The sequence below is a fragment of the Heterodontus francisci genome, chromosome 1, assembly GCF_036365525.1.
Source record: "Heterodontus francisci isolate sHetFra1 chromosome 1, sHetFra1.hap1, whole genome shotgun sequence".
NCBI classification, from domain to species: Eukaryota; Metazoa; Chordata; class Chondrichthyes; order Heterodontiformes; family Heterodontidae; genus Heterodontus; species Heterodontus francisci.
Genome location: NC_090371.1, coordinates 269975981 through 270120159, shown reverse-complemented (window position 1 = coordinate 270120159; position 144179 = coordinate 269975981). Strand labels below are relative to the sequence as shown.

Here is a 144179-nt window from a genome sequence, read left to right as displayed (position 1 = left end):
AGTAGTTTACTAAGGGTAGAAAGTCATCTGGTCCGGATGTCTTGCATCCCAGGTTGCTAAAGGAAGTGGAGGTGGAGATAACGGAACGGCTTGCCACAATCTTCCAATTTTCCGTGGATACAGGGGAGATGCCAGAGGATTGGAAAGTGGCAAATGTGACACCCTTATTCAAGAAAGGGTATAAGGACATTCCTAGCAACTACAGGCCAATTAGTCTAACATCAGTCGTGGGTAAGCTTTTGGAGACAATAATCAGGGAGAAAATCAACAGGCACTTGGAGAGGTTTGAATTAATTAAGGATAGCCAGCATGGATTTGTAAAAGGCAGATCATGCTTGACTTATCTAATTGAATTTTTTGATGAAGTGTCAGAGAAGGTTGATGAAGGGAATGTGGTGGATGTTGTCTATTTGGATTTTAAGAAAATGTTTGATAAAGTACCACATAAAAGGCTGGTTAACAAAATTGAGGCTCATGGAATAGAAGGGTCAATGTCAGCTTAGATAGAAAAATTGGCTTAAGGAATGAAAACAGCGAGTTGTGGTAAATGGTTATTTTTCAGACTGGAGGATGGTAGACAGTGGTATTCCCCAGTGCTAGGACCACTGCTTGTTTTGCTATATATAAATGACTTGGATTTCGGAATACAGAGTAGAATTTCAAAATTTGCCGATGATACCGAACTTGGAGGAGTGGTTGATACAAATCGCCTGCAGCAGGACATAAATAGGCTGGCAGAATGGACAGACAAGTGGCAGATGAAATTTAATACAGACATGTGTGAGGTGATGCATTTTGGCAGAAGAGATAGAGTGAGACAATATGGACTTAATGGCACAGTTCTAAAGTGTGTGCAAACGGTATGCAGGCTGTAAGCTGAGTGTGGAGATTCGAGTTTGGTGAGTGGTGAGTTCAGTGAAGTGGGGAAGAGGTGCTCCATTTTCTCCTTTTTTTCATACTTTTTTAACCCTTCATTATTTGGTTCTTGCTTCGGTGCAGTGGAAGGAGCTGTTTGGTGAGTACTTGGTAAGCTGTGACATCACAGGCAAGCAGGTAGGTGATTGGTTTGGGAAGAAGTTACCTGTTTGGTGAGTATTTGGTAAGCTATTCTACTTATAATAATTAAAGTTAAGGTATGGCAGGGCAGCTCTGCCAAGTGGAATGTACATCCTGTGGTATGTGGGAAGTCATGGATGCACCAAGTGTCCTGGACAAACACATCTGCAGGAAGTGTCACTGGCTGCAGAAGCTTGAGCTCCGGGTTTCGGAATTCGAACGGTGGCTGGAGTCACCGTTGTGCATCCACGAGGTGGAGGACTACGTGGATAGCATGTTTAGGGAGGTGGTCACACCGCAGGTTAGAAGTATGCAGGCAGATAGGGAATGGGTGACCGTCAGGCAGTCTAAGAGAACCAGGCAGGTACTGCAGGAGTCCCCTGATATGGTTTTCCATTTTGGATACTGGTGAGGGTGATGGTTCCTCAGAGGTGTGCAGTCAGAGCCAAGTTTGTGGCACCACAGGTGGCTACACTGCACAGGAGGGGAGGAAGAGCAGTAGTGATAGGGAATTTGTTAGTTAGGGGAACAGACAGGCGTTTCTGCGGCAATGAATGTGACTCCAGGATGATGTGTTGCCTTCCTGGTGCCAGGTTCAAGGATGTCACAGGGCGGCTGCTGGACATCCTTCTGGGGGAGGCTGAACAGCCAGAGGTCATGGTCCACATCGGTACCAATGACATAGGTAAGAAGGGGGATGAGGTCCTGAAAGCAGATTTTAGGGAGCTAGGAAGGAGTTTAAAAAGCAGGACCTCAAAAGCTTTAATCTCAGGATTACTCCCAGTCCCACATGCAAGTGAGCAAAGGAATAGCAGAATTATGCAATGAACACATGGCTGGAGAACTGGTGTATCAGGGAGGGCATCAGATTTCTGAGATATTGGGACCAGTTCTGGGGCAGGTGGGACTTGTACAGGATGGACAGGTTGCATTTTAGCAGGACTGGGACAATATCCTCACAGGGAGATTTGCAAGTGCTGTTGGAGAGGGTTTAAACTAAATTGTCAGGTGGATGGGAACCTGAGAGGGAGATCAGATTGGAAAGAAGCAAAACTGGTAACTTGTCTGGGGTGTGGGAACCAGGAGCAAGTATTAGAGAAGAATACCAAGATGCACAGAATACTGGGGGAGATAGATAGCACAAGAGTAGGGAATAGTACGTTATTAGAACTAAGGAACACAAAAGGTGTGGTTACATTGCTCAGTGTTGTCTATAGGCCACCAGCTAGTGGGAAGGATGTAGAGGAACAAATTTGCAAGGAAATTACAGAAAGGTGCAAAAATTATAGGGTAATTATAATGGGGGACTTTAATTATACAAACATAGACTGGATACATTACTAGTATCCATATTAGTATATGGTACTATAGTAGTGTAAAAGGGGCAAGAGTTCCTAGAGTTGTTCAGGAAAATTTTCTACAACAGTATATTGCTAGTCCAACAAGAAAGGAGGCAGTGTTAGACCTGGTTCTTGGGAATGAGGTGGGCCAAGTGGATCAAGTATCAGTAGGAGAGCATTTAGGGGATAGTGATCATTGTATCATAAGATTTAGGCTGACTATGGAAAAGGACAAAGAGCAATCCAGGGTAAGAATAATTAATTGGGGGAAGGCCAATTTCAACGGGGTAAGAATGGAGCTGGGGGGAATAAATTGGAGTCAAACGCTGGCAGGAAAACTGGTAGATGAACAATGGGCTACCTTCAAAGAAGAGGTAGTTCGGGCACAGAAAAGGTATGTTCCCTTGATGGGTAAAAGTAAGGCAAACAAATCCAAAGTTTCCTGGATGACAAAAGAGGTAGAAATTAAGATAAAGAAGAAAAAGTTTGCTTATGATAGATGCCAGGTATAAAATACTATTGAGAACCAGGCTGTATATAGAAGGTCCAGAGGGGAAGTGAAAAAGCAAACAAGAGAAGCAAAGAGAGAACATGAAAAGAGACCGGCAGCTAGCATTAAAGGAAATTCCAAAGTTTTCTAGAAGCATATAGATAGTAAAAGGGTGGTAAAAGGAGTGGGGCCGATTAGGGACCAGAAAGGGGATTTACACATGGAGGCAGAGGGCATAGCTGAGGTATTAAATGAATACTTTGCATCTGTCTTTACCAAGGAAGAAGATGCAACCCAGGCAATGTTGAAAAAGGAGGTAAGTCAGAACTAAAGGGGTTTAAAATTGATAAAGAAGTATTAGATTGGCTGTTTGTACTTAAAGTGGATAAAACACCTGGGCCAGATGAGATGCATCCAAGGATACTGAGGAAAGTGAGGGTGTAAATCGTAGAGGCACTGGCCATAATTTTTCAGTCTTCCTTAGACTTCGGGGTGGTGCCAGAGGACTGGAGAATTGTAAACATTACACTCTTGTTCAAAAACGGGTATAAAGATAAGCCCAGCAACTACAGGCCAGTCAGTTTAACTTCGGTGGTGGGAAAACATCTAGAAAAAATAATTAGGGACAAAATCAATAGTCACATGGACAAATGTGAGTTAAGTAAGGAAAGCCAGCATGGATTTCTTAAGGGAAAAATCATGTGTTTAACTAACTTGCTGGAGTTTTTTGAGGAGTTAACAGAGAGGGTTGATGAGGGCAATGCTGTTGATGTGATGTACTTGGACTTTCAAAAGACGTTTGATACAGTGCCACACAACAGACTTGTGAGCAAACATGTAGCTCATGGAATAAAAGAGACAGTAGCAACATGGATACAAAATTGGCTGAGTGACACGAAACAAAGAGTAGTGGTTAATGGATGTTTATTGGGCTGGAGGAAGGTTTGTTGTGGAGTTCCCCAGGGATCAGTGTTGAGAAACTTTCTTATCCTGATAAATATTAATGACCTAGACCTTGGTGTATAGGGCACAATTTCAAAGTTTGTAGATGATATGAAACTTGGAAGCATTGTGAACTGTGAGGAAGATTGTGTAGAACCTCAAAAGGACATGGACAAGTTGGTGGAATGGGCAGACAGGTGGCAGATGAAGTTCAATGCAGAGAAATTTGAAGTGATTTATTTTGGTAGGAAGAACATGGAGAGACAATATAGAATAAAGGGTACAATTCTAAAGGGGGTGCAGGAGCAGAGGGACCTGGGTGTATATGTACATAAGTCATTGAAGGTGGCAGGACAGGTTGAGAAAGCAGTTAATAAAACATACAGTATCCTGGGCTTTATTAATAGGGGCATGGAGTACAAGAGCAAGGAAGTTACATTGAGCTTCTATAAGACACTAGTTCAGCCTCAGCTGGAGTATTGTGTCCAATTTTGGGCGCTGCACTTGAGGAAAGACGTAAGGGTATTGGAGGGAGTACAGAAAAGATTCACAAAAATGGTTCCATCGATGAGGAATTTCAGTTATGAAGATAGATTGGAGAAGTTAGGACTGTTTTCCTTGGAGAAGGCTGAGAGGTAATTTGATAGAGGTATTCAAAATCATGAAGGATTTGGACAGAGTAGGCAGAGAGAAACTGTTCCCAGTCGTGAAAGGATCGAGAACAAGACGGCACAGATTTGAAGTATTTGGTAAGAGAAGCAAAAGTGCCATGAGGAAAATCTTTTTCACGCAGTGAGTGGTTAAGGTGTGGAATGCACTGCCTAGAATGTAGTGGAGGCAGGTTCAATTGAAGTATTCAAAAGGGAATTAGACAGTTATATGAAAAGGAAGAATGTGCAGGGTTATGGGGAGAAGGCAGGGAAATGGAACTGAGGGAGTTGCTCTTTCAGAGAGCTGGTGCAAACACGATGGGCCAAATGGCCTCCTTCTGTACTGTAACGATTCTGTGATTCTGTGTGTTCAGGAACAGAGGGATCTGAGGGGTGCATGTGCATTGTTCTCTGAAGGTGACAGAACATATTGAGAGAATGGTTAGCAAAGTATATGGGATCTTGGGTTTCATAAATAGAGACTTTGAGTACCAAAGCAGGGAAGTTATGCTGAACCATTATAAAGCTCTGGTTAGGCCCTAACTAGAGTAATGCATCCAGTTCTGGTCACCACACTTCAAGAAGAATGTGAGGGTCCTTGAGAGAATGCAGAGGAGATTTACCAGAATGGTTTCAGGGATGAGGGATTTTAGCTACAAGGTTAGGTTGGAAAAGCTGGAGTTGTTCCCACTGGAGCAAAGGAGATTGAGCAGAAATTTGATAGAGGTGCACAAGATTATGACAGGCTTAGATAAGTTAGACAAGGAAAAACCATTCCAATTAACTTATGGTACAAGGACTAAGGGACATAGATTAAAGGTTTTGAGCAAGAGATACAGGGGGAATGTGAGGAAGAACTTTTTTACGCAGCGAGTGGTCATGACCTGGAACTCACTGCCCACGAGGGTGGTGGAAGCAGAGACAAGCAATGATTTAAAAAGGAAATTGGATGGGCACTTAAAGGAAATAAGTTTGTTGGGCTACAGGGGTCCAGCGGGAATGTGGGATTGCTCTACGGAGAGCCAAATGGACTCGATTGGCCGAATGGTCCTTGTGCATGAATCGCAGAAGGTTGGTCTGCAGGTACAGCAAGTAATTAGGAAGGCAAATGGAATTTTGTCCTTCATTGCTAAAGGGATTGAGTTTAAAAGCAGAGAGGTTATGTTGCAGCTGTATAAGGTACTGGTGAGGCCGCACCTGGAGTACTGTGTGCAGGTTTGGTCTCCTTACTTGAGAAAGGATATACTGGCACTGGAGAGGGTGCAGAGGAGGTTCACTAGGTTGATTCCGGAGTTGAGGGGGTTGGCTTATGAGGAGAGACTGAGTAGATTGGGATTATATTCATTGGAGTTCAGAAGAATGAGGGGGGATCTTATAGAAACATATAAAATCATGAAGGGAATAGATAAGATACAAGTAGAGAGGATGTTTCCACTGGCAGGTGAAGCTAGGACAAGAGGGCATAGCCACAAGATTAGAGGGAGCAGATTTAGGACTGAATTAAGAAGGAACTTCTTCACCCAGAGGGTTGTTAATCTATGGAATTCCTTGCCCAGTGAAGTAGTTGACGCTTCTTCAGTAAACGTTTTTAAAGCTAAGGTAGATATCTTTTTGAACAATAAAGGAATTAAGGGATACGGTGGGAGTGCGGGTAAGTGGATCTGAGTCCACGAAAAGATCAGCCATGATCTTATTGAATGGCGGAGCAGGCTCGAGGGGCCGGACGGCCTACTCCTGCTCCTAGTTCTTATGATCTTATGATCTTATTATCTGTGTTATAAATAACTCTATGCCTCAATGATTAGGTAGGGTAGTTTAGTAATTTGGGGGGGCGGTGGTGGGATAGTTTACTGACTTGGGGAGGCTAGCTTACTGATTTAGCTGGGGAAGTAACAACAATTTACTCCAAGTGCATATGTATGACACAATACCCATCTGCCATTGTTGCAACAGTTCTGTCCAGCCTTTTCTGTTTGGAAACAGCTCAGTTTGAGGTTCGCTTCAGGTTGATCAACCTAAAATAAACCCCAAAGACAGGTTAATGTTCAACTCTGGTTCTTCGACAGAACTTGGTTTTAAGCTTTTGTTTTAATGACATTGATTTATCCTCTTTAGACAGACCTATAAATAAAAATTGTTGATTGAAAATAGTTAAATAGTTAAATCAGCAAACTTTAAATCTCAAGTAATCTACATCTGCTTTTGGCTGTCACTGGGTCTTGAACAGGGACCAGTGGGACAGACAATCAATTTTGTTTTGTAAATATAGAATGCAGTGCTGGTTGGGATTATTTGTGAGTATGTGTTGTAAGAGGTTTCAGTTCACAAAATTAACACAATATATGGCAAAAGAACCAGGGGTGAGATAAGGAAAAATTGTGCTTCGCATTGAGTTATTATGATCTGGCATGTACTGCCTGGAAGAATGGCAGAAGGAGATTCAATAACATTCAAAAGGTAATTGGATAAATATTGGTTCATTATAAGAGAGGCAAAGGAAGTGTAGTAAATTTACAGTCGTTCTGTCAATATCTGAGAAGGAAAAAGATGGGTTAACGTTTCAGGGATAGACCCTTCATCAGAACCATACAGTTGCTGTACAACTGCTCACCTAATTTAACGTAAGAATGTAAGAAAAAGCCAGTCATCCCATTGAAGCTCACATGTCTCGTACCCAAACTCTTCATCCTTGATGATCCTGAACATCCCTAATGTTTCTGCCTCCAATATCACACCCCTGCAGATTATTCTAGAAATTGAGGCTAATGGTACAGAAGTTGTACTTCCCACATCATTCGCCTGACTCTTGCCTAGCATTGGAAAGGGAATCTTGGGACTTGGGAATGGGAGTGGGAAAGAAGACAGCAACAACATCCTGAAATGGGGAGCAGAAAGTGGAAGCAGAAACAAGATGGGAAGAGTAGGAAGATGGAATGGAGGTAAGGAAGGGAGACTGGAGAAGAGAACAGACCCTGGGAAAAGAGAGGTAGGGAAAAAAACAATCAAAAGCATAATGTAATAGCATTAATAAATCGGAATATATTGTGTAGTAAACCCTATACTTTCTTATACATTGTGTATTTAATAGAAGTGTAAAATATTAACAATCTCTCGTTTATGGAAAGAAAGAATTCAAAGATTAGAATTGCATCTAATTAGTTTTAACGTAAAGACAGATTTACATTTCCATTGTAACAACAACTTGCATTTATATAGTGCCACCTTAACTTGTAAAATGCTCCAAGGCACTTCACAGAGTGTTATCAGAATTTTTTTTTGCACAATCCACATAAAGAGATATTAGGACAAGTGACTAAAAGTTTCTTCAAAGAGATTCAGTGAGGGAATTCTAGCACTTTGGGCCTAGTCAACGGAAGCCATGGCTGCCAATGGTGAGGTGAAGGAAATCAGGGTGCACAAGAGGCCAGAATTAGAGGAATACAGAATTCTTGGAGGGTTGGAGGGCTGCAGGTAGATATGGAGGAGTGATGTCATACAAGGATTTGAACACAATGATGGGAATTTTAAATTTAAGATGTTGCTGGACCGAGATCCAATGTAGGAAAGCAAGCATAGGGGTTTTGTAAATGCATTTCTACCAGAATCATTAGTTTTATACTTATGGTTTCTGTCATGGTCCTGTAGTTTTTTTCGGGAATATGCAGTTTGCCTTTAAGACTTGCAAAGGATCAGTATTGCTTTAAGAACTAGCAAGCCTCAGGAGTACTAGGAAGGTGCATCTTCGTTGCCTTAGAAACAGCCATTTGGAGACTGCGAGTCAAAGGGTACATTCTCGTTACCATAGATATAGCCATTGGGAGTGAGTCTCATGAGATACATTTGTTACAATTCAGTTTTGAACTGGCTTTTAGTTGAAGACAGTTTGTTCTAACAGAACACACAGGGACATGCAGACACACCTGGTGTTGGCACCTGAAGAAAGAGCTCCCAACCATTTAAACTGAAGGAATAGAATTTTTAGTCTGTTTAATTATTATCTCTCAAAATTAAAACAGAAGCCAAGCCAAAACAGAGATCTTTGGTAATTTAAATTGAAGAAAGGGAAGTTAGACTGTGACAATCTTTTATCCCTCAAAAACTCTAAAGTCAGCTTGATTCCATTGAAAGAGTTTGCAAGTCGTTAATTGTTGAAATTCGCAGGAGAAGGAAAGCAACATTCCGTGAGGACTTCAAGCAACATTCCGTGAGGGCTTCAAGTAACATTGGACTGTAAATTTGCAAGGACTCTAACTTTCCTATTTTAAATGTTGTTTCTATCTTCATAGTGTTTAAGAATTTAGTTCGTCTAATTAAATAGTTAATTTGTTGATCTAAAGACACCTGGTTTGGTTAGCCTCATTCGGGGGTTAATAGATTGTACAATTCGGTTAGGTCTTTTTTTAATTTGGAAAGTTTTAAATGATATGTTAGCTGATCTGTGGAGCAACGGGATTGAATTAACAGTGCGTTGGTCCCACCACAATCAGAATCGTGTATTTTGATTGGGGGCTTTGACTGGAGCGGTCAGTCGTAACAGTTTCACAGAACCACAGTGATCCAATAGTTGTAAATCACGTAGTCAATGAAACTATCTTTTTTCAGTAATCCATAGGGTCCTGGTGCACCTATTACACATAGGTGTATCTAGATATTTTTCTGGGTAGGTGCTGTGTGAGAATTGGTGTTTTTGTCGGCATTTCTTCAATGGAAAACACAGAAGAGCATGTTGAAACACTATGGAGGTAACTGATTTCATTATCATTCTTCCAAGATCACTTTTCCCAGATTTTTCTTTCCTCACTTCCTTTATTGGAAGATAGCTGATAATTTGTTAGATGATCTGGTATCAAGGGGAACTGGACACATGAGCTGAAATTTATAATAAGCGTTAACAAACGAAACTGGACCCAGGTAAAGCGATGAATTGGTTGGTTGTCTCCATCTAGTGGCCATTGCTGGCAAATTCTATTCATGTTCAAAATCTGAAAATCAGCATTGCCAAAGACCAACTGTAGAACAAGTGCACTTCTGGAAAAAAGAGTTTCTTGTGTAATTATTTCATACAAGAAATTGGATTGAAGTGCTAATTGGGTAATAATAGAATCCTATTCCCTATCAAATATAATTATCTACAGTGTCCCTTAAATGCATTTTTGTTGGAGAAACTGAATTAACACACAGTTAAAATAACTAGAGTACTGAAATATCCTGGAATAATAATTGTAGTTATTGATGCATTTAATTTAGTTAGTGATTGCCAATTTTCCCCACATAATTCATAAACATAGGCAAACAAATATTGTTGATGTATTGCCTTCACTGTGATTTAAAGCACCTTCATATCAGAGCAGCTCAGTGAAAGGCATGAATGAGTCTCAGAGGTTAGTGAGCAATTTGTTTAGGAGCTGATTTGCAACCACATTTACTCTGCATATGACAAAATAGCAAAAAGTACAGCAGAAGTAATTTGATTTCTCTGTGCAACCTTCCAAGCTTTTTTTTAGAGAGAATTTCATCATCAGAAACACTTTTAGAAATCTAACAGTTAAGACTTTAACACTGTTTGCATTTTTTTGCTACTGTTGACTTTTTTTTTGAGTATTGTTTATTTTGTGAATGTTCATGTTGTCACCAGGGAAACAGATTTGAAGGAGTTGTTGAGTCTGACTGTGAGGGAAGTCTATTGACACCAGTAGGCTCTAATGGGTTAGCAAGGTTCCTCAGTGAATAACTGAGACATAAAGACAAGGAGAGCCAATCAATCCTCAGAGTATGCGCTGAACTAGTTGACTAGGACCATGACTGAGATACTCAAATTAGCATTTGCCCATTAGGCATGCTACAGCCTGCCGGACTAAACATTGAGTTCAATAATTTCAGAGCATGACGGGCCCCCCTTTTTATTTTTAGTTTTTTTTCTCTTTGCTTATTTTATTGGAGTTTGTTTCATCATTCATTTTTTTCCCCCATGCATATCCATTGTTTTTTTTCATATTTGTGCTTTGAGCCAGAGCTGTTCATTTTTCTGTCAATTAACACCCTCTCTGCACTAATGCTTTGTCTTCCGGCACACCATTAACATACTGTTTGCCTTTGCTCCGTGACCTTCTGGTCAGTTATTCTCTGTGACCCTCTGTCCTATCAACACCTTGCCTTTTGTTATTGCTTGCCCTACCCCCACTTTATTTGCTTAAAACCTATTACATTTCTAACATTTGTCAGTTCTGATGAAGGGTCACTGACCTGAAACGTTTGCTTCTCTCCCCACAGATGCTGCCAGACCTTTTGAGTATTTCCAGCATTTCTTGTTTTTAACTCAAATTAGCAGGTTTCCCACTCCTGATTAATCTCCAGCCATTCCTGCTGGAAGTGCAGTGGACAGCCGGTGAATACTAAGACTAAGATTGCCTGTGGTGCCCTGTTATCAAATCTACTGACATTCATTGTTATCCTCACTTAATAAAATGACCATTTGGGTAAGGTATCAGAGGGAAACTAGCAACCGTATCCTAGGAGGAGTCAATATCTCCAGGGAAGGAGGTGAGGAAAATTGGCAATTGCTAACTAAATTAAATCTATCAATAGCTACAGCCATTAATCCAGGATATTTCAATGCTCCAGTTATTTTAACTGTGCATGTTAATTTCATTTCTCCAAGGCAGGTGTCTGGATTTTGTCATTAGTAGAAGCGTATGTGAGGAACGTTGCAGATATTTCTATTTATTGTTACGGAACAGGATTATGTTCCTGCCCAGATACCACTTCAATCCAAGTTCTAAGTGTAATTTGGGCTCAGTTGTAGCATTCTGCCCTGTGAGTGACACCAGTGCAGTGCTGAGGGAATGTTCCACTGTTGGGAGGTACAATCTTCTGGATGAGATGTTAAACCGAGGCACAGTTTTCCCTCTTAGGTGGATGTACATGATCACATGGCACTATTCAAAGAACAGGGGACCTCACCCATCCCAACATTTATCCCTCAACCAACATCACTAAAAGAGATTATCTGGTCATTTATCACATTGCTGTTTGTGGGTAAGAGTTCCAGACTTCCACTACCCTTTGTATAAATTAGTGCATCCTCACATCATCCTTGAATGTCCTCGCTCCACCTATTGATCATCTTCACTGTGAAGAAACACTTCCTAATATCAGTTTGAAAATGCCTCTAACCCTGGGCTCAATAATACAAGGTCACCTCATTTAACTATTCGTCTGGTGCTCCTGCTTCATTGGTGATGCCCCACTGGGAGCGCCAGTGGTGACAACATTAGGATTTTGGGTGTCAGCGGCCAGTGGAGAGCTGCTAGATGGCAGTACAGCAGCAATGGTCTTTCAAAGTGGGAGGTGGTCGTGATGATGGAGGGGAAGGTCTGTCCAGCAAAATTTACTTTTAATTCAAGGCTAAAAATGCAGATTTTGCTGATGCTTTCACAAATTGCTCAAACACAACTGGCTGCCAGGAAAGCTGCATCTTAGCTAGAAAATACTCAATTCATTTGTCTGTAAACTCCGGCAGTGTTTGAATTTTGATGATGCATTCCCCATTCTTGAACCCACATTCCATTCCTTTTAGTTCTAATTGCTTGACTCTAGTAACTCAAGTCATCTAGTAATTTAATGCTTTATCATTAAGAACCCAAGTTTGTGTGTTATTTATGTTGTTTGATTTAAATTATTGGATAATTCAATTTTGTTTAGCACAATAATGCCTCTAAATTATCAGGATTAGAATGTATATACAGTACAAACAGATAGAATCATAGATTCATTACAGCAGAGAAGAAAGCCATTTGGCCCATCATGGCTGTGCTGGCTCTCTAAAGGAGGTCATTAAACTGTATTCATAGTAAGGTCACGGGGGTGGGGGGGGGGGGGGGGGGGAGGTGGGTGGGAGGCAGAAACCGCGAGAAGCATTTTCTATTACAGTGTGGTTTTATTCACTGTTGATGTAACTTGATAATAAAGAGAGATGCAAAGATCTGAGCAGCCCGTGTAACTAGCGTTGGTTCCATTTACTCTTCCTTTTCTTCACCGTGTGTGATGATGTAGCAGAGAGATTTATAATCCAGGTTGCCCGCTGCATCAATCGGAGAAGACTGAAACATCTGATCAGCCTACAGTGTATGGGGAAAAAAAGGAAAAAGGAAGGGAAAATGTTATATACAGCAATACACATTGAAAGTATAACTTGCAGTGTTTCGCCTGTACCTATAATATTAATTTATACTAATGTAAGATATAGATACAAAACCTGGACTGTTATAGACAATCTGGTCAAGTACATCTAAGGGAAGTGATAGATTTTTATGTAGACTGATTACAATAGTACTATTTAGTGTGCATGTACTATATACATACAAAGTGCAAAGTATTTAGGGTTTTCTTTATCGACACCACAGATGCTAATTTAATTACCATTACTGTTTTTGCATAATTTATGAAAAGAATAATGCATCACATTTTAATTACTGCAGTTTTTTAAACTTGGAAATTCATTTTAAAAGAAAGCTCAAAGTATAGAATTTATTCTGTTTTTGGGGTTGGAATGTGGAGAGGCTCGCTTGCACACATGTCACATTACACTTGAGCAGATACAGTGCTGTTCCTGGTTCAAAGTACACAAGCAACTCTGCATGTGTCAAAGAAAGGTGAAAAATTAAGTCTTTATTCAAACCTCCTCAGCAGTGAATTTGTCAGCTTGTGTCGTGAGCATACGTCTTAATCTGCAGATGGAAAAAAAGACAAATGGAACATCAGAAGATGTACAACAAGGACACTACAAAAACTGCAAGATAAGCTCCAGCAAAACACCAAGAATTACTAGAAGCACATACTCGTCTTTGCTGATATGTCCTTTGGCATCGGGATCAAACATTTTAAATGCGTTTAGCATCACCTCTTCTGGATCAGAACCTGTGTTTAAAAAAAGATAAATCACAGTTCGGCCAAAGTTAGGGAGCAGAAAATGGAAATGGAGGAGTAGTAGGGACATACCGTGTAACTTTTCTCCAAATAGATTTAAAAACATGGTGAAGTTAATTGGACCAGTGGCTTCACGCAACATGGATTCTAATTCATCATCTTTTACATTGAGTTTGCCTGAAAATAAAAAAAGAAAAATCATGGATAAGTTGAGACTTTCTAAAGTTAAAATTCCCACCATCCAAATTCTCCCATTGTGGCATCCAATTGTTTTTGAACAACCTTAATATTGGATTTATCAGTGACTTTCTTTTATTTATGGCCTCTAATATTCTTTGAGTAAATAATTTATCTCCGCGTATCTACTTTATATCACACTTTACTCATTTCTATTTCTACCTCTGGGTTTAGTTCCCTAGTTATTCTGCGGCAACTTCATCTGTATCATTGAACCATTTGTATATACTTCCCTCGTAGCTGTCTTATGGCTAGACTCTAAAGCTCTATACTATCCAATCTTATTGTTATTGCAATTCACACTTGGAATCAGTCTTGTTACATCTTATACATGTTTCATTGTGTGGTGACCAAATTGAACACAATATTCTGTGGTCTGACCAGTAATTACATTGTAAATCCTTGGCATGATTTATGTAGTTTTGTATTCTGGTAATATATTCTGGCATAGAACAAAGAACAAAGAACAGTACAGCACAGGAACAGGCCATTCGGCCCTCCAAGCCTGTGCCGATCTTGATGCCTGTCTAAACTAAAACCTTCTGCACTTCCGGGGCCCATATCCCTCTATTCCCATCCTATTCATGTATTTGTCAAGATGCCTCTTAAGCGTCATTATCGTACCTGCTCCCACCACCTTCCCCGGCAACAAGTTCCAGGCACTCACCACCCTCTGTGTAAAGAACTTGCCGCACACATCCCCTCTAAACTTTGCCGCTCGCACCTTAAACCTATGTCCCCTAGTAACTGACTCTTCCACCCTGAGAAAAAGCTTCTGTCTATCCACTCTGTCCATGCCGCTCATAACTTTGTAAACCCTATTATGTTGCCCCTCCACCTCCGTCGTTCCAGTGAAAACAATCCGAGTTTATCCAACCTCTCCTCATAGCTAATGCCCTCCAGACCAGGCAACATCCTAGTAAACCTCTTCTGTACCCTCTCCAAAGCCTCCATGTCTTTCTGGTAGTGTGGCGACCAGAAATGCACGCAATATTCTAAGTGTGGCCTTACTAAAGTTCTGTACAGCTGCAGCATGACTTGCCAATTTTTATACTCTATGCCCCAACCAATGAAGGCAAGCATGCCGTATGCCTTCTTGACTACCTTATCCACCTGCGTTGCCACTTTCAGTGACCTGTGGACCTGTACGCCCGGATCTCTCTGCCTATCAATACTCCTAATGGTTCTGCCATTTACTGTATACCTCCCACCTGCTTTAGACCTTCCAAAATGCATTACCTCACATTTGTCCGGATTAAACTCCATCTGCCATTTCTCCACCCAAGTCTCCAACCGATCTATATCCTGCTGTATCCTCTGACAATCCTCACCATTATCCGCAACTCCACCAACCTTTGTGTCGTCCACAAACTTACTAATCAGACCAGCTACATTTTCCTCCAAATCATTTATATATACTACAAACAGCAAAGGTCCCAGCACTGATCCCTGCGGAACACCACTAGTCACATCCCTCCATTCAGAAAAGCTCCCTTCCACTGCTACCCTCTGTCTTCTATGACCAGGCCAGTTCTGTATCCATCTTGCCAGCTCACCTCTGATCCCATGTGACTTCACCTTTTGTACCAGTCTGCCATGAGGGACCTTGTCAAAGGCTTTACTGAAGTACATATAGACAACATCCACTGCCCTTCCTTCATCAATCATCTTCGACACAACCTCCCCTTCTCAAAACCATGCTGCCTCTCGCTAATAAGTTGGTTTGTTTCCAAATGGGAGTAAATCCTGTCCCGAAGAATCCTCTCTAATAATTTCCCTACCACTGACGTAAGGCTCACCGGCCTATAATTTCCTGGATTATCCTTGCTACCCTTCTTAAACAAAGGAACAACATTGGCTATTCGCCAGTCCTCTGGGACCTCACCTGTAGCCAATGAGGATACAAAGATTTCTGTCAAGGCCCCAGCAATTACTTCCCTTGCCTCCCTCAGTATTCTAGGGTAGATCCCATCAGGCCCTGGGGACTTATCTACCTTAATGCTTTGCAAGACACCCAACACCTCCTCCTTTTTGATAACAACATGACCGAGACTATCTACACTCCCTTCCCTAGGCTCATCATCCACCAAGTCCTTCTCTTTGGTGAATACTGATGCAAAGTACTCATTTAGTACCTCACCCATTTCCTCTGGCTCCACGCATAGATTCCCTCCTCTGTCCTTGAGTGGGCCAACCCTTTCCCTGGTTACCCTCTTGCTCTTTATATACATATAAAAAGCCTTGGGATTTTCCTTAATCCTGTTTGCCAATGACTTTTCATGACCCCTTTTAGCCCTCCTGACTCTTTGCTTAAGTTCTTTCCTACTGTCTTTATATTCCTCAAGGGATTCATCTGTTCCTAACCTTCCAGCCCTTACGAATGCTTCCTTTTTCTTTTTGACTAGGCTCACAATATCCCGCTTTATCCAAGCTTCCCAAAACTTTCCAAACTTATCCTTCTTCCTCACAGGAACATGCTGGTCCTGGATTCTAATCAACTGATGTTTGAAAGACTCCCACATGTCAGATGTTGATTTACCCTCAAACAGCTGCCCCCAATCTAAATTCTTCAGTTTCTGCCTAGTATTGTTATAATTAGCCTTCCCCCAATTTAGCACCTTCACCCGAAGACAAATCTTATCCACAAATACCTTAAAACTTATGGAATTATGGTCACTGTTCCCGAAATGCTCCCCTACTGAAACTTCGACCACCTGGCCAGGCTCATTCCCCAACACCAGGTCCAGTACGGCCCCATCCCTAGTTGGACTATCTACGTATTGTTTCAAGAAGCCCTCCTGGATGCTCCTTACAAATTCTGCCCCATCCAAGCCCCTAGCACTAAGTGAGTCCCAGTCAATATCGGGGAAGTTAAAATCACCCACAACTACAACCCTGTTACCTTTACATCTTTCCATGCTGTAGATTTTTGTTGGCAAGGATGGTAACTGCATTTCAAAAACATAGATTGTGAAGAACATTGAAATGCCTTGAGGATGTGTTAAGTTGCTATATAAATGCAAGATCCTTCTTTCTCCGATAGTTGAAATATTCAATTAGAAACCGATCTAGGGTGGCTAGTTAATTAAAAATGAAAACTTTACCAAGAAGGTTAACACAAAATAAGACGATGGCCACCCGTGGGAGGAGAACCACTGGAAGATATTGCAACAAGCTGGGCTCTGATGCCAGCTGATCAATTTATTTATTGGTATCTTTGAGGGTTGAACTGAGACATCGAAATATGTACAGAATACTCATGTTACAGTGAACGGTACAGGCATTGCATAGCCAGGTACTTCGGTATCCAACATCACTTGTCACAACAATGCACGTTCAGGGTTAACAAACTCAACTTTGATCGGATTTGTAAGAAGCATTTACCCAAGGATGCGTAAGTGTCTTTGAGATCCTCTTTATCGATGAAGCCATCTCTGTTCTGATCGATCAAAGTGAAAGCCTGAAAGGGAGGGGGGAAACGAATCACAGTTGTTCAGGTTAACAAGACAATCCGCCAAGTTTAAAAGCGGCCACCCTGAATTTCCCTCGGATCAAACCCCATGTTTCCGAGTCATTGCTCGCAAACCTTTCCTTTCGGTGGTGGAGGACCACGTTCATAATTTAACCCGATATAATATGAATTAATTTACATCAATTAACATTTATGTATGTCCCCGACATGTTTTGGCGTAATAAACTCGTTACATTTATAATAACGAATGTCCGGTAATTAGCACGGAATATTCAGTGGGGGTCAGCTCAACACGGTGAAAGGATGAAGTGGGGATTTTACTGACACTTTTAGAGATGTATTACGTTTAGATTCCTGTTTAGCGATTCCAATAATATCACTATCGCTGTCCCTATTTTTTGAAACTTCTGTGGTAAGTGAGATTGAACGTATTTTAATAAAAGGCAGCGTTTTAAAAGGTCTAACTCTCTTTTGCTGTTCCCTTCCAGTCCATTTCTTTTCACTTCCTTTTTCTATGATTTAACAGTTTCAATCATCATCACTCCTCTCCGTCCCTCTCTGAAATTTCTTTCTCTGGCTGTTTTCACTCTTCCCCTATTTCTAATGATTTATCTCTCTTTGAAATGTTTAAGTTACTTGGGACTCAAGTTAGTTGCTTACTTCCTTGAATTCCTGGATCTGAGTTTGTTCAAAGCTGGAAAAGACATTAGACGAAGCCCTCTGCGCTCGTTTGGCGCCGCCTTCCTTCTTTTTGGTTTTCCTGCTCGACTGGAGGGTAAATGAAATGAGAAAGAGAGAGAAACATCACAAGAGTCAGAATGACTTCCAGCACTCCAAAGAGAAAAAGGCTCGGGGTCGTGCAGCACACACACACACTCACCATGCTTGCCCGTGATCCCTGCAGCTGCTGGGTGTCCTGGGCTGTGGTTTATATAGTGGGATGTGCTGGTGGCTGAGACGGCAGCTGGAGCCCAACCGAGCCCCCCGAGGCAGGAGGCAAGCGGTATCAACTACTCCATACATGGAAACATTCAGCCCGAGCAGTAAATGGGTCCCTGGTGACTGGCCGATTAAAGCATCAGCACCTGATGCAGAACATTTCTGATCTTTCACACAGGCATTTTAAAGCTTAATACCACAATATTTAAGAGATGAGACGGCTAAGAAACCCAATTGGAAGAGGCTGCAATTCCGAAATGTTCTTCAGCCCCATTTCACACTTTAAACTTAGTTTTATCTTAAATGTTCTAACCAATCCTATTAAACAGCATAAGGAAAAATGCGGCGCGGGTTTTGCAGTATAAAACTAGAACAAAAGATTTGGAAGCTGACTGGAAATTAAGCACGTTTAAGCTCCTGATCTTTTCACTTTATCAAACCCAAACACAGGCTAAAAATCAACAGAAAAATGTACTTAACATTAAAAAGGTGTACAAACAATATTCAGTAAAAACAAGACATTTACATTGGTTACAATTGTTACTATTCACCCTAAAATATCAACACGAACAATTTGCATTTATATAACCCTATTAGCTTAGACATCATGTCCTAAAGTGCTTCACGGAGGCATAATCATACATAAATAGATATCCAGACAATGGAAACATTTGGAGGGGTGGCTAAAAGCTTGATCAAACATGGGGGTTTAAGGGTCTTAAAGATGGAGAGATTGAGGGAGGGAATTCCAGAATGGGGCAGTGGTGGGGTAAAGGGAGAGGAGGATGAGTAGAAAGGCCAGACTGGAAAAAATAGAGTTATTGGGGTGGGGTGGGTATGTTATAAGGTTGAAGGAGGTTACAGAGTTTGGGAGGGATGGGATCATGAAGTGATTTAAATTCAAGGATGAGAATTTTAAATTTTAGGCAATGGGGGGACAAAGAGATCAGTCAGGAAATAAGTGGTTGATGAGTAGGAGCTAGTGTAGAGGGCGGAAGAAAGTCATCTCTGCAGGTGCTTTGGCTACAATCAGATAGGTAAGAGTGGAATCAAGCAAGAGCTGGAGAATGGAGGAATGACGTTGGAAGAGCTTGGTGGAGGTGTCTGTCTCTAAGGCTACAGAGAGGTTGAGCAGGACAAGGAAGGAATAGTGCACCATGATCACAGTCACAGAGGATGTCAATAGGACCTTTTCAGAGTTGGAAACCTGATTGGAGAGATTCAAACATGTAGTTTCAGGAAAAACAAACATGGATTTTGGAGGTGACAATACATCCACGAATGTTCCAGTGGAAAGGGAGTTTGGAGATGAGGTGTAGCTTGCAAGCACAGAAAGGCCAAGAGTAGGATTTTTGAGGAAAGGTTGAAGACTCCAGTTTTAAAGGAACCATTTGTAATGTCTGCTAGCATGAGGGGCTGGAAAAACAAAGATGCTTCTCCTGAGCTACTTTTCAATATAACAATGGTCATTCACTTTTCACTTGGCAAAGTTCTACCAAGGAACCATATTTAATGCAGTCTTTCTGTTGGCCTCAGACAGGCTGACTAGTAATCTGAGCACAACTCACCAAATATAAGCCCACAATCAAAAGCTTATGGCCACAGAAGGACTGCAAATCCTGTCACAAATCCAACCCATTTCTTTAGCCTAGATGTAGCAGTCTATCAAAGCTACTACTCCTGGATGTCAATCACTGAGGATATTTGGAATAGACCCATGTCAAATACACTGAATGATCTGTCAAATACATCACCATCCAGGTATAATGTGAGCTATCAAATCCAAACACATCAATGATTTTGACAGCTATTCATTCCTGCCTTACCCTGATCTGTCAATATTACCAAACATAACAACAAGGGTGTCACAGTGGTTAGCACTGCAGCCTCACAGCTCCAGCGACCCAGGTTCAATTCTGGGTACTGCCTGTGCGGAGTTTTCAAGTTCTCCCTGTGACCGCGTGGGTTTTCGCCGGGTGCTCCAGTTCCCACAGCCAAAGACTTGCAGGTTGATAGGTAAATTGGCCATTATAAATTGCCTCTAGTATAGGTAGGTGTTAGGGGAATTGAGGGAAGGTGGGGATATGGTAGGAATATGGGATTACTGTAGGATTAGTATAAATGGGTGGTTGATGGTCGGCACAGACTCGGTGGGCCAAAGGGCCTGTTTCAGTGCTGTATCTCTCTATGATTAAGAATAGTATTTATATACAGCCTTTAAAACGGTAAAATGTCCCAAGTTGCTTTATGGGAGTGTTATCTGACAATATTTGACACTGACCACACAGGAAATATTAGATAGGTAACCAAAAGCTTGGTCAAAGAGGTAGGTTTTAAGGAATGTCTTAAAAGAGGAGAGAAAGGTAAAGAGACAGAAAGGATTAGGTGTAATCTTCAGAACTTAGGGTTTATACACAGCAATGGTAGGGTGAAGTAAGTGGGGGATGTGCAAGAGGCCAGAATTGGAGGAAGGTTCTCAATGGATTATAGGGTTGGAGGAGGTTATAGATATAGGAAGGGGCAAGGCCATGGAGGGATTTGAATATAAGGATGGGAATTTTAAATTTGAGGCATTGCTGGACTGGGAACCAATGTAGATTAATGAGCAGAAGAGTGATGGGAGAATGGAACTTGGTGCAAGTTAGGATATGGGAAAAGAATCTTGGATGAAGAATGTAAATGCTTTCCAGCTTAGAAAATCCCCTCACAAAATCTAATTATAATCCTGTCACCAACAACAAGAAATCCAAGAAATAATCTAACAAAGATAAAAATGCCTTTTTTGTCACAGTGAGGAGTTTCACAGTCTGAGCTGCTGAAGGGCTAAGTTACAACAGGTAGCTCTGTATTGTCTTAATTTTTAACACAATGAAGATGTAGGGAGGAAGAGAAGCATAAAGGACTTTGTAACTGGAGCACAGTAGGAAGAGAGGGTAGTTTACTTCATAACTAATACTTTCATCTTTGAAATATAAAAACCATCAGTCCCACCACAAAGAGCACTCACAAGCAGAGGCAGCAATTTCAGAATGAAATGTCTCATCATTTTAGATAAAGTAGTTGGGCTGAAAATTACTCAAAACAAAATCTTATTGAAATTCAGTTCTGAAAATTTCCCACTAAAATTCTACTGAATCATACCAGCCAGTAATAAAAAATAAATAAATGGTTCTACTGTATTTACAGATCCTGGACACCTTTTAATCAGTTGAGGTCTTTAAATTGATCTGTCCTCTAATTAGGAAATTCTAAAGGCCTGTGTTAGAAACATTATGAGGCTAGAAACTATAGTCGGAGGTATATTAAGGTGCAAAGTTTAATATGTTCATTTGACATACCTCTGTTATTTTAATGTCTCCGAGTTGAAAAGTAACATTGGACTCATTCTGCCATCAATGACTGTCAAATATAACCATGGCAACACCCTCACTTCATCTATTCATTAAGTTTTCTGCACCATCAACAGTAACAATGCAAACTAAAAACCTCCACAGAGTTACTCCAAAAAGTTATACAAATAGCATGTAAATCAAATAGATCAAACCTTCTCAGCAAAACCAAACTTCAAAAACTAGAATGTGTGTGTGGACATACATGCATGTTCCAATACCAAAACTTCCAACATAACCAAACATCTACTAATAATGTATCAAACACTGCAATAGCAAAAAGCCCTAAGCATTCTGCTGGACTGCAGCATATAATCTTGCTGTGCACAATGTTCGAAGTATAAATGAAATTATGTCAGAGTTGTTCCCACAGTTAGAAAGATTTACATCAGGGCCAGGACCAAAACATAGTGATAACACGCACTGTACTTCCCCATGGTGTGATGCGGCCAACATCTTCCATGCAGCCAACATCCCCAGCTTATACACACTACTGAGTCAGCGGCGCTTGAGATGGCTTGGCCATGTGAGCCGCATGGAAGATGGCAGGATCCCCAAGGACACATTGTACAGCGAGCTCGCCACTGGTATCAGACCCACCGGCCGTCCATGTCTCCGCTTTAAAGACGTCTGCAAACACGACATGAAGTCCTGTGACATTGATCACAAGTCGTGGGAGTCAGTTGCCAGCGCTCGCCAGAGCTGGCGGGCAGCCATAAAGGCGGGGCTAAAGTGTGGCGAGTCGAAGAGACTTAGCAGTTGGCAGGAAAAAAGACAAAGGCGCAAGGGGAGAGCCAACTGTGTAACAGCCCCGACAAACAAATTTTTCTGCAGCACCTGTGGAAGAGTCTGTCACTCTAGAATTGGCCTTTATAGCCACTCCAGGCGCTGCTCCACAAACCAATGACCACCTCCAGGCACTTACCCATTGTCTCTCGAGACAAGGAGGCCAAAGAAGAAGACTTCCCCATGGTGTGATGCGGCCATTGGTTACCGTGATTTTTCAGCGATTGAGTTTCCAGTTTCAAACATCAAGAAGAGGTAGGTGATGAGGATGCCAATTCAAGGAAAATTATCCTCAAACTGCTTTTATGCACTTCCTTTGTTTGATTCAAATGTACCATTGGCAGCAGCCTGGGGTTTTGGCCTATCCACCCATTTGGCCACCAGTGATAGCTGATACAGCAAGATCCTAGAAGGAAAAGACATTGGATGAGTTGGATATATAAATTACCGTTAGTAAATGAGATTTTCTCAGTCAACTTCAATTTAGCAGTGTCAGCATATACATATTGGCTTCCTTTTGTGCTATAAATGGTCACAACATTGGTGTTTTCTAATTGTAAAATATACCACCATTTTATAAAGATGTGAAAATCTAAAGATTATGCAGTAGTGCATAAAATATTCTCAAAATCTTCTACTTTCCAAATACTTCTGACTTTGTTCTGATTTTCTGTTAATGAGATTTCCGGTTTCAATTTCGCAAACTAAGTTTAACAATCTTTCATTGTCATTAGTGTTAACTGAGTGCTGAATTTTATGAGGCCTCCAGCGTCAGGGGTTTTGGCAGTGGGGCCCAGAATATTCTCTGGGAAAGGCCCGCCACGACCCCAGATGTCGAGAAGGCCCTGCTGCATTTTACCGGCGGCGATGAGGCCTCGGTATGACACCCCGCCCCGCCACCGAGCAGCGGGGCCTTCATTTTAATATTATAATTATGTTAAAATCATTCAAATTAACCTATCCTGTCCCGGCAGCCATCCCACGCGATAATACGGCTGCTGGCCGCAACTCCCGCGCCTTCGGAACTCCATTTGGAGTTTGGAGGCGTGACACTGGTGGGGAAAGGGGAGGACTGAAGTCTTCAGGTCAGGAGGGGTGTGGAAGCATAGAAACTGCTCTGATTGGCTATGGGGATGGTGGGAAGAGGTCGAGGGTCAAACGTTCTGAAGGTTGGGGATTAAAATTTGTCATGTAAAAAATTGGTTTTCCCGGGGTAAAAGTTAATGTTATTTATTGGGGGGTGGGAGAGGAGGTGCAAAGTTTAAATACAATTTTATTTCTAATATTAGTGCAGTGGGATCTTTAAACACTTAAATTTACATGAAGGGCTTGAAGCGCTTTAAAAATGGTTGGCGCCTGCACAGTGGCGCCGGATGCCGTTGCCTGACACGGAGCGGTGGCCCCCTCTATGTCATCGGGGGTGGCCGCTCCATCCCTTCCATTTAGATGAGCCCCTGTGTGAAATATCACAGGGGCTCAGTGACGGTGCATCCACGCCTGAAGTTCGCCGAGAGCGTATCACCGCGATTTGCTGCGCGCTCATAAATTTCAGCCTACATTGGTTTTTGTATTTGGCCTTACAGCTGCAGTCAGAGCTACAGCCTGATCTGTCATACCCTCGACCAGGGCCCTTCTCTCTGCAATGGCTTTGTGTACCCCAACAAGTCCCATGGGTTTACCCCGCAACTTCCAGCATTCTGCACAAAGGTGTCCCATCTTGTGACAATAGTAACACTTAGGCTTGTGGACCTCACTTCCACCCTCAGCTTCTTCCGTTCTGGCCTGAGGAGGAGATCCCGGTGCATTCCCAGCTGTCCCTTCTTGTCCCCGGCTACTTTCCTTTCACCCTCCCACCTTCTATCCTTCGTGGGTTTGTGGGAGTGACGGACAAAGGGTTTGGGCTTATAGACAAGCTCGTAATCATCAGCAATTTTCGCTGCCTGTCTGGCCGTTGAAAACTTCTGGTTCTCTAGATGAGCTCTTACTAATGGAGGGAGTGAATTTTTAAATTATTCCAGGAGAAGTAGTTCCCTAAGGTTCTCATACGTGGCCTCTACCTTTAGTACCTGCATCCAACAATCAAAATTAATTTGCTTTACCCTCTCAAATTCTGTATACGTTTGCCCAGACTGTTTCCAGAGGTTCTGAAATTTCTACTGGCAAGCTTCAAGGACCAACTTATATGCAGTGAGAATAGCCTTTTTTGCCATCTCATAATCTGTAGAAGCGTCCTCAGAAAGCATGACATAAACTTCATGAGCTCTGCCCAACAACCTGCTTTGCATAAGCAGTGTCCAGCTTTCCTTCGGCCATTTCATCTGTCTGGCTATCTTTTCAAAAGAAATGAAAAATTCCTCTACATCCCTTTTCTCAAACTTAGGGAGGGCTTGAACACATTTAAACAGCTTTCCACTGGGTGCTGGGCTGGAGCCAAATCTTTCCTCATCAGGATTTTCATTGGAACCAAGGCCACTTTTGGCTTAGCTCCAGATTTTTAACTTCGAATTCCCTTCCTTCTCTTTCTCTTTGAAATGCTCTCTTTTTCTCTTTCCTCTTTTTCAAATTCAAGCTTCTTCATTGTCAATTCTCTTTCAAGATCGAGTTTTATTCCATTCTATTGATTTTCCTATTGAAGCTTAAGATTTCCATTTCCTGTTCCTGCTCAAGCTGCTTCATCTGTAACTGAATTTTAGCTAATTCAAGTGCACTACCCTCTGGTTTGCCTTCTTCTTCTTCCAATTTCTAATGGTGTGCTATTACTTCAATTACGTCTGCTTTCTTAGCTCCTGGTTTTAACTCTAACACCAACAGTTCTGCCAAATCCTTCAGTTTAACCTTGGTTAAGTTTCTCAAATCACTCAGGGATACATACTCCTTGCCCAGAAAGATCGCAGCAACTGATAAAGACATTCCAATAGAGTAAACTTTAAGCTACTGCACAAGAAATCCATTTTTTTTCTTACTCTTCTTCTTTTCAATTATTATTACCCCATTTACAATTGTATGTTGTCGGCTTTGGGTTATCCCACAAACAGCCCCAATTATATGTTGCGACCGAGGCATTTTGAGTGCACTATTTTTCTAGTTCGACTTCTCCACAGGTCACAACATATATTTTAATTTTTTCCAGCTACCAATACGGTCAATCATAGACTCTATTTTTATCCCAGAATAAAATAGATCTACCAGGTTTCTTTAATCATCAGCTTAATATAAAATAAGACATAACCAGTAATGAAGCAAAGCAGTAACACACAGATTGAAATATAAAAGTTTCCTTTTACCTTAGCCCCTCACACACACACAGACACACTCACCAGTTAACCGGAAAAAAGAGATTTACTCTTTCGAACTCTATAATTAAAAAAAACAGACAAAAAGAATACTTTGACCAGATATTTATGAATTCTTGAAGAAAAAAAGGGAAGATTTGGAAAGATGTCAGATGTCCTTTGTTTTGGTTTGGTGTCCCAAATATGCATGGATGGCTGTCACTGGGATCTTCCTAGAATAGTTCTTGACAGGTGATGTTGAAGATCACTTTGGGCAGACTTTCCAGGGAAAATGCAGCAACGGGGGTTTCAGGCAGTTTCTTACTCTTGTTTCTCAGAGTCTCTCAAAGAGATGGAAAACTAGCAGGCTTTTCAAAGAACTGGAACAGGCTGAGTTGGGGCTTGCCCTTGGCAGGTTGATTCTTTAACTCCTTTTCAAACCATTGTCCATATCCCAACTCACTCCAAAGCCAAACCAAAAACATCTCAGGAGTCAAGCCTCTTGACCCCTATAAATCTTGACCTTTGTAAATATCTTTCCCCAAGTCAAAAAAAAAACTCCTGCTAGGTAATTATCTGAAGACAGGTGCCTTCCAGTAAGGGCTTGTTTTTAGCACTCCTTGATTCTTCCAGTAATTGTTTGTTTACAAGCTCAGTCCAAAAGACCTTCTGATACCCTCTAAAAAACACACACACACAAAGTTCCAGCATCTATGGAATCCTTTTCAGTTTTAACACACAAATCCTCATAATTTAACAAAAAATCGAAGCACTCGTAACATTAGTGATAATATGAAATCTTCCGTTAATTTCATGTAATATCAAATCACTATCAGGACGAGCTTCTCTCTTCAGGCTGTACCTATTTTTTTCTCCCTCTATCAAATTAAATCTGCAGTTTGACAGTCAAGAGAATTCGGAAGTCTGAGAGAAACAACTAAGAATGACTGATTCTTGGTGAACTTTTGACGACTGTGATTCCACCTGAGGACTTAAGCCTCCTAACTTTCAATTCTGCTCATGGATAGCGAAACCTGAAGTGGATGCTAGGTCCCCTAAATGGTTTTAGTGGAAGCTTAGGGCTCCCTATCTCAATTGCAATGATGTATCTTGTCTTTCAGACATACAAACTAGAATTGGATCAGGCATAGGACTGATACATCACTGACAAAAAAGTAATCTTGATTTATTGTTTTGTCATAAACCCCCTAATATGCAGGAATATCAATGCTGCCAGTGACTTGTCTGCTTCTATTGTGAGCATGCACAAAAGATTTGGAGGAATAAACCATAATCTTCCACATTAGATGCAATAATAATAAATACTGCACCAGTGATTAAACCTAATCAAATTGTCAGTGACAGAGCCACTTGCATAAAAGAGTTACAAATTTCAGAAAATTACCACAAAGTATTATTTACAAATATTACATTTGATGCTGTAAACTTTCAAAGCATACTTTGTTGTTTCAGCTCAGCAAGATATCTAAAATAATGAAGATTTATTTTAAGAAATCTACAATCGCACTATTTTCCTGAAACCTTTACAGTTGAGTATGTGTGCTGAATCTCTTTAGATCTAAGGTAACAGAGTCTAGTTACATGAAATGAACAATAGATTTCATATTACTACTATCATATGATTCACTATAACATTTTCATAGATAAAAGGAGTCATAAAGGTTACATAGATATTGATAACAGCAAGTTCTCTAAGAATATTGGGCTATAATGTTATAACTCTATTCCAACCTGCACTGTCTCTATGAAGCCTCTCGGCAGTAGCCAAGGTTACAAAAACTATCTGATAATATAGATTTTGGTGAAATTTTGCTCATCAAAATAAAACAGTACCGAGAAGTTTTTTAATTCACTCTCATGATGTGGGCATCATTGGCAAAGCTGGCATTTATTGCCAACCGTAGTAGCCCTGAGAAGGTGGTGATGGATCTTCTTCTTGGACCCATTGTGGTCTGTGTGGTGAAGTTGTTCCCACAATGCTGTTACATAGAGAATGCCAGGCTTTTGACCCAGCAATGATGGAGTGGGGATATATGTCCAAATCAAGATGGTGTTACCATGCACCTGTTGCCCTAGTCCTTGTAGGTAGTGGAGGTTGTGGGTTTGGGAGGTGCTGCCGACTTGCTATAGTGCATCCTGTAGATAGTGTACACTGCAGCAATGGTACACAGTGCAGTGGAAGCAGTGGATGTTTAAGCTGATGGATGAGGTGCCAATCAATATGGTTTACTGGATAGTGTTGAGCATCTTGAGTGGTGTTGGAGTTGTACACAGCCAAGCAAATGGACAGTATTCCACAAAACTCCTGACTTTTGCCTGATAACCCTCCCTGCACACCCAGATTGTCCTCCACAGGAGGAAGGAGGATTTCATTTGTCTGTTTGAGTCGGGCACTAAAGTGCACAAGAGGCCAATGACCTTACTTACCCTTCATGACCTCTCTCCACATAGACAGCAATCTTGAAATTTTCCTAAGGCAAATTATCGTGACTCCCAAAAGCATAAGGTTCTCTCCAAAAATGTAATGGTACCAAGAACCTTATGTCAACATATTTTCCTATAGGTACCATTCAAAATACAGTCTATCAACTTCACAAAGTATTTGTATAGATCTGTTCTCTGGATAAGTGGAAAAAAAAATAGTCACTCATTGTTCTGTTTGGAATGGGTAATTAAATAATTTCACGCTAAGTTCTGTTGAACTTGTTATTGAAGACATTAACTGTACTGCGCTGCCATTTTGAGTGATTTAAATAAGCCAAAAAGGATAGAATTCATGATATGTTAATGAATTCTAACTTTATTTACTAGATGATATTTTAACAGGAAGAGATTTTTAATTGAACCCACAGTGAAAAATCAGAGTAGAAAATATTTTGAAATTACTTTCTTGTGCTTCCACTTGAGGATTTAATCATTTTCATTGAATATTATTATTATTTAAAGCAAAAACAATTAAATGCAGTTTTCATGAGTGGCCTGGTAGCTGCAACACTAGAACAATTGCCCCCCTACCTCCCCACTAGGACCCTTGAGTTGGAATTCCAATCTTGATTAGTATTCTCACTTAGACCTCTGCTGAGATGAATTATGCCAACCTCTGTTGGTTATCTTTAGAAAAGCTGCCCGAGGAAGAAGGTAAATGGAAAAGAATGGTTCTTTTTGTACTTTTCAACCACACTTAGTCATGCATTGATCAACAAGCAGCATTGATTGGGTTATGAAGAAGTCCAGGGGCAGGATCAATTCCACTGAACAGGAGGGGACGGAAAGTCTCGGGAAAACAAAATAAAAGCCCCTCCTGTGATCTTTTAATGTATTATTTGTTGGTGTTTTACTTTTAATATGTTTATGTCTGAATCACTGATATATGATAATAGTTTTAGTGCAGGTTAAAGAATACCAGTGTTTTCCTTGCATTGGTATTCTTGAGGATTGTCCTGATGAGTGCAAGGCGAAAAGCTTCGACAACATGTCTTTATTTTCAGCAATACTCAAGTTCTGTACTACCAAATGACTATATATATTAACTATTTGCTTTGGAGTTCAGGATAGCTGAGAGAGCTCCAACTATGAGTGATCTGAATTGTAGGATATCTGGTGACAAGCAGATATTGGGGAAAAATTAACACCCTTTTCTCAAACAATCAAATAAATCTGACTCCCACTCACTAAATCTATCACCTCTGGTTTGCTGAGTTTAAATTTATAAAGTTTATACAGCTTTCAACTTTCTTACAGTGAGATCTTATTATTAAAAGGAAACGGATCAATAAATTACAGTGTATCACTGACAGGAGTGTAGAACAGAATGAGATAAACAGAGAAAGGCTGAGAAGAGCAACCCTCATCCCTATAAAATTGAAAAACCAAACGCATTTATAGAATCAGTTTGAAACATTTGCACTGTTTAGAAGAGACTGATAGAAACTTTGCAACAAGCACAGTGAGCTGTAAAATATTCAAAGGCTTCGCATGTCATGCAGAAAAACTGTCTCATTAAACAGCAGTTTTATTGGAAAACCTTTATAAGCTGGCTAGGCACAGGGAATGATCGAGTATGTAACAGCAAAAGCTAAAAGTAGAGCCTGATGGGCTGATCTTATCCCAGAGAGAATATCACTACACAAAGCAATGAAGAAGCTATATTTACACAGACAGCTGAGCCCCACCATTAATTCCCAGCAAGGCTGACTGCAACTCATCATCCACATTCAGTTACAGTGCTTTGAGTGCAAAGAAATACTATAGGAATCTAATGTTTTTTTTTCTGTAATGTTAAGTGCTTTATCTCTGCAGGGCTCAGTCAATGCCAGCACTTTCAACAAAGCATTTAAATTGTTATCAAGTCTATTTTACAGCATCATCTACATTAAATATTAGCTAACTATTAAAACCTTAAATTGAGTAAATGAGATGTACCTTTCTAGAACAGCAGTTTGTATCTATGTAGCAACTTTCACTCAGAGAAAAAAGTCCCAAGACGCTTTACAGAGAAATAAATGGGTGCGGAGCCAATGAAGATATTAGAAGAAGTTACCACAGAGGTGGGTTTTAAAGATGGTCTTAAAGGAGGACAGGGAGTTGGAGAGCTGGAGGGGCCCAGGCAGGGAATTCCAAAGCATGGGGCACAGGCAACTGAGCACATGGCCACCAATATGGTGGGGCAAAGAGAGGGGATTGCACAAAAAACAGTTGGAGAAACTAGGTTCTGGCGGAATTGTAGAGCTGAAGATTAAAGAGATAGGTGGAGCAAAGCCATAAGGGAATTTAAACATGAGAATGATCATTTTAAATTTGGAGGCAGTAGGGGCTGGGAGCTATTATAGGTTAGAAAGGACAGAGATGACAAGCTGGGTTTTGTGGTGATGGTGGGGGGAACCCCGCCTCGGCCTTTTCAATGTTCCCAGCGCCAAGATTTCCATCCCTTTAAAGACGGGGATCCTGCCTCCAAGAGCTGCCGGCCAATCACAGGGCCAGCAGTTCAACAGTATCGGCAGTGCCATGGGGAGTGGTGGCCTCTGCTGGTACTGCAGAGGCATCGGACCCAGGCCCAGCGCTGGAACCCCGCCCCTGCCACAATTCTATGGGCCCATCTCTGACCCCGCCTCAGGGGACCCATAAAATACAGCCTCAATGAGTGAGCAGGACCTTGTGTGGCATAGAATATGGGCAGCAGAGTTTATGAAAGGTAAACAGTAGGAGACTGGCCAGGAGATTGTTGGAATAGTCAAATCTAGAGGTGACAAAGACACAGATTATGATTTAAGAAGTAGGTGGACTGAGGTGGATAATGTTACAGAGGTCTAAGTAAGCGGTCTTTGTGATAAAGAAGAAATTGAGTCAAAAGATCAGCTTGGGGTCAAATAGTCCAGTTGGGCCGAATAGCCAGTTTCTGTGCTGTAAATTCTATGTAATTCTATGTGTGTGTGTGTGTGTGTCTCTCTCTCTCTGTCCCCTGTAAGACTTTACTAAAAATTAAGCTCAAGCTGAGGCTTGACCAAATCATCATCTTGCCTGGCAACAAACTGTGGACAGTGCGGACAACATCCTGTTTTCAGCCTTTTAAAGTTAAAACTTGCTGAACTATAGTATTCTGCAATAATTGTGTTTTCCCAGACAGTGCTATCAAATTGAACAAAGCCACAATCTTCAGAGATGAAACATCTGTGTTTGAAATGTGTTAGCCGACATTGAGAATTAACAAGTTTTGGCCACTTCAGATAATACATGCCAATGCAACCGAGTCCAGCCAAATGTCAGAGGGTAAGGAACCACCACAAGCACGCCCCCGCCCACACGCCCCCACCCCCCACAACTGATGGAAACTGACTGAAGGAAGTTGGAAGGAGATTAGCACTGCTGGGCAGGCTTTTTCAAACAAATGGCTCAGTATGTGATCGGGTATATTGGCCTGATACAAATACTATTTGGACTATAAGCCACTGTCAGTATGCTATCTTGTCCCTCCCTAGAATTAAAGAAACTTTGGTGTTGCAACCGTAGAGAAGGAGTGACTTGGTCAGTCACTAGAGAGCTACAATCAATGTGAAGTTGACTGCTCTCAGGTGATTGTATGTATTTCGCTTGCTTCATATTTTGAACAATTTATTGTTAGTGCCGATAGTCATCCCTAGTAGAGTATAGGTCCATATTGCATGTTTTCATAGATGAAAGTGAAGTTTTCATAGAAAGATAAGTGAACCTAATGAAGTTGGATAATTAATCAAGAACTTGGATGTTTCCCATTATTGCTGTAACTCTCATGTCTGAACCAGAATAAGTATACTAAATAGTTCTACACCACTAATCTCTCTTTCCCTGTCTCCCCAATCTGTGTCCCCAGTGCCTGTTGCGACATTGATCCAGTGAGTCTGTAGCCCTTCATTCTCTCTCTCTAATGTCCTCCAGCCCTACAACCCTCAGAGAGATCTCCTCGCCTCCAATGCTGACCTCTTGAGCATCCCCAATTTTAATTGCTCCACCATTGCTGGCCATGTCATCAGCTGCCTGTACCCTAAACTCTGGAATCCCCTCCCTAAACCTCACCACCCTCTCTACTTTTCTTTCCTGCTTTCAGACACTCCTTAAAACCTATTTCATTGGCCAAGCTTTTGTTCATCAACCCTAATATCTCCTTATGTGGCTTGGTGATAAATTTTGTTTCATAATGCTTTTGTGAAGCGCCTTGGGACATTTTACTATGTTAAAGACACTTTATAAATGCAAGTTGTTGTTTTGTCCCTATAGAGAACACATTTGCTGGCAATGAGAGGGAAGAGAATGGGCCATGGATAAATACAGGATTGGTGTCAACTCTTGTACAGGTTTTCTACCACAACAGGCTTTCTTGACAGGAGGGCAATGAATGGCCTGAGAATAGGGCACAAAGCTTAGAAACAGAGCTGCGTGAAATGCAATCAGAGTGGAAGATGAGAATTTGGTGATAGTAGGAATTCAGTGGAGAGGAAGAAGGTGGTCTCATGCCTGATTTGAAAGAAGGTGTAGAGCTGCAAAGCCTGAGGATTCTATGATTATTATCTAGGTTAACTATCTAGATATTTATATTTTGTTTCTTTGTGCTTAGTATCTCAGTGGTTCTTATTGAGTTTGAGTAAACAATTAGTCTTTGGTTAGTTCACTTTGAGGAGTGAATAGAAAAATAGCAGTGTGGTTTAGAGTTAACCAATTGTATAAATACTTATATCTAAGGAGTTTCTAGTTAGAATGGAGGGACAGTTACGACCTGTAAGCTGCAATTTCTATACCATGTGGGAACTTTAGGATGCTTCATGTGTCCCTGAGGTCTATGTTTGCAGGAAATGCTTCAGCCATTCAAACTCACACTGAGGGTTTCTGAGTTTCATGGCAGCTGGATTCACTGCAGGGAAGATGGGTGGCTGAATCTATCTTGGATTGCAAGTTCCAGTAGATGGTCAACCCACAGCCAAATAGAGTCCAGGATAGCAAGTGGGTAGCCACCCGGAAGGGTAGGAAGAGGCAGCAGTGCAGGAATCCTCCAGGAGTGTTGTACACTCAGACCAATATGCAGAACTGAAAACTGGTGAGGGTGAAAAAACTTCAAAGGAGTGCAGTCCTGAGCCTGGCACTGTGAGGTACAGAAAAGCATAGAAGAGCAGTGGTAATTGGGGATTTGATAGTCAGAGGACAGACAGCCTGTTCTGTTTTCATCAATGTGAGACCCGTATGATATGTTGCCCCCCTGGTGTCAGGGTAAGGGACGTCATGGAGAGGGTGCAGAACATTCGGCAAGGGGAAAGGAAAGAGCCAGAAGTCCATGTCAGAACCAACTCGCTAGGGAGAAAGAGGGTTGAGGTCCTGCAGTCAGAATTTAAGGAGCAAAGGAGGAAGGGATAAAGAAGAAGCTCATATGTAGTAACCTCTGTTTCACATGCTGGTGAGAGTAGAAATAGGAGGATTTGGCAGTTTAATGCATGACTTGAGACACAGTGCATTGGGATGTGATCTGTGGCAGGAGAAATCTGTTCAAGATGGATGGGTTGCATCTGAATAGAGCTGGGACCAATGTCCTTGATGGAAGATTAACTAGAGCTGTGGGGGAGGGTTTAAACTAATTCTGGAGGGGGTTGGGCACCAAGATGTCGTATTAAAAAGTAGAAACGAGGACTGGGAGAGACAGTTAGTGTTAGAAATAATACAGAATTAGGTGGGATCACAGAAAATACCAAGTTAGGTTTGGAGTGCATTTTTGTAAATGCACAAAGTATGGCTAATAAGGTTGGTGAGCTGCAGGTGCAAATAGCCACATGGGAATATGATGTAGACCTGGCTCAAAAAGGGGGAGGATTGGAAGCTTAAAATTCCTGGGTACAAGGTATTCAGGAAAGATAGGGAAGAAAAAAAAGTAGCAGTTTTGAGTAAGGAAAATATTGCAGTGCTAGAAAGAGAGAATGTACTTGACTTGAGGGGGTCAAAGGCAGAATCTATTTGCTTGGAGTTAAGAACCAATAAAGAAGCCATGACACTATTTGGTTTATTTTATAGACCACCAAATAGTGGGCAGTTAAAAATGAGCAGATTTGTAAATAAATTAGAGAGTTACAAGAAGTTTAGAGTAGTGATAATCGGACACTTTAGCTACCCTAATATTGAACGAGCCAGTGGTTTTGTTAAGGGCAGTGAAGGGGAGGAATTTCTGAAATGTGTTCAGAAGAATTTTCTTGATCAGTACGTTTCCTGCCCAATGAGGGATGTTTAAACCATGAAGGGTTTAAATACAGTAAATAAAAATGAACAATTTCCGATGGCTGAGGAGTCAATGACCAGAGGGGACAGATTTAAGGTAATTGGCAAAAGGACCAGAGGTGACATGAGGAGAAACCTTTTTACACAACGAGTGGTTCGGATTTGGAATGCACTGCCTGATACTATGGTGGATATAGATTCAATAGCAGCCATCAAAAGGGAACTGGATAAATACTTGAAGGGGAAAAAATTGCAGCGATATAGGAATAGAGTGTGTGAGTGGGACTAACTGAATTGCCCTTCGAAGGAACTGGTGCAGTCTTGATGGGCAGAATGGCCTCTTTTTTGCTGTACTCTTCCATGATTCTTTGATTTTGTAATAGACTGTAGAGAAGCCTCGAGCAGATTAAAGCACTGGGAGCAATCAGAAAGGCCACATGCAGTGATCAGGCTGAACAGGAGAAGGAATTCTGGTCAGTAGTGTACTGTGGAAGCGAGGTCACACTAAGAGCCAGTGGAGTGCAATGAGCTTGACATAGCAGCAGCAGCTATTGTAAAATGAGGCAGCAGGAATAATTTAGGGCAAACATATTTGTGTTGGGCTCAGTGGGAGCCAGCAGGACCAGTGGAACCAGGTGGCAGGCAGAGCGAGGGCCAGGGTCCACCAAAGAGTGGGAGCAACATTTACTGGCACATCCCCTTTTGGAATCCTGTGACCAGGTAGCATAATGTGTGTAAATTTATAATTTACACGTCATAAAATTGCACAATGAACAAAGTGAATACATTACTGGGGAAAGACATTCAAGAAAACAGATTTTCTGATTCATATAATTTCAAACCAGAAAAAAATGATCTGACTGCTTTAGTATTATTTTCCGCCTCACAATTTGCAAAAACAGCTCCACTTTGGACCATTGTAGGTATATTTGTATACTTGAGAGAGCTTAATCTAAAACAAAAAATAAAATTTCATAGATTTTGTTTGAGTTGCTGCATGCAATGCATTTTAATTCAGTGATATTATTCTTGCCTCTAAGTCAAAAAGATAGTGTGTTCAAGCCCTATTCCAAAACCCAAGCACACAATCTAGGCTGACCCTTAGGTGCAGTACTAAAGGAGTGCTGGAGGAGTCACTTTTCAGATGAGACATTAAACTGAGACCCTGTTCTGCCTGTTCATGCAAAACAGCCCATGATACTTTTTGAAGAACTGTCTCCTTGTGTCCTGGTCAACCTTTTGTGAAAATAATGTACTTTTTGTTTTTGGAATTTGTCTATATTTGCATCTGCTGTGGTTTAAAGGGCAATGTACTCATCAGTTTGCATTTTCAATGCCCTAGTTTTGTTTTATGGATAATAATATGATCATAAAGAAGAAGCAGGAAAAATTAAAACAAAAAGCTAAATGCTGCAGGTGCTGAAAATCTAAAGCAGAGAACACTGGTGACCCTCAACAGGCCCCTTGTATCAGGGCAGCTAATGCAGCCATGTTTATATCCTGATATTAATTTTTAAAAATTTGCACAGAGAGGACAATGTTAAAGTTTTTGTGCCAGCTCCTCTGCACATCCACAGTGGCCATTCGCAGGTCCAGACTGGCTGCAGTCCACGTGGGCGATCACTCTGGCTGTCTGCCTCCCTTCTGCGTCTTTGCCTGTGCCCAGGTGACCCTGGAGAAGGAACACGCGGTGTCCACCGATATGCTTAAGACTTTTCCTGCCCAGCTGGCACCGCAGGGACTGGAGTGTTTGGTTGCTAGGGAAGTTATAAGTTTCCTTTTAAATTTAAATTAAACTCGGTGGAAATAAAGAGACAGGCTACCATAGACAGAACTTCACTATCCAAGTTTAAAAGATTAGAGGTGTTATTTTGGCCAAAGAGTGAAAACAGGCACTAATTGGGTGCAATGCTAATAACACTAGTCTGTTTGAAAGTCTGGATTTAGCACACAATTAGATCCTATACCCATAATTTGAACTTTCTAATGATGCCAAATCAGAAACCTGCAGGTTTAGCACCCAAGTGTGATGAGACTCAATTTTCATGGAGCAGTATATATGCGCTCCTTGCACCCACTTCCATTGAAAGTGTGGACTGCTCTGGCTAGCATGTTGCAGAATGACTAAGAGAAGGTGCACATATTCTCAGATACAGCACTGGAGCTGCTGGTGGAGGAGGTCTGGGGAGGAGGGATGTCCTGTAGCTGCAAGAAGGAAGGATGCCATCTTGCCCTTCTGTCCCTCTTTCCTGCAGCAGTTGTTGCTGCTCTGCCTGGCCTCATGCCCTTCTCCCATTCCTCATCCAGACCCAGGAGAACCCCTAGCAAGATGCTCATGACCAAGCACTCTTCTCCTGGTGGCTCCTGTAAGGTACAGTAGCACAGCACTTATCTTTTTCAGTGAAGTCCTCAGAGAATTTCCAGAATAAATGTTGCTCGAGTGTTGGTGAAGTCTTGACAAAGTGTTCCAGAAAGTCTCCCACTTTGTTTCAGAGGTCTGATTCACGGCTCCAGCAGCAATGAACATGGAATGGTGAGTATCCCTTTAAGTCATGCTTGAAATTGACACCAAAGCTGTGTGTTTACTACCAAACAGCTGGTTGCTGTTAAAAGAGGACATTAGCTGATGTGCTAATTGCTAAAATGTCATATGTCATGCAGCCTCTTTAATGAGTGCTAGCAGGCCTTTAAAGTTGCCGTGACCATAGTGGTTGTGCTGTCAACAAAAGCAACCTTAAGTGACAATCAGGTGTTTTAACGAGCCTCCAGGTAGCTATTCCTAGCAAGGGCTTCAACTCTTTTACCAAGATGCTGTCTTGCACAAAACATGGGCTAAACCAGTGTTTCAGGTTATGACTGCATCTTGGTCACCTCAAAGGCCCTTTGATACTAAAGTATATAGTGAAAACAGCTCTCTACATGTTCCTATGGAAGCCTGCATGAATACTGAAAGTATCGAGGGGTGCTGCATTGTCAGAGATGCCATCCTTCGGATGAGACATTAAACCGAGGCCCTGTCTGTCCTCAGGTGGACATTAGACATCCCATGGTACTGTTCTAAGACAGGGAGTTTATCCCTCAACGGTGACTAAAAAAAATCAGATTACCTGGTCAGTTTGTGTGAGTGTCCACAATTCAGCTGCTGCGTTTCCTATATTACAACAGTGACTACACTTCAAAAAGTACTTTATTGGCTGTAATGAAAGGCATTTGTATAAATGCAAGTTTTCTTTATTTTTCTTTTATGTTTCCCATGAGTTTTTTAAAAAAAGATCACTTTTTATTCAGTTTCTTTCCCTTTGAGGACACTCGGGCTCCCTACCGTTTCTTAATGAAAAGGTGCAGTTGCTGCAATGAAACAAGTGCCTCCTCGGAATTGGGGAAAGTTTCCAGCAACCACGAGCATTAACACACGCTTTGCCTTCGTCCCAGGACAGCTTTGTTATTTAATCTCCCCCTGCCCTATCAAACTTTGCCCTTTGTTCTCTCCCCCACCCCTTCACTTGCTTAAAACCTAATTATTTTCTAACCTTTGCCAGTTCTGGTGAAAGGTCACAGAGCTGAAACGTTAACTCTGTTTCTCTCTCCTGACGAGCTGAGTATTTCCAACACTTTTTGGTTTTGTTCCAGAGACAACTTGTCCGGGATCAAACTTCTGGCCAATCAGGACGCGCCGCTGGAAGGAACGCGATGACGTAATGGAACGTGCCGGCGCGATGACGTAAGACGCACAACCGGCCGCCCTTTCTGCCGTTTCCTTCCTTCTGCGGAGATCTCTTGGCTTGGTGACCGTCGTCATGGTTCCTCCGGTGCAGGTGTCGCCTTTGATTAAGGTAGGGAGCGGGCATTCGGGGGAGGGTGATGGCCATCAAGCCCAAAGTCGCGTTCCTTGCTCTTGTTGAGCGGCTTTGCCGCTTGTCTGTGCGCTTGGGCCTAGTGGAGCCTGAGCTAAGGTCAAACCAGGACCTTGGGACAGGGATATGGGCCCAGAGATGAGGGAATTGGGGTGGATGGTGGTGGGGAGATACTGAGTCTCTGAGGTAAGTTTGGCCAAGGTTTAATTTTCCTAGAGTCATTCTTTGTACCTTAGCTGGAAGTAGGTAGGCAAAACCCGTGCCTTGGAGAAAGCTCTGAACTTTTGTGTAATTTTCTGCTTTCTGCAGACAGCTTTCAGCACCCAAGGTCAAAAGTAGGCAAAATATTGACTTTGCACATTAATGAATAGTGTGCAAGTTGTTGAGGTCTCACTCTCTTGAGTCCTGAAACAATCCATGTTGGCACTTTGACTTGTGAATTGTCCTCGATAACCCAGGCGTTAGATGTATTGTACTGGAATTTACTGAAAAAATAAAGACTTGTGAACGCTATATACCACTGTTAATATCCAAATGTTCCAGCAACTTGTGGCAATTTGCAATTCATGGGTGTGTCTGCAATTAGCTTTACAAAATGATCTCACTTTTAATGTAATAAAAACAAGAAATGCTGGAACCACTCAGCAGGTCTGGCAGCATCTGTGGAAAGAGAAGCAGAGTTAACGTTTCGGGTCAGTGACCCTTCATCGGAACTAGCAAATATTAGAAATGTCAAAGGTTATAAGCAAGTGAGCTGGGGTTGCGGCAAGACATAACAAAGGAGAAGGTGTAGATTGGACAAGGCCACATAGCTGACTGAGGTTATGGAGCAACCGGAAACTCAGGGTCCTGCTTGCGGACTGAGCGGAGGTGTTCCGCAAAGCGGTCACCCAGTCTGCGTTTGGTCTCCCCAATGTAGAGGAGACCATATTGTGAGCAGCGAATACAAGATACTACATTGAAAGAAGTACAAGTAAATCGCTGCTTCACCTGAAAGGAGTGTTTGGGGCCTGGGATAGTGAGGAGAGAGGAGGCAAATGGGCAGGTATTACACCTCCTGCGATTGCAGGGGAAGGTGCCATGGGACGGGGATGAGGTGGTGGGTGTAATGGAGGAGTGGACCAGGGTGTCGCAGAGGGGACGATCCTTTCGGAATGCTGACAGGGGAAGATGCGTTTGGTAGTGGCATCACGCTGGAGGTGGCAGAAATGGCAGAAGATGATCCTTTGGATATCGAGGCTGATGGTGTGGAAAGTGAGGACAAGGGGAGCCCTGTCACGGTTCGGGGAAGGGGTGAGGGTAGAGGTGTGGGAAATGGACCGGGCACGGTTGAGGGCTCTGTCAACAACAGTGGGGGGGGGGAATCCTCTGTTGAGGAAAAAGGAGGTCATATCAGAAGCACTGTCATGGAAGGTGGCATCATCAGAGCAGATGCGTCGGAGACGGAGAAACTGGGAGAATGGAATGGAGTCCTTACAGGAGGTAGGGTGTGAAGAAGTGTAGTCCAGGTAGCTGTGGGAGTCGGTGGGCTTATAATGGATATTAGTAGACAACCTATCCCCAGAGATGGAGACAGAGAAGTCGAGGAAGGGAAGGGAAGTTTCTGCATTTGCAGATTAATTGCCCATTAAACTCACCATAGGAAGTGCAGTCTATAATTAACAGTGTAGTCTCCTTTTAATGAGATTTCTGCTAATCAACTTCTCTGGCCCATAAAGTGAGCTGTTAAAAATGAAGTCTCATTTCTTCTAGTAGTGAATTGTTAGAAGTTTTTTTCTTACTTTGCTTTTCTGTCTTCCTTTTCTCTCGTTCAATCTTTCTTTCCCTCTTGTTTCTCTTTCTGTGCCAGATTTGACATTGAATTCACCCACTGTAAATTCACTTTTCTTCTCACTCGTTTATTTTTTCAATCCTTAAAATTTCATTGGTTAAGGACATGCACTGTTGGTCTCATCGTTCATCAAAGTCCCAGAAGTCCTTTTGCCTAAGTCATGCCTCACTTCCAGCGACTTGCAGGAAAAAGAATAAATAACCAGTCCGTGAGATGTCTTGCTCTAGTAAATTCTAGTCCAATGAGTTGTCTTCTGCATCCCCAACAACAATTAATTGCGTTTATATAGTGCCATTAACATGAAATGTCCCAAGGCACTTCAGTGTTATCAAACAAAACTTGACACTGAAAGATGTTAGGACACATGACCAAAGGTTTGATCAAAATGGTAGGTTTTACGGAGCGTCTTAGAGGAGAATGAGATGGAGAAGTGTAAGGAGGGAATTCCAGAGCGAAGGGCTGAGGCGTTGATAGCTGCCAATGGTGGAATGATTAAAATCACAGCGATTTATATCTACATATAGTATTTCAAAAAGGTGAGGTAATCTGTAGTGTAATTAAATTATAAGTGCAGGGAACTGAAGAACTCAGTTGGCTCCCCAAAAATACACGTCTGTAAATAATAAGTCTTATTGTTTTTCGTCTCCAACACCAAAGTAAATGAACTGAGTTGCAGGTAACTGAATTCATGTTCAGTCAAAGTCCTATGCAAACTTAATCCACAGCAGAAATTTTAATTGAGGCATGAAGGAACTCTGCTTTTGTTAGATATGACTATCTGTCAATTATTTCATCTCCCATAAAAGTAATCAACCAAGAACTTCTAATTGAAGCATTTGCACGCTGTTGCAACCTTTTATATTTTTTCCGATAAGCCCACATGTAGACTCACTGTTTTGTACAGGCTTATATAAAGAAGCAAATCAATGTCACTAAGGGGGAGAGGGAGCATCTGCAATATTGAGCCAGAATTTGCAGTCAAAATAATGGCAAAGCAAAAGTTGCTTTCAAAATTATGCTGTTAGCTTTGCAAAAAAGCCATTTTACTTTAACCTCCTCTCTTTTTAGGAATGCAAGAAATAGGGACAGGAGTAGACCATATGGCCCATTGAGTCTGCTCCGCCATACAACACGATTCATGGCTGATCTTGGGCTTCACCTGCACTTTCCTGCCCACGCACCATATCCCTTGATTCCCTGAGACCAAAAATCTATCTCTCCCAGCCTTCAATGTATTCAACGATGGAGCATCTACACCCACTGGAGTAAAGAATTCCAAAGATTAACAACCCTTTGACTGAAGTAATTTCTCCTCATCTCAGTCCTAAATGATCAGTCTGTTATCCTGAGACTGTGTCCCTGTGTTTTAGATTCCTCGACCAACGGAAACAATCTGTCAACCCTGTGCAGCCCCTTCGGAATCTTGTATGTTTCTATGAGATCTCCTCTCATTCTTCTAAAGTCCAGAGCATATAGGCCCAATTTCCTCAGCCTCTCGTCCTAGGACAACCCTCTCATCCCAGGGACCAATCTAGTGAACCTTCTCTGTACCACCTTCAATGCAAGTATGTCCTTTCTGAAATGTGGAGATCAAAACTGCACACAGTACTCCAGATGTGTTCTCACCAAAACCCTGTACAGTTGTAGCAAAACTTCTCTACTCCTGTCCTCCAGTTGCCTTGCAATAAAGGCCAACATGCCATTTGCCTTCCTAATTGCTTGCTGTACCTGGACGCTAACTTTGTGTTCCTTGTACAAGCACACCTAAGGCTCTTTGAACATCAGCACTTGCAAGTTTCACACCTTCTGTTCTGTTTTTCTATTCTTGTGACCAAAGTGAATAACTTCACACTTCCCTTCATGATACTCCATCTGCCATCTTGTTGCCACTCACTTAACCTGTCCGTTTCTGCAGCCTCTGTGTCCTCCCCACAGCTTACCTTTCCACTACCTTTGTATCATCAGCAAACTTAGAGACATAACTGTCTCTACCTCTAAGTCATTAATATAGATTGTAAATAGCTGAGGCCCCAGCATTGATCCTTGTGGCACTCCACTATTCACTGCTTGCAGAATTTGCCAATTAAACACGCCACAAAGTTAAGTCGCATTATTAGAAGGTATGCACCCTTTTAATGCTAATTGATCAGTGTTCACGCCTGCCAGTCAACCTCTGGCACCTAAAGTTAACTATTACATGTGTGGAGTCTCATTGCTTTAGTGTTTTAATTTCTTGGAGATTTTAAAGTCAAATTTCATTTCTTTTTCTTTGTCCTTCGTAACTGATTTGCTGTGAAATTTTCTCCCTTTACTTCATGCTTCTTTTCAGTCATTTCTGTGTTTACTTCTCAATTCTTAAATTTCTATAGTTAAGGAGTTCCCCTATTGCTCGCCCTGTTCGCTCAGATACCTTGTTTCCCTTGCTGCACCGTTAGCAGCTTGCACTTTCAACAACTTTGTGGGAAAAAGTATTTTTTTGAGCTTAAGGGTGCAGAGGCAAGTCTGACTAACAAGGCATATTTTGTGATGCCGCACTCCAGCAAATTTTGGTCTATTGCGTTTACGCATACCCTGTTATATCACTTCAGTAGGGAGTTATTTATGGAGAGTGAAATGATGCTGCTTGAGTAAACCTGTACTATATTCTGTTACAGATGGCTAGGTACTCGGCATTGCTGGTTGGTATCATCTATGGGAAGACGCGATATGGTAAGAGTTTGAGATCATCTTGTCCTGAATGCAGAATAACATTTTGCTGAGGGCCTGGAACAAATTGCTGGCTTTTTCTAACCTATCTGGAGAGTTCAGCCTGAAGTTGGCAGTATTTCCTAAAGTTAAAGCTAGGTTTTGCTGTATTCCAGCTCAATGCTGCACTTTTATCATTTATTCCTTAGTTGATAATTCAGCAATCAGTCACAGTACTTGAATAAAACGATGATTTCATCTGATGAAACTGACAGGGAATTAGAATTCCTTCTTTAGGAAACAAAAGATGCAAATGGAGGTTCATTTAGAAAGAGGCTTAACTGTTCATGTTTGTCTATTTTATCATGAAGATTATCTGAAGCCTATTGCAGAAGAGGAGAGGAGAATCGAGACCGAAGAAAAAAAGAAACGAGAGGAGCTTGAACGTATTGCAAAACAATTGGCCGAAGGTATTTGAAAAATAAAATACTGATTCCATGCCACTGTAACCATAATTTGTGTTGGACCCAGTTAAGGCAAGTAAGAGTTATAGGTGATTAGGAACATATTTTGTGTAATTTTACAATAGGAGCATAGGAACATCCAGTCATTCAGCCTTTGAGCCTATTCTGCTATTCAGTTAGATTATGGCTGATTTGTACCTTGACTCAGTTTACCCAGCTTGACTCCTTATACTTTGATACTCCTGCCTGACCAAAAATCTATTGATTTCAGTCTTGAACATTTCAGTTGACTGAACATCCTCAAGCTTTTGGGAAGCAAGTTCGATTTCCACTACCCTTTGAGTGGGGGAGAAAGGTGTTTTCATAAGTGGCTCAGTTCCAATTTTAAGATTGTGCTCTCTTGTTCTGGATTTTACCACCAGAGGAAACTGCTTTTATGCATCTACCCAATCAAATCCTTAAAACATTTCAATTAAATCACCTCTTAACACTCAACTTAAGGGACTAGAAGCCAGGTTTATGCAGCCAGTGTCATAGATTAGCCCTTTAAGCCCTGCTATCATTCTGGTGATTATGTGCTGTATGCCTTCAAAAGCCAATAAATCCTTCCTAAGGTTTGGTGCCCCCAACACCCAGAAGGAGCCTGACCAAGGCTCTGTACAATTGAAGTATCACTTCCTCACATTGTCTTTGGCCCCCACTATGAATCTGTATCTTTGCCACCAATTCCAACTCTCTTCCTGGCTACTGCCTTGGGTTGAACCAGTCTGTTCACAACCTCGACATCCTATTTGACCTGAACTGAATTTCCAACCCCATATCCTCTCCATCACAAAGACGGTTTATTTCCACTTTTGTAACATCACACATTTCCACTCTGCCTCAGCCCACCTGCTGCTGAAACCCTCATTTGTTACCTCCAGACTGGACTCTTTCAATGCTCACCTGGACAGCTTTCCATCTTACACCCTCCATAAGTTTGAGCTCATCCAAAGCTTAGCTGACCTACATTGGATCCCAGTTCTCCAGTGTCTTGCATTTAAAATTCCCAACCTCATGTTCTCATTCTCAGATCGCTTCACTCCTTCCTATTTTTTGTAACCATCACTAGCTTTACAATCCTCCCAGAACTGTTCTTCCAACTCTAGTCTCTTGTACATACCACACTTCCTTCACCTCACCATTGGTGGCTGTGACTTCAGTCATCTTGCCATAAACTCTGAAATCTCTTTCTACCTGTCCAACTCCCTTACTTTTTAAGACCCTACTTAAAAACCACCTCTTTGTCCAAGACTTTAGTCATTGTTCCTAATATCTCCTTTGGCTCAACATCGATTTCTGTTTGATTTCGCTTCTGTGAAGTGTCTTGGGATGTTGTTGTATGTCTCGTTGCCATATATAAAAGTTTGATTAGACAAGGGTCTGAATCTAGACCAGGCTGATGGAAGTCTTATCTGTTTGGTTATGCTACTTTGCACAGCATTAACCTATCCTCAGCCTGAGAGCCATGGAATCATGAGTGTATTGTCAAAAGTCACGCTGTTGTAGGGCTGCTTTTATGAAACTGGAGGAGGGAGAGACTATTGGGGGGGTGCGGGCGGGCGCAGTGCAAGGGGTGTTGTGGATGCAAAGCAGCTTTACCCTGTATCTCAGCGATTTTGATCCTAGCACTGAGTACCCAACTTGGCAGTGATGCATTTTCCAGTGCTGCCATCCCTTAGTTTGAGCACAACATTTAACCAGAATTTTGAAAAGATTGTATGTATTGTGCATATAAATTAATCTCTCATTTCAGCTAATGAAGACACTATTTTGAAATGATTGATACCATTAAAAGTACAGATGAAGAATAAGCATGCTGCCCCCTCGGCTGCTAGTATGGACATGTCAGAAGTATCTATTCAAGACACATTTTTGGTGTGTTTTCCACAAAATACAAAGAGAAATAAATTTTATTTGAACAATATACTGTCTTTTGTTAATGTTATTTCATTGAAATCTATTGTGCAAAAGTTGGCCTAGTGTTTATCTACCAAATGTATGCTTTTGAGTTTCAAGACCTTTTGGTTCACTGGCTACGGATGTCTGTCATCTTCCTGTAAATTGCTGTAAAAGTTTACAATTTGTTTATAACAATTTGTAGTTTCAAACAGCTGGACACTCCTGAGTACTGACCAGTATATACTGTTTAAAAAGCCAGACTTGTGGGCAAAATTAAAATATTTTCAGTAATTTGCTTCGGTTGTGTTTTTATTTTGTCAAGGAAAGCTACAGAATCCAGCTCCTAGGAATGTAAGTGTTTTGTACTTCTCTCCTTCCCGAAACCATCCACCTCTACACCTCCCTCTCGTTTAAGATGCTCAAAAACCCAGCTCTTAGACCAAGCTTTGTCACCCGTTCTAAAATCTCCTGCTTTGGCTTGGCATCCATTTTCATCTGGGCCACTGAAGCATCTTGAGACATTTTTATAGGCATTCTATGAATGCAAGTTGCAGCAATTGCAGTTTGTGTGTTGAGAATGAGTAGAATGCAGTTGGATCTTTGTGAGTAGGTTTACAACTAAACTGCAATAAATGCTATTCACAATTTTACATTAGAAGGCAGATCAAACTGAGTGCAACAAAGTCTGAATTTCCTTGGTTTTACTCTGCCACTGTAACTTTGCTGGAAGTGGGCAGAAACCATGTTTATATAGTAAAATTGGCAGTTACACTTGTGGAGCTGGAGCAGAAGCAGCTCCAATGAAATTCCTAGCCGTGTTTTTCCACATCTTAATTTGCAGTCTTTTCTCTGACCAAATGAATAGCATTTGAAAGCTTCTCGGGCAAACAAAGCCTCAATCGGCGCAGTGGTTAGCACCGCAGCCTCACAGCTCCAGGGACCCGGGTTCGATTCTGGGTACTGCCTGTGCGGAGTTTGCAAGTTCTCCCTGTGACCGTGTGGGTTTTCGCCGGGTGCTCCAGTTTCCTCCCACAGCCAAAGACTTGCAGGTGATAGATAAATTGGCCATTGTAAATTGCCCCTAGTGTCGGTAGGTGGTAGGGAATATGGGATTAATGTAGGGTTAGTATAAATGGGTGGTTGTTGGTCGGCACAGACTCGGTGGGCCGAAGGGCCTGTTTCAGTGCTGTATCTCTAAATAAATAAAAAATAAATAAATACTATCCACCTATGTTTTGTTGATGGTTGGAAAATATAAACACGTGGTGGCAGCTGTGAGCTGTAAACAGACACGTTAAGAACCAATCATCAAGCACTGAAGGCAGTGCTTACAGCGATTACTTAAAACTTGCAAAGCAGTGCGGCAGACCTGAGAGCCCTACTTCCTTGCCAAGACTGTTACACCTGTGCTCTCCCTTGGTCACAGCAGGAACCCATCAGTTAACCAAATCACACCTTCCATTCTGCACAGTTGTCATGGTTCCATTCTTGGCCTCCTCATTTGCAAGTTCCTTGGCAATGAGCAGAGGGTCATATGCCTCATGTCTGTTGATGACATTCTACTTTATTGCTTCACCGCCACCCTCAGAGTGACTATTTCATATATCATGGATGCACTGTAACTTCTTGCAAACTGAAATATGGTCAAGCCTAAGCCATCATTTTCACTCAACAATAACTCCATCCTTATGTTGTTTCTCAAACAGACCAGATGATATGCAACCTCAGTATTCTGTTTAACCCAGAGCTAAGCTTGATATCCCATTAGACTGCTTATGTCCACACATGAAACATTGCTTACCTTTGGCCTTTTCTCACCCCACCACTATTCATTAATTTTCACTTATTACAAGAGACAACTTCTTATGCCCTCCCTTTTGGCATTCCAGTCCTCCCCTACACAAGCTTCAGCTTCCGCAACCCTGCTGCCTACATTCTCTCCTACTCCACTGTCACCTCTATTCTTGCAAATCTTCACTAACTCCCTGTACTGAATTAAAAATCCTTGTTTTTTTTGTTACATTCCTCTGTGACCTTGCTCCATCCTACCTTTACCTTCTGGCCTACATCCCAAACTGCACTCTTAGATCCCCAACCCTTCTGCTTGTTATCTATCAGTCACAGTGCCTTCAGCTACCTCAGTTCTAATCTCTGGAATTTCTTTGCCTTGCTAATTCTCTCCCCATTTGTAATGATTTTCAAAATCTCCTTTGAACCATGCTGTTGGCTGTATCTGCTCCTGCTCAATGTGTACTCCTACTTGAAGCTGAAAACCAAAGCTATCAACTGGAGCCTTGGGTCATGACCCCTTTCATACATCCAAGGATTAGCCCTAGACCAGGATACAATAAAACAATTGAGAGCAGGGTTTTGGTGTATCAAACAATCAAGATGCTGAAACAAAGGTTCCAGTACCTAGGTCTATCGGGGGTTTTGTTGTATAGTCTGGACAAGGTTTACAAGATTGCTGAAGTCTACTACACCAAATACAACTTCACCCTGCAAATGGTCATTGCCATGACTCATGAAGATGAAGAGAGGCTAATGAAGCAGGAGTTCCAACTTCCAACAACTGGCAGTAGAGAACCCTGGCTAGGAGACAGAAGTGATACCAGGAGACGAACTGGTCATTCAGAAGGAATCTTAAGGCAAATCGCAATAAAAAAAAACCCTTAAGTGCCTATATCATCTGATGCACAACAGTCTGTATGTTCAGTATCCAGGCAAAGAACAGAATCCTGCTATTGTCCTCAACTGCAGAGTGCCATTGCATCTCTTACAATAGCTATATTATGTCAGATCCCTAATTATGTTAACAATGCATTAGTACACCAGTTAGCCCAAATTGAATACCCTCTGATAGTGTATGATGCAGGTATTCAGTGTGTTTTACCCCATTTTGATAGTATATGGTGAATGTTGACTTTCTATCTGTGCCCAAAGTGTTTCTCTCAGGGAGGAAGAAATAAGGTTTTTTTTTCGTTCTTGATTTGTGAGCATTGCTGGCTAGGCCAGCATTTATTGCCCATCCCTAATTGCCCTTGAGAAGGTGTGGTGAGCTGCCTTCTTAAACTGCTACAGGCCATATGGTTTAGGTGTACCTACAATGCTGTTCGGAAGGGAGTTTCAGGATTTTGAACCAGTGACAGTAAACGAATGGCGATGTAGTTCAGGATGGTGCGTGACTTGAAGGGGAATGTGCAGATGGTGGTGTTCCCATGCGTCTGCTGCCCTTATTCTAGGTGGTAGAGGTCACAGGTTTGGAAGGTCTTGGCAAGTTGCTGCAGTGTATCTTGTAAATTGTACACATTTTTGCCACTGTACGCTGATGGTGGAGGGAGTGAATGTTTAAGGGCTGCAGATCAAGCGGGCTGCTTTCTTGGATGGTGTTGATCTTCTTGAATGTTGTTGGAGCTGCACTCATCTGGGCAAGTGGATAGTATCTCATCTCAGTCCTGACTTGTGCCTTGTAGATGGTGGACAGGCTTTGGGGAGTCAGGAGGTCGCGCCACAGATTACACCTGCTCTTGTAGCCACAGTATTTATATAGCTGGTCCAGTTAAGTTTCTGGTCAATAGTGTTGATGGTGGGGGATTCAGCAATGGTAATGCTATTGAATGTCAAGGAGAGATGGTTAGGTTTTCTCTTGTTGGAAATGGTCTTTGCTTGGCCCTTGTGTGAATGTTACTTGCTACTTAGTATTCAAAGCCTGAATGTTGTACAGGGATTGTTGCATGTGGGCATGGACTGCTTCAGTATCTGAGGAGTCGCGAATGGTGCTGAATGCTGCGAACATCCCCACTTCTGACCTTATGATGGAGGGAAGGTCATTGATGAAGCTGCTGAAGATGTTTGGGCCTAGGACACTACCCTGAGGAACTCCTGCAGCGATATCCTAGGACTGAGATGATTGCCCTCCACCACCATCTTCCTTTGTGCTAGGTATGACTGCAACCAGACGGGAGTTTTCTCCCTGATTCCCATTGATTCTATTAACTAGGACTCTTTGATGCCACACTTGGTCAAATGCTTCATTGATATCAAAGGCAATTACTCTCATCCCACCTCTGGAATTCAGCTCTTTTGTCCATGTTTGACCAAGGCTGTAGTGAGGTCTGCGGCCGAGTGGCCCTGGCAGAAACCAAACTTAGCATGGGTGAGCAGGTTATATTAAGTGTTGTTTGATAGCACTGTGAATGACACCTTACATCACTTTGTTGATGATTGACAGTAGACTGATGGGGTAGTAATGGCAGATTGGATTTGTCCTGCTTTTTGTAGACAGGACATATCTAGGCAATTTTCCACATTGATGAGTAGATGCCAGTGTTGTAGCTGTATTGGAACTGCTTGGCTAAAAGCGCAGCTAGTTCTGGAGCTCATATCATCGGTACCACAACAGGGGTGTTGTCAGGGCCCATAGCCTTTGCTGTATCCAGTGTCTTCAGCCATTTCTTGATAACACGTAGATGGTCACTGCATTGTTGGTGTTTGCCTCTTGGTCCTGAGAGACACGGCACCATAGTAAATGCCAATCCCTTATTGTTGGACTCTTCCTCAACATATCTTGAGTTATATGTGGGAGAAAACCATTGGGCAACATTGAAGTTGCTGAAGCCCTATGTTTATGACTCTTTCAACCTGATTCCACAAAGTGGTGAATCCAACATGATAGATTACTCTACACTGGATTCCAAGATCTCTAATGCTCCAAGAACTGGGCAAAGGTTGAGCACTGTGCAATGAGTGGCTCACCTCCAGCCCCTCGACACCTCTCCACCATCTACAAAGCTTAATTCAGAAGTGTGATGGAATCCTACTCACTCCTCCCTGGCTGCAACAATGCTGCAGAAACTCAACACCATCAAGTATAGAGCACTCCACTTAATCGGTACTCTTGGCACTGGGCTGAGTATTGATGACTTCCAGCACTGGCATGCTCTGACTGTGGTATTTAACATCTACAGGAATGCACTGCAGCAACCCAACAAGCTTTACTGAAGGCATCTCCCAATCCCTCAACCACCACAAAGGACAAAAGCAGCAATAAATATGGCTTTGCCAGTGTCATCCACATTCCAAGAACAAATATGTATAAAAAATGACAGCATTCATGAAGGAAAGTATGCCTGGACATAGGATTTTGACCAAGGTGAGTGGAGGGTGCTCTGCTGCAGGGGGCTGTAGATTACACTCGTCCCATGGTGGTCTGCAGCTTGGTCAGAAAGCCAAGAAGCACTGTGAGATGCAGGTTGTGCATTCCTCCCTGGACACCCCCTAACTGTGTAGGCTGCTTGGTGCATATGTAGGAAGGCCTGAGAGTTCTGATTTCCCCAGAGACACTGGCTGCAGGAGCACTCAAGCTCACTCTGACCATCAGGTTGTAACTCCTCCAAAGCACCTCCCTCTGTTTTGGCCTTTATGGGGTGTTACCAAGTTACTCATTGGCCTCCTCCATCTACATCCTGGCATGGAGTCACTCCAGTTTCTTGACTTCAGCGATTATTCCTGCTTGTACTGGGTGACCCACCCTTTGACCCTCGTGTTCTCCTAGCATGTCATGTTCCAGGTACTAAGAACATAAGAAATAAGATCAGGAGTAGGCCATTGGGCCCCTTGAGCCTGCTCCACCATTCAATAAGATCATGGCTGATCTGATTGTGGCCGCAACTCCATTTTCCTGCCTGCCCCCATCTTGACATCATTTAAATAAGCTGATATTGCATTAAGCACCCAAAGAGCAGTGGTCCTGCACTGTTCTACCTGGGCTACATTATTGACCCTGTGCCTCAGCTACTATCAGTGTCTCTGTTACTCTTCCTGTGACTTGGGTACACTCCTGTGACTGTAACTCTCCCTGTATCTATTACTGTCCCTGTGTCTCTGTTACTCTCTCTCTTTCACTATTACTGTTCGATCTCTGTCACTGTCTTCATGTTCCCTATGCACCCCTGTTGCGAGTTCAAGCCTCACTCAAGGACCTGAGCATGTAGCAACTGCTAATAAAATCACAGGTTGCTGACACACTGAAGTATATCAGGTGACTTTTTCCCCATATTATTCAGTGCAGAGACACGAGGCCTGAAGCAGCTAGGGTGCCTCAATGTATGCTGAGAACACAAAGTGAGATCACAGCAGTGGAAAGGCTGTGAGCAAGGGTCATTAGGTCCCTGCTGTCACTCCAAGTATAGAACTGTTCCATAATGTGACTGGTAGGCCTGAGCAATGTCCCAGCCACATAGTGCAAATTTGAAACTGACACTGAAGGGGAGCTAACTACTAAAGACAGACAAAAATCGTGCACCCAAGCCTCGCTTACCCCCACTCCCTTCTACAACAATAATAGTTGCCTGACACACGTAAGTGGTTACTAGCAGCTCTTTACTGGCTACTGGCACCAGACATTCCAGACATTGTGCTTCTGCCCACTATGAGTGACAGACCCAGAGTGCTATTGAATAATGTAAATGAGCTGGCCTCATTTCTGCCGTGGTCTCAAGCCAGGTCAGCTCACATGCGCATGCGACATTATTGGTCTCGTAATCTAGCTGACACTGTAGTGTATTACTGAGCAATCAGGTATCGAACCAAGGCCCTGTCTGCCTGTTCCAGTCATTCACTCAATCCCATGGTACTATTTGAAGAGCAGGGAATTCCTTCCTCAACTATCACCACCAACAAACACTTCATTCATTGCTGTTCATAAAATCTTAATGTGCACAAAATGGCTGCCAGCAAAACAATAGTGAATCCAGTTTAAAAATAATTCATTTTCTGCGAAGCACTTTGAGATAATTCTGAGAGACGTGATAAGTTGATAAATGATTGTAAGTTCTCTGTAACTCTTGCTCTTTCTCTCTTCGCTTTTTTCTGTTACTCTCAGGAGCTACCCTTCAACTCTACTTTCTCCTGCAAACAACCCAGGTAAAGCTGATGGCCTTTTAATTAAAGAATTGCGACTGCTGCCTGGGGAAGTGGCCAATGTTCTGCTTGTCACTGACCACCTGAACTGAAAGTCCCTGGACTTGGTGTGATATAGAAGGGTTGCAGTGCCCATTATTCACAGTTGCTTTTCCCTGGGTGAGGTGATGAAACTGTTTGCCCTGGTGAACAAAGCTTGAATTCATTACCATAATATTGCATACGGTAATGAAGATCTCACAGCATTTGTGTGAGAACTTATCTATTAGATAAAAGGGCTCCTAGTATATTACGCAATGAAACTCAGAGACGGGAACAATGTTACTTGATAGAAAATCTACCCCATAGCCTATCCCTTTAGTGATTGTTAACGGCTCACGGACAATCTCTCCTTACACCCCACCTCCCTTGTTCCTCTGTTCCCTGGGTGCCTCATAGTTTGTCAGTTCAGTGCACTGTACAAGATGCTTCCCACATTTCACTGGCCCCTGGGTAGCTGATTCACAGTTAGTAACTTAGTATGATTAAAATATCATAGAAAGAAAAGCAATAAAGAAAGAACTTGCATTTATATAGCACCTTTCATGACTTCAGGACATCCCAAAGTGCTTTTCAGCCAACAAAGTACTTTTGAAGTACTGTTGTAGGACATGCAGCAGCCAATTTGTGCACAGAGATGTCCCACAAACAGCGATGAGACACATGACCAGATTATGTTTTGATGATGTTGATTGAAGTATAAATGTTGGCCAGGACACCGGAGGGAACTCCTTGCTCTTCTTCAAATAGTGCCATGGAATCTTTTACATTTACCCAAGTGGGTAGACGACACCTCGGTTTAACATTTTATCTGAAAGATGGCACCTTCAACAGTGCAGCATTCCCTCAGTACTGCAGTAAGTGTGCTATGTCTCTGCAATGAGTATTTGAACCCACACCCTTCTGAATTAGAGAAGCGTGCTACCCACTGAGCCAAAGCTGACATTTAATTATAGCTTCATAAAACCTAAACAATTTGGCATCGCAGCTCCCTGCAACCTTGGGTTCATGGGCACCTTGAGCTATTACTAAAAACTTATGTGCTATAATAATGGAAGTTAATTGTGGTGGTAAATCAAATAGGAGAGACAAGGCAAGAGAGAAAGGTATTAATATTGGAAATAATAAACAGACTGTGACAGGAAAGGACAGAGAGTACAAATCTAAGAGTAAATCAGATAAGGCTAGAGGTTACAAAAATAAAAGGACAAAGTTAATGGCTCTGTATCTGAATGCATGTAGCATTCGAAACAAAACAGATGAAGTATGATCTGATTGCCATTGCAGAGACATGGCTACAGGATGACATAGATTGGGACCTGAATATTGAAGGGTACATGGCATTTAGGAAGGACAGGAAGCTATGAAAAGGTGGAGGGGTAGTTCTGTTAATTAATGATGGTATTAGCACAACAGAGAGGGATGACCTAAGTTTAGGAAACCAGGATATAGAAGCGGTTTGTGTAGAGGTGAGAAAGGATAAAGGCAGGAAGTCACTTGTGGGAGTGGTGTGCAGACTACCTAACAGTAACCACACAGTGGGACGGGGTATAAAGGAAGAAATAATGGGAGCTTGTCAGCAAGATACGGCGATAATCATATGGACATACAAATTAGGAGCAGGTGTAGGCCACTCGGCCCCTCGAGCCTGCTCCGCCATTCAATAAGTTCATGGCTGAACTGATTACTCCACATTTCCACCTACCCCCGATGACCTTCCACCCCCTTGCTTATCAAGAATCTATCTACCTCTGCCTTAAAAATATTCAAAGACTCTGCTCCCACCACCTTTTAAGGAAGAGAATTCCAAAGACTCACAACCCTCTGAGAGAAAAAATTTCTCCTCATATCTGTCTTAAATGGGCAAGTCCTTATTTTTAAACAGTGACCCTTAGTTCTAGATTCTCCCACAAGGGGAAACATCCTTTCCACATCCACCTGTCAAGACCCTTCAGGATCTTAAATCTTTCAATCAAGTCTCCTCTTACTCTTTTAAATTCCAGCAGATACAAGCCTAGTCTGTCCATACTTTCCTCGCAAGACAGCCCGCCCATTCCAGGTATTAATCCAGTAAACCTTCTCTGTACTGCCTCCAATGCATTTACATCCTTCCTTAAATAAGGAGACCAGTACTGTACACAGTACTCTGGATGTGGTCTCATCAATGCCCTGTATAATTGAAGCATAACCTCCCTACTTTTGTATTCAATTCCTCTCGCGATAAACGATAAAATTCTATTAGCTTTCCTAATTACGTGCTGTACCTGCATACCAACCTTTTACGATTCATGCACTATGACACCCAGATCTCTCTGCATCTCAGAGCTCTGCAATCTATCACCATTTAGATAATGTGCTTCTTTTTTATTCTTCCTGCCAAAGTGGACAATTTCACACTTTCCCACATTATACTCCATTTGCCAGATCTTTGCCCACTCACTTAACCTATCTATATCCCTTTGTAGCCCCCTTATGTTCGCTTCATAAGTTACTTTCCCACCTATCTGAAGGCGCCCCTAGGCAACAGCTATCATAATATGATTGAACTTTACAAAGAGTTGAGGGAAAGAGTGGGTCCATGGCTAGTATTTTAAACTGAAATAAGGGTAATTATGAGGACATGAAAGCACAGCTAGCTAAAGTGAACAGGCAAATTAGGTTAAAGGATAGATCAATAAAGGTGCAGTGGCAGACATTTAAGGGGATATTTCAGAATGCACAGAATAGATTCATTCCAACAAGAGAGGGAGGAACTTAAGAAAATTACAATCACCAGGGAAGTGGTACTGAGCAAATTGTTGGCGCTGCGGCCTGACGAGTGCCCGGGTCCTGATGGACTTCATCCTAGGGTCGTAAAGAAGTGGCTAGGGAGATAGTTAATGCGTTGGTTTTAATTTTCAAAAATTCCATAGATTTGGGGAAGGTTCCATTAGATTGGAAAATAGCGAATGTAGCTCCTTTATTAAAGACATGATAACAGGGCACGTCGAAAAATTCAAGATAATCAGGCAGAGTCAACATGATTTTGTGAAAGGGAAGTCATGTTTAACCAATTTATTGGAATTCTTTGAAGAAGTAACATGTGCTGTGGATAAAGGTGAACCGGTGGATGTACTGTACTTAGATTTCCAGAAGGAATTTGATAAGGTGCCACATCAAAGGTTATTGCGGAAAATAAAAGTTCATGGTGTAGGGGGTAACATATTGGCATGGATAGAAGATTGGCGAGCTAACAGGAAACAGAATAGACAGAAATTTTCCGGTTGGCAAGATGTAACAAATGGTGTGCCACAGGGATCGGTGCTGGTGCCTCAACTTTTTACAATTTATATAAATGACTTGGATGAAGGGACTGAAGGTATGGTTGCTAAATTTGCTGATGACACAAAGATAGGTAGGAAAGTAAGTTGTGAAGAGGATATAAGGGGGCTACAGAGGGATATATATAGGTTAAGTGAGTGGGCAAAGATCTGGCAAATGGAGTATAATGTGGCAAAATGTGCAACTGTCCACTTTGGCAGGAAGAATAAAAAAGAAGCATATTATCTAAATTGTGATAGATTGCAGAGCTCTGAGATGCAGAGGGATCTGGGTATCCTCGTGCATGAATCGCAAAAGGTTAGTATGCAGGTACATGTAATTAGGAAAGCTAATAGAATGTTATTGTTTATTGCGAGGGGAATTGAATAAAAGAGTAGGGAGGTTATGCTTCAGCTATACAGGGCATTGGCCAGATCACATCTAGGAGTACTGTGTACAGTACTGGTCTCCTTATTTAAGGAAGGATGTAAATGTGTTGGAAGCAGTTCGGAGAAGGTTTACTAGACTAATACTTGGAATGGGTGGGTTGTCTTATGAGGAAAGGTGGGACAGGCTAGGCTTGTATCTGCTGGAGTTTAGAAGAGTAAGAGGTGACTTGATTGAAACATATTAGATCCTGAGGGGTCTTGACAGGGTGGGTGTGGAAAGGATGTTTCCCCTTGTTGGGGAATCTAGAACTAGGGGTCACTGTTTAAAAATAAGGGCTTGCCCATTTAAGACAGAGATGAGAAGAATTTTTTTTCTCTCAGAGGGTTGTGAGTCTTTGGAATTCTCTTCCTCAAAAGGCGGTGGAAGCAGAGTCCTTGAATACTTTTAAGGCAGAGTTAGATAGATTCTGGTTAAACAAGGGGGTGAAAAGTTATTGGAGGTCGGTGGGAATGTGGAGTTGAAGTTACAAATCAGATCAGCCACGATCTTGTTGAATGGCGGAACAGGCTCGAGGGGCCGAGTGGTCTACTCCTGCTCCTAATTCGTATGTTTGTATGTTTTAGTAAATAGATTAATCAGCATAACATTCATTTAAACTGAGTCTGAACAGAAAGGGCACTTTGTCCACTCATGTAGGTCAGTAAAATATTGGGCTGGATTATGCAGTCAATGGTGAAGCAATTGTGCTTGCTGCTGACTTCAAAAGCTGCCCACAAAGATCTAGCGATCTCTGCGGCATGGTTTTTCCCTTTCCCAACTGCATTTAAGTCTGGCGCCAAGTCAAGGGGATCTGCAGGCATCAGCAGCAGTGCTGTCTGCAAGCAGAGTAAGCAGCCAACCACATTGAAGTATTCTCACAGAGAGCAAACCAGGAAGTTAAAAGCAAAGAATTGCTTTGCTTTTAATTTGAGTATTTCAGATAGAGAAATAAATTATGATTGGATTAAGATAGAAGCTAAAATATCATGAACAAACTTTAAAAAGAACATTTTAAAAATATGTGGAATTTTTGTATCATAATGGAGAAATTTGACATTCCACAAAGCCAACGAGGGTGTTTCGCAATAATTATGAACTTGGTATGCCATTAAAAACCCAGTTACACCTCATTGAACAAGTTTTCAAATGAGATTGACAGTTTAAGAGTGGAGGTTCTCGTCAATTGATAAATTTCCCATTGATTGCAGTCTGGGCGGGGAGTAGGGTGGGGGAGGGCGGTGGTTCTTGGTGGTGGTGGAGGGTTCCTCAACAGCCCACCCTCTGGAGAAGCGTAGAATCACTGACAGCAACCTCTGGATTTCCACATTATTCTGCTCACGTGCAGACTCCTAAAGTTGCTGTCAGTTTCAATGAAGTAATGGCAGCGAACACTGAGAGTTTCCCCATAATTACCATTGCAAAATTTTGCATTAATTATGTGCATTTAACTATCAATATTGTCATAGAGGAGAACAACTTTCAACTGAAAGTTTATGCTCTCCGGTATGCTGTCTACTATAGAAAGCAACAGAAAAAGCTTGCATTTCTATAGCACCTGTCATAACATCAGGATGTCCCAAAATGCTTCCTAGCCAGCAAATCTTTGATTTGATTTGTAGTCACTGTTGTAATGTCGGGGAACAGAAAACTGCACCTGAAGATCTCACTCATATTAAACTTTCACTTGACTAAAGTAGGTCTTTTCTTCCCTTAACCCAAGTTTTTTTTATTCATTCAAGGGATGTGGGCAAAGTCAGCATTTATTGTCCTCGGCTAATTGCCCTTCAAAGGTTGGTGGTGAACTGCCTTCTTGAACCATAGCAGTCAATGTGGTTAAGATACTGGGCTGAATTTCTACAGCTCACTGCCGTTCTCGGTGGTGAGCTTCAAAAAGTGCGCAGCACACGTGCGAGATGAGCACCACTGTGCCGCATTTACATGGAGGGGGCGGAACAACCACCCCCAATGACGTAGAGGGTGCGGGCGCTCCGTCTCTGACAAAGGCGTCTGGCGCCACTGCGTAGGCGCCGGCGCCATTTTTAAAGGGCTTCAAGCCCTTACAGGTAATTTGAATTTTTAAAGAGAAATAGAGGGAACATTTACATTTATAAATGTTGTCATGAAGACCCCACCTGCCACAAATGAGGCATATTCATTTCGCCATATGAACATTAATTTTAAACTGTTGCTGGACTGAAGAGATTAATTGCTTAAAGAGATCAGCAGTGGCTGGAAACATTTGCAGACTAAGAGACAGTTGCCTAGAGAGACAATAGTACTGCTACTTGATCCAATTAACCCAAATAGATTTTGATCAACAGACATTGAATGTGTAAGAAAGCCAGCATTCCAGGGTGTCTGCTAAGATGGAGAATCCACAAACGCAGGAGTTTGTGAAAAAAAAACAACCAGTCACATGACTAACCTGCTGACCCAGGTTTGGTTTTGAACTGCTCATAGACCAGTTTGGGTCAGATTGCAACTGAACTTGGAAGAAGCCAGCCTCTCTCCTGGCTAGCTCTCTATCTCATGTATTTCCAGATCCACTGAAGACACTTAAACCTTAAGAGAGAAGACTCCTACATTGAAACACGTTTGAAAGCATCCACTGGGCCCCAATGAAACAGAAAGATTTACCTGCAATCAAAGACTCTACTTCGAACTCAAAGGACAGTAAAAAAAAACCCAGCTATTGCTTCAAACTTTTCTCCTTTATTCGCTCTACTTTTCTGTTTCTATCTGCATGTGTGTTTATCGCATATTAATGCTAGTGTGGTCGCATCGCATATTCGTAGTCATTTTAACCGAATTAGCGTTTTAAGGTTAATAAACATCCAGCTTTCTTGTTTAAATCTAAGAAAACCTGTCTGATTGATTTCTTTGCCTTACAATTGGAAAGCAGTGAACAAGGATTCACTGAGAGAGAGCTAAAACATGATGTTTTTAAAATTAAACCCCGTTACGATCGGATCAGAAAAAGGCTGAGAGGGAACCCCTAGACCCCTTTCACACCTGGTCATAACAATGTAATAAAAGATCGAAGCCCCTCTCCCACTGCCCACCCCCATGACCAAACACTTCTTTTGTGGCATTTTCCACACAAAAAACTTATTCTTCCCTTCCCAAACCTCCCCCCCGAACTTTATTACCTTTGCCCTTCAACCCCTTCCCACCATCCCTCGGCCAATAGTAGAAGTTTTCCCTGCTTCCCCCCTCCCCCCCCCCCCCCCACCCTGAAAATTTCACTCCTTCCCCCTCCCCACCAGTGTTATGCCTCGGATCTCTGAAGGGAGATCTGAAGGCGCGGGACTTCCGGCAACCGGCCGGAATATCGGCGTGGGACGGCCATCGCGATGAGGTGAGTAATTATTCTGTAATTATCATTTATTTAAAAATGTTAATTAAATTTTTTGCACCGAGCGGCTGTGGGAGGGGGCACCCCGAGGCCTCACCACTGCTGGTAAAATGGGGCGGGGCCTTCCCGGAGTCGAGGCCCATTGTAGGCCTCTCCCGGAAGTATTTTCCAGGCATCCCCACCACAATCCCCGACGTCGGGAGGCTGGTAAAATTCAGCCCACTCCCACAGTGCTGTTAGGTAGGGAGTTCCAGGACTTTGACCCAGCAATGATGAAAGAACAGCGATATGCTTCCAAGTCAGGACGATGACTTGGAGGGGAACTTGCAAGTGGGGGTCTTCACATGCACCTGTTGCCCTTGTCCTTCTAGGTGGTACAGGTTGTGGGTTTGGGAGGCGCAGCGAAAGGAGCCTTGGAGAGTTGCTACAGTGCATCTTGTTTAACAGATGAAGGAATGTGCAGTAATCCTATGTACCTATAGATAAACCCCTAGAACTAGGCCAAGCAGTGCTTAAAATCGCTCAGCAATTGCACTTGGATAAATTTAACCATGCAGTTGTAAATATTCAAGTTGGGAAGGTGAAATGCATAAAACTATTAGATACCACAGCTTACAAGATAAAGACTGCCTTGGCACCATATCCACAGTACATCAGTAGATGAATCAGAATGAGTTGTCAAGTGATATTTTAAAGGCTTTTAAAACTATCCATATGCATGTTTAATCTGAAAGTAGTTAGGGAATAAAATAAGCCAATGTCTGTAAGAAAGTTTATGTGGAACCACGTCAATTTTTTATACATATATAAATATATGAGATTTCCTTGCATACATTTAGTATTTATTTATATACAATAAACCTGCACCCATTATGCAGTAAATTAATAAGATGAATTTGAATATTGAATAATTAAATATATAAAAATGAAATCCAAATTGACCTTGATTTGCATTAATGAAATGACAGGTGATTTTAGGAAACTGCTGAGTGTTTCTGCTGGATAAGAAGATTTATCAACTGATGAGTTACTAATCTGTGCTAAATGGAACACACTGGAGTGCATTATTATACAACAGTGCCAGTAATCCTTGTTAAGTGCTGAATTAACTGCTGTAATACCTAACACAAAGAGCTGTCAAAAATTGTTAATTTTTAAAAAATGTTATAGGAACAAGCACTTAAAATCAATGCAATTAATATATTGTCATTATATATAATGACAATCTAATATGAATGGTAACTATAACATTTAAGAATTGCAGTGCAATTCTCCGCTCACCCCATGTTATTTATGCTTATCTTGTCCAATCTAATCACCATCAAACCTCTTAGAAGAATGGAGTATTAGCTATTCATAGTCTTCTTAGCAATATTAATTGACTATCGTTAAAGTTTCATATTTAATATCCAACATTCCATGTTTTTGTCATAAAATTTGATGTTAATCTCTTTTACCAGCTATTAATATCTTGGTAAGCTGAAATGTATTCTGTTTATTCAATTCTTGATTATTTTAAAGGAAAAAGTGGAGCTCCCTGTGCGAAAATAGCACCAATTCCAGACTGGCACTCACCAGATGAATGGCTATTGAACACTGTAATTTTAAGGTTTTGTAGGTTGGCATCTATTAATGCAAATAACACTAACTGTTGTTAGCTGTTGCAATCTGTTGGAATTTCATTTTATCTATGTGTTTCTTACCAATACAATCATAGCCAGATATCTCCAGCAATAGCTGCTCTTCCTGCTCCTGCATTGTTACCTCTGGAATTCCTCCAGAAATTGTTTCTTGGCCCCCTCCTCTTTCTCATCTATATGGTGCTCCTTGGAAATATAATCTGAAGATATCAGGCTCTACATGCAGGCTGACAACACCCTGCTTTATCGCACCACCACTTGTCTCAACCCCCACCCCCTCCTCCTCCCCCCCCCCCCCCCCCACCCCATTACTTGTGTTTTCAGACTGCTAGTCTAATATTCAATCCAGTTAAGCATTAGGAAGACTGAAGCCATTGTCTTTGGACCTTGCCACAAATTCATTAACTTCATTACCGATTTCATCCCTCTCCCTGATCATTGTCTGAGGTCGAAACAGACTGTTTGCAACTTTCACATGCTACTGGACCCTGAGCGTCTGATTCCAAATTCTCTGTATCATAAAAGACCACCTTCTTCCACCTCCATACATCATGTATCTCTGCCCTTACCTCGCACCACCTGCTGCCGTAAACCTTATCCAAGCCTTTGTCACCCCCAGCTCGACTGCTCCAATGCTGTCCTGGCCTACCTCTCATACTATACCTTGCACAAACTTCAGATCATCCAAACCTCTTTTGCCCATATTTATCTTACACCAGGTCCTGCTCACTAGCCTAGATTGACTCCTGGTCCCCACAACACTTCAAATTTAGAAATTCCATTCTTGTCATAGCTCATCCCTGTCTCTGCAACCTTCTCCAGCTCACCAGCCTACTGAGAATTCTACATTCCTCCAAATATTTCTGTATTACTTTCTCTCTTCCCACTCCTTTTGCCTCAACATTGGCAATCATACATTCAGCCTTCTAAGCCCTAAGCTTTTCATTCCCTGTAACTCATAGCTTTGTCTAGGTTTTTTGTTACCTGTCTTAATATTTCCTATTTTGGTTCAGCATCAGTTTTTACCTGATTAAGTTTCTGTGAAGCTCTTTGGGGTGTTTTTTTCTTTTTTTTATTCTTTCATGAGATGTGGGCAGCACTGACAAGGCCAGCATTTGTTACCCATCCCTAATTGCCCTGGAACTGAGTGGCTTGTTAGGCCATTTCAAAGGGCAGTTAAGAGTCAACCACATTGACCAGACTAGGTAAGGATGGCAGATTTCCTTCTCTAAAGGGTTTTGGTGAACCAGATGGATTTTTATGACAATTGATGATTGTTTCATGGCACGATTACTGACACTAGCTTTCAATTCCAGATTATTATTAATTAATTGAATTTAAATTCCACCAGCTGCCATGGTGGGATTTGAACCCATGTCCCCAGGGCATTAGCCTGGGATCTGGATTACTAGTCCAGTGACATTACCACTACACCACCATCTCTATATATAATAAAGATGTATATGCTATATAAATGCAGTTTGCTATTGTTTAAAATTTCTATTAAATCTAATTTTAGTCGCCTCTGCCTCACTGGAATTAGCCCAAGTATCAAGTTTCACCTCATAACTATAGTTTTTGATCCCTAACATTTCATTCACCATTGCTCTTGTACTCTATATTCCTATTTATAAAACACAAAATGTTAATTACTGGCCTTTCTTATAGCTTTATCTACCTGCATGCCTACTTTCAAGGAATTGCATGTTTAAATTCATTTCTTGTTTTTCCTCCTGAAATGTGTCACTTAAGACTTCACCACATTAAATTACATCTTCCCTCACCCCGATCGGCTTATCCTATTAATATGCTTATGCCATCCTGAAATCTTTAACAGTTCTCCTCACTGCTTCCCAAATTCTCAACATTTGTGTCATCATCAAATTTTGAGATTGTCCTCCCAGTGCCCAATATTATAACGCAGTAAATCTATTATTCTTTTAAAAGTGTTTCTTATTCTCAACTGCGTGAAATAAAATCATGAAGTTATGGTGTAGCTGTGTTTGCTACCAATTTATAGTTGAAGGAGGAATGTTATGGCCAGTGTTTTAAAAGTTCATTAAGTGTTCCTTTAGCTGTTAACCCATTCTGTATCAATTTTAAAAATGAAAAGATCACCAATTTATAGCATAGAAAGTGAACATGTCACAATTGATTAAATATACAGTAGATTCATTTTGTCATGGAAGCTCAAATAGCAGCTTTTGTACAGTTTTCTTTTTAAATTGTAATTCTTTTAAATTGTACAGTTTAATTATTTGAGAATATCTGATGCTTTCAGTAACCTGGAACATCATGCTGGAAATCTGATAATTCCACACGTTGATATGGTTTAATGGTTGTCATTCATGATTCTTTGGAAGACGCATTTGACCTTTTTGCAGTGAAACCTGTATAGATATCACCTGAGAAAATGCTCGTCTGTCCTTAATGACTGTGTCATAGTTTCTGTTCACGAGTAGACTTCATCATAGGAAGAAATAGCTCATTCTAACCAGTCTGACTACAAACCAAAGTTGTTTCAATCAGGAACTAAGTATTCAATAGTAAAAATATATGGACATTTTTACAATACCCTCGTATGTTACAGTATAGGAATACATAATCTGGAGATCCTGCCTGATGCACATATACAGAGTCTGTACCTGATGCCTCCAGTTATAAACTGTTACTGTTTGCAAGCATTTAATACAAGCCTTTATCATTTGATTCACTTGTTGAATAATTTCCCAGGAGTTAAAGAGTTACACAACTCAGCAATTTTTGACTTAACAATATGTCACAATTCTCATCAATATAAATTCTGATTATATCTAATTTTAACAATGTGTAAAATTCAAATACTTTTGTGATTCATTCCAAAAATAAAAAAATAAAAAGCATGCGACTATGCTCTCAGTGGCCCAAAGTATGGAAATGCACAACATCAGTTTTCAGCTTTTCTGACTGGATGGAAGTTAAAGATTTCTACTCAGGCAGATAGTAATTTGCAGGTCAGAGATTGCAGGTAGTGCCTGGAGTGATTAGCAACTGCTGTCTTTGTAACAGGCAGTATTTAAAGGGAGAGAGTTACAAGGCAATGGTACAGCCAAGGAGATCAGATGGCCATTATCAACACATTGAACCAACTCAGTGTGTTGCCTCCTGCCAAGTACTTGTTAGCATTTACAGAAAGGCGTCACACAAGGAATAATGTGATTTGGATCACGTGTTCCCAGAAAGGGTTTGAATTACTTTATAATGATTCAAAAAATCCCAACATTCATTTTGCATCCCAGTTTGAGTACTGAGGTTAAGTAACCTTTTGGAAAATTATAATTTATGTTTAATCTTCAAATGTACAAACCACATTCTGTGATTGGAAAAATACACCTCCTGGATTGAAATGCTGGGTAGGAATTCGTCTTGCACGCCACCACAAATGGTGGTATCGCATCGGCCTCTTGTTATACTCCCCGCACGAAATTCGGCTCCATTGATGTCAACGGCACTGAATGTTGTAGAGAATTTTTAACAGGTAACCAATACGCTACCACCGTTTTGTGCTGCCGAAAATGAATTTCCGCTGCACTACATTTTCCCAGCGTTGCAGACACAGGAATTTTTCCATAATTATTTGGTTTAAATTAATATTATATACAGAGGACTTAAAGTGCAAGTACCATGTCACACAACAGAATATCTGTTGCAATGAGTGCACCCCTTTGATCCAGGCTGGTGTCGTCACTTTGTCCAAGGTCTACCTTTCAAACACTAGTAGATTCCAAGCACGATTCAATGGTTACAATGTCATGTCATCCTCTTGATTTCTGCTGCCTGCTGCAGTCAGTGCTGCTGTACAGTTTGTGCAGTCTGCTGTCATTGTGAGTGCTGAAGAGAATGAGGCAGCCCAGGAACCACAAAGTTTAACATACACAGCAAGTTTTGGACTGAGCCTTCTCTGCGGCGGCAGCAGCAGTAGCAGCTAAAAGGAAGGAGTCGGGGAGAGGATAAATGAATGAGAGAAGATCAATGAATAAGAGAAAATGAACAGTTTCAAACAAAGCAAAACCTCTTTGATGCTTCAGGAACAAAAAAAGTTTAAAAGGGCCCTATTTACCAATGTTCTCCATTTTCCCATGTTCTCTATGTCCCCATTTTCCTATGTTCTCTATGTCCCCATATCCCTGCGTTGCTGATGCCCCTTTCCCAATGTTCTCCATGTCCCACTTTTCTCTATGTTTCTATGTTCTCGAACATCAGGAATTTCTTGCTTATAAAAAGTTGCACTTTTTAAACCATTCAAAAAGTAATTTTTAGCATTTTGATTTGGTTGCATGAATGTTTGACTGTAGTATCCTTTCAATATATCTCAGTGCTAATTTAATAAATTAAATTTCTATTCTAATGCCTATACTTCTTTTATATGTCTCTTTTTTAATAGCAAGTAACTGTAGAATGCAGACTACAGATATTGATACATCACAACCTCAGCCCATCCATTCTAACTGTTATAAATAGTGGCCATAATCATATTTAAGGGTGGCCAAGTGACTATCGGACAAGTTCTGTTTCCCGATTCACTGATTCCTTTTTTAAAAGTAGAAGTTTGGAAGCTCATTTATAGATGCTGACTTGCTAGAAACATTGAGAAATCTGGACTTTGCTAACTCAATGATTGAGTTGGTGGTAGATTCAGGATTCCTGAGCAATGGGGAGCCGCGGTGACTAATGAGCCAGTTTTCTGGACTGCAGGGGATTTGAATCCAGAAAGGGTAGATAAGCAAGGATCCAGCTGGCGAGTGCCATCAAGAAGTTAAATATTAATTTTTGAAAGGAAATTGGATATATAGAGTCATAGAGAGATACAGCGCCAAAACAGGCCCTTCGGCCCAACGAGTCCATGCCGACCATCAACCACCCATATTATACCAATACTACATTAATCACATTTTCCCTCTCACATCCCCACCTTCCCTCAATTCTCATACCATCTACCGACAAAGAACAGTACAGCACAGGAACAGGCCATTTGGCCCTCCAAGCCTGCGCCGATCTTGATACCTGCCTAAAATAAAACCTTCTGCACTTCCGGGGACCATATCCCTCTATTCCCATCCTATTCATGTATTTGTCAAGATGCCTCTTAAACGTCATTATCGTACCTGCTTCCACCATCTCCTCCGGCAGCAAGTTCCAGGCACTCACGACCCTCTGTGTAAAGAACTTGCCTCGCACATCCCCTCTAAACTTTGCCCCTCTCACCTTAAACCTATGTCCCCTAGTAACTGACTCTTCCACCCTGGGAAAAATCTTCTGACTATCCACTCTGTCCATGCCGCTCATAACTTTGTAAACCTCTATCATGTCACCCCTCCACCTCTGTCGTTCCAGTGTAAACAATCCAAGTTTATCCAACCTCTCTCATAGCTCATGCCCTCCAGACCAGGCAACACCCTGGTAAACCTCTTCTGTACCCTCTCCAAAGTCTCCACGTCCTTCTGGTAGTGTGGCGACCAGAATTGCACGCAATATTCTAAGTGTGGCCTGACTAAAGTTCTGTATAGCTGCAGCATGACTTGCCAATTTCTATACTCTATGCCCCGACCGATGAAGGCAAGCATGCCGTATGCCTTCTTGACTACCTTATCCACCTGCGTTGCCATTTTCAGTGACCTGTGGACCTGTACGCCCAGATCTCTCTGCCTGTCAATACTCCTAAGGGTTCTGCCATTTACTGTATACTTCCCACCTGCATTAGATCTTCCAAAATGCATTACCTCACATTTGTCCGGATTAATCTCCAACTGCCATTTCTCCGCCCAAGTCTCCAACCAACCTATATCCTGCTGTATCCTCTGACAATCCTCATCACTATCCGCAACTCCACCAACCTTTGTGTCGTCCACAAACTTACTAATCAAACCAGCTACATTTTCCTCCAAATCATTTATATATACTACAAACAGCAAAGGTCCCAGCACTGATCCCTGCAGAACACCACGAGTCACATCCCTCCATTCAGAAAAGCAGGGCACTCAGGGCAATTTACAATGGCCATTTACCTATCAACCCGCAAGTCTTTGGCATGTGGGAAGAAACCAGCGCACCCGGAGGAAACCCACGCGGTCACAGGGAGGGCTTGCAAACTCCGCACAGGCAGTACCCAGAATCGAACCCGGGTTGCTGGAGCTGTGAGGTTGCGGTGCTAACCACTGCGCCACTGAAAAGGAAAGCTTCAGGGCTATGGGGAAAGAGCAGGGAGTGCAACTCATTGGATAGCGCTTTCAAAGAGCCAGTGTTGGTGCAATTGGCAGAAAGGATTCCTTCTATGCTGTCTGATTCTATGAACAGAATCATAAGTTTTTTAAAATTAACCACGAGCTCGGACTCTTTTCAGTCCCGATCCCATACTTGCTGTCAGCACGCCTGCCTGGGAGATCTTCTTGGAGATAGACAATTAAGAGGTTCCCTCTGGGTTCCCTGTCCAATTAAGGAAGGCAGGTGGGTTCCTGAGGCTGCTGGCCCAATCAGAGGACCTGCAACTTGGAAGGACGGGTGCCCCACCAGCAGAGGTGGGCACTTCACCCTTCACACAATGGCCGGCGGCCCGCTTATCTATGTTCCTCTGGTGGGGGGTGGGGGGAGTGTAGGGCAGTAAGAACTGGAGGCCTTACAGGTACCTACCTGGTTTTGGTCTCAGTGGGGGGGGGGGGTCCATCTGCCACCAGAGACCCCAATCAGCCTACAAATGGGCACTTCGTTATTTAAATTCGTTACCTGCTGCTGCCAGGATTGCCTGGAGGTGAGAACTCGTCGGGCCATTGCCCTGATTTCAAAATTACTTTCCAGTCCCGCCTTCAAGCCCACCTCCATGGGACCAGGAAGATTCCACCCTATGACACTAAATTAACCTGAGTTTCACATTAAAGGCACTCACCTCAGATTGGGACACATCATCCCTCAATATCAACCATAACAGCACATAGTATCTACAGTATCTTTTTTGCAACCATGACCAGGGTTTTATGAGAACCGCGGCATTTCCGATGGCAAAACTGGAAGTTGGCGGAACTTCCTCTTCTGCCCTTTTTCCCGTTTCACATGCAACTTTTCATGCAAATTAAAGGTGTGGGAACAGGAACTGGAGACACATGCGATCATGCGGTGGGGCCAGACTTTCATTGGTAGAACCCGCTGTCACTCTGTGAAGCACCATGAGCCACACATCAATAAATCATTCTGTGTTGCAAGCCACCAGGATCACCAGGCTTAGGAAGCATATGCTGATTGTGACCACAAAATAAGCTGACTATAGTTTGTTCTTAGTTTACCTTCACTTTCAGTTTGCACCCAAGCACCACCTCCACCTCAAATTTTTTTTTGCTTGTGACCGTTCCCTCTGCCAGCCAGTACCTGATTTCTCCCCACAGGACCCCAATGTTGACAGCACTCACCCCTCTCTCTAGGCCCCTCATGACCATGTGTTTTCTGTTACACACACACATCAATCCACCACCCCCTGCAACCGCCCACAGCCAGCTTCAGAATCAATAACAACCACGACACACCCTGAACGCTGCCCTCCTCCGTCAACTCCTCCACCCACCTGAGACCCCACCTTGCGCCCTGCCCTCCTCTCTCCCCTGCTCCTCCATGAACCCCCACCTCACCATGCCTTCCCTACCATCACCTGAGAAGATTCGCCCTTGCTGGTGCCAAGCCTGGAGCCAATTCATTCCAATGTTGGCCTTCTTTGTGCCAATGAGTTCAAGACTTGAAACCACTGACCTCAGACACAACTGCTGAAAGCCGACTGGTGTATGCCACGTTTAAACGGAAGTGAACCGGATGGCAGGGGAATGCCATTCACCGTTAACTTAATCTGGCAGGTAGGACTTAATTTGAACTAAGTGCAGGGTAATGAGCATTCATGGTATGGAACTGCATGCAAAGCTGCAATCCGCCACCTTGCGGGGAGAGTCTCGGGCCGCCACAGACACGCCGCTGACTTAATTGCGATAAAAAAAAACTGCCATCCGAAATCTGAAAAAATTACTCACGCCTAATTAAATCACCCATCATGCCACCAAAGTTGCCACAGGGCCTATAAAATATCCCCCCCCACCACCCCCCCCCCAACCATGTGTCACGCACAGCTGTGCTTCTCAATGATGCTTTTCAATGTGATTTGCATTATCTTGAGTTTGCCCTCTAAATTACAACCAGCTACCGAACAAACATATTAAATGTAATTTTTAAAAAATCTTCCCGCTCACCCTACTGAATCAATCATTAAGGGATTTATTCATTTAGAAAACTAAATTAAGTGAAGGAGATCAGCTCCAGAAAATAGAAGATTCTTTTTTACTACAGCTGTTGGCTCGATCTGGTTCACCAAGGGTGTGTCGCTGTCTTATACTAGACCTTAAATGCTTAACTCGTGTCACCTATTAATATAGCATTAGATTTTCCAGCATAGACTTGCTTTTCACCAAAAATAAGGCCCGTACAAGGCATTAGTCTCCAGTAGACATTGGCGACAGTTGATTATGCGAAATGGACACAACAGTTCAGAAACCATTTCATATTGTGACATGTAATAACCTGATAACTTTATTCCTGTCAAATTTGCTTATTAGCAAAAATTTGCACAGGCACCTTCGTCCAAAATAGCCTGCATTAATGGGATGCACAATCTGGCTGATCGGCTCCCTCTAAAATTGGAGCCAACAGTGTTAACCTCACTGCATTTGCACAGACACACATATTATGTGACACATGATTTCATGTTCAATGTCAAGAATCATGTATGTACATGCAGGACAATTGTTGGTGATCCAAGTTTAACAGGGAACAGGTGTGCATGTAATTCACTGTAACCATTGTTACTGTGCATCTAACCATTCTCGGTTCTAAATTATGCCAGTACATAGATATGACAGCTGTAACCTAATCGAAAAACACACCTTCATCATGAATTTAATTTCAATCTCAAGAGCAGTGCATAAAGCTTTGTCTTTGTAGGAGTATGTTCTCCTGTTTCTCTCCCCCTTCATTTATTCCTTTATTTTAAGAGCTGGTCATAACTATAGAAAATTATTTCAGCATATCATCAAATGATTGTGGATTGGAGAATATAGGAGGAAATGAAAAGCCAAGTGACAGAAGCACATTGATCACTTTGTACTATTATGGGATATGATGGTACTTTCTATCACGAGGAAGATTGCTTTTGAGGAACAGAAAATGAAGGCTAATATTTTTAATCATTGATTTTTGAAGAAACTTTATTCCCTAGTCAAAATTTTTACTTCAGACCTTATTCAAAAACATTCCATCCCCTCCTTTTCATTCCACTGCACTGTGACATTTCTGTTTGTCACACCACTCATATAAAAGATATAGTCAAATCACTGCAAATTGTGGACAGTGTTATATGGGCTAACACCGTGTAAACCCATTTCACTTAGGAGCTCATAATAGTGTATAAAAGTGAGTAGACTTTCATATAGTTACTCTGGGCTTGATTTGAACGCAGGCCTCAGAAGAGAAAGAATAATGAGTCACCCAGCTTCCCAGAGAAACAGCCTCTGAAATGGAAATCCATATAAAGCCAATGTTTTCCAGCATTTGATTATTGCACATCTGAAAGATAAGCTTGTGTTTCCCTAACCTTTCTTTGCTGCTAACTCCTCTTCTTTCTTCTGCCTTGCTTCTTCCAAAGCCTTCACCTTCATCTCATGTTCGTCAGCAAGTAGCTTCCATTCTTTTCTGTTGTTGAGTATACCATTAAGCATTGGTGTGATATCCTCATGAAAGCGCGAGAATTCCTGAAAGCAAACAAGTTCAGCTATGAAAGCAGACTGGTACTGTGCACCTGACTAATGATTAAATTGAGATAAAAATAAGGCTTAATTTTGTCAGAATCTGAAATGTTGAAATTTGGAAGAACATTTCCTCCTTGTAAAAACACTGTTCATACAAATGAATTTTTAAGAACTTGTATAATGCAAGTAATTTATCTATGCTTCTTCATTTGTTCAATATTGAAAAGGAATAATTCATTGATTTTCCTGTGATTTGACGCACTTGGAACATATCAGCAAATAAAATGGGTTGAAATTGTTTAAATTAATTCCTTTTAGAGTTGCTCCATAATGAACCATAGTTTTATTTTGATGTTTAGAGTAAAATGCATGGGTTCAGCCTGTATTTTTGCTATAATGTCAGAGCAAAATGCCAATATCCATCATTAGTGCCAAGAGAAAAAGCAAATTATTTTGTTTGTTTATGATCAATGTTGTCACATTGCCCTCAGCTACTGTAGTGGGACCGATTAGCTAGTCAGTCAATATTTGTGCCATTCACGGTTGTTTTGTCTACATGAGTAGCATTCTAAGCTAAAATTGTTATCTCTCTTTATATCCAAGCTAATAACAGCCTATCTAAATTAATACAGAGCTGCCTCTGTGATTAAATTAGTTATTGAGAAATGTTTATCTGTTTTAGATGAAAAAGGCAGCTCCAAGTGTTTTTAGATGAACTATTTTCTGTTCATTGTTTATTGATGATGATGATGCATCGTCAATAATGAATTTTGAACAGGATTCAATGTTTTGATTTACAGCTGAACCAAAAGCCGGGTGTTCATCCCATTTGGATCTGAAGATTGCCTTTTAAGATCTACAATCCATTTTGTTTGCTATAAGTTAAAAAAATTAATTTGTCTCAGGTAGTATTCAGAGGGAAATCATTAAAATAATGACAATATTTTTTAATGTGCTCAGAAGTAAAGCCTCTTAGATGTTACAAAAGAAATGATACTATAACTTATGAAACATATTTGAAATAAATACCTTGTAGACAAATGTGCACACAAAGTCAATGAAACCAACTTGAAGCTTGGGGAGTTCAGCAGCTTTATTCCTGTCCATCATAGGCTAGGATGTTAATTAACAAATGCAAAATGTTACAATCTGTAAGCATTAAATACTGAGTTGTGTAATTTCAAATCCATGAAAAACATATTTCTAAAATCATTCAGTACATATTCAATATTTACATAAATTATTTCTGACTGACAAACTGGACTGGGACAAGAGCATAAGAACATAAGAAGAACATAAGAAATAGGAGCAGGAGTAGGCCATTCGGCCCCTCAAGCCTGCCCCACCATTCGATAAGATCATGGCTGATCTGCTCCAAACCTCAACTCCTCTTTCATGCCAGCTCCTCATAGCTCTCAACTCCCCAATATATAAAAAAGCTGGGGCCCTTGGCTTTAGAGAGGAGAAAGCTGAGGGATGACCTAATAGAGGTCTTTAAATTATGAAGGAGTTTAATAGGGTAAATATAGAGAAGATATTTCCATGTGACCAAAAAGTTCAAGACTTTGAGTAATAAATATAAGGTTGTCTCTAATAAGTTCAACAGGGAATTCAGGAAAAAAACTTTTTACTCAGAGTTGTTAGAATCAAAACTTGCTACCATATGGAGCAGTTGAGGCAAATAGCATAGATGTATTTAAGGGAAAGTTAGATAAGTACCTGAGGGAGAAAGGAATAGAAGGTTATGTTGATCGGGTTAGAGTGGGAGGAGGCTCATGAGGCTTAGACCAGCATAGGCCAGTTGGACTGAATGGTCTTTTTATGTGCTGTAAATTCTATGTAAAACTGGAGAGTTTGAATTGTTTCATACTCACAATGGGATTCTGTTGTAAAACAGTTCTCTCCAGGTCACCCTGTTCCCAGAATTCAGCTGCTACTAACAGAGCCACCTATAGCACAACACAATGCAGCTGATCAGTACAGCTCTGAATTCATTATACACAATAACTAGATTTACATTCATAAGTTCACCTCTACACCATTTTGTCTTGTTTAATTTCCTATCCTAGTATGAGCCTAGATGTATGACAGTGGGTAATTTGATTGAGGAACAATACAATCCTGCTCTCATTCACTGGTGCTCACTGGTTAGCAATCAGGAGTGGGACAGTTGGCTGGTTTCTTTTCCTATTCCTACTTCAGGGACACTGAAGCCACCTTCAATGTTGCTGGTACTTCTCTAGGTGAGCGCAGCTACTTTAGCACCAACCAAGTATCAAAGCTGAAGCTTTCCTTGTCTGCATAGTTCATGGCATTCACCTATTTTTAAAATATATTTAATTTCTCTCCTTTTTGGCTCTCCCTAGGCCATTCCTCATCCCTGGCATAAACCATAGACAGACAACTTGCTCCCAGGCCACTAGGAATACCTCTATTCAGGTGAGGTGCAAGAGAGCTGCTTGGAGTGACTGACCTTCTGATCTTTCCTCCTAGTGAGCAAGTTCAGTCTTTCCACATACTTGCCTATGTAGGTTGTAAATGGTTTCCCTAAGGTTAAAGGGGTGTATCATTGACATTAAGAAACTGACAGCATTTAAGGGTGGGTGTGGTAGTCGTGTGTCCCTCGAGGATAATAGCACCAACAGTAAAAGGAGCACACACTCATGGTGGATGGGTGTGTCGATGAGTGTGTAAGCCAATAGGTGACAGACATCGTTTAGCACAAGCCTGATCTAAGTAAGGAGATTCTTCTGCTCATCCCTCTGATAGTGTCTCTTGCGGTTTGCCTCCACATTGACACTTAGTAGCTTAAAGCCCTTCACTCCTTCTCTCACTTCAGTACGCCAATGCTGCCAGTGATTGGCAATGGGGTCCCCCCCTGGATCAATGGCCAAGTTGCACTGCTTAAATGAATTGATCGTTTCTGTCATCCTCCCTCAGAATAAAAATAGCACTGTTTTAAAGCAGCAGATAATATCCATATTTTATCAGAGTGCAGGGAGCAGGTTTTTGATAAACTCCAGCACCTATTTAGTGGCTGCATTATGGATATTGGAATATTACATTATATTTTCACTTCATCAATCTGTTTCAAACCACTAATAGGTGAAGCAAATTTTCCACAAGCTAAAAATTCCTATTAGCAATGTTAACAGACAAAGTTTTGGCAGGATCTGCTTCTGCTGTTAATCTGATGAAAGTATTAACCCATTTAAAACAGATGGATTCACAGCAGCCAGGGAAGTGTCATTTGAACACGCTGGGGGTGAAACTGGTCTACGCCAGCAGTGCAAAATAGGTTCGTAGCGAATCAGCAGTCATACACTGTGGCAGTTTTTATTTACCATTTCAAACCAAATAAAATAGACAATGAGACTAGGAAATGGGTCTCCAAAAAGAGTTTGATGCTGTAAACTTCAGTGGAAGATTTGGCACAGTGAAAATTCAGCTGATGATTTGCTACCAGCCTATTTCACATCCTTTTAAGTGTTATTAGCTAATGAAAACAATCATTTCTAAGCTTGTGTCTTCAAGATGTACAATACACAACAAAGAAAAACACACCTCTGTTCATAAAGAATAAAGAGATTATAACTACAAAGTGATGATAGTTAAAGCAGGTTATGAGGACTGTATTCCCCAATCCCTCTTTTGAGCATTCATCCATCTCTGTCCATGGATCAGCTATTAACCATTAGCTTGTCACATTTATTTTGAGCCACATTGACTAAAAGGTTAAATCACTGAAGCAAATTCAAACACATGGGCCGACTCTATTGACACGTTACACAATGGCTTCATCATTCATGTAAAACATAATATAAAGCTCCGGCCACAATATACTGCAGGGGGCATCTGATCAGACGGGCATCAGTGTGAATTCTTGGTGGCATGAAAAGTTGTTCCATCTGAGAACTCACCTTGCTCTGAACCTCCCAGGGTTTAGCAATGGCCGACAAGTCACATCCTGTCATCATCATGGCCCTGAATGTGACAAGAGCAAGTGTTAAAGGTCAGCGTCAGCTTTCCACAGGGTTATAGACCATCATAATACTGAAATCCATCTGGGTTTCCTCAATCATCATCAACATGCTTTATGGGATTTTGAAAATCTTTCGCTTACATGACAATTTCTTTCTTGGTAGTCTCCAGTGACATATATTCCACCCATGCCTTCTCATCTTCATAGGTTTTTGACAGGTCGACAATTTTTTGAAACATTGTTCTCTTTCTGTAAGAATGAAAAGAAGAAACAACCTGCAAATTATGCATCGTCACATACGCTCCAATAGGGTAAGCTTCATTCTGTGGCAAAGTAAACTCTCCAAACTGGGCCCCTCTCTCAATTACTTTATTGGAGATTCCTGCCTGTTGAGAATGTGGTTCTGATTTTTTTTCAGTCAGGAAATGCTGCTTTTTAAAAATAACTGTAGTAACTGGGCCACGGTTTGCAGAAGTTTGAACATGGTCTCAGGGGGAGCTAGATAAGCACCCGAGGGAGAAAATAATAGAAGGGCATGCTGATAGGGTTAGATGAATAGGGGTGCAAGGAGTCTCATGTGAAGCCTAACCACCAGTTGGACTGTATAGCCTACTTCTGTGCTGTTAGTTCTATGCAGCACCAGTTGATATTATATGGCTGCAACTATACAACCCAGCAGGGAACAAAATGAACATTTTGAATGGTTTTTAGCAGCAGACATGGGTATCACATCATTAAGAACACAGTACACTTGTTTACAAAGCTGGTAGCAATACATGCAGACTTTCCCAGGATAACTGTGCCCTTTAATTACATCATTGGTAATGAGGATAAAAGGCTTCTCTGATCGACTGGGAACTATTGTGAAATCCCAACATTTAGACAATCTCTGAACCTTCTCTTGTGCTGTATTAAAGCTGCTTCTGTGAAATCTGGTGACCCGCAAACAAAAACTGAAAATAAACCCAAACACATTATTTAAAATTAAACGAGAATGCTAAGCTAACAGTATTAATGAACTCAAAAGGTGGGGAGCTGCCCAACTATTATCACAAGAGACTGCTAAAGCAAAAAAGCTTTTCAGGTGCCATAGTCATTCCGAATGTGCTGAACTCCAATATAAACTGCAAACTGGTCCTGAAAAACGTGTCCTTTCCACCAGGTGGCACTCCTTTCCTGCCTGCTGCAAACCAGCTAGCCTTTATAGTACTACGCTAAACACAAAAATAAATTGCTAGAACCTAACAATTGCAAACATAACTGCTTTTAAAGGCTTTTTGCCCTGGGAGAGTTTTATTTGTACAGATAGTGACAGAATGTTTTTTGACAAGGAGGTTGCAGTATAGTTTCAAATATGTGATTGTGAAGCTTCTGGCACTGAAAGAACACTAGTCGCTCATAGGTTTTTAACTGTAGCACTGATCAAATTGAGGTCACCACAGGTGCTTAACATGTTCGATAACAAGTGTCAGAATATGGCATGTTTCAAATCTGTAATTTTCAGGGTTGTATCTTGTGTTTGAAACACTGGGGTTTACTCTTGGTGATTTATTGTGAATTTCATGATTTTTTTTTGCATGTCCTGAGTTTTATAATGATGATCCATTACAGTGTTGTGTTATCCCCTAAAGACATATACCTAATAATTCTTTTTTAAATAGTTTGACTTCAGTTGACAGTCGCAAATGATACACACATACTCACGAATATATTCACATATACATAAAGGCTTACGTACACTCACATATACACACATAGGGCTGGATTTTATGAGCCTCCTGCCAATCTCGGTAGCGAGCTAAAAAATTGACGGCCTGCACGCCAAAGAGCCACTGCAATCTTAAACGCGGCGCCTCATTTAAATAACTGAGGCAGCCCATACCCCCCAAATCACGTGTGCAGGCGCCGGCACCATTTTTAAAGGGCAGACAGCCTTGCCGGCTTATTTAAATCTTTAAAGAAAGATTCCCCCCAAAAGTTTTAAATAAATTTCTAACGCTCTTTCCCTGCCTACCTCCAATAACAATTAGAATAACTACTTCTCTTGCCCCCCCCCCACCAAAATACTTACCTTTTACATCTGACCTTCCCCCCAAAACTGCACACAGTGTAAGGTTCAACCCTTCCCACTATCCCCCACACTCATTACGCGTTCTTGACCCCAGTACCCCCACTCCCCCACACTGATAAACTTACCCCCTCCCCACCAGTGTCACGCCTCATTTCCCCAGAGGGGGATCTGAACGCATGGGAGCCCTGGCCACCACGCTGAAGATCGCAGCGGGCCCTCAAGATCGCAGGTAAGTCGTTTGAAATGTATTAGTTTTATTGATTTGAATATGTTAATTGTGGTCCCGTTGACCAGCCGCAGATGGGCCACCACGGAGCCTTGCCACCACCGGGAGGATCGGACTGGGCCCTGTCGGTGTCGAGGTTCACGGCGGGCCTCATCCAGAGCCATCTTCAGGCCCCACCGCCCCTCCACCCCCATCCCCGCCACGGATCACTATGTCGAGGGCTTTTTAATTGTACCCTGTACACCTAAATCTTGGTTATTAATATATATCAGGAAAGCAGGGCTCTTAACACTGACAGCTGGGGAACCCTACTGTACACCTTCCTCCAGTCCAAAAAACAACCATTCACCACTACTCTCTGTTTCCTGGCACTCAGCCACTCAGCCAATTTCGTATCCATGCTGCTACTGTCCCATTTATTCCCTGGGCTCTAAGTTTGTTGACAAGCCTGCTATGTGGCACTTTAATAAATTCCTTTTGGAAGTCCATATATATCACATCAACCTCATTACCCTTATCAACCTTCTCTGTTACCTCACCAAAAAAACTCAAGTAAGTTAGTTAAACCTAATTTGCCCTTAACAAATCCATGTTGGCTTTCCATAATTAATCTACATTTATCAAGTGACTGTTAATTTTGTCCCGAATAATCATTTCTAAAAGCTTTCCCACCACCGAGGTTAAACTGACCAGCTTGTAGTTGCTGGGCTTATCCTTCCACCCTTTTTTGAACAAGAGTGTAACATTTGCAATTCTCCAGTTCTCTGGCATCACCCCTGTATCTAAGGAGGTTTGGAAGATTATGGCCACTGCCTCTGCAATTTCCACCCTTACTTCCCTCAATATCCTTAGATGCATCTCATCCTGTCCTGGTGACTTATCAAACCAGTTCCACATACTCAGCACTCTTTTAGCAAAGGGCTTCCTCCTGCATTTCATATTTTCTTTTGCTTCCTTAGTTAGTAAATATGACACCTTGTGCTAAAATGCTCTACAGGGAGACAAGATTGCTTGAATCCAATTTATCCAAATCTTTCAGAATTTTAAGCACATCTTTCTATCCTCTCTTTTCAAGACAGAAAAGACCCAGGTCAGTCAATATTTCCTGATATGTCATTCTCTTAAATCCTAGGAACAACGATCTGGGCCATCTCTGTATCCCCGCCAATAACTGAATATCCATCCCTGTACCCCGTCCAAAAGCTGGATATCCTTCTCTGTACTGCCTCCAATAACTGAGGCTGCAATTTTATGCTCTCCCCCATGGCGGGTTTGGAGGTGGGGAGAGCATAAAATCGGGTGGGATGGTGGTGGTGGGGGTGGGGGTGGGAGGGGTGGGGGTAGCCTCTCCACCATCCCGTCTCCGCCGAAATTTAGTCCTGGGTAGGAATGCCTGTGAACAGCCATCGCACCCTGCCGCCAATTGAGGCCCTTAACTGTGAAATGAACCTCTAATTATGGGCCTCTTCCCTGTGCGGTGCGTGGTCCTGTCGCTACACGGGAAGCACAGCCCAAAAAACAGTGCGGGCTGCTTCCTGGCTCTGTTCCGGGTGGTGGAAGTGTTGAGGGGGGTGGTGGTGGGCCATCGTTCAAAGGCACAGTGTCTCAAAGAGGGATCTAGTTTCGGGAAGTGGGGTGGATACTGCTGAGGGCCACCAGCCTGCCGTTGCTGCCAACCCCCAACCCACAAGACCCTTCCCATCCTGACCTACTGAGGCCTGGCTCCAGTGACACTCCTCGGCTTCCTGTAGGTGCAGCTACAGCAGCAGCCAGCCTGATTGGCACTAAATTTGGCGGGCCTTCTGGAAAAGTGGCGACCAGGGATCTTGGCGTCAGCTTCCTCTGACTTTGAGACCCCTGCTGCCAGCATAAAATTCCCCCTGAATATCCTTCTCTGTATCCCCTCCAATAACTGAATAACCGTCTCTGTACTCCCTCCAATAACTGAATATTCTTCTCCATATCCACTCTGTCATGCATGGAAGGAGCCATGATGAAATAAACAATAAAATGGAAGAATTATGGATTAAAAAGTTAACTGTTAAACAAAACCACAAGAACATGGGCACTTGTACCACAGTCAAAATGGAGTAGCAACCACGTGACCCCCTCCTGTACTGGAAATCAATAAACTTGTTTGCAGGATGGAACTTGTTAATCTCATCTGAAATAGCTCTGGGGAGAACCCCTTTGAAATTGAAAGCAGTACTATTGCATATTAATGACTCTTATTCAACACGAATTAACTAAAAAAGGATTCTAGAGACAAACCGATTCACAGCTTAAACCAAAATGAATGAGTGTGAAGTGGCACCATGTTAACACAATAGTCCCCATTCAGACAACAATCGATAGCCATGGTTATCATATCCTGGCCCATTGTGTGGTCACAACAGATGAGAGGGCCATGTGTCTCCTAACAGAAACTCTAATATGATGGAATTTTGCCTTAAAAAGGTAGCCCTCTGTGGAGAGAGGTGAAATCAAGCCAACACCTACAGAAAGCAGTCCAGCCACAGGCTGTGAAAGAAATCCAGCCAAGCAAGAAGAACTCCACTGAACAACAACTGAATAGACTATAGCAAAGAACTGGAAGTAGCCACTACTTCCAGCCTGAAGTCTTAACCACCAGAAATCTGCAACACCTCAACAAGTTCACGACTACAAACACCTAGGCACCTTTGAAAGAGAATGTCCTCCTGAGAAGTTTCAACAAGTTTACCGCAACAGGTGTACGAACTCCTACCCCACTTTGAGCTACATCCTACCCTTTTCTCTCCATCTATCTATTCTTGTGTGTGTATGTGTGAATGAATTTGTGTTTGAGTGAGGTTGTGACTATTTCGGGAATTGTGTAAAAATAGTTTTTTTTTAAACCTACAAGAAAACCTATAATTTCTCCTTTTACTTGACCCTAAAACACATGCAGGAACTAACTCACCACTTTTAACAAAACACAATTTGCTCAGCTGGGACGTGAACATTGGGAACCACCCAAACCCTTTTCTACATGTCCGTAACACCTCCAATAACTGAATACCCTTCTCTGTACCCCCTCCAATAACTGAATACCCTTTTTAAATAACAAAACCTAAACTGGATACAGTACTCCAGCTGTGGCCTCACTAGACCCAGATACAGTTTTAAGATGACCTCTCTGGATTTATGCATTCTACCCTTTTCTATGAATCCCAACACTCTGTTTGCTTTCTTTAACAGCCTGGGATCATTGTGCTAATGATGTTAATGACCTGTCCATGAAAACTCCAAGATTTCCCTCCTGCTCCATTACCTCAAGTACATTCCTATATAGCACATAATCCAAATCAACTGTCCCTCTGCCCCAAATCTCATAACCCTACATTAATATGAGGTTGCACCTGCCATTTATCTGTCCACTGTTCAAGTTTGTCAAGAAACTTTTAAATTTGTGCTCATGAAGTGTGCCTAGAGGAGATTATTTTCTAACTTCGTTCCCTCTCCCCTACCCAGCGAGGAGCATGCCCACTGACAACATATATCACAATCTGTTTTACCACCATCCTATGATATATACCTATATATACCTATATTTATGCTATGTGCTCCTAGCAGGAGTGTGGTGTTGGAAAATTACCCCTTTATTCTTAACACTGATCTCCAAGAGCTAAACTTGTTCATCAAGGCCTCGGTGCTGGGTCGATTGTGCAACATGAGCTCAAACCTATTGCAGTCAGAATAAAGAACTTAAACCCAGGTAACAAAACAAGCATTTTTCTCCAGATCTCATAGGAACCTGGTTCTGCAAAAATATCTTTGTGACTGAGGTTAGTGCTTCAAACAGGACCCTGCCTAGCCTGATCTTTTTCTGTATGCTGCGTGTACTCAAAGAATAACAAAGCTATTCCTCAGTTAAGAAGCCTTACAGTCCCTTACTTAAAATAGAGTGCCAAGTCTGTTGCAATGATAGCAACATCCATCAGATGAAAGACATGTTCGTACTGCCTCCTGTTCAAGTTCTGGAAAATGTTCAAACTCTGGAAGAGAACAAACACAGCAGATTTTAAATGGTTACCCATTGATACTGCCCAGTAGCACTGCACCTGTAGTTCTCCATACAGGAAGTATCTGCTCTTAATTATGTTGAGAGGGAGAGGCTGAAAAAGAAAGAAAGACTTGCATTTACATAGTGCCCTTCACGACCACCAGACGTCTCAAAACGCTTTATAGCCAATGAAATACCTTTCGAAAGTGTAATCATTGTTGTAACACAGGAAACAATCCAAAGTGAAGCTCTTCTTTACAGAGACAGAGGGAGGAAGGACCTTATATAGAACCTGATCATATTTCTCAGGACATCCCCAAGCTTTTCATATGTAATCAGATAATGCGAAGTGCAGTCACTGCTGATATGGGTGTCTATATCAGCCATTTTGCAAACAACAAATCCCATCACCAGCAATGAAATGAATGATCAATTAATTTACGTGGTGTTGGTTTACGGAGGAATTTTGGCCAAGACTCCTTTCTGCTGTTCTTCAGTTAGTGCAATGGGATCTTGCATAGTCATTAGAAGAAGCCATTCAATATCTCATCTAAAGGACAATGCCTCTGATAATGCAACACCCCTTCAGTAACTGCACTGAAATTTCAGGCCAGGATATCTGTTCAAGCCCTTCAATGTGACTTCAACTCAGCACCTGCTGACTGAAAGCCAAGACTGTTCTCAACTGAGCTAAGTTGACACAAGTGATGGAAGAGAATAATGGCAGAGTTGATCTCTGCCATTTTCGTTCATCTCCTAGTGGTGCTTCAAGAGCTTTACTGGCTGAGCTCTGTAAACAGCTCAACTACGCACTCTCTCAGATGTGAAAATGGTGAATGGTATGGAAAATCTAAAAGGTATGCAACAAATTACATAAAACTGATGAGGGACAAAAAAATTGATTTGCAATTTAATGGGTAGCAGCAAACGTAACACATTTCTTAAGTTCGGAATAGTACAAGCTATTTAAGATCATATTAAGTCCCCAATTTTTGAAAGACCAAATCAGTGCCTAGAAATTCCTGTTTTATGTCACAATTAATACAAAGTTAAGTCCTCCATCCTACGCTTAATGCACAAATGCTCCTTAACACCCACATCCCAAGACGTTCTGTTGACCCCTTTAATGCAATCAACTCTTTTACCTTCAATTTATAAATATCGCATATTTTATAAATCCCCAGATGATAGCATCAGATAGGTCCTGCATATTTGCATATTTAAAGAAGGAACCCGCTGGTTTCAGGTAGGTGTCCAAGACATCTGCTCAGAAGAACAGGTTAAAAAAAGGATAGCAGAAAGGGATCAGGATGTTGGTGGGTCAGTTTCCTGCCCAATTTCTGCCAGGCGGGCAGGGTTAAAATCACCCCTTCAGTCTTTTCTTCCCCATAAATTTCACTTAAAAAATTTCAGTTCAGCATCATCAAATTAAACTTCTTCATTTGCTGTAGCCTCTCCTTAATATTTTCAAACCTGTGGTTTCCTGCACAATGAGCCTTGAACCTTCACCTTGGTTGCCTGGATACCAGTAAGGCTGCAACTAGTATCACGTAAAGTCCTACAATACTTGCATTAGTGGACACACAGACCAGATTTGCATCTCATCCAGTAATTCGTTCTCAGAACAGTTCTGAAGAAGACGAATACCCAAAATAGTCATCTGTCTTTTGCATCCAGAATCTGACAAATCTGTAGTGTACATGGAGCCTTTTCTGTTTGTATTTCACATTTCCAGCATTTGTGCATTTACTCATCTTTAGTTACATATTCATATGTTACATTTATTATATCTTCAGATCCCTCAGTGTTTCACATTTATTTCCCATTTTGCAGTTAACATAAGAACGTAGGAAATAGGAGCAGGAGTAGGTCATTCAGCCCGTTGAGCCTGCTCCATCATTCAATTCAATCAGGCTGATCATCCACCTCAACGTCACTTTCCTGCGCTATCCCCATATATAGAACATCCCGTGATATCACTAATATACAGATATCTATCACTTTCTGTCTTGAATATGCTTAAACATTAAGCTTCCAAAGCCCTCTGGGGTTGAGAATTCCAAAGATTCACCACCCTCTGAGCGAAGAAATTCATCCTTATCTCAGTCTTAAATGGTCTGCCCTTTATTCTGAGACTATGTCCCCTGATTCTAGACTCACCAGCCAGGGGAAACATCCTATCCACATCTACCCTTTCACGCCCTGTAAGAAATTTGTAAGCTTCAATGAGATACCTTTCATTCTTTGAGACTCTAGAGAATACAGAGTTTCCTCAATCTCTCCCCATAGGACAATCCCGCCATCCCAGGGATTAGTCTGATGAACCTCATTGCACTCCCTCTATGGCAAGTATATCCTTCTTTAGATGAGGAGAACAAAACTGTACACAATACTCCAGGTGTAGTCTCACCAAAGCTTTATACAATTGCAGCAAGACATCTTTACTCCTGTACTGAAATCCCTTTGCAATGAAGGCCAACATACCATTTGCCTTCCTAATTGCTTGCTGCACCTGCATGCTAGCTTTTAGTGACTCGTGAACAAGGACACTCAGGTCCCTTTGGACATCAACACTTCCCAACCTCTCTCCATTTAAGAAATACTCTGTCTTTCTGTTTTTTCTACCAAAGGGGATAATTTCACACTTATTCACATTATATTTCATCTTCCATGTTCTTGCCCATTCACTTAGCCTGTCCAAGTCCTCTTGAAGCTTCCTTGCATCATCCTCACAACTTACTTTCCCTCCTAGTTTTGTGTCATCAGAAAATTTGGAAATATTACATTTGGTTCCCATAGCCAAATCATTTATATAGATTGTGAGCAGCTGTGGCCCCAGCACTAATCCTTGTGGTACCCCATTAGTAACAGCCTGCCAGCCTGAGAATGACCTGTTTATTCCTTCTCTCTGTTTTCTGTCTGTTAACCAATTCTCAATCCATACCAGTATATCATCCCCCAATTCCACGTGCTCTAATTTTGTTTACTAACCTCCTGTGCGGGACCTTATCAAAAGCCTTCTGAAAATCCAAATACACCACATCCACTGGTTCTCCTTTATCTATGTTACAGGTAACACCCTCAAAAAACTCCAACAGCTTTGTCAAACATGGGTCGGAATTTTATGCCACCCCGATGAGCAGGATGGTGGTGGGTGGGTGGCATAAAATGGAGCGGGAGGCACGGGGAGACATTCCTGACCCGCTCCCGCCTCCACTTTATGCAGGGCGGCAGCGGCGAAAAATGGCCCACCTGCCCCAGGCCAATCAAGGCCCTTATGTGGTCACTTAATGGCCACTTAAGGGCCATCACCCGCCTCCATGTGGATTTTACACGTGGCAAGCGGGCGTCCTGGAGCTGGGAGAAGCTGCCTAAGAAAAGCAGGCGGCTTCTGAGCGTCCTGGGGTGGCCCTCATGATCAGGCACCCTGTGCCTGATGGAGGGCCGCCCCCACTACTCCAACCACCCCCAAGACACAACACGCCCCCCTTCACCCCAATCAACCACCCTTGCCTCGTCAAGGCCTGACCAATTACCGCCAGCGAGGCAATCAAACCTTACCTTCCCTCCCAGCTCCCAGGCATCTTGTCTTCATGCTGGCCGCAGTCCCAGCAGTGGCCACCACTCCCAGTGGCGCTGCTGGGACTACGAGCTGCCGGCCTGCTGATTGGCCAACAGCTCTATTAGGCAGGACTTCCTACCTCAAGCGGGTGTAGGTCCCCGCCTCACACCAATTGAAGCCCGGTGACCTGCAAAATACAGGTCAGATCCTCAGGCGAGGCGGAAGCTGGTTTGCCACCAGCTTTTCATTTGGTGGCCGACTCCCGTCCACCTACTGTAAAGTTCCGGCCATGATTTCCCTTTCATAAATCCATGTTGACTCTGCCCAATCATATCATTATTTTCTTTAATGGGGTGAAACTCGTCTTGTAATCAATGGGAAATAAAATTGGAGCTGTGGATGGGCCATCATCCATTTGAGCTACTAGCTAAGATGCATTTCACATACAACCTCTCTTCGCTATGTTCTGCCTCATTTCACCCTAAGGTTTATTTCTGGCTCAAGTCTTTAGCTCTGTTTATCAGTCCACTGTATCGCTGGCATTAGTAAGGGAAGCCCACGTAAGTTAGAATCTCACCTCATCGGCAAGTAAAGTCTTGCTGAACTCCAAGTGATGGCGTTCCATAATTGAAGAGCCATGTAGTTTTGCCAGTGGGTGCTGGGACCTGATAACAGATAAATTGACAATGAAAAATGGTAGGTTGCTTGTTACCTCAGTCAAGAGTAAAAATGGATTAACATAGGATGTTTACTAAAGCCTGGCTCGGGTTTAAAATTGAAAGCCGACCCGGGCCCGACCCGACCACAGCCAACCCGAACCCGACCCGAGCCCTTTAATTTTTTTTCGCACCCGACCCGACCCGACACGAATCTCCTTCATCCGTTTCGGCAGCAGGCTATTCCTGCAGCTGGAGTTGTAGGGAACCATGGGTAAGCTTGATCCCGTGACTTCCTGGAAGCTGTGTCCCAGCCCGATCCGACCCGAGCCCGAATGCTGGACTCGGAATTTCGCCCCGACCCGACCCCGACACATGTAGTCGGGTCTAGTCGGGTTCAGGTCGGGTAACCAGGCTTTATTGGTTACTGCACAGAAGGAGGCCATTCAGTCTGTCGTGTCCGTGCTGGCTCTCTGTAAGAGCTACTCAGCTAATCCTGCTCCCCTGGCCTTTCTCCGTAGCCATGCAAATGTTTTCTCTTCAGGTGCCTGTCCAGTACTCTTTTGAAAGCTCCTATTTTATTTGGCTCTACCTATAGTGAACATAAATGAAAGAAAATGCTAATTTTTACTTGTTAAGGCCTTGCTAAGGGTATTATTTATGAACTCATGCAGCATTCCACAACTACTCAATTAAATTAAAAAGGTCAACATTCCACTCCAGGTCAGGTCACAACTTAGTCAGCCTACCGAATGGAAAAGTTTTAAAAGCAACATCACAATAGTGACCAGAAGTGAAATAGTTCAGAGGAGTTTCGAGGATGAATTGTCCCCATTTTGACAGCTCAGCGGAAGAGTGGCACCTCCACCCATCCATGTGACTTTACCATTGGTTTCCTCCCAGGGCCCTCATTGACCATGCAGGATGGGTTAGGGGGTAGTGCAGTTATTCTTCATTGGGTTCTCGCTGCTTGGAGGGAAGAGATTGACTGCTGCTGCAGCCTTTAAAAGGCTGAAGCTAATTAAGGGGATAGAACGATCATCACTCTTTGAGCTGCAGTTTCAAGAGTGTATGAAAGAGCTACGGCCTTGAGAGTGGTCAGCAACAGGAAGGATTCCCAGATGCATCAGGGCAAAAAGGGATCTACTTGGCTACTAGGGGCAGGAAGCCCCATTAGAGACTGTATGGAGAGAGATATCCAAACAACTGTTACACAGTAGAAGAAGAGGCTCAATATGTCAAGACATTGTTTCCAATCCACATACTGTGCCACTGATGGATGCTTCATTCTCATATTCATCTCTCATACGTTCTCTGCTATCACCTAACTGGCAGGGAAATTAACTTATGCAAAGGATAACCTCTGCAGGTACTCAAGCACCATCTGTACTCACAACCACTCTGTCTACTCACATAGCCCTGTCACAAGGGCTTCTACTACAACACGCCTTTAAAAGGGACAATGCACCTACTCCTCTCATCACTATGTGATGCGTGTAATCATACTGGGAGAAGACAAGTCACCAGGCCACTGGCATTCCTGTAACATGATCTTCTCTCCCCAAAGAGGAAAAAATGGCACTCAACCACCAGCACAGAACTGTACCTGGAGTGGAATCCTCATGCTGAAAATCGCTCAGTAAATATTAGGCAGGTGGACAGGATAGTCTTGTGGGGGATGGTGAGGTTGAAGATGAGGTGGCAGCAGAAGGCTGGTAATGGCATGGCAAGACTCCATCATAAATAACAGCAGCTTCTCCTGCTTTCTCAACATAGTATAATGTCCTTACATTCAGAGACTATTTCTTTAAGGCCAATGCAAGTGTATACACAGTTAAACAAGGTCATCTGTATTTTACATCATGGATGGGACTTGGGCGGAGAGTGGCCACTCTAAAGGAATTTTGATTAATTCCAGAGACACAGCTGTTGCCACTTCCAGATTTACAGTTCCTGCCACTTCATCACCAACTCTATCATGGCATTTTACCTGGGCAAGTATCAGCCCAGAGACACCCACTTCAAAGCAACCTCTTGCATTAAGATAATAGTGACATGCCAAATCCATGCACTTGATTAGCTTTTCCGTTAGATGCTATGGCACACTTTAGGCAAATATATGTGTTCTGGTTGATGAGTCATAGATCATAAATATAAATGGATGTTCATTTTTTTCCAGATGAAAATATGGCCCAGTAATTCAGAGGATAACAGTACATTGACTAAACATGGTCCTTTGTATTTCTGCTCCCCTCTTAACATTATTGCAACCCGTTACGTATATGAATATCTGTGTTTATATTTATATATTTATATAGATCGATTATTTGACTTGGTAAACATGCTATAGTTTTTCTTCTGTGTTTAACATTTATACGTTAATGAACTAAAATTGTATTTTCAAATACATAAATCAAATTTAAAGAAATAAGGGATAAGTAAAAAGGCATTAGATCCAATCAGCTTACTGCTGTATTGATACAAATCCTCAGTTCCATTCCACTTCTTTAATTAACACCATCTTTAAGTGAACTTTCTATTAACATCATTCGTACAAGGTTAGATCATTGGAAAACACATGAATAACCTGTAGATTTATCATTATGCCAACAAATATGCTAGAATATTGGTATAACATTTGAAATTATGCCCATCAGGAGAAAAATATATTGCTGCTGATATTTTTAAACTAAAATGCATTTGTACAGAAAGGTGAACAAATGCCTACATTGCCTGTTAGATTTGCATCTCTAATGGGATAAAGTGTGTATTCTGCTCAGTATTATACATTCTCCTGTCGTGCACTTGTTTAATCCTGTCTAGTTCTGCAATGACCCCATTCTTTAAAATATTTAACATATTCTTATACACATTGATAACAGATGAGAAAATTAAATAAAGCCACAGTTAAGTAGATTAAACAAGTTGTCGATGAACAGAAAATGAAGTATAAATTTTGGTTTTAAACAAAAATGCTAATATTAATCAGATATTTTCATATCAAATTCTTCCTTTGAAGGAGATGTATTGCTCACGTGTTTCCTAACTTACCAATGACAGTTAACTTAAAGAAGAATGGCTTCTGTTTATTAAGAACTTACTTCATTTGATACAAGTTGTTGGTCCCTCTGTGATCGATATCATGACAGAGCCCTGCAGTTAACATGGCCAATGCTTCCAGGTCTGTGTAGTAGCGTTTCAATTTACCTGTCTGTAAATGCAAAGGAAGCTGTGAGATTCTGTACAATTGATCAGTACATCACAGGTCACAGGTGTGTTAATGCATCTTATAGCAGCTCTCTGATTGGAGCATTGCAATTTACTGGCCACCATATATTTTTAAATATTAATCAAAACTGATGAGCCTGCAAAACAGTGACCGTGTTCCATCGCTGTTACGAATGGCAGGATGGATTTCATTAATGCCGCATGGTTACACATCTGACCCGTTGGAATTCTCGGGCTCGGGCTATTTACATTAGCTTGGTGCAAGTTTTGGTGCAGTTGAGTTGCCTGCAATGTTGGCCGATACATCAACAACTTCGATTTATAGAGTGCTTTCAATATAGAAAAAGTATCTCAAAGGTGCTTCACAGAGGTGTAATTTAAATTATGAGTGCCAAGGAAGCATAGTGGCTATGTCACTGAATAAATGGAAGGTCATCACCCTAAAATAATAACTCTGTTTATCTCTCCACAAATGCTGCCTGCCCAGCTGAGAATTTCCAGCACATCCTGTTTATATTTTTAATAATCCAGAGGACTGGATGAATAAGCCAGAGAATGCAAGTTCAAATCCTACCAGGGAAATCTAAGAATTTGAATTCAATTTTATAAAAATCTAGGCATTAAAAGGCTGGTATCAGTAAAAGCCACCATGCAGCTACTGGATTGTTGTAAAATTGCAACCATTTTCGATAATAATGCAATGGTGAGCCTGTTTGCCTCTTGTCACTTTAGAACATCTGTCTTCATCTACTGAATATATTTTTACACCCAGATTGACTCAGAAATGTTTTTTTTAAAGTATATATTTATTGAAACAAAACAATAAGGGGAAGAGGAAGAAAGGAGAGATAGAATTCCAAATGGGGACCTCTGTTTAATTTTAGATGTCAATGTACCTCTTAAAAGACAAGAGGGGAAGAGGGTCTGTAGCATTAATGCAGATTTAGCAACTAAAACGTCTGAGAAAATAGTCTTACCATCAAAAGAGTGAACATAGTCTGTCCAACATTGAATCCATGACGCCAATTGTGGTAGGTTATTCGCCGATATCCTTTACTTAATGAGTATATAAACCTGACTAGCACCTGTCAAGTACCAACCGGACATTTTATTATTGCAGGAGAATCAGGGAGGCTTTTCTCTGACATTCAGTAAAGTGCATTATCTTTGACAGTTAAAGAAAAATAAGGTTAGAGGGTAACAGTGCAATGGAGCTCATGCTTGAAATCCCTTCCCCCTCCCACCCTCTCCCCTCTCCCCCCACCAATAATCACATGGCACCCAGAGACCAGGCACATCTTCACAGCTAGGAAAGAACATCTGAATAAAATGTCAATTTCTGTCACTTCTGTGCACCTCTAAATCATAGAATCATAAAACCATGTAGCACAAAAAAAGAGAATCTCTGTCCAACGTGCCCATGCTGACTCTTTGAAAGAACTATCCAATTGGTCCCACACCCCTGCTCTTACCCCATGGTTCTGCAATTGTCCCCCCTCAAGTATTTATTCAATTCCCTTTTGAAAGTTACTACTAAATCTGCTTCCACCACCCTTTTACACAGTACATTCCAGATCACAACAACTCTCTGAATAAAAAGAATTCTCCTGAACTCCCTTCTGGTTCTTTCAACAACGTCTTTAAATCTGTGAACTCTAGTTACCCGCTCTCCTGCCAGTTGAAACAACTTCTCCCTACTTACTATATCAAATCCCTTCATAATTTTGAACACCTCCATGAAATCTCCCCTTAACCTTAGAGTCATAGAGTCATAGAGTCAGACAGCACAGAAATAGGCCTTTCGGCCCATCGTGTCTGTGCCGGCCTTCAAGCACCTAACTATCCTAGAGGTCCTGCCCAGCAGAGCTGGTTTTGAGTAATCAGCGCCCCACCGGATTTGGAGGATCTTGCGGAGGCACCTCTGGTGGCACTTTGAGATGCCTGCTGTAGGTTGTCAGAGTCTCTGAAGCATATCGGAATGCAGGGATCACGGTTGCCTGGTACACCATGATCTTAATCTCGGGTTTGAGATTCTGATCCTCAAATACTCTCCAAGAAAATTGCAGTGCACAACGCTGCTGTACATGGCCTTTTTTGACCTCACAAAAGTCTTTGACTCTGTCAACCATGAAGGCTTATGGAGCATCCTGCTCAAATTTGTCTGCCCTCAGCAATTTGTCACCATCCTCCATCTATTCCACGATGACGCGCAAGCCGTGAACCTTCTCTGTTCTAAGGACAACGAACCCAGGTTCCCTGGTCTCTCCATATAAATGAAGTCCCTCCAGCCGGATATCATCCTCGTAAGTCTCTGCAGACTCTTCAAGTCCTTGACATCCTTCCCAGATTTGAGTAAATCACTATTTATTTCAGCAAGTTTCTGTTTACATTCTAAGGGCTTTATTAATCCTGTTCTCCCCTTATAGTCTCAAACCTAGACCTAGCATTTTCAATAAATAAATGATTAGGTGTCAGAACTGTGGCTATTATCCCCTCCCTAACATGCTGCTCTCATTGAAACAATCTAACTCAGCATATAACAGCAATCAAACTTGAAACTTCCTGGTCTGTATGGCTAAAATAGGCACAATCTTAACCACCTGAGGCATACTACATTTAAAGTTATATAAAATTCACTTTAAAAATGACCCAATAAAAGCCAATTTAAGAGCAGCTTTAGGGTTTGAGATACTTTCTTTATGGGATAAAGGTAAAGAGGAAGCCATTGGGATTGGATTAGTTTATTCAATAATCTCACTGAAATTCATCTCTAGAATCTGGTAACTTGGGAGACCTTCCAGTCACCAGGTAGATTACATCCAGTTTTTCCTGGTATTTCCTGCTAAGGCTTCTCATATCGTGGAGTTAACTTACCTCACGTGGAATATGGAATTTGTTCACAACTTTTAACTCATAATACATCTGAATGGCACATCTCACAAGATCCATCTCAGTGTGTTCTAAATCACTAAAGCTGAATTCATAAATGTCAAAGTCCTCAGCCTGTGGGAGTTGCTCGTCCTGGAAAATAAGACAATGTTGAATTGTTTAGTCTTGACAGAATCAGTGTTTATGCAAAAGGAAAATGTGATTGCACCCCCATGCTCACTCACATTCTTATAAAGAAAAAATGGATTTTCAAAGGAAGTTTGCAGTGTTGCTTCTAATTGTATACTTCAAGCAGTGTAATTCTCATCACAACTGCCTAATTGTCATTAGTAGAAAAATCTATAAACTCATCAATACATAAAACATTCATGAAATACCCACATAGTCATTAAATATCAATTCCACTTTTTGCACTGACATTGAATAGCAAAGATATTGATTGAGAGATCTATATAATAATGAAATCTACTTTGTCACTAAATCTAATTAATTCATCATCAATAAATATCAAATTCATTCTTAAAGGATGCTTCATATCATTAGTTATAACAATGCTGATGAAACCTTCATTATTAATAAAGAACTTATTTGTGGAACATGACAGGGACTAGAATGCAAAAGAACACATCGGGCTGAATTTTATGGGCTTCCTGAGATGGGCTAGGAGGCAGGGGGCCCATAGAATTGCGACAGGAGGCAGGGCGGGGGTGGTGATTGAGGGCCCATCACCTTCTCATCGTACCACAATTTTGTTGGAGGTGGGATTGTGATGGAATATAGGTATAATAGGCTTAATTAGGTAGCATTTGGAAATAATTAGTGTATTATGCCTTTTACAGTTTGGGATTGAATGGATGATCAGTATTTAGAACTTACTGACATTCCCCTTTAAGAAGGTAGAGTTAAATATTTCAAAGTCCCTGTTAGAATAGAATTTCTGTTGCCAGGGAATTGGAAGATAAATACACACATTGAAATATCCCATGTGACATCAGTAAGAGGTAGCTGTAAACTTAATTAGTTTATGGGGTTGTTGATGAAGACAAATCGGCTCCAGAGGTTGCCTTAAGGTACAATAAAAAAGGCAATTATAGAAAATGGACTGACAGGAACAAGAGGTCAAGTAAACACAATTATAAACATTTTGACCAGATAAAAGCTCACAACTTCAAATTCCAGTAAAACATTAAGTGGAAATGGTAATTAAAGATATGGGTTTTAAAAACACACAGGAAGGTCACATAAATGTGGAAGTCAGATGATATGTTAGAAATAGTATAAAAATGAGAGGTTTTGAAAGCAAAGTTAGGGGTGTTATATCCTCAAACAACACTTCTCATCCCATGCCTTATTCGGGGGATTTAAGATACAAGTTTACTTTAAATTTTGATGGACATTCGAAGATAATTTTGCTGTAACATTAGCAAGGTTAAACTTTTGGATTCTATGTTAGAAATAAGACTATGTGTTACATCTCTCAGCAATATTTGCTATTCCTATCCACTAAAGAAGTTTATTGCATGTAAAATTCTTTAATAAATATATAAACATTAATAAATCGTCTAATGTAGTATTCTGTACACAACTACAAGAACCCCCTCTCTGTGTCTGTTTAAGTGGAGAGATACGCATTGAAGAGAGTTTCCCAGACTCTAATAATATTTGGGATATTTATGACTTAGCCATAATATTAAAATAGGCTATCCGAAAGATGGTAATATTCTCTGTTGGTTTTCTTTCTTTAAGGGAAAGCTAGTACAATTCTTTGGACTGAAATAAGTGTCTGAGAATTTGTCTGGTTTGAACTTGATTAAAGAAGATTCATAGGGATATACTCCTGATTTGGTTTAGTCCCTATAAGGGGTTAAAGTCATAATTCACTTCAGGATAGGCCAAAGACAACCTTCCCACCCAGAGGCCATTTAAGGGCCTATTCACCATGCAGCCACTCTACTGGCCTGGGAAGGGGGGGGGCCCTCCTCCGTGGCAATCTGTGGCCCAAGGAGGACCCCCGGCAGCAAACAAACCACTTCCCTGGACCCCCCTCCCTCTGTAGTCAATATTCACCCTCCCCCTCCCTCGCTGGGACCTGCTGGCCTGGCCCCAGCGACACCACCTCACTTATCTGAGGTCCAGGTCTCCAGCGCTGGGTCTGGGTCCAAGGTGTCTGCAGTACCAGCAGTGGTCACCGCTGTTGATATTGCTGAGCTGCCGACCTGTGATTGGCCAGCAGCTCTTGGAGGTGGGATCCCCATCTTTAAAGGGACGGGGATCCTGGCACTGGGCTGTAAATTGTCCTGGTGCTGTACAATCACAAGAGGGCGCCGCCCCCCCCACCCATTCCCACCCCACCCCAGCCTTTTTGGCCTGGTGCTGGGAGCTCGGCAGTTGCACAAGAATCAGTCGATCCTGTTTTGTCCTCCACGCCACTGCCGTCAGCCTCAACACAGGAGAGCTGCTAGGTGGTGGGTCGGTGTTTAACTATAAGGAGTGAAAGTCAGAGGATGAAGTGTCTCTGAGCCACATACCAACTGGTTCAGAATTGCTGAAGAACTGGCAATGGGCTTGTACATGCGTGTGCACACTTGCAGGCTTGCATATGTATGTACTGTGCTCATCAAGCTGGGGTTTTCAATACTGATAAGTGGTTTGTTTAATGCTTATTTGTGTTTTAAATGCCTTTTTGTCATCTCAGTCCAATTTTGGAATACGATGAATAGCAGCAATCTGGCATGTCTTACCAATATTTCCTGTAATTCATCCTCTTCACATTCATTGGGTTCTTTTCCAAGAGCCTCCCTTGTTGGCTGGTAATAAAGAAAGAGATTTATTAATAACTCAATTAAGTAAACTCCGATAAACACTGAAAAAATATTAAACTTCCTATTATGGCAATGATTTTATTTTGCCATCTCCTTGTCCAAATGCAATACTGTGCTGAATATGGTTCAACGTGTTTGAGTTGAGAGATTGGACATTGTTTGAATTGGAGATGGTAAAAGTTTCTTAGTCTCCAGTCTAGTTAGTGCAATCCAATTATGTGATGCAAATTGAATTTACGCAACATTATTTATCAGCTTGAGAGGTGCCAGCGCTATATTAATTTCACTAAGATCCTACTCCAGTGGATGACTCTAAACTTGTGCACACACAAGGAAGAAAGTAAAACCACGAGATAATGTCAGTTTATATCCCTCTGTTTCCTTCTCCCTCATGTATATAGCAAGCTTCCCCTTAAATGCATTAATGCTATCTGCTTCAATCACTTCATGTGGCAGTGAGTGCCACACTCTCACCACTCTATGTGTAAAGACGTTCCTCCTAAATTCCTTACTTCATCTGTTAGTAGCTATTTATGCCCCCCCTTGTTCTGGATTCATACACGAGTGGAAACAATTTCTTCATATCCACTCTATCAAACCTCTTCAGTATCTAAAAGGCGACTACCAGATCTCCTCTTAGCATTCTCTTTTCCAAAGTAATGAGGGCCCTGCCTCTTCCAACACCTGCTCAATCTTTCCTGATAGATGAATCCTGTCAATGCTGGTAACATCCTTAGACATCTTTTCTGCACTTTTTCAAGTGTTTCAATATCATTTTATTCATACAAATACTAGAGACGACACACAGTACTCCAAGTGTGATCGAAGGAAGGTTCTATAAAATGTAACATTACCTCTCTGCATTTGTATTCTAAACCACTCGAGATGAATCCCAGCACTTTGCATTATTTATGGCTTTATGAATCTTCATTGTTAATTTCAATGATATATCTGTATTCTCAGATCGCTTTGCTCTGTTACCCTATTTGGTTTTTTACTTCCAAGGAATGTGCTCTCCTTATTCCTCCTACCAACATGAACCACCTCACACTTAACTATACTGAATTTCATTTATCATTTATCTGTCCACTTTGCAAACCTGTCTGTATTTTAGTGCCGTCCTCCACATTATTAGCTAAATCCCCCACTATAAGGATAAAGTGACTGAGCACTTGAACAAATGTGAGCTGATGTCAGAACAAGCCAGAATGCCTTTAGAGGTCTGTAAAAGATAAGTCATGTCTGTATTTCTATTTTGAGGACATCACTACTAAGATAGACAAGGGAGCTTTATTGAATGCCTTCTGAAAGTCCATATAGTGAACATTCATAAAAGTTCCACACAAAACATTATTGGCAAAGATTAGAGTGCACAAAATTGGAGGGAGCCTTTTGACTTAGGTTGGAAATTAGTTGGGAGGACAGAGACTGCTATAGTGGGAATAAGGGCTAGGCACTCAGAGTGGCAGGATGTGACTTATGGTATTCCCCAGAGATCTGTTCTGGGCCTCAGCTTTTCACCATATTTATTCATGATTTTGTGCAGGAATCGAGAATAGTATATCCAAGTTTGCAGACTATACAAAATGACAACAGGCAGTTACAAAGGGATAAAGCCAAATTAAATGAGTCAGTGAAACTTTGGCTGATGGAGTTTAACATGACTAAGTGTAAGGTCATCCCCTTTGAAACTAAGAACAATAAATCTGAGTATTTTCTAACTGATGAGAAATTAAGGACAAGAGAAGAGCAAAGAAATTTCTGAGTTCAATACATAAATCATTCGAAGCTAGTGCAAAGCTACAAAAAACAAAAAGGCTAATGGAATGTTGCCCTTTATCTCAAGGGAGCTGGATTACAAAAGGGCGAAAATTATGCTTCAGCTGCATACGACCTTGGTCAGACCACATCTTGAGTACTGGACTCAGTTCTGTGTGCCACACTCCAGGAATCACATATTGGCCTTGGAAGGGGTGCAGCATAGGTTCACCAACATAATATTGGAATTCAGAGGATTAAATTGTGGACAGGTTGCATAAAGTAGGCTTGTATTCCTTTGCGTTTAGAAGGCTGAAGGGTGCTCTAAATGAGATGTTCAAAATTATAAAAGGATATAGAAATGCAGAGAAACTATTTCCTCTGATGGGGACATGATAACAAGGCGACATGATCTCAAAATTAGAACTAGGCAGTTTAAGAGGGATATCAGAAAGCACTTGTTGATGCAGAGAGTAGTAGAAATCTGGAACTTACTCTGTGATGAAAGGTCATTGACCTGAAACATTAACTCTGTTTTTCTCTCCACAGATGCTGCCAGACCCGCTGAGTATTTCCAGCACTTTGTTTTTATTTCAGATTTCCAACATCCGCAGTATTTTGCTTTTATTTAACTGATCCCTGATTGGTTCCTAAAGAATGGTCTGATTTACATCTGGGATTTATTATTGCATGACTTCTTCAAAGTGTTTTAATGAGATATTCAGATTAATTGATGACAGACATGGAATTACAAGGGAACAATTCAGACAAGATGAATCACACAAATGATTTACCAACGTCAGTAGAATTAGAAGCCGGAATCAGTCCCTCAGACTAACTGCCAGATGTTCTTTTGCTTCTTTATCTTATCCAATATATTTATTAAGGCAGTACAGCTGTGCAGTGGGTGCATTGTGTATGGCAGAGGGAGTGTAATGTAGAGTGAATAGTTAATAGAGCAAATAGCACTGTAGGACTTGATGGTGTGGATATCGTTAGCATTAACCTAGTACCAGTTTATTTATTTATTTAGAGATACAGCACTGAAACAGGCCCTTCGGCCCACCAAAGCTGTGCCGACCAACAACCACCCATTTATACTAATCCTACATTAACCCCATATTCCCTACCACATCCCCACCATTCTCCTACCACCTACCTACACTAGGGGCAATTTACAATGGCCAATTTACCTATCAACCTGCAAGTCTTTGGCTGTGGGAGGAAACGGGAGCACCCGACGGAAACCCACGTGGTCACAGGGAGAACTTGCAAACTCCGCACAGGCAGTAGCCAGAACTGAACCCGAGTCGCTGGAGCTGTGAGGCTGCGGTGCTAACCACTGCACCACTGTGCCGCCCTATGTAGCAGTTAATTACTGACAAATATATACTGCACAATACATTTATTTAATGGATATGTATACATGCTATGGGTGTATAGGTAATATGTTTAGATGTGTTATGAAGTAGAATGATAAAAAATGCAAGTTTAAAGACCCAAATTGCCTTCCTATCATTGTTGATAATTTTAATACTGTGAGAGAGACAGTAAAAACTGCCCAGGAGTAATTAGAACTAAAATGGCTCAGATCAGGCAAAAAAGCACTTGTAAAGCAATTCGAAGTTGACCATTGCAACTAGAGATGAGGATGCAGCTTTAAAATAACTCCTATGATTAATGCGCTATCCGTAAGGACAGATTGTCAGGCTCTATTGCCAGTCCAAACCTTTTGCTGGATGCAAGCACAGGTTAAATATAGAAATCCAGGTTAAACCTGAGACTCTAGCCACAGTTCTGTTCTTCACACTTGAATTTAGCAAGGTGCTGCTGACCATATATTTTATAGGACAGGAACAGTTTGCCCTTTTGCTGTAAATGGTTGGTAACTAATTACAATGGTTGCATTCTGTATAATCTATTACTGCTGTATATGGTTATTGTTACACATTTTGATTATCTAAAGAGTTATATCATTCATTCAGTGCCTTTGCGCCACATGTTGTGAAAACTAAGTTTAAATGGACATCATCTTCCTGAAAAAGCATTTGCCAAACCATTTTCACAAGAACACAAGAAATAGGAGCAGATGTAGACCATATGGCCAATCAAGCCTGCTCCGCCATTGAATACAATCATGGCTGATCTTGGGCTTCAATTCCACTTTCTTTCCTGCTCCCCATATCCCTTGATTCCCTGCGAGACTAGAAATCTATATATCCCAGCCATAAACGTATTCAATGATGCAGCATTCACAACCCTCTGGGGTAGCGAATTCCATAAGATTCAGAACCCTTTGAGTGAAGTAATTTCCCCTCATCTCAGTCCTGAATAATTGTCCCCTTATCCTGAGACTGTGTCCCTGTGTTCTAGATTCCCTGACCAGCGGGAACAATCTCTCAGCTTCTCTCCGATCAAGCCCTTTCAGAATATTGTATATCTCAATTAGATCACCTCTCATTCTTCTGAACTCCAGAGAGTATAGGCCCAATTTACTCAACCTCTCATCATAGGACAATCCCCTCATCCCAGGGACCAATATAGTAAATCTTTGCTGCACTGCCTCCAGTGCAAGTATATCCTTTCTTAAATATGGAGACCAAAACTGTACACAGTATTCCAGGTGCGGTCTCACCAAAGCCCTGTACAATTTTAGTAAGACTTCTTTATTTCTGTACTCCAATCCCTTGCAATAAAGGCCAACATGCCATTTGCCTTCCGAATAGCCTGCTGCACCTGCATGTTAACTTTGTGCGTTCCTTGTACGAGTATCCCCAAGTCTCTCTGAACATCAACACTTAACCAGTTTCACACCTTTTAAAAAAATTCTGCTTTTCTATTTTTGACCAAAGTGAACAACTTCACACTTCCCTACATTATACTCCATTGGCCATCTGTTGCCCACTCACTTATCCTGTCTATATCTCTTTACAGCCTCTCTACATCTTCCCCTCAGCTTACCTTTCCACCGAGCTTTGTATCGTCAGCAAACTTAGCTACTTTACTCTTTGTCTGTTCATTCAAGTCATTACTATAGAGTGTAAATAGCTGAGGCCCCAGCACTGATCCTTGCAGCACCCCACTTTTCACTGCCTGCCAACTTGAAAATGCCCCTTTTATGCCCACTCTCTTCTTCCTGTCTGTTAACCAATCCTCTATCCACGCTAATATATTACCCCCAACACCATGTACCCTTATCTTGCCTATTAATCTTTTATGTGGCACCTTATCGAATATCTTTTGAAAATCCAGGTATACTACATCTACTGGTTCCCCTTTATCTGCCCTACTAGTTACATCCTCCAAAATCTCTAATTAATTTGTCAAACAGGATCTCCCTTTAGTAAAACCATGCTGACTTGTTCTAATCATTCTATGCTTTTCCAAGGGGAATGTTAAGACTTCTTTAATAATAGTTTCCAGCATCTCCCCAATGACTGATGTGAGGCTAACTGGCCTGTAGTTCCCTGTTTTCTCTTTACCTCCTTTCTTGAAAAGCAGTTAACATTTGCCAACTTCCAATCTGACAGGACCATTCCTGAATCTAAGGAATTCTGGAAAATCATAGCCAGCGCATCCACTATCTCTGCAGCTATCTCTTTTACAACCCTAGGATGTAGGCCATTTAGTCCCAGGGACTTGTCAGATTTTAGTCCCTAAATTTTCTCCAATACCTTTTCTCAGCTGATATCAATATCGTTAATTTCCTCACTCTTTTTAGCCCCTAGATTACTGCCTACTTCTGATATGGAACTTGTGTCTTCTACTGTGAAGACAGACACAAAATATTTGTTCAATGCCTCTGCCATTTCATCATTCCCCATGATGATTTCTCCTGCCCTGCCTCTAAGAAACTAACATCTACTTTAGCTACTCTCTTCCTTTTTATAATCTTTTTTTATATTGCTGGCTAGTTTACTCTCATTCTATTTTTTCCTTTTTTATCAACATTTTGGCGGCCCTTTGCTGTTTACAAAAACACTCCCAATCCTCAGGCTTGCTACTATTTTTTGCAACATTGTAAGCCTCTTCTTTTAGTCTAATACTCTCCTTAACTTCCTGAGTGAGCATTTGCATGCAATGATCTGATCTGAATTGCAATACTACCAGGCAGCAAGGTGCCATGATGGATGTGATGATTATTCTGACAGCCTGTACCCTGCCACCCGAAAAAAATACTTTGCACATTTTTTTAATATAAAGACATTTCCATATCTCAGGCAAAAACATACCAGTATGTCCTGAATTTCATCCTTGTTGCATTTTACATGATATAGCACCATTCCCTGTGCAATATCTTTCCGGTTTTCCAGCTTATTCATTTTATCGTATGTATCTGTATTGAGAACAGACCAGCCTAGGAACTGGGTCAAGGACTGGAGGAGAAACAAGAGGCAAAGGAGAATGAATGAGATGCTGGTCTGTAAGCTCTGGGTGGACAAGGTTTAAATCGGTTTAGCTGAATAAGATTAAAAGTCACATTGTGCGAGTCTTACTTCCATAAGAACTTCGTCCATTTCGTCAAAAGGTTTTCCATCTTTCCTGTTGTAAAATGTAGCAATTCCAACAATCTCTTCCTTCTTGTTTACTATTGGCATTGAAAGGACATTTTTGATAGTCCATCCAAAATTATCCAAGGGCTCAGTCTGAATGCAAGAAAAAAAATGCAGTTTTAAAGGCAACAGAATCGGTTTGAAATGTGTCATTCATGCAGTACATAAAAACATAAGTGGTCACAATTTTTCTCTCCTGTGCGCATGGAGACGACTCACAGCTGCCGTTCCACTCCCAATAATGCACCAAGGACAATGATCTATACCTGCAAATACAGGTAAGTAGAGGTCAGGTGCGACACACTTCAGGTGCACTATGTCAGATCACTGTTCAAGTGCACAGGGGAGGCGGTGGCTTTATGGTAATGTAACTGGAATAGTAATCCAGAGGCCCAGGCTAGTGCTCTGGAGCCAAGGGATCAAATCCCACCACGGCAGATGGTGAAATTTGAATTCAGTTAATAAATTTGGAATGAAAAAAGCTAGTCTAATGGTGACTATGAAGCCATTGTTGATTGTTGTAAAAACCCATCTGGTTCACTAATGTCCTTTAGGGAAGGAAATCTGCTGTCCTTACCTGGTCTGGCCTACATGTGACTCCAGACCCACAGCAATGTGGTTGACTCTTAAAGGCCCTCTGAAATGGCCTACCAAGCCATTCAGTTCAAGGCCAATTAGGGAGGGGCAATAAATGCTGGCCTAGCCAGCGATGCCCACGTTCCACAAACGAATAAAAAAAAAAATCGCAGACAATAATTAAAAGAAATATAAAAAGGCTATTCACTCCACAGGCTCATTTCTGTTCCATAGATCAGGCTCACCTGTCTACCTTTTTACCATAAGTCGCTAACACTTTTCCCTGCAAATTCTACCTGGTTGAAAGGTAAACCATGTATAATAGCTGTCTCAATGGCAGATTATTCCGTGATTCTGTTACTGTTTGTAGTAAAAATGTTCTTCGCTTCCCTCTTGCTCCTTAATTCCTTATGGGCTAATTAGTGTGATACACTCTATGCCACTCTGATGTGGCCATGTTAACCATTTGGTGAGAAACATTGCTATAATAAAAAGACACCTGAAGAGAGATTGTATTTTATTTTATTTTTTAACCATGTACCTGTTTTTTCATGTGGGCAGAGTTGCACATTACTCTGCCATTAACACTGTCTCTGGACTAATGCTTTGTCTTTCACCACAAGCATTGACACGCTCTTTGTCTTTGTCCCATGACAGATTTATTATTTCATCTATCCTGCCCTCTGCCCTATCACACACCTTCCCTTTTGTTCTCTTCCCCACCAAACACACCCCCTCCTTCACTTGCTTAAAACCTAATTCTTTTCTAACCTTTGCCAGTTCTGATGAAAGGTCACAGACCTGAAACGTTAACTCTGCTTCTCTCTCCACAGATGCTGCCTGACCTGCTGAGTATTTCCAACACTTGCTGTTTTTATTTGCGAGGCAACCCACTGGGTATAAATAGGATGGTAATCATAGAATCATAGAACTTTACGGCACAGAAGGAGGCCATCACGTCCGTGCCGGCCAACAAGTAGCCATCCAGTCTAATCCCACTTTCCAGCTCTTGGTCCGTAGCCTTGTAGGTTACAGCACTCCATGTGTATTTCTAAGCACGTTTTAAATGTTATGTAGGTTTTTGTCTCTACCACCCTTTCAGGCAGTGAGTTCCAGATACTCACCACCCTCAGGGAGAAAAAATTTCCTTTCAAATTCCCTCTAAATCCCCTACCTCCTACTGCAAACCTATGCCCCCTGAACCAAGGGAATTTTTTTTTATTCATTCGTGGGATGTGGGTGTCGCTGGCTAGGCCAGCATTTATTGCCCATCCCTAACTGCTCTTGAGAAGGTGGTGGTGAGCTGCCTTCTTGAACCACTGCAGTCCATGTGGGGTAGGTACACCCACATTGCTGTTCGGAAGGGTGTTCCAGGATTTTGATCCAATGGCAATATAGTTCCAAGTCAGGATGGTGTGTGACTTGGAGGGGAACTTGCAGATGGTGGTGTTCCCATGTATTTGCTACCCTTGTCCTTCTAGTTGGTAGAGGTCGCGGGTTTGAAGGGTGCTGTCTAAGGAGCCTTGGTGCTTTAATGCAGTGCATCTTGTAGATGGTACACACTGCTGCCACTGTGCGTCGGTGGTGGAGGGAGTAAATGTTTGTGGATGGGGTTCCAATCAAGCGGGCTGCTTTGTCCTGGATGGTGTCAAGCTTCCTGAGTGTTGTTTGAGCTGCACCCATCCAGGCAAGTGGAGAGTATTCCATCACACCCCTGACTTGTGCCCTGTAGATGGTGTACAGGTTTTGGGGAGTCAGGAAGTGAGTTACTTGCCGCAGGATTCCTAGCCTCTGACCTGCTCTTGTAGCCATGATATTTATGTGGCTGCTCCAGTTCAGTTTCTGGTCAATGGTATCCCCTAGGATGTTGATAGTGGGAGATTCAGCGATGGTAATGCCATTGAATGTCAAGGGGAGATGGTTAGATTCTCTCTTGTGGGAGATGGTCATTGCATGGCACTTGTGTGGCAAGAATGTTACTTGCCACTTATCAGCCCAAGCCCGGATATTGTCCAGGTCTTACTGCATTTCTACACAGGGGGAGGCGGTGGCATAGTGGTATTGTCACTGGACTAGTAACCCAGAGACACAGGGTATTGCTCTGGGGACATGGGTTTAAATCCCACCACAGCAGAAGGAGGAGCACTTACTCATCAGCTGAGGGAGGGCGGTAGGTGGTAATCAGCAGGAATTTCCTTGCCCATGTTTGACCTGATGCCATGAAACTTCATGGGGTCCAGAGTCGATGTTGAGGCCTCCCAGGGCAACTCCCTCCCTACTGTATAACACAGTGCCGCCACATCTGCTGGGTCTGTCCTGCCGGTGGGACAGGACATACCCAGGGATGGTGATGGTGATGTCTGTGACATTTTCTGTAAGGTATGATTCCGTGAGTATGACTATGTCAGGCTGTTGCTTGACTAGTCTTTGGGACTGCTCTCCCAACTTTGGCACAAACCTCAAATGTTAGTAAGGAGGGCTTTGCAGGGTCGACAGGGCTGGGTTTGTCGTTTCCAGTGCCTAGATCGATGCCGGGTGGTCTGTCCGGTTTCATTCCTTTTTATTGACTTTATAGCAGTTAGATACAACTTGCTTGCTAGGCCATTTCAGAGGGCACATAAGAGTCAACCACATTGCTGTGGGTCTGGAGTCACATGTAGGCCAGACCAGGTAAGGATGGCAGATTTCCTTCCCTAAAGGACATTCCTAACCAGATGGGTATTTTATGATAATCGTTGATAGTTTCATAGCACCATTACTGAGACTAGCTTCCAATTCCAGATTTTTGAATTAATTAATTGAATTTTTAAATCCCACCAGCTGTTGTGGTGGTGTGATATGAACCCATGTCCACTGGGCATTAGCCTTGGCCTCTGGATTACTAGTTCAGTAACATCAGCACTATGCCACTGTCTCCCCTTTCCTGAAACAGGGAGGCTCCTGGGATGCCCAATACTGCACTGGCTCAGAGACAGCAGAGTGCCCAAAGGCACCTCTTTTGTACCCATAGCCCACAGAGCAGGTCGGGGGAAGGGTTTGTTAATGAGGTCCGACCCTCTAAATGCACCAGGCCTGCCATCAGCATTATGAGCTCAGCAGTCAGCACATCCCATTGGTTTGACTGGTGGTCAGACTTACTCACCACTGCCAGTGCTACCTTCACATTGGAATTCCCTCTCCAAACCTCTCTGCCTCTCTATCTCTTTCACTTCCTTTAAGATACTTCTTAAATTCTACCTCTTTGACCAAGCTCTTGTGGGAATATGTCATTATGTGGCAAATGTTGATTGATAACACTCCTGTGATGCACCCGTGGGATTTTTTTTAAAGATGCTCTATAAACGCAAATTGTTGTTGATGTTATGATAAAATGAAAACTAAGGTGAAAGTACGGAAAAAGTGACATCTGATATGATGATCTGGCCACATGGATTTCAGAACAGGGCACCCGGCTCCATTCTGCACCTCCTCACTCCACTCTGCTCCAACCCACTTCAATCAGCCCCTCCTCACACCACTGTGCTCTGCCTCACTCCACACTGTTCCATCCCACCACTCTACTCTGCCCCTGCTCATCCACTCTGCTCTGTCCCACGCAGATCTGCTGCACCCCATCACTCTGATGTGCCCCACTTCACTTCCCTCCCAAAGTTGTTTTCAATTGATAATGGATCTCATCCATGTTCTTTACAGGTGGCGGAGGGGTTTTTCAATAGTTAACTTTTTACCCCATCCTTTTAAAACCAGTTTGGCCTGGTTCTGTAAATATGAAGCATGGTAATATTATTGGTGCTGCTACTGATGCTTGCTTCCTATCCATTGAGATTTGATGGAACTCTGAACAGGATGACCCAATCACAGCTTCGCCATTTCCTGTTCCTGGATTTTGATTTCCAATATTGCAGGGTTTTTTTTTGAATAACTTGATGTTTTACCTGGAAGCTAAATGTCTCATCTGCTGCTGTATTCATGATATTGCAGATCTGTGAAGATAATTAATTCAAACCACATTACTGAGCAAAATCATTCAGTGAAAGCTTTTACAATCAGTGGCAGGGAAGAACGTATTCCCCACTCCCACATAATCATTCCCCACACACACTTCAAGTTTTCAGTCCAGGTTGTGGAAGCAGCAGGAGTCTCTAGTCTTCTCCACAGGGAAAGAGGAGAAATTGAGAAGTGAGTCACTAGGTGCTCCTCCGATCAGCTTCCTTAACGGGAGCATTTCCCAAACCCTGCAGATAGATCAGCTGTTCCTATTGTTAATTGGGAGATTTCCCAACTGCCCATTTCGTTCCATTATGCTATGTTATTGGCGTTCCCATTCCTTGTGAGAACCCTAGAGAATACCATGCTCTTTCAGGAGATCTAGTATGTCCCTGAAACTCACGTATATTGAATACTGCAAAATTTTTCAACAGTAAGTTTTTTTTATGACAATGGCCTCCATCTTAATTTTAAGGGTGCACATATATTATCTGAGAATTTTGAGGTAGCCTTTGGGGAGCATTTAAACTAATTGGATCAAGGGTTAAAGTAGATAAGGCAGTCAGTAGTTATACTGGGCCTATTTTGATGGACACTGGGTAACCCCCAGGGAGACTAAACAAGATTCAGCAGGACAAATGCTCATTTTAGGGCACCCCTAATATAAGAATGAAACACATGGTCCAATCAAACTAAAAGAAGCTCAACTTAAGCAAAAAAGAAGTCCCAACAAAAGCAATGGGAACCTTCCCAACTAAATTATAATGTTATTATCAGGTTCTGAAGGGCAAAATACACCCTGCGGTGCACACCCATAGCGAAGGGCCTCAAGAATACCAGCAGACACTTTATGTTCCTTTGCCAAGGCCACCCAAGCATAGACAATTCCAAGGCATCCGGGGCAGGCCCACCCCGACCATCCTGGACCTGTTAATCATTCTCTTGGCTAATCTCAAGAAAAGACTCATGAGAAGGTTCTCTAATTTACCCACTCACCTTCACACCAAGTGGCCAAGAATCAGGAGTTTCAGGCTGAAGTGCCGTCCACAAATTGAGGAGCAGCTCCTTCAGATAGTAATACAGGGGCTGCAACGTCTCACGGTACTATTGTACATCAAACACAGCTTCTTCCAGGCTGCAAAAACCACAAGCAGTCTGGGAATCCTTAAAAGTGTTTAACAACTTATTCCACGTACCTGCTCTGTGCAGCACTCTCCACCCCAGATCCCCAGTGGTGCACAGAGGATTCCCCCATAGCTTTCCATTGGGGTCGCCCGCCTCCACCAGACAGCAAAATGGAATAGCAGATGGAAGACGAGGGTGGGGAAGTGGCTAGTGTGTAGGAGCAGCCCATACAAGGAATCCCTCCTGCACAGAGTGGAATGGCATGGACGGAGTTTCCATGAGATGCCTTAAGTTGTGAGGCAGGGTTCTGGAGGGATGATTTGGGGGATACGTGCCATTGAGAAATTCCACCTGAATGAGGATAAGATTGGGTAGGATTGCTCCACACGCTCGAGCCTCCTCAATACCTTTGAAGGAGTCAGGGTCGAGCACGATTTCCCAACACCTGGATGGCTTTGGCCATGGGCCAGACATAGCACCAGAACATCCAAGCACCAGCACCTCTGGTGACATCTAGCCTATTATGCTACCACCCAATGCGTTCTTGAGTATGGTTGCCTTTACAGCCATGGCTCTCTGCTCTGCCATGTTGCCAAGGGGGACTAAACAGAGGTTTGGATTATGAAGTTGTTTGTTAACAATTTAGTCCTAGTTCTAAGTAGCTAAGGTTCTTTAAACTAAGAATCATTCTCATAGCTCTACTCTGCACCTTTTCCAAGGCAAAATTACATCACTTCATAAAATGTTTTAACAGCTGTAAAAACGGAACTTACTAATCCAGTTTCTGCAACATAGGTTGGTAGTCCACTGACCAAGGCCCAGTGGTCAGCAGGAGGAGTCCTGAAAAAAAGACAGAAAAGCACAAGTTTTCCAACTATGTTATTTTTACCACTGGAGAAATAATTGTCAATTGAGTCGTGTTTAAAACTCACGGAATAACTTTAATCTCTTCCTTTCCATGTAGAATGTAGTCAATGATTTTGTGAAAGATTATTTCCTAAAAAATAACAATATATACAATAAACAGACAGTAGATGGAACAGTTAACAATAATGATATTGATAGGAATCACAATTTTTTTAGAACCTGCATTAGCTGGTGTCAGCTGTGGCTCAGTTGGTAGCACTTTTGCCTCTGAGTCAGAGGTTGAAGTCTGCCCAGCCCTGTGGAAGCAGCTTTGGAGGTGGAGTGGGGTAGGGATATATGAACATTTTGAATGCAGTGTGCCAGGCCGACTACCGACATGTTCCCGCCTCCGTGGGCTTTTCAAGGAGGTGGGCTGCCAGCGGCAATGGCTACCCACCCATCAGCGTTGGGTAGCCAATTAAAAGATGCATAACAGGGCAATGATCCACTATTCCAATATTCTGCCAAAGCACTGAAATTTTACCAATGGCGCATGCGTTTCCCGTTATGTCCAGAATCCAGCAATACTTTGGAGGTTGGAGGGCAATCATAAACTGATCTGCATGCTGGTGTCAATAATCCCAAAGGCAGAAAGCACTACATCTGCGCCCAAATACATGCCTATGGAGGTGCTCCCCCTCCACACTGATGACCCTGACAGTTCTGGGCCTTTTTTTTTATATATGCTGTCTGTACCCTTTCATGAGTGCCTCCATTTTGAGACACCGTCTAGGTCTCCCTCTTCCTGAGCAGCACTCACCTTTCCCAGTGGAGCTGCTGGGCTGCCGCTCCAGCCGGGGCCTCCAATTGGCCCTCCTGCGTCCATGTGCTGCCCGCCCTCTCTAATTGGATGACGAACATGGAGGCAGCCTGTTAATTGGCCGTCTTCCATAAGGTCGCACAGGTGGGCGCCCCTGACATAGAAGGGGTCAAGACCTGGAAATGGTCCTGGCACCCATGAATTTTATAACTCCAGAAGATTCTGGAAGTTTGTGAGTTCAAGTTCCACTCCAGAGACTTGAGCACAAAATCTAGGCTGATTCTCCTAGTATAGTCAGAAGTGCTGTGTTAGCTGTTAAACGAAGGCCCTGTGTGCCATCGCAACCGGACATAAGAGATCCCATGGCACTATTTCAAAGAGCAGGGACTTCTGGTCAATATTTATCTCTTGACCGACATCACTAAAACAGATTATCTAGTCAATATCACATTGTTGTTTGCTGTTGCAAATTGGCTGATACATTACAATAGTGACTGCCCTTCATTTGCTGGGGTTGTGAAATGTGCTATACAAATGCAAGTCTTTCTTTTTATATCAGAATCCTCAAACATTCTCAAATTCACATTGAGTTAAAACATACTCTGCCATCAGGCGTTCTGGGACCTTGGTAAGGAGGGACTTCACCCATCTGTATAGGCCATAGGTCAAAAAATTCCTGCAAATGAAATAAGAATTTGTTAATTGCATCCATCTAAAGCACATTGTTAAAATTCATAGTTTATCTGAGGAAAGAGCAACACACAGTTATAAGGCTACTACAAGGCAGGAACATTCGGAGACTTTTAGATGACACCATGAATACAATAATCTGAAATTTTGTTTTACAGGACATTACAGGAAGCTAAGATGCCCTCTGAATATCCTCATTAGATCTCCGAGAGATGATCATCTTCCCAAATCCACCTGCTGGTTGGGGCTGTAAAACATTCCCGGGAGCAGTCCACCAGCTCCCCATCACTGGACTTCCAGAGGCAATGCCATCTATTGAGCACATACACTCAAATGTGGCGGACATATTCAGAGTGGGTGGTAATGATAGATGACGTCATATGACCATTTCCAGTCACGATCACTGTGACAATACTAGATCAAGGATGCTAACAAGTTAGTGGAATTCTGGTGTGGTGAGGGTGAGAAGGAGTGCATTTAACATTTTTAAATCTCAATTAATTGAGAAGCATTACATTTAAAAATGTTACCAAACACCTGACCCCATTCAGCTTCCCTGCATCGGCCATCCCACTGTGCTATTGCAGACACTGGAGGCCACGAGCAACCATTTTCATCAGTCTTTCAGATGAGACGTTAATCCATCTGCCGTCTCAGGTGGACATAAAAAAATGGCATATCACAACTGGGAAAACGACAGGGGAGTTCTCCCCGGTGTCCTGGCAAATATTTATCCCTCAAGCAATATTACGAAAAAATAAACAACATAAGAACATAAGAAATAGGAGCTACTGTTTTCTTTAGTATTAAAGTAAGGCCAAAGGCATTTGTTGCCTCAGTGAAACAGTTTACAATGAGCTACATTGCCTCCTCTGTATGTGTCAGAAAGGTGCAATTGTCAATAAACAGTGCTTTATAACATTCTTGTGAAGCACTTTGGGACATTTTATCATATTAAAGGTGTTATATAAATACAAGTTTTTGTTGTTGTTTTGTTGTTTTTTTTATTCATTCATGGGATGTGGGCGTCACTGGCTATGCCAGTATTTATTGCCCATCCCTAATTTCCCTTGAGAAGGTGGTGGTGAGCTGCCTTCTTGAACCGCTGCAGTCCATGTGGGGTAGGTACACCAACAGTGTTGTTAGGAAGGGAGTTCCAGGATTTTGACCCAACAACAGTGAAGGAACGGCCATATAGTTTCAAGTCAGGATGGTGTGTGACTTGGAGGGGAACTTGCAGGTGGTGGTGTTCCCAGGCATCTGCTGCTCTTGTCCTTCAAGTTGGTAGAGGTCGTGGGTTTGGAAGGTGCTGTCTAAAGAACCTTTGTGCATTGCTGCAGTGCATCTTGTAGATGGTACACACTGCTGCCACTGTGCGTCGGTGGTGGAGGGAGTGAATGTTTATGGATGGTGTGCCAATCAAGTGGGCTGCTTTGTCCTGGATGGTGTCGAGCTTCTCGAGTGTTGTTGGAGCTGCACCCACCCAGACAAGTGGAGAGTATTCCATCACACTCCTGACTTGTGCCTTGTAGATGGTGGACAGGCTTTGGGGAGTCAGGAAGTGAGTTACTCACTGCAGGATTCCTAGCCTCTGACCTGCTCTTTTAGGCACAGTATTTATATGGCTACTCCAGTTCAATTTCTGGTCAATGGTAGCCCCTAGGATATTGATAGTGGGGGATTCAGCGATGGTAATGCCACTGAACGTCAAGGAGAGATGGTTAGATTCTCTCTTGTTGGAGATGGTCATTGCCTGGCACTTGTTTGGCGCAAATGTTACTTGCCACATTTCAGCCCAACCCTGGATATTGTCCAGGTCTTGCTGCATTTCTACACGCACTGCTTCAGTATTTGAGGAGTTGCAAATGGTGCTGAACATTGTGCAATCATCAGCGAACATCCCCACTTCTGACCTTATGATTGAAGGAAGGTCATTGATGAAGCAGTTGAATATGGCTGGGCCTAGGACACTACCCTGAGGAACTCCTGCAGTGATGTTCTGGAGCTCAGATGATTGACCTCCACCAACCACAACCATCTTCCTTTGCGCTAGGTATGACTCTAACCAGCAGAGAGTTTTCCCCCGATTCCCATTGACTCCAGTTTTGCTGGGGCTCCTTGAAGCCATACTTGGTCAAATGCTGCCTTGATGTCAAGAGCAGTCACTGCCACCTCACCTCTTGAGTTCAGCCCTTTTGTCCATGTTTGAACCAAGGTTGTAATGAGGTCAGGAGCTGAGTGGCCCTGTCGGAACCCAAACTGGGTATCACAGAGCAGGTTATTGCTAAGCAAGTGCTGCTTGATGGCACTGTTGATGACACCTTCCATCACTTTGCTGATTATTGAGAGTGGACTGATGGGGCAGTAATTGGCCGGGTTGGACTTGTCCTGCATTTTTGTACAGGACATACCTGGGCAATTTTCCACATTGCCAGGTAGATGCCAGTGTTGTAGCTATACTGGAACAGCTTGGCTAGGGGTGCAGCAAGTTCTGAAACATAGGTCTTCAGTACTATTGCTGGAATATTGTCAGGGCCCATAGCCTTTGCAGTATCCAGTGCCTTCAGTCGTTTCTTGATATCATGCGGAGTAAATCAAATTGGCTGAAGTCTGGCATCTGTAATGCTGGGGACTTCAAGAGGGGACCGAAATGGATCTTCAGCTCTGCACTTCTGGCTGTAGATTGTTGCAAATGCTTCAGCCTTATCTTTCGCACTGATGTGCTGGGCTCCTCTGTCATTGAGGATGGGGATATTTGTAGATCCACTTCCTCCAGTTAGTTGTTTAAACCACCATTCATGGCTGGATGTGGCAGGACTGCAGAGCTTGGATCTGATCCGTTGGTAATGGGTTCGCTTAGCTATGTCTATTGCATGCTACTTATGCAGTTTGGCATGCAAGTAGTCCTGGGTTGTAGCTTCACCAGGTTGACACCTCATTTTGAGGTATGCCTGGTGCTGCTCCTGGCATGCCCTCCTGCACTCTTCATTGAACCAGGGTTGGTCTCCTGGTTTGATGGTAATGGTAGAGTGGGGGATATGCCAGGCCATGAGGTTACAGATTGTGATTGAGTACAATTCTGCTTCTGCTGATGGCCCACAGCGCCTCATGGATGCCCAGTTTTGCATTGCTAGATCTGTTTGAAATCTATCCCATTTAACACGGCGGTAGTGCCACACAATACGATGGATGGTATCCTCAATGTGAAGGTGGGACTTTGTCTCACAAAGACTGTACGGTGGTCACTCCTACCAATACTGTCATGGACAGAAGCATCTGCGGCAGGCAGATTAGTGAGAACAAGGTCAAGTATGATTTTCCCTCATGTTGGTTCCCCCACCACCTGCCGCAGACCCAGTCTAGCAGCTATGTCTTTTAGTACTCGGCCAGCTCCAGCAGTAGTGGTGCTACCGAGCCACTCTTGGTGATGGACATTGAAGCCCCCCACCCAGAGTACATTTTGTGCCCTTGCCACCCTCAGTGCTTCCTCCAGGTGGTGTTCAACATGGAGGAGTACTGATTCATCAGCTGAGGGAGGGTGGTTAGGTGGTAATCAGTAGGAGGTTTCCTCGTCCATGTTTGACCTGATGCCATGAGACTTCATGGGATCTGGAGTCGATGTCGAGGACTCCCAGGACAACTCCCTCCCTACTGTAGACCACTGTGCTGCCACCTCTACTGGGTCTGTCCTGCTGGTGGGACAGGACATACCCAGGGATAGTGATGGCAGTGTCTGGGACATTGTCTGTCAGGTATGATTCCATGAGTATGACTATGTCAGGCTGTTGCTTGACTAGTCTGTGGGACAGCTCTCCCAACTTTGGCACAAGCCCCCAGATGTTAGTAAGGAGGACTTTGCAGGGTCGACAGGGCTGGGTTTGACGTTGTCATTTCTGGTGCCTAGGTCGATGCTGGGTGGTCCGTCCGGTTTCATTCCTTTTTATTCACTTCGTAGCGGTTAGGTACAACTGAGGCCATTTCAGAGGGCATGTAAGAGTCAACCACATTGTTGCACAATGTCTTATTAAATATTAACCAGTGCTTTAAAAAGCTGTAACTAATTATCTTTAATAGAAGAGCTGGTGTGATATGATAATTTTGGAAACCAGAAGTGAGAACTTTAGGTTAATGCAAATATATTCCTGCACTATTTTGGTTGCAAGCTTTATTATATGTTACTATAGCAATGGTTATTGTTAGACTGCTTGAGCAAGAGTGTTTTCTAGCAACTTTGCCCAATACGGTCGATTCTGGAGCTCAAGTGCTTCATTATTTTTTTAAGAAAGGCTAAGACTTTCATTCTGTTTTTATTGCCATTGCAAACATGAAAGTGGAATAGATTAATTTTTTAAAAGTTAAAGGTTTTCTTACCAAATGTATAAGCACTGGGGGTGTACCTACACCAGATGGACTGCAGTGGTTCAAGAAGGTAGCTCACCATCACCTTCTCAAAGGCAATTAGGGATGGACAACAAATGCTGGTCTTATCAGCAATGCTCACATCCCATGAAAGAATTTTTAAAAATCACCATGTGTGGTATTGAGCCACACCTACTAACAAGGCCATGGGTTCTCTCGCTAGTTTTATTTGAATTAGCTGATCTCAGGCAGGGTAGGTGTGCTTCAATTAGCCTTTGTGTCACTGGGCTATGTAAAGGAAAACTCAACTGAGTTTCCCACTCCTGATTGCTATCCAGTGAAAGTGGGCATGAGCAAACATCAAGTGACAACACAGCTCAACTTAACCGAAATGCTTCGCAGGCGAATAACCCAACCACATTCTCCATATATGTTACAAGTAAAGTATAGCAACATTGGTGAAACACTGAAGGCCTATCTGGGCTCATTGAATGGTAACATGAAAAAAAGGGAAGAAAATTCAAAAAGAATGCTTAGTAATGTTAAGTTGTGATAACATTGTTCACAAGTGATGGAAAAATATCTCTTCTTTCTTAATGGGGTGGAGGAACCTTGTTCTCATTAGAATATAATTTCATCCAGATTCTTCAAAGCACTTGGGTAAAATATGGACCTGACCATTACGACACCCATCAAATTATACATTCACCTGACTGCCAATTACATCAAATGTGTCATTTAATATATGAGTTACGTTTTGCAGCTGACTGGTTAGCTGCTTAATAGAACTCAGGTAAAAGTTGCCGAGCTTGCAAAGAGAAAGGGTGAGAGATTTTCAGCTTTTGACCATATATGTCAATGACTTGGATGAAGAGGTAGAGAGATGTGTTTCCAGGCTTGCAGATGAAACGACATTAGGAGCCACAGAAAGTAGTGCAGATGGGATGTGGGTAAAGTAAGTGTCTGATCAAAACTGTGGTAGATGGAGTTCCACATGGGGAAATGTGAGATCATCACTTTAGATCCAAGAAAGACAAATCAGAATGTTTCCTTCATCGCAGAAGACTAAGAACGATGGAGAAACAAAGGGATTTACAATTCCATACACAAAAATCACGAAAAGCTTATGAATAGGTACAAAAAATAATCAAAATGGCTAATGGAGGTTAACCTTTATCTGGGGAGTTGGAATATAAAGGGGAGGAAGTGATGCTTCAGTTCTCAGAGCCATGGTTGGATCCCATCTAATGTATAATGTATCAGTTTTAAGCACCACACGTCCCGAAGGGATGGGGTACAGCACAGATTCATCAGAATGAAATCAGGGCTTAAATGGTTAAATTATCAAGAAAGGTTCCATAAATTTGTCTTGCTCTTTCTTGAGTTCAGTGTGTTGAGAGGTAGCATAATTGAGGTGTTCAAAATAATAAAAGTATTCAATGGGTTGGAGTAGTATCAGGAACTTTTTTTTCAAACAAATGGTAGTGGAAATCTGGAATTCTCATCCCCAAAAAAGGCAGATGGTTCAATTAAAATTTTCAAGCCAGAGATCAACAGGTGTTTATGCTCCGCACGAGCCTCCTCCCACCCTCCTTCATTTAACCTCATCAACATATCCTTCAATTCCTTTCTCCTTTATGCTTTTGTCTAGTTTCCCCTTGAATGTATCTCTGCTAGTCACCTCAATCACTCCCTGTAGTAGTGAGAACACAAGAAATAGGAGCAAGAGTAGACCATATGGTCCATCGAGCCTGCTCTGCCATTCTATACGATCATGGCTGAGTTCCACATTCTCACCACTCTCCTGGTAAAGAAGTTTCTCCTGAATTCCTTATTGGGTTTATTAGTGACTATCTTATATTTATGGTCCCTGGGTCTGGTCTCGCCTGCAAGTGGAAACATCTTCTCTATGTCTACCCTATTAAACCCTTTCGTAATCTTAAAGTCTTCTATCAGGTCACCCTTCAGACTTTTATTTCCTAGAGCATCACAAAGTGAAACTACACAAGTGGAGCTTCAGCTGTTCTGCTTCTCCCAGTCTATGTGAAAATTCAAACCTCCCATTAAACCACATTATTTTTGCTATGTTTCCCTGATTTCCATATTTATACATTTCCCCAATACATCATTAATGTCAGGAGGTCTATAGACAACTCCCACCAGAATCTTGCATCCTTTGCTGTTCCTTATGTTTCCACTGACTAATCATCCTTACTGAAACTCTTTCTTTCTACTGTTCTATTTTGTGTCTTTTATCAATAATGTTATTCCTCCTTCCCCAATTTCCATGTCCAATGCATAGATCCTATAGTCTGGAATATTTAGCTCCTAGTAAAGCCCACCTCATAGCCAGGTCTCTACTACAATATACTCCTTAAGTTCCCTTAATGCTTTTAATTTTTTTTAAATTTCTTACACTACATGCATTTGTGTATCGGACTATGGATCACCAAAAGGTTCAATTTAAATAGTACTCCTCCTGCATTACCAGTGGTTGAGTTAGCTGAGCGATCACATCATTAGAACTATTAGTTCTAGTATACTAGTGGTCTGCAATCAAACATAACTGAACCCCAAAGAAACCTTTTAGCTATTGAGAAAAAAATGCTGTGACTGAATTTCATCGGTTAAATCCTGAAAATTGGAAGCAAATATTCAGAATACATCATATAACTATTTTTCATACTAGCCAAGATCAGATGCACTAGTTCACAATGACATGGTACTTAAATCAACATAATATATAAAATGTGATCCAAACCTTCTGCTTCGTCATGTCTAGGAGTGCTACTGAGTATCTCTCACAGTTCAGGTAGGCTCTGACTGTATAAAGAGCCTTGTGAAACTGTCGTTCAATATCTGTCAGTTCCTCAAATACTTTGTTTGCTGACCATAAAAGAACCTACAGGAATAGAAGAAATAAAACAATGATATTAGAATAAAACAACTCCAAGTAAATCTGAGCAGCATTTGAACCAGATTTCAAGAGGGGAACAAACATATTACAAATCCTGGTCTCATCTTCATGGCCATAGCTGTGAGCTATGATATAAGAGCAGTGATAAATTTACAACAAATTGTGAGTGATAATTGCAAGTGATAAATTTACAACAAATGCCATTAAAAAAACAAAACTGATGTATTCAAAGTTATGGTGCAGCCTCAGACATATTTGCTGTCCCAATAAAGGAGCTAATTTCATGCTTTGAGTAACTCTTTCCCTCCAACAGCAGCATAGAATAAGATAGAGAATTTAGTTTAGATATATTAACAGGAAAGCAGAATGGAATTAGATTGATAAACCTTCTCCAAAGAACAAAGAAACACTGACCTAATGAGAGAAATAAGTTGACCCTGGCATGCAACAAATTGTACACTGTGCCTGAGGCAGATGTAATTTGATGCAGAGAAGTGTGAAGTGATTTATTTTGGTAGGAAGAACAAGGGGAAGCAATATAAATTAAAGAGTACAATTCTAAAGAGGATGCAGGAGCAGAGGTACCTGGAGTATATATGCATAAATCATTGAAGAACAAGTTGAGAAAGCAGTTAATAAAGCATACAGGATCCTAGGCTTTTTAAAATAGAGAGATGGGCCGGGATTTAACCCACGGCGGACGGGAGCTGGCCACCGACTGAACCGGCTTCCACCTGAGCTGGGGATCCGACCCGTATTTTGCGGGTCCCCAGCCTTTAATTCTTCTGAGGCGGGACTTCCACCTGCTTGAGGCAAAAAGTCCCACCTAATAGAGCTGCCGGACACTCAGCGGGCTGGCAGCTCTCTGTCCCAGCAGCGCCACCGGGAGTGGTGGCCACTGCTGGGACTGCAGCCCAGCCTGAAGAAGATGATATCAGGGAGACCGGACCTAAGGTAAGTTTTTGTTGCCTCACCAGGGGTGGTCTGTTATGCCCCAGCGAGGCAAGGGTGGTCGACTGGGGGGACGGGGGGAGGGAAGGGGGGGTGTGTTGGGGGTGCTTGGGACAGGAGGGGCAGCCCGCCATCAGGCACAGGGTGCCTGATCAGGAGTGGCCACTTAAGGGCCTTGATTGGTCTGGGGCAGGTGGGCCGTTTCTCGCCACCGCCAGCACCCTCCCGCCGCCATCCCGCTCTTTGGGCGGGCATAAAATTCAGCCCATGGAGTACAAAAACAAGGAAGTTATGATAAACTTGTATAAAACATTGGTTCTGACTCAAATAAAGTTGTGTCCAGTTCTGGGTGCCACACTTTAGAAAGGATGTGAAGGCATCACAGAGGGTGCAGAAAAGATTCGCAAAAATGGTTCCAGGGATGAGGAACTTCAGTTACATGGATAGATTGGAGAAGCTGGAGCTATTCTCCTTGGAGCACAGAAGATTCAGAAGAGATTTGATAGAAGTTGGAGTATAAGGATGTAAAGGGTTAATACCAAAGCCAGTGAGAGAGACCCCTCCCATTGTAAGAGCGATGATGTAACAGTCACATGAGATAGGCTTGAGAAGAAGAAGGTATAACAGCACGAAGGATGTTAGCTTAGGTGGCTTTCGGAGAGTGTTTATAGTAACTGTAAATCATAATGAGTTGTTAGTTAATCTTTATCGGAGTCTAAGTCTTTCTCTAGAGTGCCCTACAACATTACAGATACAAACCCAACAATGCAACATGTTGACAATGGTGAAAGCGACCAGGAGAATTTGAAGATCTCCTTACCTTTAGAAGAAAAACCAGGGGAACAACAAAGAAATTTAAAGATAAATATTGGCCCGGTCCAGAAGGAAAACAACTTACCAGCAGAAGAGGCTGAGAAGAGCTCTGCAACCTCTCAGAACACACCACAGCAGCGTGAGGCTCTGTGTCAGTACTTCCAGCACATCCAGCGGTCAATTCCAAGTCTTCATCCGGGCGACTATCCAGGATCGATGTGACTGGCCATTTATTTAAATAGCATACTGGGGGGAAAAAAAATTGGGTGCAGAATGCAATCTCGGTCGAATCGGCAACTAGGGAGCCAAGTACAGTCGGCAGCCATTGCTCAGCCTCACCGAGGAGAAAAAGCGCGGTAATCGTCGGAAAGCACGGGAAAGGTCAGGAAGCGCGGGGAAAGCCCCGAACTGAACGCGAGCACCTCAAGCCAAGCCCTGAAAAATTTAAAATCAAAGGGGAACACCTTAGCAAAGCTGAGCAAACAAAAGGAAGCAATATAGATCCAAAATTGGGAATGCCCGTGAGTTTCCAGAATCAAGTAGGTCCCAATCAGCTTCAAGATTGGCGAGTATGGAGATAAAAAGTTCTAAGGTTCAGAATTGCTTCTCAACTCCAGACCAAATCTGAAGTGGAGCAAGTGAACACCCTCTTGTATTCAGTAGGAGTGATAGTGGGTGACATAACTGACAAGGGATCAACGAGGCTACCGATAAATTCGAAAACTTCATTTTAATCTCTGTACTATAAAACCTTGACAGGAGCCCAAATTTAATAAGCAGGCACAGATGATTGGTGAATCTGTAGACTCCTATATTAATGACCTGTATAGATTGGCAGAAGGTTGCGAATACCACAAATTAAAGGCAGAACTAATCAGAGACAGGATAGTCATCAGCTCAGCAGATGAATCCTTGTCAGACCTATTGCAATATTATTACACTGGAAAAGGCTGGAGTTCGCAAACAGAATAAGGACATCCTACGAGCTGTGGATGAGAAGGAGTCCAATGCCCAACCAACTGGTGAAGCCAAAGCAACGGAAACACTTTGAGGAACAGGAAAAAACATACAGGTGAGAAGGTGCATGACATAGGAAAACCTTGCCAATGTTGTGGAGCCAAGAAGACCTGCAGATGACAGCAGTACCCAGGAAGTAAAGCTGAGTGTTTTAATTGTGGAAAAACTGGACACTATGGGAAGAGGTGCCAGAGCAAAATTTCTGCGCTTAAAGGTACAAAGCAGAAGACCTTCACGCAAAGAGCAATGAATCAAAAACAGCAGTACACACAAGGGAAAGAACCAGGAGAGCTCTTGGGAGAAATCAGTAATCTAGACCAAGATTTTTGGATAGCAGACATCACCTGAATGGAGACCTCATGAATTTTAAGCTTGACACAGGGGCTAGTGTCACGGTATTGTCTGACCAAGAGTCTTGGGTGACAAGACATTACCTATAACTGACAGATATACAGTTGCATGGTCCAGGTGGGACACAACTGTGAGTAAAAGGCAAACTCCAAGCAACTCTTCAGCATAGAATCAGACAACTGGTAGAACCTTATATGTCTTACTCAGTCAAGAATTTTCTTTCCTGAGCAGGAATGCATTCTTGGAACTGCAGTTAATTGAGAAGGTAGCTGAAATCAAGCAAACAAATGTAAACCAATTGTCAGCCGATGCATTATCGACGGCAACCGTAGATCATCCATCACAGGAAGACCCGAATTTTGAAGGTGACATACAGTCATACACGCAACACACAGCATATATTTGGCCAGCAAGTACACAGAAGTTGTGAGAAACACAACAAACACAGAAGAATGACAAAGAGTGCATTTGCATTGACAATATTGTACACATGGGTGACCTCAAGAAAGTCCAGGAGGGAGAACAATGAAGGCATTACATGAGTATAGGAAATACTTTACCATAAATGATGATTTATTAATTTACAATGACGGAATTGTTTTTCCTACTTCAATGAGATCCAATATCTTAGATCGATTACATCAAGGCCATTTGGGTATAACCAAGTGCAGAACGAGGGCACAATCAACAGTATGATGTCCTGGGATATCTAAGGATATTGAGACAATGATCAACAACTGCCAGATATGTATGATACAGAGGCCTGAATAGTGCAAACTGCTGTTGACTACCAATTTTCCAACCGGATCTTGGCAAAGGCTAGGCATGGATTTATTCATATAATAAAAGCAAAATACTGCGGATGCTGGAAATCTGAAACAAAAACAAGAAATGCTGGATTCACTCAGCAGGTCTGGCAGCATCTGTGGAAAGAGAAGCAGAGTTAACGTTTCGGGTCAGTGACCCTTCTTCGGAACTGACAAATATTAGAAAAGTCACAGATTATAAACAAGTGAGGTGGGGGTTGGGCAAGAGATAACAAAGGAGAAGGTGCAGATTGGACCAGGCCACATATTTATTCATGTTTGGTGGGAAGTCATATATCATCATTATCGACTACTTTTTCAGGTGGATAGAAGTCCAACATTCTATGACCACAGGTAGTTATCAGAATCCTTAGGGACATCTTTGTGACACATGGGATTCTGGATGAAATATTATCAGACAACAGACCACAGTTTGCGAACAAATCTTTTACCCAGTTTGCCGTGAAGATGGGCTTTCAACATCTTACAAGCTCACCGAGGTATCCACAGTCCAACGGCGAGGCAGAATGAGGTGTGAGAACCATAAAATGTTTACTCAAGAAAAATGAAGATCTTCCTATCTCACTCCTAGTTTATTGTTCAACACCACTGCTGTGCGAATTATCACCAGCAGAATTACTAACGGGAAGGAAGTTAAGAACACAGCTTCCAATATTGCCTCAACAATTAATACCTGGATTGAAGACTCAAGACTATGAGAAAGTTCAAGAAAGAGAAAACTCCTACAGAAGGAAACAAACCCGGAATTACAATAAGAGATTTTGAGCGAGAAGCTTATCCAAATTAAACAATGGTCAAAAAGTTTAGATATGTGACCTAGAACAAGAATGTACAGTAATCTATAAACATGAGGACTATCAGCAATTGTATATGAATGAATGAAGAGAACATACAAAGGAATCAGAGGAATATCGTTCCTATTCCACAAAAGCAACAGCCAGTAATCCATCTGCAAGATCCAGATGAAGATGAACAAACACAAACCAAATGGAATACTACAACCCATAGAAATGAAAAACTAAGTCAGCAAGCCAGACTTCCTAAGAAGACTATTGATCATGCCAGACAAATTACAACCAGATCAGGGAGAGTTGTCAAACCTCCGATGAGACTGAATCTGTAAAGTCAGGGACTTGGGGGAGAGAGAGTAGTAGAGAAGTCATAAATGTATATATATTTGGAAAAATGTTGGATAAAGACTTGGGGATAGATGTAGTATAAGGATGTAAAGGGTTAATACTGAAGACAAGGAGAGTGACCCTCCCACTGTACAAGCGATGATGTAACAGTCGCATGAGATAGGCTTGAGAAGAAGAAGGTATAGCAGCACGTAGGATGCTCACTTGGGTTACTCGCCGCCCACAAGTGTGGTGGAAGCAAAGACAATCAATGATTTCAAAAGGGAATTGGATGGGCACTTGAAGGAAATAAACTTGCAGGGCTATAAGGATTGAGTGGGGTATTGGATCTGATTGGATTGCTCCTTGGAGAGCCAGCATTGACTCGATGGGCTGAATGGCCTCCTTCTGTGCCGTAAATGACTGTATGACTATATCAGTAACCGTAAATAATAGTTGTTAGTTAATCTTTACTGGAGGCTAAGACTTTCTCTAGAATGTCCTACAACATTACTAATACAAACTCTACAATGCAACAGAGGTGTTCAAAATCCTGAGGGGTCTGGACTGTTCCCATTGGCGGCAGGATCCAAAACCAGAGGACACCGATTTAAGGTGACTGGCAAAAGAAACAACGGCCACATGATGAAAAACATTTTTTGTGCAGCAAGTTCTTAGAATCTGGAATGCACTGTCTGGGAATGTGGTGGAGGCAGATTCAGTTGAGGGTTCAAAAGAGAATTGGATAATGATCTGAAGAAAAAAATATAGCGCTATGGGAAAAAGGCGGGGGAGTGGGACTAGCTGATTGCTCTAGCAGAGAGACACGACGGACACGATGGGCCAAATGTCCTCCTTTTGTGCTGTAACCATTCTATGATTCTATGAGAGCTAACTTCCCCCTTTAATGCACTCAGCTCATTAGCACCTTTTAACAACCCCGTCCCATGACACATTATGAGAGTGTCTAGGTTGTAGAGCAGTTATTGCAGCATTAGAAGTTCATAAAGTGATACTTGCTTATTTAAGGGACCATTCACTTTTTTTGTGGAGAGGGCAGTGGGAGGGGATTGATATTATGGAGGACAGCAACAGCAGCAAATCAGTCTTTTAAGGCTCAAGTTATTCAGGAGTAAGCAAGCTGGGTAGCCCTATTAAAAGGTTAGGGTCTCCCAGGGAAATAACAAAACAGTACACTGTGACCTTCCCTTGTGAATGGCTGAAGCTCTTCTCAGGTGCTCCAATCACGCAGGGTGAGGTGAGAGTGACTACCCTTAACATCAAGGCAGCATTTGACCGAGTATGGCAACAAGGAGCCCGAGCAAAATTGAAGTCAGTGGGAATCAGGGGGAAAACTCTTGACTGGGTGTGATTGTTGAAGACCAATCATCTCAGCCCCAGGATATCGCTGCAGGAGTTCCTCAGAATAGCGTCCTAGGCCCAGCCATCTTCTGCTACTTTATCAATGGCCTTCCATTAATCATAAGGCTGGAAGTGGGGATGATCGCTGATGATTGCGCAATGTTCAGCACCATACGCAACTCCTCAGATACTGAAGCAGTCCATGCTCACATGCAGCAAGAATTGGACAACATTCAGACTTGGACTGATAAATGGCAAGTAACATTTGCACTGCACAGGTGCCAGGCAATAGCCATCTCCAAAAAAGGAGAATCTAACCATTGTTCCTTGATGTTCAAGAGCATTACCATTGCTGCACCCCCAACATCAACATCCTGGAGGTCACCATTGACCAGAAACTTAACTGGAGCAGCCATAAATACTGTGACTACAAGAGCAGGTCAGAGGTTGGGAATTCTGTGTAAGTAACTAACCTCCTGACTCCCCAATGCCTGAGCATCATCTACAAGGCACAAGTCAGGATGTGTGATTGAATGCTTTCCACTTGCCTGGATGACTGTGGCTTCAGAAACGCTCAAGAACCTCAAATACCATCCAAGACAAAGCAGGCCACTTGATGAGCACTCCATCCACTACCTTAAACATTTGTTTCCTTCGCCACCGGTGCACAATTGCAGCAGTGTGTACCATCTACAAGATACACGGCAGCAACTCCCCAAGGCTCCTTTGACAGCAACTTCCAAACCACCTACCACCTTGAAGGACAAGGGCAGCAGATGCATGGGAACACTACCACCTGCAAGATCCCCTCCAAGTCACACACTAATCTCACTTGAAACTATTTTGTTGTTCCTTCACTGTCGATGGGTCAATATCCTGGAGCTCCCTTCCTAACAGCACTGTGGGTGTACCTACCCCACATGGACTGCAGAGTTTCAAGAAGGTGGCTCACCGCCACCTTCTCAAGAGCAATTAGGAATGGGCAATAAATTTTGGCCTTGCCAGTGACACACACATTCCATGAATGAATTTAAAAAAGGAGGGACTTAGGCCTTATTTACAATAGAAATTGGGTCTTAGTGATCCGTGTGCACATTCACTGAACAGACTCTTTGTTCGAAATACATAGCTGCCATGCATTATAGACCACTGAAAGTATTGAGCGCAGAACAGGCTGGTGATGAGCCTAGGGCACCAAGGATTGCAGTATCAACCCAACAGTTTGTACAGAAGAAAGACAAATTGGAGAATTGTTCTACTCTTATCTCCAACCGAGTGTAGCTCCTCGCAGACTGTGCATGATTTATGCCTTTACTTACATATGCAACCAACCAAATTTTTAAAAATCAGTTCTAACTTTTTGACAGAGCATACAAAATTTTTTATTTTTAGAGATACAGCACTGAAACAGGCCCTTCGGCCCACCAAGTCTGTGCCAACCACCCATTTATACTAATCCTACATTAATCCCATATTCCTACTGCACCCCCACCACCTACCTATACTAGGGGCAATTTATAATGGCCAATTTACCTATCAACCTGCAAGTCTTTGGCTGTGGGAGGAAACTGGAGCACCCAGTGAAAGCCCACATGGTCACAGGGAGAACTTGCAAACTCCGCACAGGCAGTACCCAGAATTGAACCCAGGTCGCTGGAGCTGTGAGGCTGCAGTGCTAACCACTGCGCCACTGTGCCACCTACTTTGTGATTACAGGGCTTGACAAAAGATCAGTGTCAGACACACTATTCTGTGAATGAAGGGTGACCATATTGATCACGAGTCATAAAGTCACCCACAATGTACACAGGTCTTCTTCACAGCAACTGGTATTCGACAGCTTCATGCACAGTATTCTATTCCCACAACATACGTGCAGAGATTTCATGATAAAAGTGTAAAAGTCCAACGTGGTGTACAGCATTTTAGCCATTTATCAGGCCCTGAGTGAGTAGTATCCCGGAACACTTAGGTCTGCTGGAGTGTTCGACACATCATGAAGTAATGTCTGACTATTGGAGAGTACAGTGATGGAGCATGAACCCACGTGTCTGTCTGTGTGTGTCTCCAGTATTCAGAAAGTAATTAGTGGATATATCCTAAAAACACGAAACACTGGTTCTGAGTGGGGGTGTGGGTGGGCATGGGGTTATGTAACCATGGTCAGTGAGTACCATTTGGACCAGTATCTAATAAAAAGAAGCAGGTTAAGTAAAAAGGACAATAGCATGAATGAAGAACTGGAGGGTTACAGAAAAGTTCAATAAAGTAATGGGGATATAGGATGAATATGAAATAGCACGTTACCTCCAGGCGCGTATCCATTGTCTCTCGAGATAAGGAGGCCCAAAAGAAGAAGGGCAATAGCAACGTTTTTATCACTGCATCGAGAAACAGCAGTGTGGCTCATAGAAGACACATTATAAACTGATTTAGGTATGATACGGCAGAACTAATAAGTGCTGGCTTACTTCAGTCCTCATGGTGAATAAAAAAATTACTATACCAGCGATACTGGGGAGAATAGAGATTCGTGAAGGAGAGAAAATTACAAGCAATAGGAGGAACAAAAAATTGTGATCAGTTGAATAATCAAATTGGGATTAAACAAGGTGTCTGACCCAGGTGGTTTCCACCCAAGGAAAATCAACAAAAACAGGAATTGAGAATCTTTCAAAGCTTAGAATCAGGGAAAATACCAGAAGGTTGGTAGATAGCAAAGATGGATGAAGGGCCAAATCAATTAATTCAGTAAGTTCAATATCAGTAATGGGAACATTGTTAGAATCTATCATTCGGGACAGAGAAAAGTGACCACTTAAAACATTTAAGAGCTCCAGCTTCTTCCCTTTAGGTTCCCACCTCAATAAATTTCGAGTTGACACGACACTGAGCTCTTCTTCTGTCACTTTTACCTCTACACCCAGTTCTTTGTCCTGGACTCTTTCCCCCTGAAAAGTAGACCCTTTCTCCCATCTACAGAATTCTCATTTCACTTAGACCCCCACCACTCTGTCCCCCTCACCCAGCTCTGGTCTCTTATCCTTTACCCTCTCTAGATGTCTTCATTGGGAACTGCCAGTGAGACATTGGCAGTCTTAATTTTTCTGCTCTACTCATTCACTCTAACCTACTTCCCTCTGAACCTGCAGCATGCCATTCCCTCAGGTCCAACCCTAACATCGTCATTTTCAGCTGTTGATAAGGTGGTGCTGTTGTTTGATGAATTGACCTCTACCTTATGAAGGCTGAATGCCAACTCTCTTGACACTTCCTCCTGCCTCCCTTTTGACCTTCTCCCCTTTCAGCATTCTGAAGGGACTGTTCCCTCCATAAGATCTTGGTCCACTCCCCACATCCCCTCCCTTTCCCATGGCACCTTCCCATCCAATCACAGGAGATGTAACACCTGTTCTTTTATGTCCTCCCTTCCCACTGTCCAGCGTCCCCAACACTCCTTCCTTGGAATAGCGATTTACTTGTACTTCTTTCAATTTAGGATATTGTATTTGCTGCTCACAACATGATCTCCTCTACACTGGATAGACAAAATGTGGAGATAGGTTATCACTTTGCTGAACACCTCTCTTCAGTCTGTAAGCATGACTCCGAGCTTCTAGTTGCCTGTCATTTTAATTCTCCACATCACTCTCACTCTAACCTCTCTGTCCTCGGCCTCCTACACTGTTCCAATGAAGTTCAGTGTAAGCTTGGCAAACAGCACCTTATATTTCAATTCAGAAGCTTTACAGGCTTCTGGACTCAACACTGAATTCAACAATTTCGGATCATAACCACTAACCCTATTTTTTCAGACAGCTGTCACATTTACACCACCTCTAGAACTATCTTTTGTTACTTTAATGGTCCCTTTACCATCCCCTTTTGCCTTGCACTATCATTCCTGTTCTCATTTAATCTCCCTTGCCTTCTACCTTATCAAATATCCTCTCATCCCTCCTTTCCCTGCCTCTGTACTTGCTTAAAACCTGTTACATCTATAACTTTTTCCAGGTCTAATTAAGGGTAATTGATCTAAAATATTAAATTTGTTTCTCCTCCCACAGCTGCTGCATGGTCTGCTGAGCATTTCCAGCATTTTCTATTTTTACTCCAGGTTTCCAGCATCCACAGTAAAAAAAATTATATATGAGCTGATTTGGAAGAATGGTTTTGTGAAAGACAGATTTGGGTAAAAATTGGTGTACGTCTCGCCTGTTACTTGTGCATAAAACAGTTGCAACAACGACAAATTTGGGTGGTCACCAAAAACTGGGGTCTTGCTTATGTTAATGAGCAGTCTAATGCCTGTTTAAGGAGCCCCTCTGGGAAACTTGTTTCTGAAGAACAGAACAGAAGGAGAGCGGCTCCACTCAAGATTCAGTCGCAGTCTAAGCAGCTCTGGCAAACAAAAAGTATATAAAATTGTAGATATGTATATTTTACAAAACACTGGTGAGGAGCCAGGAGCAGCAGGACTGCTCCCCTGACAGCACAGTATTCCATCATTCCCCCACCCCCGTTGCCACTATAAACTCCCACCTCCTGGGCCATACCTTCAGATTATTGTCAGTGAGGCAAATGACCCAATATTCATTTTGTTCAAATGGGTGATCTGCCTGTGGAGGTGTGACAGGCACTAGTAGCTTATCCAGTTAATGTTACGGAGGCCCAGGCTCATGTTTAGTCCTATTTTGGGCCTCCCAGGTCGGGCATGTGGTTGTTGTCATGCAAGAAACTAGGTGTCAATAAATTTCTACTCCATCGTGTCTGACTGAAAAGATGGAATTCTTTGACAGTAACTGAGGTGGGAGATACAGGAGAATAAATGGATGTCAAACACATGGACATTCAAAAGGCATTTGAGAAGGTTACTTAAGAATGTTTAAAATCATGAAGGGTTTAGATAGAGTAAGTAAAGAGAAACTGTTCGCAATGGCAGAAGTGTCAATAACCAGAAGGCACAGATTTAAATTGATTGGCAAAAGAACCAGAGGCCAAATAAGGAAAGTTTTTTTTTACGCAGTTGTTAGGATTTGGAATGCATAACTTGATAGGGAAACAGATTCAACAACAGCTTTAAAAAGGGAATTGGATAAATACTTGAATCAGAAAAAATTGCAGTGATGTTGGGAAAGAGTCTGGAAGTGGGGCTAACTGCTCTTAGAAGGAGACAGCTTAGACTCGAAGGGCCGAATGGCCTCCTTCTTTGCTGTACTACTCTATGATTCTATGAAGAATTTGTTAGCTAAGGATTGTTAGCTGTGAATTGGAGGTAATATTGTTACTTGGATAGGAAACTGGATGGAAGGGATGAAGCAAAGAGTTAGGATAAAGGGACATTCCTGAAATGGAGGAAATGACAGATTCTGCCTTCACAGACCTGTGGAGAAAATTACAAAAGGACCCAGTTTAAGCAGATGGATGGAACAATGACAGTTGTGGTTTAACAAAGGAACAGGAAAGAACTTGCATTTATATAGTGCCTTTCATAACCTCAGAATGTCGCAAAGTGTTTCACAGCTTCTGAAGTATAGTCTTTGCTGTAATGTAGGGAAACACAGCTGTCAATTTGCACAGGGCAAGTTCCCAAAAACTACAAGATAAATGGCCAGTTAATCCACTTTTAGTGGTGTTAGTTAAGGGATTAACTTTGGCAGGACAGCAGGAAAACTCCTCTGCTCTTCTGAAAATAGTACCATGGACTCTTTTACAAGCACATGAGGGAAAAGACTGCACCTCAGTTTAATGTCTCATCTAAAAGGCAGTACCTCTGACCGTGCAGCACTCCCTTGGAACTTCACTGAAGTGACAGCCTAGATAGTAATCTTAGGCATTAGGAGCGGAATGATTCTGTGATTCTGTGAACTTGAGTTTTTTGACAGAGGCAGGAGTGCTATCACTGAGTCAGGCTGATACAACAAAGTATGAAGTAGCATAGAACAGACACAGGAATGACAACGGCAAGGACAATGCAATAAGGAAGCATGGGGGTGGGGGTGAGACAGTGGAGGACGGCGGGGGGACATTGGTGAACGAAGAGATTTAGGGGTCCATAAGCAGTAGTTATGCTGTGACACTGGCAGCAACATAATTTTTCTCTACTCTTCACACCACACCAGCTCCATTACAATGGGGTTCAAGGCCCAATATCAGGGGCACTGCATACTTCATCATCTCAGGTGCAGGGATCAATCCAAAAATGAGCAAATTTCTAGGCCAAGACGTTTAAAAAGCAGATAGATACTCACTTAACAAGTAAAGATGTTAAGGAATAAAGAGAGAAGACAAAGAATTGGAATATAAAAGATATAGGTGTCAAGACCCAAATGGCCGACTCCTGTCCCTATAAGGAAATTGCCTCAGTAGAGATAATTACTTGTTCCAAATTTACTGAGCTAGTGTTTGATACCTTTGCTTAGGTATACGTAGACTTTTTTGTGCAGTACTAATGAGTTGTTTTCCCAGGATGCTTAGGGTATACAAATATGAAGGAGTTGCCATAGTTACTGTAATGATGGTAAAAACAAACACAAAGCTGGTTAGTTGGATTGCGATTTTTCTTTTCACATTTGTAGGAAAGCTAGAATCCAGAATGTTTTGCTTCTGGCTACAAACCATCTGTAAACTCTTCACTATCTATGCTTTTCCTAATTAAATACCCCAATATTCTCTGATGAAAGGTTACAGACCTGAAACGTTAACTCTGTTTCTCTCTCCACAGATGCTGCCTGACCTGCTGAGTATTTCCAGCACTTCCTGTTTTTACCCCAATATTGTCCCTTGATAATGCAGCAGAAATAATCCTAAAAAATCTAGTTATGCCAAGGGAATTTTTACCTGGCCTCTTCTTGTTTCACAGTTGTGAAGGTAGCTCAGATGAAAAATTTTGAGGTTCAAGCTGGCAAAGTTGAGATATTTCAAGAAAAGCTGAAAATAAAAGTTGACCATCTATGAATAAATTGTTACAAATATATTTGGGTTATTTATCAATCTGCTTCAACATGTATGGTGAAAGACTTACATCTTCATCTTCTTCAGTAAAACAAGGTCCATCTGTTTTATTAGTTGCCATGATCACAGCGACAACCTCTTTACCGTTCATTATGGGTGTAGCGAGCACACACTTAGTTTTGTATTCAGTCAGTTCATCCACAAATGAGCTGTACGTGCTGAACTAATTCCCAAGAAGAAAACAAACAGAAGTTAACATTTTGTGGAAGAAAGTGAATCTGGGCAAAATAAACGGTAAAACGGTTCAATGAGAAAATTGATTTGCTTTATTTTTCTAAATGAAGTCCTGTCTGGACTTGGTAAGAGCCTCTGTTTTGGGCTCTGAGATTGCTACTGACTCCACATCATAAAACTGATCACTAGGCTTTCACTAATCGAACCTTACAAATCAGCATATTTGGTGTGTTTTATTTTGTTAATAATAATTCCTCACTTTTAAGGTATCTTCGGCCTATCTCTTTTCTTAGGCCTCCCCATGCTATGCACATTCCTATGGATAGTATTCATCCAAGCTTCTGCCAGTGTCCCTGAAAGTATCTATTCAAGGGTGCAAAAGAGCACCCTCCAATTTTACTCGTCCCCCTCTCCTTTTAAGGAAAGGCCTGGCCTTTAATCAATATCCCACAACATATTGCATAGTGGAAATCAGTAAAGGCAATATCATACTCAGATGTGCCCAACAAATCAGTCTAAGGCCTTAGCACCATGTGATTAAGTGTTGAGACCTAAGACCTACCCAGCACCCAATCAGCACCGTGAAGAATAGCAGATCACATCTAATTTCAACAGTTACAGCAACACACTGAATGTATGCAGGGCCCACTAAGGCACCACTATTTTTTTATTCGTTCATAGGATGTGGGCATCGCTGGCTAGGCCAGCATTTATTTCCCATCCCTAATTGCCCTTGAGAAGGTGGTGGTGAGCTGCCTTCTTGAACCGCTGCAGTTCTTGGGGTGTAGGTACACCCACAGTACTGTTAGAAAGGGAGTTCCAGGATTTTGACCCAGTGACAGTGAAGGAACAACGATATAGTTCCAATTTAGGATGGTGTGTAGTTTGGAGGGGAACTTGCAGGTGATGGTGTTCCCAAGCATCTGCTGCCCTGTCCTTCTAGGTGGTAGAGCTGACTGGTTTGGAAGGTGCTGTCGAAGGAGTCTTAGTACGTTGCTGCAGTGCATCTTGTAGATGGTACACACTGCTGCCACTGTGCGTCAGTGGTGGAGGGAGTGAATGTTGAAGGTGGTGGATGGGGTGCCAATCAGGCGGGCTGCTTTGGCCTGGATGGTTCGAGCTTCTTGAGTGTTGTTGGAGCTGCAGCCATCCAGACAAGTGGAGAGTATTCCATCACACTCCTGACTTGAGCCTTGTAGATGGTGAACAATTGTTGGGGAGTCAGGAAGTGAGTTACTCACTGCAGAATTCCTAGCCTCTGACCTGCTCTTATCACCACTGCATTTATGTGTTTGGTATAGTTCAGTTTCTGGTCAAAAGTTACCCAGGATGTTGATAGTGGGGGTTTCAGCAATGGCAATGCCATTGAATGTCAAGGGGAGATGGTTAGATTCTCTTTTGTTTGAGATGGTCATTGCCTGGCACTTGTGTAGCATGAATGTTACTTGCCACTTATTAGCTCAAGCCCAGATGTTGTCCAGATCTTGCTGCGTCTGGTCACGGGCTGCTTCAGCATCTGAGGAGTCGTGAATGGTGCTGAACATCGTACAATCATCAACGATCATCCCCACTTCTGACCTTATGATGGAGGGAAGGTCATTGATGAAGCAGCTGAAGATGTTCGGGCCTAGGACACAACCCTGAGAAACTCCTGGCGTGATATCCTGGAGCTGAGATGATTGGTCTCCAACAACCACAACCATCTTGCTTTGTGCTAGGTATGATTCCAACCAGCGGAGAGTTTTTCTCCAGATTCCCATTCAGTCCAGTTTTGCTAGGGCTCCATGATGCCATACTCGGTCAAATGCTGCCTTGGTGTCAAGGGCAGTCACTCTCATCCCATTAGACTGAAACCTCAGATTCCAGCTCATACACCTGAGAAATATTCCAGTCACGTATCACCCACGTTTGAGCAGTCACAATCATTCCTGGATTTCTCTTTGCTTGTCTTCCAAAAACCGCTCGATGTATCAGACCAATTCTGGCCTTCATATTATCAAAAAAATATAGAGGCACTGAAGAAGATGCAAAAATGTTTTACAATGGTGATAGCAGAACTGAGAAAGATCTTATCAGGAAAGACTGAACAGGCTGCAGTTCTTTTCTCTTGATGAGAAAAGGATGAGGGAGGACCTAATAGAGGTCTTTACAATTATGGTGTTTGATTGAGTAGAAGATGTTTCCGTTTGTGGTAGACATCAAACCCAGAGGCCTAAAATATAAGATGGTCACCAATAAATCCAATAGGAATTCAGGAGAAACTTTTTTCCCCAAAGAGTGGTTAGAATGTGTATCTCACAATCACAGTAGTTGGGGTGAATGGGAAGATAGATAAACACATGAGGGGGAAAGTAATAGAATTATATTTTAATGGGGTTAGATGAAGAGGGTTGGAAGGCGGCTCATGGGGAGCATAAACATATGCATGGATCAGTTGGGCTGAATAGCCTGTTTCTGTGCTGTAAATTCTATGTAATTCTGCTGCAAGATATTGTTCTCATAAACAGCTTTGAGAGCAGTCAACAGCCTAAATAGCTGTTGATGCCTGAAAGTCTGGATACAGCCTTATGCTACATTCAGGGCATTGTGTTAGAGGTGGGAGCACCAGAAAATATTTTAATTAATAGACCTTGTGTAATAGTATGAGACTGGTTAATGGATTTCAATACATATGTAGCACAAGGTGTTGAGTGGTCAATATACTGGACTGTATTATTTGCCTCAGTGTTGAACATTAGGGTAACACAGTTACATTGTACCACTCGATTTCACAGTGCCTGCCCTCCAATACACCATGCCATCACACTGCCCAACACAATACACCACACCATCACACACCAAACACAATACACCATATCATCATACTATCAAACACAATACACTACACCACACCATCACCCGACTAAACATAAAATACACCACATCACCACACTACCAAACACAATACACTACACCATCACACTACCAAACAGAATAAATTGTGCCTTAATACAACCAAACAGAAGTTTTTTTAAAAAAACTGTATATGTTGGAGATTGAAACTAAAACCAGAAAATACTGCAAATATGGCCAGTCAGCAACTGCACAGAGAAAGTAAAGGTTATCATTGCTCATTAAAACTAAAGACTGAAATGGCCAAACATTTTAGTGCAGATATAAAATAAACTGAGAGAAAAAAGGGATTTTTAAAGGATTATTTAAGGGATCTACTGCTGCAGTTCACATGGGGAGAAATGATTTTCTGGAAAGAAGAGCCTCCAATAATGCAGCAGCCCAAGCTGACCTCTCAGATGATTCTTTATAACCCACATATTGTAATTCACTTCATCTTTATTACACATTGATAATCACACCTTTGCTGGCATTTTCCCATGAATGAGTTCCTCGGTAAACTTCAATACATTAGGCTACTTCTCCTGACAAGTGACAATGGCATTTGTGCCATTTTAGTGCTAGGTATAGACCATCTCAAACACGAGAAAACCCAACCATTTCCCACTGACCTTCATTGGCACCACGATCGTCACGTCTCTCACTGCCAATATCTTAGGTATCGCCATTGGCCAGAAGCTTAACTGGGCAAGGATACCAATTCTATGACACAGGAGCCAAGCAGAGGCTATGTAGTGTATGATAAATGGCTCACCTCCTGACCCCTCGAAACTTCACCATCTACAAGGCTCAAGTCAGGTAGTGTGGTGGAAAACTCAATACTCACCTGAAAGGGTTACAGCAGCAACAACACTCAAGAAACTCAACACCATCTAGAACAGAGCAGTTCACTTAGTCAGTGGCCCTGTCTTTAGACTCAATTATTGATGCCCTGTGGATGCAGTATGTACAATGTACAGGATCTACTGCAGAAACTCACCAAGGTTACTTTGGCAGTACCTCCCTCCCTCCCCTGTGATCTCCAGCACTGGGAAGAACAAGAGCAGTAATGTCATGAGAATATCATCACCTTCACACACCATCATTGGGTCAATATTCTGGAACTGGCTAACTTTGAGAGCTCCATCAGCAATGATTCTGGGAGAAAACTCACTAGTCAGGCACCTAGGGATGACCAATAAAAGAAACCTTGCCACATTTCAAAAACAAACAAATAAAAAAAATCACGTTCCCTAAATTTAGTTAGTGTACAATCTAGATGATTGAAAATCTGAAAGAATCAACCAAGAATAGAACTGCTGATTAAAACAGAAGAATCATGGATTTCAACATCTGGCTACAAAAATGTGCAGAGAAAGCAGATTCCATTTGTTGACAACTGGAGCCTGCTTCTTGGAAGGCTGGGTCTCTTCACTAAGGCAGGGATACACCTGAGCAAGGTAGGTGTACAACCCTGCATTACCAATAAAGAGGGCTTATAAAAGAAGCAATAGTTACCCGGACAGGGAAGAGTATAAAAAACAGTTAGAGTAATTGCAAATAAATATTATTCAACCTAAAATGAATTTAGAAAGAACAATATCTGAACATAGCTAGAATAATGAGGATGCATTATTGTCCATGTTGATTAAAGAACAAATAGGACTGTTCACAGAAATGTTGGAGGGTGACTTGATCAGAAATATGGATCTTGACAAGGTCATAGTCACAGAGAGATACAGCACTGAAACAGGCCGTTTGGCCCACCGAGTCTGTGTCAACCAACAACCACCCATTTATACTAATCCTACATTAATTCCACATCCCCTACCACATCCTCACCTTCCCTCAATTCTCCTACTACCTACACTAGGGGCAATTTACACTGGCCAATTTACCTATCAACCTGCAAGTCTTTGGCTGTGGGAGGAAACCAGAGCACCCGGCGGCAACCCACGCAGTCACAGGAAGAATTTGCAAACTCTGCACAGGCAGTACCCAGAACAGAACCCGGGTCGCTAGAGCTGTGAGGTTGCAGTGCTAACCACTGCGCCACTGTGCCACCCACTATGGTAGAAAGGTTAGACAAGTACTTGCACCATAGAGTGCTACAATAAAGGAGGAAATGTAGAAATCACAAATGTGTATTGGTTGTGATTCAGCTGAAATTTTCGCTTAATAATGCAGAAGTCAGTACTAACATCTGTAAATTATGAATATATTCTGTGTGGCATAGGGTAACACATGATTTAGATTAGGTCATTAGGATTCTTAAGGCCAAAGCTAATCAAGCAATAGGTGTCAGTTTAAGACAATTAAAGAAGCATTAAGGATCTGTATAAAGAATTATGGCCTGGTTTGGAAACAAACATGTCTAGGTTTAAGTTGCTACTATCCTAGAAAAATGTGTCCATTTTTACACTTGTGCAAAATTATCTTCTCTTTATGCAATCATTTGCATTCCAATGGCAGTTACGAACATAGCAGCACAGAATTCGGGGATAATGGTTACAAGAAGGAAGACAGACTTGAGATTCAGCAGTAGCCACTTACTGAGGTTTAAGTACAGTGTCAGACAACTTTGGCAAAGCAAACACGGTCCTGAGTCATACGTCCATGCCTATTCAGTATAAAACTAGAGCCTCAGTAAGGGGGTTATAAGACTTTTCTAAGACCTTGCCTGGCGTATTGTTCACCATTTGATACCCCCTCCTCAAGGAGGACATTTTAGGCCCTTGAGAAGGTGCAGAGAAGGGCAATGAGGATAATCTGTGGCCTAAGTGTTATGAGTATATTTATGGGAATAATGGGATCTTGTGCTGAATGTACAAGCATTTTATGGTGGTCTTCTGTGGGAAACTAGTGATAGGTAAATTTGTGTCTCAGGATGTGCCATTTTCCCACTTGCCAGTACGGTTTCAATATTAAATTTTCCTGTTTAGAAGTGAAAGTTTCATCCTTCGGTCCTCAGTATCTGGAACTGAAGTCCTAAATTCATCCAATATTCATCCCTTCTGGCTGTACTCTCACTGACAGTGAATGAGAAATATTAGGATCCAAAAAGAGTGTACATAAATTAGGGGCATTGTGATGTATTTGTTTATATCACAGTCATATAGTGGGAATTTGACTGTACAAGTATATTGAAGTTTGTTTTAATGTGAGAATATTCAATAATCAATTAATGGTGTGTTGAGGATTTGTTTGCAACTGTACAGGTTGAACATGTACACAGCTGTCACACCAGTGCGATTATACACAAAGGATCCAAGCACATTGTATCACTGACAATGCGTGGTCATTACTTGGACACATTTAGAAACTGGTATTTTAACTGCCTCTGTGATGTGTTACATTAAATTGCAATATTCAGGCAGAAAATCACACTACACACAGTAACTTTCTAAATTTACCCATTTGTTGCAAGATGAAGCACCACTCAAAATCACTTAACAGGGTGATTAGAGTATACAGAATATTTTCTATTGAATTGTCTCTGCAGAACTGAAGAACAAAGCAGATTCGCTGCCGATTATAGCCTCAGGCTAGCTTTTCTTTTTCTCTGACTTTAATATATAGCTCTTTCAAAGAGCCAGTACAGGCAGAATGGGCTGAATGGCCTCCTTCAGAGTTCTATCATTCTATGATTTTATAATCAGCTGCTGCTTGTTTACTGTCCTTGCTTAAAATGAATATTACCCTCACATGTGACACATCTACTTATTAATCATTCTAAGCTTGCCCATATTGGGGCAAAATGTCATGGAACATGATCCCCATTTTATTGAGGCCTTGATTTCCCATAATCTGCTTTACACATTGTATTTAAATGGAAATGACTAAGTGATGACTGTGACAAAAATGAAGCAATTTTAGTCATAGTCATAGAGTCATTACGGTACAGAAGGAGGCCATTCGGCCTATCAAGTCCATGCTATCTCTCTGTAGAGCAATCCAATCAGTCCCATTCCCTGGCTCTATCCCCATAGCCCTGCAGGTTTGTTTTCGTCAAGTGCTTCTCCAATTTCCTTTTGAAATCATTGATCATCTCCGCTTCCGCCATCCTCGTGGGCAGTGAGCTCCAGGTCATTACCACTCGCTGCATAAAAAAAGTCCCTCCTCACACCTCCCTGTATCTCTTGCTCAAAACCTTAAACCTGTGTCTCTAATCCTTGTACCATCAGCTAATGGGAACAGCATTTCTTTGTCTACTTTATTGAAACCTTTCATAATCTTGTACATCTCTATCAGATCTGAGGATTTTGTTGATTTTTTTTAGTTTTGTCATGTTGCGGATGGGTTGAGATTAGTTTTTCTCACAGAAGAATGCTTCTGCTTATTTTGTTACAATTATTAGTCTGTTTAAAAAATAAGAGGCCATGGGAGAGGATAAATCATCACACGAGTGCCGGGCAATGACTATCTCAAACAAGAGAGAATCTAACCATCTCCCCTTGACATTCAATGGCATTACGATCGCAGAATCCCCCACTATCAACATCCTGGAGGTTACCATTGACCAGAAACTGAACTGGGGGGAGTAGCCATATCAATACTGTGGCTACAAGAGCAGGCAAGAGGCTAGGAATCCTGCAGCGAGTAACTCACCTCCTGATTCCCCAAAGCCTGTCCACCATCTACAAGACACAAGTCAGGAGTGTGATGGAATACTCTCCACTTGCCTGGATGGGTGCAGCTCCAACAACACTCAAGAAGCTCCATACCATCCAGGACAAAGCAGCCTGCTTGATTGGCACCCCATCCACAAAAATTCACTCCCTTCACCACCAACGCACAGTGGCAGCAGTGTGTACCATCTACAAGATGCACTGCAGCAACATACCAAGGCTCCTTAGACAGCACCTTCCAAACCCGCAAACTCTACCACCTAAAAGGACAAGATTAGCAGATGCATGGGAACACCACCAGCTGCAAGTCCCCCTACGAGCAGCACACCATCCTGACTTGGAATTACATCGTCATTCCTTCACTGTCGCTGGGTCAAAATCCTGAAACTCCCTTCCTAACAGCACTGTGGGTGTACCTACTCCACATGGACTGCAGCAGTTCAAGAAGGCAGCTCACCACCACCTTCTCAAGGGCAATTAGTGATGGGTAATAAATGCTGACCTAGCCAGTGAGGCCCACATCCCATGAACATATATTAAAAAAATGTTATGTGATTTGATTGATGGGCAGCTATTTTGAACTCAAAAAGCAATTATTTAAATTCAGTTGGCCTTGGTAACTGTTTCAAAAATCTTTATTTATCAGCTCATTTGATTACAAATCAATGAGTCCAACTAAGGCCTTTGAAGAGACTTGAGTTTGTCTGAAGCCTCCAAAGAAGGTTAATTAAGGCAGATAATTAATTCAGTTAATGATAAAAACAAGTATCACTACACGAAAAAAATCAGTTGCAATCTATCACAAACGTATAGCTTTGTTTAACTACTGTAAAAATATATGCAACGATTATAAAATGTTATGCTTCTGGTAGTATTTTCTTATTCTTTAATAATTTAATAAATATGTTTGGCTGTTATGTAAGGAATCTTTCAGGAATATTCCCACTCAGAAGCACAGTGGTAACTACAGAAAGATGCTTAAAATAGAGTTTCTGCTGATCTTCCAGTTACCAAAGGAGAATCCTGAGGAAATTCCCAGTGTTAAAGCCTCAAACAAGCTCTGACGTACTGCTATTCTGCCACCTTCTGAAGACAAGGAGGATGTGACGGAGGATCGAGGGATAAGCAATAGCTGAGATAATCAGAAAATGAGTTCCTTGTTTATTGCCTAGGTATCATGGGAAGTGCTAACATTCTATGGGACATAGGGAACTAAATCTCATCTATGACAGCATTCTGAGACATGGAAGGCAAAAAAATATATCTAGAATGGAAAAGCTGAAAGAAACCAGAAAACTTATATTCACACAGTACACTGCAAGTGTATTCAAAAGCCTCTGCTTTGAAAGGGTTGAGCTTAGTTATCCAAGTTGAATGGAATTAATAAGATTTAACCTGAAAAGGTAATCCCAGATATGATAACCAGGTCACAGGATTACATCAAGAGGATTTAAATCATCTCCAAGCACGTTTTTGAAAACAAAAGTTGAAATATCTCAAATTGCACATTCTATTGACAATTTAGTTACAAGGTATTTGAGAGATGGCAGATTCCACAGGTTCGATAAATGAAGTGGAAACTGGACATTTAAGGTGAACTAGGGTTCACTACTGTTAGGTCATGGCTAAGCCTGGAAATAGAAATGTCGGGAGCAACTGCAGTTCATTAAATAGTGAATGATGTGCAAAAGCATTGGTGGTTATTTCACCTTTAAAAGCGCTGGTGGTTATTTCGCCATAAGGTGACACTGGTTTCTCAAACACACCAAGTCCCGTTCATCCATTACCCCTGTGCTTGCTGACCTGCATTGGCTCCCAGTACACAATCACCTCATCCTCGTGTTCAAATCCCAGGGCTTCACCCTTCCCTACCTCTCAAACCTTCTCCAACCTTCCAATCCTCCAGGAATTCTGCACTCATCCAAACCTGACCTCTGTGAATCCACTACTCCTTTCTCCTCACCATAGACCGCCAGCCCTTCAGTTGTCTAGGCCCTAGGCTCAGGAATCATAGGGGTATGCTAACATAACAGTTAGGTTACTGGACTAGTAATCTAGAGAGCTGAACTAATGAGTTCAAGTCCCAGCATGGCATCTGAGGAATTTAAATTCAATCCATTAAATAAAATCTGAAATAAAAAGCTTTCTCTGTAATGGTAACCATGAAACTACTAGATTGTCGTAAAAGCCCATCTGGTTCACTAATGTCCTTGAAGGAAGGAAGTCAGTCATTCTTACCCAGTCTGGCCTTTATGTGACTCCAGACCGCATGACTCTTAACTACCCTCTGAAATGGGCTAGCAAGACACTTCAGTTGTATTCAAGAAGGTGGTTCATCACTGCCTTAAACAGCAAGTAGGGATGGGCAATAAATGCTGGCCTTACCAGCAACCTCCATGAATGAATAAAAAAAACCTGTCTTGTCTCCTTCAATGCTCCTTAGAATCTACCTCTTTGACCAAGCTTTTAGTCATCCATCCTATTACCACCTTCTTTAGCTTGGTGTCAATTTTTGTCCAATTACGGTTCTATGAACTGCCTTAGGACATTTTCCCATTTTAAAGGCAATGCAAGTTGTTGATGATGAAGTATCCGTGAGATTTGTATTAAAATTAAAGCAAGTAAAGCTCAAAATATTCTCTTGCTAAGATGTCTCGGCTTTAACGTTAAACATTTCTCCTTCTTATTTATGTTCAAATATATGTACAAAATTCAGTCTATAAGCTTATATGTACCCATGCATATTCCTTTCTGTTCCAAAATAGCATCCTCAAATTTAGCTACACAACTAGCGAAGTCATTTAAATCTTAATTCAACATTGAGCTGGATAATCCTATTAACCAACTGGCTCTGGTGGGCAAAATAAAACCTCCTAAAGCAAGCAGCCTTTTGAATTGTCTGAATCTGAGGTCTTTCTTTCAAATATTTACCTTGTTTACATATTCTCAAACCTACCTCAGCGACATTCTGGACATTCATAGTTTTCTTAGTCTGCGCAACACTTCCTACAATCCCTATGTCCAGTGGAAAAACAATCTCGTGTTCTGGATGAACAAGACAGTCTTCCATGACAGAATCCTTGTGAATGTTGAACAGCCTGGTGGCTAGCTCCCCTGTGCCATTCCTTTGCCGGTACATGAACAGACTCATTCGATCTGCATGGATCAGGAAACTAAGCCTTCGTAAAACTTTGAACACCACCTTTTCCATGTTTATGCTCTCCTGCATATCTCGGATAAGATCAAAGATAAATTCGCTCTCTTCCACCTGGCCAATTTCCTTGAAAGTTGTGATATCATTAACAGAGTCGGTCCTTGACATCATCTGAGCAACAGTTTCTGAACGAAGTTTTTTCTCAAAGTACTGCTTGGCAAGTGCAGGATTAGAGTCCAGGAATTTTTCCACATCTTCCCTGTTCATTTTGGTGACTTCTGTCTGTTTGAGTACAATACCACTAATTCTGATAAATTCAGGTGACTGTGGTAAATATTGTACACCAGGTTCACAATATCCGTACCAGATCTAGCTCATTGTCGGGCTTCTGCAAACACAGAGGCTGCTTTACTCATATTCTACTGTCATCAGCAAAGTATTTTCCTAATACTGTTGAAGGTGAACTGTTGTGTAGATTGTCTCAGAGAAACCTGATCAAGTGTCATGTGACACAGTAACAGCCAGTCCTACACTCATGCTAGCGTCTCTTACCAGATTTGTAAGTAAAGATCCTTTCTAGAATGACTAATTCTGACCAGCCTTTATGTTGTGGCGGTGGAGGTAAATCCTAACTGTAAAAGTACATCAATGCTCCTGTTATTGTATCTGTTGGTGTTTCCTCTTATAGATCCAAAGCACACGTTAAAAACCTCTTTTCATTCTTATTAAATGTACTCTGGCGTCTAATCTTCTGCTACTAGAGAGATTCTTTTTTTCTACACTGATAAAAACAAGACCCTAAAAGAGATCAAGACATCTAGCTGTAACTTTAACAGATTGCAGTGCTAATGCACAGCCCTGTTATTTTAATTTGTAATTGTCCTATTAACTCACTTGCATGGCAGCATGTGCGTTATCCAGAAGTATTTAGTGATTTATTATTAAGTTTAAGGATGCATTTAGGTACAGAATTGCAAGAATCTAACCAAAGGAGATAGTGGACACAGGATAGGCAATAATAATATCTCTAGGTATTTAATACAGCAGCTGCCATTACATTAAAATTACAAGGCAATGGGAATCATTGCCTGGAACTTTTTTTGCACCCGACTTTGGGCACAAGCACAGAGGTGATCACAAACTGCCAAGCCAAAACTGATGTGCAACAATTCTCCAGCCACACATTCACCTGCATTACCATCCTGTTTCTATACTTACTAGCACGTGGCACTGGGAGTAAGCCTGAAATTTACTACCTTTGGAGTTTGCATCTTTTTAATTTTTTTCCTAGCTCCTGAAAATCTGCCTGAAGGACCTCAACAGTTTTTCTATCAATATCATTGGTTCCAACATAGACCATAGAATCTATGATTCCATGATGCAATTTCTAGGCCCAGGTTTTGTTATGTTTTGCTTATTATCTTCATTAGCACTTAAAAAATTGAAGTATTTTCAAAATGCGGAATTGATTATGATACAACTTTTTATTTATGAGTTTATACAAGATAGATAACTTACACAAAATACATTTAAGAGACGGGGGCAGTGGAATTTTGGATGAGTTGGAAGTCGGGCAGCCAGTGAAGAGGACATTGGAGAGGTTGTAGCAAATTTTACTTCTGCATCCAGGTGCGGGTTGGACGGTAGCAGATCGGCTGCAGATATATACTTTGTCTAATTTCCCTTTTTTATGGTAACAAAAATGTGGATAAGGATTTCAGCAACAATGGGGGCGTGAGGCAAGAGTGGAGGTGGACAATATCACTGCGGTGGCAGTGAGCAGTTGGTGATGGATATGAGACACACTGTCAATACATAGATAGATTTTTTATTTTATTCACGATCCCTAAATGTAAGGGGGAGATGCCTCAACACTTCTTCTCGCCCCCATCCTCCTCCTTCACAACTGTGAATGACTTGGACTTGCTGGCCAGGGATAGTCAGCAAAGATATCTTCCTCTGATGTGATGAGGTTCTGCTGCAAGTGAGTGCCAACTGTTGGTGCCCATGATGTCACATGGAAATTTGATATTGTGTGATAGGGTGTGCCACATCAGACCACCCTCTCTTTATTCTGCCCTCATCCCCCCTCTCCATCCCCAGCACCTCGAAGCAGGCTCACAAGCTGCCCACAAGAAGAAAATGAGACACCACAAAGTGTAGACATTCCCTTTGAAACAACTGAAATTACTTGGGAACACTGTACAAATCCTTAAGGCACTTCGCTGTTATTTTATCAGGAAGATAGGAATAGAAGTAGGCCTTTCAGCTCAGTGAGCCATTCTATTAATTCAGGGTTGATCTGTACATTAATCTGAAAGGTCTCTTCACATTGACTCAGTCTTGTACTGGTATCCAGTGTGCTTTCAGAGTTCGGTAAAAATGTTTTGCCTGAACAGAAATGTCACAACACGACCCATCCAACCCACTTGGATGCTAGATATAATTTCGATTGTTCTATTGTGGTTTTGAGAAAGTTAATCTGGAGTAAAAGTGGGGAGACGTAATTGTAGCCAAACTGGCTTTAATAATCCACTTCTCAACATTGGTGAATGGAGCATAAACCGTCTTTTTAAATGTTCTTTTGTAAAATATTCCTTACATACATCTACCACAAAGATGAAAGAAGTTTGAAGATTTGTAATTTTGATTGAGAACTAACTTCTGCTAAACCTCATCCACATCTTAACCTTTTAAATACACATGTCTGAAACATGTAAGAATACCTTCTTTTTAGGGAACTGACATTTAAGCTCAGTTTTAAACTGTGGAAATGTAAGTCTGATAGCAGTGAACTCAGTAAGTCATATAAACTCGGTGTTAATTAGATATTGAGTAGCTGGGGGATGATTGATTAGTTGTAACAGGTTGATAATTCAGAGCTTCAGTTTGAGCTGAAAGCACATCAGTGAGTTGGTGAGTGAGATTAAGGACCTTGAAAACAGGAAATTGGAGATTGGGAAATAGATGCAGAGGAGGAAGGAGGAGCTAAGTAGACTAATTTATATTATTTGTAAATAATTATAAAAATAACTGTCCCTTGTCCCTTGTCCCTTGTTCTTCCTACATGATTTGGGAGTTTCAAATGTTAACAAGCTGTGGGAAGTGTTGAGCTCAAAATATCAGAGCTTGAGAAGGAAATGGAGACAAATTGACACATCAGGGAGGAAGAGAAGTTCCTGGAGCGAGAGTTTGAGAGGGTAGTCACTCCAATGAGGGAGACAGCAGTGGAGGTGAAAAGTGGGTAACTATTTGAAAGAAAGACCAAGGCAGGAAGGAAATGTAAGAACAGGAACATCAAAACAAATTGTGCTCACAAATTTGGAGCTGTACCTCCTGTGCATCAAATGAGGTTAGTTGAAGGAAATAAAGATATATCGAAACAATTTTTCTTCATTAACATTAATAAATATTAACATTACAAAGTTATATATTTATTTAAGTTGATCAATGTGACTTAACTTATCCTTTTTACAATGTGTATTTTCATCCTTCAAACTTAAACCTTTTAGGAAGGACATGTATCTGAAATAAAGAAAACACCAGATTTGTTAAAGAAATAAAAACACATTTTACAATTGAAATCAGAGATAATTTTTATTGTCAAGTTTCTGAAGACTTGTCTTTTATAAACAATGGTAGATATTCCATTTTATCAATAGAATTACTTTCCTCAGATTGAGACACTGTTAAGTCCTCGTGTGCCATCTGTTGGTTCTCCACTCATGGGAGTTAGGATTTCTGATTGGCAGAGGTATTCCACCCCACTCACACAATCTGTTTGCTTAGGTGCCTTTTTACTGGAAGGGAATATTGCTAACTCGGGATTGCCAATACACATCCTGGAGCCCCCTAACATAATTTCCAAAATCATTCTATGATCCTATGAAGAGCAGAGGAGTGGAACCAAATGGATAGCTCTTTCAAAGAGCTGGCACAGGCATGATGGGCTGAATGGTGGTCTTTGTGCTGTATGATCCTATGCGTGTTTCGGGTTGCATTGTCAACATTGGTAATCTCCATAGACCGTGTCATTGTTACTGTATGCATCCATTTTTAACTTAACCCATCTTCTATCTCCTAAAGGGACTCGGTATGTGTTCCCCCTTCCTCAGTTTTCACTCTTTATCAAAATACCTTTATGTTGCTATAGATTTCATTGTGAATTCATGTGACAAGCTCATGTCATAATGTGTCATGAATGTTCTGATATCAACATGGTTAGCTGTAATATAAAGAAGTGCAGTATTTCTATTGTGTACAGTGAGATATAAAGTACACAAAAATATAGAGG

At 42.0% G+C, this 144179-nt stretch overlaps 3 protein-coding genes across 3 annotated transcripts; 1 reads left to right on the top strand and 2 right to left on the bottom strand.

The window, feature by feature from the left end:
* Positions 1-12493: 12493 nt before the first annotated feature.
* LOC137372654 (myosin light chain 5-like) lies at positions 12494-38045 on the bottom strand. Its single transcript, XM_068036709.1, has 8 exons — positions 37857-38045; positions 22366-22443; positions 17773-17880; positions 17025-17100; positions 13476-13580; positions 13316-13394; positions 13156-13204; positions 12494-12595 (listed from the first exon to the last, which is right to left on the bottom strand). Exons 1-8 carry the CDS (start codon positions 38043-38045, stop codon positions 12494-12496), a joined length of 786 nt encoding a protein of 261 aa, XP_067892810.1.
* On the top strand, positions 37968-45312 carry LOC137376348 (ATP synthase subunit e, mitochondrial-like). The gene is made up of 4 exons (XM_068044723.1): positions 37968-38079; positions 42586-42640; positions 42988-43086; positions 44876-45312. The coding sequence occupies exons 1-4, from the start codon at positions 38044-38046 to the stop codon at positions 44899-44901; spliced, it is 216 nt and encodes a 71-aa protein (XP_067900824.1). The 5' UTR covers positions 37968-38043; the 3' UTR covers positions 44902-45312.
* Positions 45313-64610: 19298 nt separating this feature from the next.
* LOC137360147 (rod cGMP-specific 3',5'-cyclic phosphodiesterase subunit beta-like) lies at positions 64611-140152 on the bottom strand. Its single transcript, XM_068025729.1, has 23 exons — positions 139688-140152; positions 129069-129221; positions 128885-128974; positions 115450-115590; positions 108241-108315; positions 106906-106970; positions 106747-106813; positions 104797-104844; positions 100229-100378; positions 99965-100108; positions 93894-93959; positions 91138-91284; positions 89241-89348; positions 88137-88246; positions 84957-85044; positions 80709-80809; positions 74638-74745; positions 74435-74498; positions 72389-72463; positions 71544-71627; positions 70361-70517; positions 67465-67470; positions 64611-64669 (listed from the first exon to the last, which is right to left on the bottom strand). The coding sequence occupies exons 1-23, from the start codon at positions 140150-140152 to the stop codon at positions 64611-64613; spliced, it is 2571 nt and encodes an 856-aa protein (XP_067881830.1).
* Positions 140153-144179: the final 4027 nt, after the last annotated feature.

Excerpts from the sequence above, each read along its gene's own strand:
- LOC137360147 (XM_068025729.1), bottom strand. The coding sequence starts at position 140,152 with ATGAACAGGGAAGATGTGGAAAAATTCCTGGACTCTAATCCTGCACTT. Across the intron at positions 128,975-129,068 it reads TTACTGAAGAAGATGAAGAT|CTTTTCTTGAAATATCTCAA; the intron begins GTAAGTCTTTCA and ends TTTTATTTTCAG. Across the intron at positions 89,349-91,137 it reads AATTCCATATTCCACGTGAG|GTGCTAGTCAGGTTTATATA; the intron begins GTAAGTTAACTC and ends GGTACTTGACAG.
- LOC137372654 (XM_068036709.1), bottom strand. The coding sequence starts at position 38,045 with ATGACGACGGTCACCAAGCCAAGAGATCTCCGCAGAAGGAAGGAAACG. Across the intron at positions 17,881-22,365 it reads CTTGTCTCGAGAGACAATGG|TCGAGCAGGAAAACCAAAAA; the intron begins GTAAGTGCCTGG and ends TTTACCCTCCAG. Across the intron at positions 13,205-13,315 it reads GGACATATCAGCAAAGACGA|ATTAAGACGTATGCTCACGA; the intron begins GTATGTGCTTCT and ends TTCCATCTGCAG.
- LOC137376348 (XM_068044723.1), top strand. The coding sequence starts at position 38,044 with ATGGTTCCTCCGGTGCAGGTGTCGCCTTTGATTAAG. Across the intron at positions 38,080-42,585 it reads AGGTGTCGCCTTTGATTAAG|ATGGCTAGGTACTCGGCATT; the intron begins GTAGGGAGCGGG and ends ATTCTGTTACAG. Across the intron at positions 43,087-44,875 it reads TGCAAAACAATTGGCCGAAG|CTAATGAAGACACTATTTTG; the intron begins GTATTTGAAAAA and ends CTCTCATTTCAG.